Source organism: Odontesthes bonariensis, chromosome 6 (genome assembly GCF_027942865.1).
Source record: "Odontesthes bonariensis isolate fOdoBon6 chromosome 6, fOdoBon6.hap1, whole genome shotgun sequence".
Taxonomy (NCBI): domain Eukaryota; kingdom Metazoa; phylum Chordata; class Actinopteri; order Atheriniformes; family Atherinopsidae; genus Odontesthes; species Odontesthes bonariensis.
The window spans coordinates 7548339-7686475 of NC_134511.1; the positions used below are offsets into that span (position 1 = coordinate 7548339).

General features: G+C 40.5%; 2 protein-coding genes across 5 annotated transcripts in view; both read right to left on the reverse strand.

The window, feature by feature from the left end:
* The window catches only part of LOC142382798 (uncharacterized), a 9418-nt gene extending 5613 nt beyond the window's left edge, over positions 1–3805 (reverse strand). For 2 of the 4 annotated variants that reach the window (XM_075468915.1, XM_075468913.1), the window contains exon 1: positions 1–58. This exon is cut by the window's left edge. The gene's annotated coding sequence lies outside the window, so the exon portion shown is untranslated. The other 2 variants (XM_075468916.1, XM_075468914.1) reach the window with 2 other exon arrangements.
* A 36635-nt stretch (positions 3806–40440) lies between these two features.
* Positions 40441–111572, reverse strand: LOC142381911 (NMDA receptor synaptonuclear signaling and neuronal migration factor-like). The gene is made up of 16 exons (XM_075467207.1): positions 111275–111572; positions 91499–91560; positions 87252–88013; positions 86964–87036; positions 85238–85243; positions 81857–81925; positions 75763–75815; positions 73292–73381; positions 72638–72768; positions 72465–72548; positions 69588–69621; positions 69277–69347; positions 65479–65558; positions 61394–61496; positions 52289–52364; positions 40441–46744 (listed from the first exon to the last, which is right to left on the reverse strand). Exons 1-16 carry the CDS (start codon positions 111343–111345, stop codon positions 46647–46649), a joined length of 1863 nt encoding a protein of 620 aa, XP_075323322.1. The 5' UTR covers positions 111346–111572; the 3' UTR covers positions 40441–46646.
* Positions 111573–138137: the final 26565 nt, after the last annotated feature.

Below are 138137 nucleotides of genomic sequence, written 5' to 3' on the forward strand. Positions count from 1 at the left end.
TCGTCGTTGAAGTCTAAGCTCACAGTCCAGGACTCCCGATGTAAAACACGAAGAGACAGAACCTACCTCCAGCCTCATGGAGAACCGCACTTCTTTGCGACACATTAGCTCTCTGTTACAGAACTGCTTTGCCTCACATTTCCATCGGTTTGCATAAGTTTACGTAGAACAGGCTTCTGCTCTATATGAACATCACTGTCAAATAACTGGACGTACGTTACGATCCAGAGGGCGGCATTTGCATGGCCCATGTTGTTTACAAAGGGAAATGACATGCAAAAACCAGCTGGCCTGCTCTGCTATGGAAACGCACAGAGCAGGAATCACCCGTGCGCTTCAATTTGGGTTTTTGGTTTAAAAAGTCAGCCAAACGAGATGAGTCAGCAACTGAACCTTTAACATTTTTAACACCAAGAAAACAATAGTTTGAAAAAGCTGAAACAGAAACCAGATATTAGATTTGAATGCTAGTGAAATCTAGTATGGAAAGATAAAAAGAAAAGAAAACTAGGACTTCAATTACGAGTTCCCCAGAGAAATCGAGGAAGTGACACTTTTAAGCAGACAAATGTTTAGGTTTTTGTAAGAAAATATTCAATTTCAAGGTTGAATGTTACACAGTATTGTGTCCTGATCCAGTCCTCATTTATTTCCATTTCCTTCCAAACAGCCAAACTTTCCTATATTCTTTTTAAGTGGTCTTAAGCAATAGTTCTCCAGGCTTTCTGGAGGTCTTTCTGAGTTTTTCTTTGGACATGAACCAGTGTTGTGTCCACACAGAACAGACAACTTAGCAAAGAAGCCATTTTAAACTGGATCTTTAGGCACTTTGTTCCCAGCAGCCTGTCACAGAGACACATCATTTGTTCCCATTTCTTTAGCTACATGTGTGAAAAACAGCAAAGATAACACAGTGTGACAGACAGAAAACAGGATTTCTGCAGCAACAAGGTGATTCCCAAAGAGCTGTTAGCTGAAAACTTGGCATCTCAGCATGGTGTGCAGTGTGTCCTTAAAACATTTGAGGAAACTGGACAAGTGGAGGACAGAAGAAGAAGTGTCAGGCCTAAAGAACTATCTACAGCAGATGAACAGGATCTGAAAGTGATGTCCTTAAGAAAGAGGAAAACATCCAGCAAAGACCTGACACAGGAGCTGAGAGATGCATCTGGAGCTTCAGCTGATCCATCTGCTGTTGGCCCAAGCCTCATCAGAAATGGGCTCCATGGAAGGGTGGCTGTCAGGAAGCCGTTCTTAAGGAAGGGAAACAGGGAGAAAAGGCTGAGCTGTGCCAAAGGACACAAGAAGTGGGCTGAAAATCAGTGGCAGCAGGTCTAATGGAGGGATGAATCCTCCCCAGAGCCCGGAGCTCAACATTACTGAAGCAGTGTGGGATCATGTTGGCAGAGAACGCAACAAACGGCAGCCGATGAAAGATCACCGACTCCCCCTTCAATAGCAGGAAGCTGCAGGTCCTGTCCGGTTAAAAAAAAAAATAAAATAAAAAATGTGATCCACTGGTTTTATTATCTTACACAAATACAGTTGGACTGAAGTGTCTCTGAGTGTCGTTTTGAATTAGCACAGTTTAAGAAAACTGAACTGAAATTCAGTTTAACTGTGTTGCTTTATATTAGAGCAAAGAAAATGTAATGAATCAGAACTTTTCATCTATGATTTCAAAGTTTTAAAAACATATGATACTCTAGTTTCCAATCCTTTAGATAAAAAAAAAAATAAAATAATGATGAAGGTTTTGGTATGGAACATTTGGTGGCAACTTCCAACCATTAAAACGATAAATTAAGTCTTTGCTTAAACAGAAATGTTATGACTTAAACGGATAGTTTGCCTCTTTTGACATGAAGCTGTATGACATCCCATATTAGCAATATCATTTATGAACATTTTCTTACCCCCTGCTGCGTCCTGTGAGCCGAGTTCCAGCCGAGTTTTGGCGTTGACGAAGGTAGTCCGGCTAGTTGGCTGGGGCTTAAAAAATAAAGCGTTTTGCTTCTCAAAACAATATGCGTTCAAAAGAGTAATACTTTTGCATCACAAAATCGTTCTCCAGGAAAAAGTCAGACCTCACAATCGCTTGGTACTATTTCTCTCTACCTTCGTATCACTGCCTACTGTGTAAACCGTGCAGACCGAGCAGTAAACACTGTAACAGGCGCGGCTGTCGGCAGGTGGCAGCACGCAGTGATACGAAGGGAGAGAAAATAGCGCCAAGCGATTGTGAGGTCTGACTTTTTCTGGATGAATGATTTTGTGATGCAAATGTATTACTCTTTTGAACGCATATTGTTTTGAGGAGCAAAAAGCTTTATTTTTTAAACCCCAGCCAACTAGCCGGGACTACTTTTGTCAACGCCAAAACGAGGCTGGAACTCGGCTCACAGGACGCAGCAGGGGGTAAGAAAATGTTCATAAATGATATTGCTAATATGGGACGTCATACAGCTTCATGTCAAAAGAGGCGAACTATCCCTTTAAGCTGTTCTAAAAAATGTTCTTTCCCTTATTTTTTGCTTTTTGATGACAACAACCTCCTCGGACCGCGAACTACCTAAAAGCATTTTCTCCCTCGACTGTTCCCGGACGACTGGACAGCAGAACTGAACCCTTGCATCTTAAATTAGACATCATCAGTGTTTAGTGTTAAAAGAGGCGAACTATCCCTTTAACTCTGACAATGTTTAAATCCAGGCTGAAAACAGTTCTATTTAGCTGTGCATATGACACCTGAAAGTATTTTATCTGCACTCTTCACTTTTAAATGAATTAATAATGAATGTTTTTTTATATTTTTAATTATTTTATTGCCTTCTTGTGATTTTATGTAGCTGCAAAGCACTTTGAATTACCTTGTGTACGAATTGTGCTCTATAAATAAAATGGCTTTGCCTTGCCTTAATGTTTAACTTGGTAACGAACCTAAAGACAGTGAAATACGATAAACAAATATATGATGGATCAGTATAATCTCTTTACACAGATCCAAAACATTCTTTAGATGTCTCATCGCTTCGGATCATACAAGGAGGATCCAATCAGGCTGCCTCTGCAGTCACCACTTAAGTCCGATTTATGCCCTACGGAACCGGACGAAGTTCGTCTGTCCGGTCCATTCGTTGCTCCCGGAGCTTCTGTTCATGCCTCCGTCCGTATTGCGCACGTCCGTAAGAAATCCTCTAGAGGGCGGTATTATATATTGAGTCATTGTCGGCCGCGGGTTTGAGAAACATGGCGTCAATTGAGGAAGTTGCAGTCATACAAATGTATATACCCCCTGACCATCTCACAAATCCTCTCCTCCATTACCTGGCATTTTTAAATCTTAAAAATTTTTAAATCTCCTACTCTTCGTTCTTCTTCTTCCTCCATAACTTCCGGAGCCAACACGCTCCTGACTCTCTACTGCCCCCACGACTTCCTCTGGTATTGCTCCGTTTCGCCCGGAGCTCACCGGATTGCTAAGCTCTTGACCTACGGACAAACTGACGTATGAAACGACCCCCAGAACCGGGTGAAGGCGTCCGTTTCCGTATTTACCGTAGGGCATAAATGGGCCTTACGTCGGAATCTGTTGGCAAAGATCCAAACCGAACATGACCCGAACCGCACCAGAAATCTCTGAGTGCAGTCTTCATAATGTGCGAGCTTCTTGGTTAAATCTGCAGCTTCTGGTCTGAGCTCGGTGCGCACAGTTCATCTCTCACCGTCTGTCTCCACGGCTCCTGCCCGAGTTCAGCCTCCGTCGGCGGTGTTTTCTCTGGGAAACTCAGCTTCTGTGTTAGGCAGGAGAAGCTCCAGGGTGCTAAAAATGATGAGGCGGGTGGCAGCACCTGCAGGCCTCTCACACCTGCAGAAAGTGATGTTAATTACCGAGGAAGCTCGACTTTACGCACAGTTACCCGAACTAGGCTGCCCTTCATTTCCTGCAGCCTTAAAAAAACCAACATGATAAGAAAACTGTCTTTTTAGCAACATGAGGAGGCAGAGTGATAAATATATTTATTATAATTATAAATGTATTATTATAAATATTAAGCGGAGGAACAATCAACTTAATAAATATAACAGATGTTGCTTCTGGTGTTCTCTTTCGTTTTTATAAACTTTGTGCATTTGTTTAGGCTGAAACTTTTATCAGTGGTTTCTGACGGATTCAAATAATGGGGGGCACTAAACTGTTGTCCTTTTATTTCTGATTTATTGCCGCAGATGTTACGCGACTAATAAGGCACGATGTGACGGGGCTGACGTCACAGGAAGTGACCAAAATTTGACCAGTAATGGAAAAAAACAACAAACTAATTAGACTCCTGTTTACACCACAGTTCCATACGTGGTCTCATACTGGAAAAAATACTTGGAACACACAGACTGGAAGAAGATCTGGCTCTTACCCAACTGATACCTGTTAACTAATAAAGTCAGAGAAGTTTCATTTAAGTTAATTCATAGATTTTATCCATCCAATTGTTGAAAGATTCAAAAGAGACATTGATGTGAAATCTGTTCTATACAGACTGAAACTGTTACCCATTTATTTTGGCACTTATTGTCCAAAGACTGTGGAGTGATATCTGTAACTTTATCGCTAACAATATTGAAAATGAGTTTAATTTATCTTGGATGAGTGTATTGTTTGGGCTCCCTGACATTAACAAAACCAAAGAAAAAGCCAACATAACTTTTATTATCAACCTCATCATTTTAATGGCAAAATTTCATATCCATAAATGTAAATTCATGAAAAAAAAAACATATTTTCTTGCCTTTCTCGGTGAGCTCAGGCAGTTCATGACCTCCATTAAATACTCAAACAACCAGAAAGCGATAAAGACTGTTGATATCTGTGAACACTTGAATATTTTATTGTGACCTCTTTTATCCCCTGGCGTATAATATAGAACTGTTTCATGTGTAATATAAAAATAAAATCAATAAAAAATTTTAAAAAACACCAAAAGCTCCTAGCCTGGGAATTCCCATGCTGCTTTGCGCGCGATTTCATTCTCACTGCAAAGGCAGCCTGGAAACCACCGCCCTTATTTTTGCCAGAGTTGGGGTAACAGAACGGGGGGGGGCAGCAAGACTATGACAACGTCCATGCGCGACACCGAAGCTTGTAGAGTGTTAATCCAACATGGCAGCGGACACAACGTTACCGTTCGATGCAGCCTTAGAAAGTGTTTTAAGTAGCTTAGAACGCAAGTTTACTTTTAAAAAAGAGCAACGTTTGGCGTTCACAGTAAAGCGTCTTCTTCTTCCTCGTCGAATTTCTGTGGCTCTACATACGTCATCTGGTATAAGTGATACAATTGGCTATGAATCGCGCGCAAAGCAGCATGGGAAGAACCAGACGCCATTGGATAGACATTCGTAGCGCCCAATAAACGGCTCTTGGCATTCGTAAACCACGCCTCAAATACGAGAAAATGCACACCTAGTTCCCAGACCACCATCTCATCGAGATTGTGGACGCGTCAGCCAGGCTAAAAAGCTTCTTAAAATTCTTCTAAACACGACCACAACAAAATAATCCTTAAAGTGTTGACACGTATTATCTATAGTTCAGAGTGTGGGACAGCCTGATGTGGATCATTTACGGCCTTTAAATAGAAGTTATTAATATATGGAATAATGGAACTTCAGGAAAACTTCCATTGAATAGCCAAACCGGTCAGTCTAATTTTTGCTGGCTGTTTGTTGTATTTTAGGTGACTTTTAAAAGAAAGATGTAATTTCATTTTACTGGGATATTTTATGCAAATAAATCCTTTAAAATGATGTTTTTGCCATCCATCCATCCATCCATCTATTACCTTCTGTTTACCTGGGCTCAGTAGATCCAGGAGGGAAACCCAGACCTCCCTCGCCTCAGTGGGGCTCTGCAGCTGCTACTGGCGGACTCTGAGGTATCCTCCTCAATAGCACATAAAAACATCCAAACTGTGAGATTGACTTGGACCTTTTTTTTCTTGGCTGTTTGTTCAGCATTCACACATTCATGTGAGCACACTTAGCTACCAAAAATACTTCAAAACAAGTGCATGGATTTACTGTGAGGTCACCATCACAGCATCTCTGACAGACGTGTGCTGTCTTGTTGAAAAAGAAAATCCTGGAATTTCCAGTGAACACGGGTAAATGTGAGGGGAAAAAAAACAGATCATCTTAAAGAAAATAAACAAACGGACAACATTTCAGCTTCTCTGATGAACTGTTGCTAAATTTTCCCGAAATGTTGATACAAACAGCCCATAAATGAGAACTAAATGGATGGCATTGTTGTAAATTACCGCTGAACGCAGTCGGGACATGTTTAGGGCCGAGTCACATCTCTGATAAACGTGGCTGATAAGAAAAAAACAGGTCGGCCGATCTGATCTGCTCACTGATCTGAACAAATTTACCCAGAAAAAGAGTTCAGTTCTGTACTGAAATATCCTGAATATAAAAAAGATCATTTGCTCAGTGAAGGGCACTAAATCTGCCCCACAGACTTCTTTTGACTGTTTTTATGATAATTTTATTGCCCGTGTGGGTGGACCTGAGCCAAAATGTTCAATTTGTTAACTTTAGGCGATTTATAAGAGCCTGACAGATAAACCTGTAGCTAAATGTGGCTACTTTATCACAGAGGGTCCAAACAACAACAAAAAAGTGCTTTTGGCATCAGGTTTATTCGAGATATGACAGTATGTGTCAGGTTAAACATCAGGAAGTGTGGTCATTTCATTTATGAAGAAAATCCGATGCACCAACTCTGGAAGGTAAGTGAAATTAAGACGTAATTAGGGCTGGGCAACGATTAAAAATGTTTAATCTAATTAATCACATGATTTCCCTGATGAATCACGATCAATCCATTAATCAAGCTTTGTTTAATGGAACGTCTGTGCACTTCTCTGTTATAGGTGATGAAAGAATTCCAGTGTTGTCATCTCAAGAATTGTCACGTAAACATCAGAGGGTGGAGACGATCGGGGAAAATGTCTCAGCCCAACAGAGCCATATTTAAACCAACCCACACACACCGGCTGCAGTTAACGGTTGAGACGACTTTGTCACCTTGAGAGTCACTCCTAAAGTGACTAAAACCCGAGGCGGTTCGAAGAAGGAGACATGACATCATTTCAGGGACAGATGACAGTTTGATGAGCACGGCTGTCGGTTTCAGTCAGGATTTATGTGTTCACCATGTTCACTTTAGGTGTGTGATTCACTGGTGTACGTGCATTTTCACACTGACACAGAAACAACAATGACATGAGAAATTTAACCCATTTACTGTTTTAAAAATTAGGGCTGGACAACGATTAAAATATTTAATCTAATTAATCTCATGATTTCCTTGATTAATCACAATTAATCGCATTTGTACGCAAAATCCAAAAATGAATTCAAAAGTAGTGTATAGCTTTTAGCATTTAGTTTTATTTTAAATGTGCTGCCATATGAATGAAAGTGCCATAACATTCGTTGTGCAAACACACTTTTAACATCAGCATCTTTCTGTAGTTTTTATGTAGAAGCCTCGCTCCACTGTCTGTTTCCTTGAATGACTTGCTGCTATCAGTTGTGTGTTTTGCCTTTAAGTGATATTTTAGACTGGAACTACTACGCTGAGAAGACAATTCAACTTGGCAGAGTTTACAGATGACTTTGGTTCTGTCGACTCCGCCGTCTGGAAGAACTTTAAAATGAAAATGGCCGAGTAAAAGTTCCGTACTCTTCTCCATGTTTGGCGGATCCGCCGATTACTTTCTTTTCCGGTTCCTCAGCAGACAGCAACAGACTTTTACAAAATAAAATAAATAATAAAACAGGGGTGGTTCAGTAGTGGGTTGAGCAGGCGCCCCATGTACAGAGGCTACAGTCCTCGCTGCAGCTGGCCCCGGTTCGAGTCCCGCATCGGACAGCCCTGTGCTGCGTGTTGTTCCCCCTCTCTCTGCTTCCTGTCTCTCTGAACTTTCCTATCCATTAAAGGCACAAAAGCCCAAAAAATAATAATATAAAAAGCCTGTGTTAATGCACGATAAAACATTTATCGATGTTAAATAATTATCAAGTTAACGCGATAATAACGAGTTAACTCGCCCAGCCCTAGACATAATCAACCATAAATAAGAAATAATTAAAAGCTTCATATTTATTGTTCACTTTAAGATGATTATTGTCCCATATGTGTCAGCTGCTTAAGCCTAAGGATCAGACTACACTTTCCTACAGTTTATTAGTGTTTATCGGTTATTTACTCAGCTGTAAGAATGAAACTTCTCTGTTCCCTAAATTAAATCATGAACAATTTACCGTCAACTATGGTAATTGATCATTTTATTCAGCCTCATGCTTGTGTCTCATCATGTTTACATCACTTGTGAGACTTGCTCTTCTTTTTCTCAGGCACAGGACATCCCAGTAAATCATCGTTTTTATCCATCGTTCCTTCTGTTTCGTCTTCTGACAGAACAAGGAGCGGTCCTGAGGTTCAAGGGCTGCTGGTGGTCTGACTTTTATTAGAGTCAGGAATATATTAACCAAACTATCATCTTAAATCCTGATTGCTCTGTGGTTATGTACAGTTGGGATCTAACAAACATCTGTGGCTCTCATGTGGCTGCTGGAGCACTTAATACTCTCCAGAGAACTCGACTTAATGACACGTCTTTGAAGCGAGGCTTATCAGCATAATCAGTGTGGAAAATGATAATGAAATAAAAAATAAAGAGGCATCCTTTTGAGCCAGCACGAAACACCTACTTGTTTAGATTCTCTTCGCCTCAGTTAACCTGACAAAGTGAAAACACATCAAAAGATCTTGAAAGATTCACCGGCTCTGTACAGCGTTATAACACCGACTCCCTGTTTGTACCGCCTGTCCAAAGCTCAAAGGAGATGAATTATGCAAACTGTGTTCTCCTTCTTCTCCCCCTTTTTTTTAGTGGGTGTATTTAATCTGATTTGGATTATCTATATAATCACAAGGGTTATGGAAAGCACTTTCTATATGCTCAAACTGATAATCAAGTCAACTAATGATGTTAATTTAAGATGCAAGGGGTCAGTTCTGCTGCCCGGGAACAGTCGAGGGAGAAAATGCTTTTAGGTAGTTCGCAGTCTGAGGAGGTTGTCGTCATCAAAAAGCAAAAAATAAGGGAAAGAACATTTTTTAGAACAGCTTAAAGGGATAGTTCGCCTCTTTTGTCATGAAGCTGTATGACATCCCATACTAGCAATATAATGAACTTAAACGTCCTAAAAATATTTGAAAATCATTTATCTAATGTTGTATTAGATCAAAAGTAACAAATTATGCAAACTGCCTCTCTGGAGAGGTGAGGGCTGACAGACTTTACCCGATTACACTGTTAGGAAATCCACCTTCTGGTGGCACTGCCTTTGATTTTTTGCATCAAATGCAGCTGTAGGGTCGCTGAAAAACCAAGTCACAATGCCGCAAAGTGGGATTAAGGTGTGTACCTGTGCACATAATGTGACCAAGATCTGAACGTAAACGTACTTTATTTCTACAGCCCTTTACAGACAATCCTTACGGTGTACCAATGTGCTTTACAGCAGGTAATAAATAAAGAGAAGAATAAGTAAAAACAAATAAAAACAATAAAAGAACAGTGAAAGCAATAAAATATAACAAAATCAAATAAGATAAAATAAGATAAAAGTGCCATCATACTACTGGGTATTAAAAAACATCCTAAATAAGTAGGTTTTTAGCCTAGATGTGAAGAGGCCCAGGTCAGAAATAAGACGCAGCTGGACGGGGGGTTTATTCCAGAGCCTGGGGCAGCTTTGGGAAAAGGCTCGCTCACCCCAGGGTTTGTATTCTGACCTGGGCACTTCCAGCAGAAACTGATCTGTTGACCTCAGAGCTCTACCAGGACTGTTAAAAGCTCAGATAAATATGATGGGGCGAGGCCTTTAAGAGCTTTAAAAACCAACATTAAAAGTTTAAAATCAGTTCTATAAAGGACAGGAAGCCAATGGAGGGAGTTAAGAACAGGAGTGATGTGCACACGTCTGTTTTACACAAGCTGAAGGCGACTGAGAAGACTGGGAGACGCCGACATAAAGTGCGTTGCAATTGTCTAACTTATTAGGGCATGGATGGCTTTCTCAAGGTCATGACGACTTAAAAACATTTTAACTTTGGCCAGGAGATGGAAATACTCTCCATAACCCAATTTTTATTACTCCAAATATGACCTCATTGTGGTCAAGATGAACAGAAAATGCAGTTCACAGGACAGTTATTTAATCAGGGTATCAGGAAATAAAAAATAAGAAAAGCTTCTCAAGATATAAAAGAGGGAAAATGTTTGCGGACTGGTCTCCTGAACTGTACTACCTAAAGTGTCCACAGTGTGGTGCTGTTCGTCCAGCCAACACCGCACGGACGGCTCAGCTTCAGCTTCAGACACAGATGTTGGGGCAGTAACACTGTTCAGAGCCATTTCACTGAAAACATGAAGAGAAAATGACAGTTTGAAAATGATTTTAATGTCATCGCCTACATTTAGCTCATAATGACTCAAGTGAGCACTGTCAACGAGTCGCACTCGTGTGGTCATGGAAACATCATCAAGTTGTCAGCCGCTGACGGATCTTTGGAGCAGTTAAATAAACATTCTTTATTTAAGCTTTATAGAACCAGCTTGGCACCCAAACTGCTTCTCATTAGAAAAGACTTCGTTTTTTTTCAGGAGAAAGACATTTTACATTTAAAAGAGCTCCTATTACAACTTGTCTAAATGTCTTCAGATTAATATAACATTGGGAACATTTATGTTCCCTTATTTGAGCAAGAGGCACAAGATTAACACTTCAAAGTGTTGTCAGTTTACTAACAGGAGCTAAAATGCACTTGGACTGGGAAGCTTTGCTCAGTTCGACACATTTAACTGACTTTTTTTTGGCAAATACAACCTCCTAAAAATAGATTTTGAAAAAAAAACACTGTGTGAAAGTGAATTTTTATGAGTAACTGCTCAGAAAGAAAGAAAGAAATGTCAAATTAACAGCAATTGTATCAGCACATTGTTTTATAGATATTGTTTAAACACAAAACTATGTGGCAGTTCGACAATCAGCTTTATAGCCTTTAATGAGCATACATGCATATTAAAGTCACCTCCAGGGATTTTAACAACTGGATTACTAGCTGCCATGCAGCTGGTAGCCTCAGCATAGTGGTTATTCAGCTGGAACTAAAGGGATTCATGCAGTGCCTTGCTTTCTCAGCAAACTGGCGTATTATCTGCTTTTTTTTGCCAACCCCTGCTGAATGCTGGCTGCTAAAATTGCCACTCAGTCATGAAAACTTTAAAATCTCCGACCTCAAATGTAAAAGGAGGATGCACCGATACAGAGGAGTTTGTGCTGATGTGCTGTGTTTGGTTTCCTCCAAACGTGCTGCTGTGCATTATGAGCAAACATCTCCACTTTGGTAATGAACTTTGACCTTTAACATGCTAACTGAGGCCTGCAGAGTCTGAGCTGTAAATTTGGGGATTTTTTCTCTGAGCTTTACACGGGTTGGCAACCATATTGAATGTTTTCCACATGTGAATAATCCTCCTCACTGTAGAAATATTGTCTCCAAATTGTGTGGAAATGGCCTTATAACCCTTCCCAGATCAGTGGGCAGCAAAACATAATAATTGACTTGATAGTGTAGTGGTAAGATTGCCACCTTTCATGTCAGGTGACCTTTCTAAACTTTCACCAAATGGAGACATTTTTAAATCCAGGTGAAAAAAATTTCTTTTCTCATGTCTATGCATGAAATCTGCACAATATCTTTGAATTTATCTGGACTGTTGCTTGTTTTTAATCATTTAAATAATTTTATTTGTTTCTCTTTATATTATTTTATGTATTTTTAATGCTTCTCCCACTCCCTGCTGCAATGCTTTTATTTTATGTGAAGCACTTTGAATTGTTTTGTACATGAAATGTGCTATATAAATAAATTTGATTTGATTTGACGTGGGTTCAAATCCCCTGCATGACTACCTCCAGCAGGGGTCCTTAGGCAAGACTCCCTTACCCTACCTGTAAGTGGCTTTGGATAAAAGCATCTGCCAAAAGCATAAACATAAACATGAAAGACACAGTGATGACATACTGATACTGTCATGAGGCCACACCCGTTAAGTGACCCAGAAAAAGGATCCATCAGGCTCCATCCTGCACTTGTCGTACTTTTTCATATTACTCAAATTTAGTTCTCATGACATCTTCCATCTCCTTTCAACAAAGTGTTTCGTGTCCCTGATGGATTCCAGATTGGGATTTAAAGGGATAGTTCGCCTCTTTTGACATGAAGCTGTATGACATCCCATATTATTTCTTAACATCTTCTTACCCCCTGCTGCGTCCTGTGAGCCGAGTTCCAGCCTCGTTTTGCCGTTGATGAAGGTAGTCCGGCTAGTTGGCTGGGGTTTAAAAAATAAAGCGTTTTGCTTCTCAAAACAATATGCGTTCAACAGAGTAATACATTTGCGTCAGAAAATTGTTCTCCAGGAAAAAGTCAGACCTCACAATCGCTTGGCCCTATTTTCTCTCCCTTCGTATCACTGCGTGCTGCCGCCTGCTGACAGCTACGCCTGTTACTGTTACTGCTCGGACTGCACTTCGGTCTGCACTTCGGTCTGCTCGGTCTGCACAGCAGGCAGTGATATGAAGGGAGAGAAAATAGCGCCAAGCGATTGTGAGGTCTGACTTTTTCCTGGACAACCATTTTGTGATGCAAATGTATTACTCTGTTGAACGCATATTGTTTTGAGAAGCAAAACGCTTTATTTTTGTGACCCCAGCCAACTAGCCGGACTACTTTCGTCAACGCCAAAACTCGGCTGGAACTCGGCTCACAGGACGCAGCAGGGGGTAAGAAGATGTTCATAAATGATATTACTAATATGGGATGTCATACAGCTTCATGTCAAAAGAGGCGAACTATCCCTTTAACGATGATGAGCCGACAGCTGGTGAGGTGTTGAGATTCTGGATTTAAAGATTAGTCTATCTCAGCAGGCATGCAAAACAAAGACCCTGGGTGATTCAATCGTGTGCAATGCAAACTTCCACATGTGTATTAGCAGTTCTGCGTTTGTGCAGCCGTAACAGATCCGTGTCTTTGTTGGTGGGTACAGAATGTGAGCAGATGTTTTATGGTGACAGGATATGTTAATGAGCGCCATGATAACCTGGGGGTGATGTTTCAGTCACATAGTAGAAGCACCGTTAAGGTTTTTTACAAGCCTCCTCGCTCTGGGACATTAACAGTGCAGTAATCACTGCAAACCAGACATATTGTCTTCCAGTTTAATGGCCTGTGCAGAACGGAGGCAATAACAGGAGTCTGCAAGGAAGGAGCAGATGAGGAGAGCAGCATTCCTGGCTTGTGTTCTGCACCCATCTGTAGGATGCAGAAAGAGTCGGGGCCTACAGGCTTTGAATCGCTTCTCTACTGGTGTCTCACAGACTTTGGCGCTAATGAGGTTCTGGAGACAATCTGTGAAAGGCAAGTGATGCAAAGAAACCCGTTTACTGGGAGAAATTAGGTTAAGGCAGGAAATCGGAGAATGGATAACTGCAATAACCTACACGTGTATTGGTTAACATGCTGCTTGGTAATCAGATTTCCCGCCACAGCGCCATTCATAACGTATTGTTTGGTTTTTACATTTAAATGAGGACTGGCACATTTTATATGCTAATTTGTACTTTCCTAACAAATAATATGGAATAGAATAGAAAACTACTTTATTCATCCCCCAATGGGGGAAATTCAAATTAGTCGAGTAGCTCAAAAAATTATTAATATTTACAATGATTGTATATTAACAACAACAATAATAATACCAATTCTAATAAAAATACTACTAACTAATAATAATAATAATAATAAATGACTAAATAAATAAATAAAGTTAAAAAAATCAATCACTTTGAGAAGAACTCAGCAGTCACTGTTAAAATATGTTTATTTTAATATATTTATAATTTAATAATAATAATTTTAATATATGTTTATTGTTGGAATTAATTGACCTTTTGTGACTAAGTTTTCCGGTCAGACCTCAGAACGGATGATGCAGAGTTTGGGGTGTTATTGTGCTCTTTCCAAGAAGTTTATGTTTATGCATTAAGCAGACGCTTTTATCCAAAGCGACATACAAATGAAGACAGAACATCAAAGCTAACAATAAGCTTCGTAGAAGGTGAATCTGTCAGAGGTGACAGTGTAGAGATAGAGGGAGAAAGTGCAGTAGAGGGGAGTAGGGAAGTCTGACAGCTTTTTGGGAATCGGGGTTGTAAGCTACAGTTAAATCAGTTGCAGTTATCTGAATTAGTCCATTACCTCCAACAAACTGCAACTCTGCTTTGATGAAGATCTTCAGCTCACAAAAACACTCAGCAGAGTCTCAGCAGAAAACCGGATTTGGCTTTTTTCTGCTGAGACTCTGGATCTTTTTACACCACTCTGGTGCAGCCGACTGCATTTTAGGAAAGGAAAACATCACAAAGCCTAAAAGGAACAAGCAACGGACGCTTCCTGGAACTGTAGAGGGGTCCCAAGTTTCCAAAAAAACTAATACTCAAGTAAAGTACAGATACTCAAGTAAATGTACTTATGTACAAATACTCAAAGTACAGATACTCAACTAAATGTACTTAAGTACAAATACTGAAAGTACAGATACTCAACTAAATGTACTTATGTACAAATACTCAAAGTACAGATACTCAACTAAATGTACTTATGTACAAATACTCAAAGTACAGATACTCAAGTAAATGTACTTAAGTACAGATACTCAGGTAAAGTACAAATACTCAAGTAAAGTACAGATACTCAAGTAAATGTACTTAAGTACAAATACTGAAAGTACAGATACTCAACTAAATGTACTTAAGTACAAATACTCAAAGTACAGATACTCAAGTAAATGTACTTAAGTACAAATACTCAAGTAAAGTACAGATACTCAAGTAAATGTACTTAAGTACAAATACTCAAAGTACAGATACTCAAGTAAATGTACTTAAGTACAGATACTCAAGTAAATGTACTTAAGTACAAATACTCAAGTAAATGTACTTAAGTACAAATACTCAAAGTACAGATACTCAAGTAAATGTACTTAAGTACAGATACTCAAGTAAATGTACTTAATTACAGATACTCAAGTAAAGTACAGATACTCAAGTAAATGTACTTAAGTACAGATACTCAAGTAAAGTACAGATACTCAAGTAAATGTACTTAAGTACAGATACTCAGGAAAAGTACAAATACACAAGTAAATGTACTTAAGTACAGATACTCAGGTAAATGTACTTAAGTACAAATACTCAAAGTACAGATACTCAAGTAAATGTACTTAAGTACAGATACTCAAGTAAAGTACAGATACTCAAGTAAATGTACTTAATTACAGATACTCAAGTAAAGTACAGATACTCAAGTAAATGTTCTTAAGTACAGATACTCAGGTAAATGTACTTAAGTACAAATACTCAAAGTACAGATACTCAAGTAAATGTACTTAAGTACAGATACTCAAGTAAATTTACTTAAGTACAGATACTCAAGTAAATGTACTTAAGTACAGATACTCAGGAAAAGTACAAATACACAAGCAAATGTACTTAAGTACAGATACTCAGGTAAATGTACTCCTAGTAGTGACAACACTATTTTCTTTAATAAAGTGAAACTGAACTAAAAGATGCATTGATGCCTTTATGATGTAATCATGGTGATGTCATGTGCCCTTATGAGGTCGCCACGGTGACACCATGAAACTTATCATAAAGGCATAGTGCTTTTGATGACATCACCATGGCGACATTCACATCCTCTTGGAGATGCACTGCAGCCTTCTGAAATCTAACTGATGTTTTCCTTTAAAAGCATCGACCTGAATCGCGCACACACACTGTGAAGAGAGTGTGTCTGAAACACTTTAAAACTAGCATATGCTCAAAAATTGCTCGTTAAATAAATAGTCTCCAACACATATGAAGATGTCCGGCTTGATCAGTTCACGTGAGGCTCAGGCTGAGCTCCGGACACAAGAAAATGAGAAAAGGCTTGTGGAGAAAAACAAGAAACTGGAGAGCGAGAGAGCAATCCTCATCGAAGCTAACCTGCAAATAGAGCGTGATATTGCTTGGCTCGAAGAAGAAGACAAAAAAAACACGTTTTGGAAAAGCAGAGTGAAACAGCTGCAAGATACCGTTGCCCATCTCAATGATAAAGAGTCAGAAAATGGCAAATTACAACAGCAAAACATGACCCTGCTAAAGGAAAACCAGGAGCTCCGCAACAAATGCGCCATCGAGAGGATGTGGCGGGAACGGAAAGAGGAAGAATTTGAAAAGGTTAAAGGGCAAAATGAGCAAAATCTGATAAAAATGCAGGAACTGCTTGATATGCTACAGACTGAGCGCAAGAATCTCACGGCAACACAGAGAGCTTTGAGCAGCGAAAGGCTGAGTAGACAGCATTTGTCTGAGAAAGTGGAAACTTTGAAAACAGAAAATTGTTACCAGGTGGAGCAGATGGAGCGAAATGTGAAAGAAGCGGAAGACAAAGCAAAGAAACTAACAGATTTGAAGCACATTTTGTCCCAGACTGAGTCTCAGAAGCAACGGCTCGCCGAAGAGCTGGAGCGATGCAAAGAGCTGATAGTACAGCACGAGAAGAAGTCAACCCACAGGGAATACCGAGCGCACATGCTGGAGGAGATAGTCGAAGAACTGACGCAGGAAATCAAAACCCTGATCGAGAATTCAAGGGAGAACAAGAATTTAAAGGATGATAAACCATGTTCTGAGTCACCTGAGAGAAACATGTCTAAAGATCAGCCTCAGCGGGACTCGTTGGAGAAAACAGCGAAGGGCCCGGAGGAGAAAACGAGTGAAACTGCAGAGCAGCCGGGCAAGCTCGAGGATGTGATACAGATGCTACACGACTGTCAGTGGGTTTATAGCTACGTTGTGTGCATAAGGCCACACGGATGGGTTCACTCATATCTGTGTGAAAATGCAAGGCTGCTCGTATCAGACGAGAAACTCAAACACACACGTCTTCCACCGATTTCCAAAAGTGTCAAATCTGACATCGAGTCTCAGTCTGAACGTTGGTCGAGGCGCAGGAAGATTAAAATCCTCCACCTCAAAGATGGGGAGCAAAATAAAAACACTGGCCAACTTTCCCCCATCAAAACTAAAGCCTTTAGTCAAGGGCCTGCTGGAAGAAAAGCTAAAGCCAAATGAAATGTGTTCACATTTATTAGCCAATTTTCAAGATATTGAAAAAAATAATAAATGCATTTAAAAAACTGTTACGTTGACAAGTATTTGTTACATGTAATAATTGCTTATTGTCAGGGCTGGGCAACGATTAAAATGTTCAATCTAATTAATCACATGGTTTCCCTGATTAATCACGATTAATCGCATTTTTAATCGCAAAATCCAAAAATGAATCCAAAAGTAGTGTACAGCTTTTAGCATTTAGTTTTATTTTAAATGTGCTGCCATATGAATGAAAGTGCCATAACATTTGTTGTGCAAACACACTTTTAACATCAGCATCTTTCTGTAGTTTTTATGTAGAAGCCTCGCTCCACTGTCTGTTTCCTTGAATGACTTGCTGCTATCAGTTGTGTGTTTTGCCTTTAAGTGATATTTTAGACTGGAACTACTACGCTGAGAAGACAATTCAACTTGGCTGTAAATGCAGGAGTTTTTTTAGAATTTATTTTGAAATACGTGCTTTTATGCTGAAACCCGGAAGTAGCGCCGGTTAGCTCTTCACACAGAGACCGAGGAGCACCTGTAGCGGTTATGTTACCTGCTAGTTTATTTTTATTCTATTACTCCATGCTTCGTGGTGTTTGCTGTAACTGTGTGAATGTGATGCATTCAACAGACTTTTACAATAATAAAATAAATAATAAAACCTGCGTTAATGCGCGATAAAATATTCATCGGCGTGAAATATTTAACAAGTTAACGTGATAATAACGAGTTAACTCACCCAGCCCTACTTATTGTGCATCAATAAATGGTCAAATTAACAGAGACTCATTTAAACCGACAGAACAACAGTAAAACTTTGCATTTTAAATGGAGCTGTTCTGTATATTATGCATAAAAATATATTCATAATGTGCTGTATTTTCATGTTTTAATAATCAGCTTATAATGTAAAAGAAACTGTCCTTTTTTTATAGGCAGTTTCCTTGTACTGAGTGTCTGCGGTAACTGTGGTATTGCTTTCTGAAGAGACCAACTCCCCGTATTTAATAGTGTGACTGAGGTTGGGATCAAACGCACATCTGGAGCCTATCCCAGCAGTCTTTAGGGAGATGTAGGGTACACCCTGCCAATGACCCTGGACAGGTCCCTCACAGGGCCACACAAAGACAAACAAACATGCACACGCTCACTCCTCGGGGCATTTTAGAGACACCAATTAACCTAACATGCATGTTTTTGGACAGTGGGAGGAAGCTGGAGAGAACACACACATGCAAACTCCACACAGAAAGGTGCCCAGTCAGGAATTTAACCTGGAACACTGGAAAAAATGGCCCTCCAAAAATAATTTTAAAAAACAGCAAATACAAGACGTTTTGCTTGAAATATGCAAAAAAAAAATCTGCCAATGGAACTAGTGAAAATCAGCTTGTCAAGATTTCTTGAAATAAGATGTGATATTTAGGACTTTTGAGATAAAAGTGATCTTGAAATTAGTTTAAAAACCTCTTCAAATGCAAAAAAAAAGCTTGTTTCATATGATATGTGACTCAAAACAATTTGTTTTCAAGACTTTTTCATTTAACAAGATATTCCAGATGTATTGTCTTCTAACAAGTCCCTATATCTGGCTGAAATAGTACTTGTTAGGCAGTTGTGTCTTATATTAAGTGTAATGAGATATTTTGACTAGAAATGAGACAAATATATTTGGTAAGACTTAGATTTTTTCCAGTGAACCCTGTTGCTGTGAGGCGACGGTGCTAACCACCACACCACCGTTCAGCCCCTGGAATGATCTGTTTATTCGTAATTTTCCCAACATTCCTTTGGGCCAAGCTGACAAATTTAAAACAATTGCTCATTTTGGAAAAAAAAGGGATAACCACAATTTAAACAGCAGCTGTTATGCTTAACAACAGATTTGATCTGTGGCTGAAGAGAATATTTTGTGCCTTTTTTGGGGACTAAAGATATATCCGTTGCAGCTAAGTGCAACATTAATGTTGAGCTGAAAGTTCGAGTTTTTCAGTGTCCCAAAGCTGGCTCTGCTTTAACCTGGCAAGCATCAACTGTCACACTCATCGATGCCATTTTGCTGGTTGCCTTGGTTACATGTAAGCTCGGCACATCATGAAACGTTTTGGTTGGCTTTAGAAAATAAGATTTATTGGTTAGGGCAAGAAAATCCACATGGGGACATTTTTGCGAGGTGAATGCTAATCAGAACAGTTCTTAGCATTAACTCCATTTTCTGATGCTGGTCTATAAAGCTCTGAATGGTCCAGGATCAGAATGCATCAGTGACCTCCTGACCTAGTATGAGCCTTCCAGACCCCCCAGGTCATCTGGATCCGGTCTTCTATCAGTTCCCAGAGTCAGAACCAGACATGGAGAAGCTGCATTCAGCTTCTATGCTCCACATGTCTGGAACAAACTCCCAGAAAGCCTCAGATCAGCTGAAACACTCAGGCTGTGTTCGAAACCGTATACTACATACTACATACTTCCATACTGCATACTCATCGATCAGACAGTATGCAGAGCGTTTACCCACAATGCATTTCGCTCCTGCCCGAGCCGAAATCAGCCGGCCTGAAGCTGATTTCACTTAAGCTCTAAACTCTGTAAACTTTAGCAACATTTGAAACATTTTCAGGCGAGAAAGTAGTCGTTTAGATCCCCAACATGTTGAAAACCTGACTAAATACAGGCTGTTTACAATTTTGTTCCCACGAATTCAGCGCTACTAAAGCTAGCCGCAGTGAGCAACGCACTTCCAGTTATTTTCACTAAATAAAATACCCGTTGCCTTTTATCATAGGGAAAGCCATTCCGATACAATTGGTGCTTTTGTTTTGAAAACAGGAAGTGAACCTACCCTCGTTGTAGCTAGCTTGAAACTGCCGTTTTGAAAGGAAATGACGATCGGCGACGTCACCTTACGTTGCATCGGGTAGTTTAAGTATGGGTAGTAACCTCATGATGCATACCCAACATTTCGAAGAATCTAGTATGCATCCGGGAACTTCTCGCTAACTCAAACTCGCATACTAACTCAAAGTTAGTATGAGTAGTGGGAGTAGTATGCGGTTTCGAACACAGCCTCAGTATATTTAAGTCCAGGCTGAAGACACACCTATTTTCAGCTGCATTTGAATAAAGCTCCAAATATGTAGCTTGAGTTTCAAAACTTAATCACATTTTAACTTCTGATTTTATCTATCGTTCTTATTTTATTCTTTTTTGTTTAAAATTTAAATCATGCTTTTTATTTCTACTGTTTTAATGTATCTGTAAAGCACATTGAATCGCCTTGTTGTTGAATTGTGCTGTACAAATAAACTTGCCTTGCCTTATCTAGAACGACTCTTTTTCTTGCAGACATGAGGAATGTGTCACCTTGTTTTATCTATCCGTCAGATTTCAGTCTGCTCTCACATTATGTTGCGCACCAATTGCAACCACAGAGCCAGAGAATGTAACCAAATCCCAGTTCAGCTCTTGGCTGCCTCACATGGAACACAACAAAAATAAAACAGGTCATTTATGGGGATTCAGTGTGAGAGATGCAGAATTTTTGCATTTCCGTTACCTTAAATGTACAGAAGCTGTGAGGAGCTGGCTGCCATGTTTCCACAGTAGCCCAGAACAGACGCTGAACCAAACACAGTCAGACGTTTTCTGTGATCGCAGTGGGTGTATTTTTTTTTTCTGCAAATCTGGATGATGAAGCACGGGTGTACAGTTGTTCCAATTTGAAACGTTGCCACTTGTCACTAAATCCAGCTCACTGCTTTCATGTATCACCAAATGATATCTTTTGGAAGGTTTTGATTATCCCTAATTAGTGACTCACTCTAAATCGTTTTGTTCTCATTTGTCAGGATGTGGTGTAGGGAGGACAAGGATGCGGACTTTTCAAAGAAGAAGGGTGATTTATTAACAAAAAACAAAGTAACAACACAAAGCGCGGCTTAGCCGGATTCAAAAAACTCAACTGGGGAAAAATACTGGAGAACAAAACAAGGACTTAACATTGCAAGGATTAATAAATAAATACTTAACTTGGTCAAGATACGTCGTAGCATGGCATGAAGGGGCAGAAACAAACAAGGAACCAACAAACAGACAGACAGGGGAGACAAGAGAATAAATAGAGGGCTGGGAGTGATTGGAGAGTGAGTGCAGCTGGAGACAATGGACAGGTGAGGGAAGTGAAGGGAAAAACCATGGCAAAACTAAAAACCAAGACATGAACTGAACACAAAAACGTAACTTAAAACACGATATTAAAAAACACAAGTCCATGGGCGTGACATCATTGACCAGAAAAATCAGAGTTCTCTCCTGTTTTTTATTGTTTGTGGATTAGCTCCAGGATTTCTGTGTGCATATCATCATCATTATGGTCTGTCTTTGTCAAGGTGAGGTATGTTCATACTTCATTTAAACATCATATCACAACATCTGCGTGGACAATCTTGATCAGCCCTTCCTTATAAGGCCTGATGAACCAATCAATTCAATTCAATTCAATTCAATTATACTTTATTAATCCCCGAGGGGAAATTCCAATTTCGGTCAGGACAGACAAAACAGAAAACAGACATGGGAGAGAGAGTGTGACCAAGGCATCGCAGCCCGCAGGCTCACGGCCACGCAGGCTCACGGCCACGCAGGCGCCGCCAGATAACACACTCACACAGACACCACACTGGAAAAAATCTAAATCTTAACAAATATATTTGAATATCTTGTTAAGTGAAAAAGCCTTGAAAACATCTTGTTTTGAGTCATGTCATATGAAACAAGCTTTTTTTTTGACAGGTTTTTAAGCTAATTTCAAGATCACTTTTAAAAGTCCTAAATATCACATCTTATTTCAAGAAATCTTGACAAGCCGATTTTCACTAGTTCCATTGGAAGATTTTTTGCTTATTTCAAGTAAAAACGTCTTGTATTTGTTGTTTTTTGACTTATTTTTGGAGGGGAATTTTTTTTCCAGTGCATGAATGATGAATGGACAGCCTGAATTCTTTTTTCCCCTCCTGCTACTGCCACTTGCTCTTTCCTGCACTTCATCTCTGTTTGTTCACATTTCCCGTGCCAGAGTTTTTGTTCTCGTATTGAGCCAGCTTTGACTTGTGGTCAGCAGATAACAAACGGTTCTGTCTCAGAGGCTCAACCACAATCTGCTGCCGCTCCGTCAGCCCTGATCTATCTTCAATTGTCTTTTTTGGCACAAAAAAGACAACATGTAATCCTGCATCAGCGGCCGCATTCCAATTACAGAAAACAGTAATGTACAACCCTGCTTACACCTACTGGAAGCAGAAGAAGAGCTTCTCCAGGACACTGACGAGGCTTTTGTTTGAGGGTAAGATTGTGATTGTGTGTTTAGGGGGCTTCTCCATCCTTCACATTATTGCACGCTTTATAGATATCCCCCTCCAACTATCCGTTACCAGCATGCTTCACGGTCAGGCACGTTTGCTCTGCCTTCCAGCTCTCTCAGCACTTTTAAGGGTCAGTCATTTGTAGGAAGATAAATTAATAGAATGGCACCTCACTGTGCCTCCAAGTCCGTCATTGAATGGCTCGGGTGCTCGGGGGATCCATGCCAGTGACTCCCCCTCAGTGTGTTGTTGGATTTCTGGAAAAAATTTACTTTAATGGTATTTTTGGAACAGTTTAATAACTCATATGACTATAAATGTACAAGCCACGATGGTAGATGGCCCATTTGCAGTGTCAAACTATGTCTGACCTCTTTTCTTATCACTTTCCCAGGGTAACTCTTAAATGTATACCAAAGTCTTCTAGCAACCCAGGACAACCTTGGTAATTCATACATTTTTAACAACTTTAACAGTAGAGCTCTGCAAATAAAAGCCTTCTAGTCCTGACACTTAACTTGTACAGACAAGGATCTCTACAGCATTTCAAAGGAATACTATGTATGGTATAGTATGACCCGTTCCTGATCAATTATAATTGCCTTTGTACTAATGACTTAATGCACTGGAAAAAATACCCCTCCAAAAATAAGTAAGAAAAACAACATATATAAGACGCTTGAAATAAGCAAAAAAATCTGCAGATGGAACTGGTGAAAATCGGCTTGTCAAGATTTCTTCAAATAAGACGTGATATTTGGGACTTTCAAGTGATCTTGAAATTATCTTAAAAACCTCTTCAAATGTCAAAAAAAGCTTGTTTCATGTGAAATCCGACTCAAAACCATTTGTTTTCAAGACTTTTTAATTTAACAAGATATATCAGATGTATTGTCTTCCAACAAGTCCCTATATCTGGCTGAAATAGAACTCGTTAGGCAGTTGTGTCTTATATTAAGTGTAATGAGATATTTTGACTAGAAATGAGACAAATATACTTGGTAAGACTTTGATTTTTTCCAGCATGGTTGATTGTCAGCGTGGTCATTTTGAATTATTACGCTTCGATATATCTCGTGAAGGACTGGGACCTGCACAGGGTCCTCTGTGCAGGTCCGGACTGGCTTCTTCTGATGCAGATGACTGGGAAGCCGAAGCCCCACAAAGCAGATGAATAAATGTTCTATACTGAATAGTTGGAATTCAGCGCTTTACAGCCACTTCTGGCCTATGGCGAATGTTCCACCAGGTCAGCAATGCCTGTCTTTTCTTGAGGGATGGGTTACAAGGATACCGTGGGTGTTTAGAGTTCTGTAAATTGCAATGTCAATATTTCTATGTGGAGATTTTTCTTCCACAAGATATGATGGTAATTTCTCGTTTCGGTGTGACTGTTTTTTGGCTTTTCATGGCGTCGGTTTACAGCTGAGACACTTTATCCTTTTGCTGCTTTTCTATTGCTTTTTCCCCACTTCACAGAGCACAATACTAATGAAGAATTTAAGGGCTGGATCGCTATAAAGTGCCTGTTTTCCACCACAATTCCAGCTGATAAAGGCACTTAAAAAGGGTGACCAGATGTCCTCTTTTTGAGAGCAAATTGTGTCCATCTCAGCCTCAAATATGTTTACATTGGATTAACATTGCGTTTCACTCCCCATACTCACTTTTTATTATACACTTGCTCCCCTCATGGCCCTGCAGCATAGATCGAGTGGAAGTGAGTAAGGGCAAAAGTACAGTGCCTTGTAAAAGTATTCACCCCCCTTGGATTTTTACCCTATGTTGTTACATCCCAACCTGTAATTGAAATGTATTTATATCTTATTTCATGTGATGGATCTGCAGAAAATAGTTGGTGAAATGAAATGAAAAAAACATATATAAAAAGAAGAATTGAAGAAAATAAAAAACTGAAAATTGGCATGAAGCCCCTAAAAAATTAAGTTCACCTGTGTGCAATCTAAGTGTCACATGACCTGTCAGTATAGACACACCTTTTCTGAAAGGCCCCAAAGGCTAAAACATCACTAAGCAAGAGGCATCACACCAAACAAGTCAGGGTTGGGTTATAAAAAAACATCCACATCTTTGATGATCCCCGAGAGCAACATCAGATCCATCATCTTCAAATGGAAAGATCATGGTTCCACAACAACCCTGCCAAGAGAGGGCCGCCCACCCAAACTCACAGACCGGGGAAGGAGGGCATTAATCAGGGAGCAAAGGTAACCCTGAAGGAGTTCCACAGCAGAGACTGGAGCATCTGTCCACATGAACACGATAAACCGTACACTCCATAGAGCTGGGCTTTATGGAAGAGTGGCCAGAAAAAGGCCATTACTTAGTGTTAAAAATAACAAGGCATGTTTTGGGTTTGCCAAAAGGCAAGTGGGTGACTCCCCAAATGTACAGAGAAAGGTGCTCAGATGAGCCTAAAATTGAACTTTTTGGCCACCAAGGAAAACGTTATGTCAACGCATCCCATCGCCCCAAGAACGCCATCGGAGAAAACTCCAAATGACCAAAATCTGAATGAGAGGACACCAAGACTGAAAACCAAAGGCAACATAAACCACAAACTAAACAAAGTTCAACACATTGCACTGATGCACAGGGCTAAGTGTTTGGAAATAGATTGGATGAGTGCTTAACATACCCTGCTTCATCTATGGACACTGATTCCTCTGTGAATGGAAATAAGCTTCAGGAGAGTGAGACTGAAAAAAGAAGAATATTTGGGAAAGTAATCCCAGTTTACTGTGAAAAATAGCATATGCTCTGTCTCTTAAAGACTTACAATAACTCAGCTGAAAGCATCTGAGTGCAGGGAGCTGTCTTGAGACTGTAAACCACCTACGGTATCTGGCAGGTTGGCATGTTGAGTTGAGGTCTGCCAGGTCAGATCACAGCAAGAAATAACCTGTCAAAAAGCAGCGCTGCGGTTTGTTATATAAGAAAACAAAGTAACCTTTCTGCAAAACCTCTCAGGTACAAGGTTGTTATTTTTCTAACTGTAGTTCACACTTCCCAACATGACACTGACAGAGGTCTGACACAAAGCAGGTCGTGCTTATATCCAACCAATGTCGACTGTTGGGCTAAATTAGGGATTGTTGGTTGATGGTCATCACTGCCATTGTCTAGCACCTCTTATAACTCAGACTTGTGATGTTTTAAAGTCTGCAGCAATTCCTCAACCCATCACAGAAAGAAGAAATGTGGAAATCCTCTTTCGAAATGATCCATATAACCTTCATTTATGAGACATTTCACAGACGACAGTGCCGGTCCACTCAGAGCCGAAGACATTAAAACATGCACGGATTCGACCTTCTGATGGCTCACTGGGAGGCCGGTGAAATTAAAGGGCTAATGACTAATAATACTAATAATAATCTTTTTCTGTCCAGCGCTGAACCATAAAATAATTTACAAATGTGAATGTTGTTGAACTGAAGAGTAACAGCCATGAAGGGGTTGATTTATCAAAGTACACCCGATAAAACTGTGTAGTTTTTTTTTATGTAAACCAAGGAGCACATGGTTAATATTTCACCTGAACAGGTAGGCTAATATTTAAATGTCCAGTTTAAAGGGATAGTTCGCCTCTTTTGACATGAAGCTGTATGACATCCCATATTAGCAATATTATTTCTGAACATTTTCTTACCCCCTGCTGCGTCCTGTGAGCCGAGTTCCAGCCTCGTTTTGGCGTTGATGAAGGTAGTCGGCTAGTTGGCTGGGGTTGCTGCCGCCAGCCGCGCCTGTTACGGTGTTTACTGCTCGGTCTGCCCTTTGGTCTGCTCGGTCTACACAGCAGGCAGTGATACGAAGGGAGAGAAAGTAGCGCCAAGCGATTGTGAGGTCTGACTTTTTCTGGATGAACGATTTTGTGATGGAAATGTATTACTCTTTTGAACACATATTGTTTTGAGGAGCAAAACGCTTTATTTTTTAAACCCCAACCAACTAGCCGGACTACCTTCGTCAACACCAAAACGAGGCTGGAACTCTGCTCACAGGACGCAGCACGGGGTAATTCAAATTTAATCAATGATATTGCTAATATGGGATGTCATACAGCTTCATGTCAAAAGAGGTGAACTATCCCTTTAAGGGTCAACGATGAACTACAGGCTCCTGAATATCAACACGTCTGCTCGTCTGTGATTGTGCTCATTTGTGCTGCTCCCGTCTGCTTTGGTCATGACTGAAATCGGCCGGTTGTGCATGTGGTGGTGGATCAGGGCCTTTTCTGCACGTCACCTGCAGAACTGGACACTTCCATCGGCACTATTTGATCTGCCACCAAACCCAAACTTCTGTATCTTTATATTGAATAATTAGTATCCCTTGTGTTGTATTTGTTGTTGTAGTGTTTAGGATTATTTTTTATTATGCTTTTGTTTCTGTACAGCACTTTGGTCGATTGAGGTTGTTTTAAATGTGCTCTATAAATAAATTATGACTATGACTATGACTATAAATCGGGGCCTTGAGCCCAGGTTTCTGCTTAACTTTTCAGTTAAACACATTTAACGATACACTTGATGAAAGATGTAAGGACTCAGAAAAGTCTTCACTCATTTCTGCTGGTGCTGTCAGCTCTGTGGGGGGTAATTGTGTACCAATCCAGCCCCAGGAGGCCAGCTTATCCCCCCCTGATTAGGCAAACGCACAATGCAATCAAGAGTGTGAATAGGTACAGACTCATTGCTTCAGTTATATCTCCGTACACAGATTATAAGTCACCACTCTGTGTAAAATGATAATTATAGAGATAATGGTGCCAAGATAATTGGGAATTTGGCTTCGGAGTAGCTATAAATATTTATTTGGGGCATTAAAAGTTAGACTCAAATTGGAATAAAGATGTTTTCAGACATGAACACAGCAGGATTTCTGTGGAGTGTGCAGACATCCACAACAAAGGAGGTGGCGTATCCACAAGGACTGAGATGAGTCACCGTATGTGCTTTGACTTTCTTTAGCATGTCGTATTTTTAATTGAGACTTTGAAATTCTGTTAATATGAAAGTATATTTCACTGTTAATTGCAGTTTTAACCTTACATTTTTGTCTGTTACACTGGAAAAAATCTAAATCTTACCAAGTATATTTTTCTCATTGAGTATCTCATTACACTTGATATAAGACACAACTGCCTAACAAGTACCATTTCAGCCAGATATAGGGACTTGTTTTAATACAATACATCTTGAATATCTTGTTAAGTGAAAAAGTCTTGAAAACATCTTATTTTGAGTCATATTTCACATTAAACAAGTTTTTTTTTCATTTGAAGAGGTTTTTAAGCTAATTTCAAGATCACTTTTAACTCAAAAGTCCTAAATATCACATCTTATTTCAAGAAATCTTGACAAGCTGATTTTCACTAGTTCCATTGGCAGATTTTTTGCATGCTTATTTCAAGCAAAAACGTCTTGTATTTGTTGTTTTTTTACTTATTTATGGAGGGGCATTTTTTTCCAGTGTAGTAAGTTAACTAATGGCTGTTTATAGTTAAAACTGAATTACATAACAGTGACCTTTGTTTTCATGAAGTCACTTCTATCATTCACCATGTTCTGTGTGGGGGGGGAAGCTGTATGCATGGTTTATGCATCTAACCCCTCGAGACAGGGCTGCAAGTTATGCTCCTGGCTTGATCTGATTACACAATTCTGTAAAAGTGTGACACTATTCATTTCTTATCGCTGGATGTCCTTGATTTTGTAGATCGGCACTTAACCTGATTCAGATGGCCCAACCTTGTACGATACTTGTCCGACTCTCCAGGTGGTGCACAGCATGTAATATCATTTCATTATCTTGCAAATAGCTCTCTCAGACCCAGCCTCATGAATGCCTTAACATGGACCTGAGGTCTGGGGGTGTGCTGATATGCAATCTATCCCAGTCATGAGTGCTCACAGGCTGTCAATTTCCACACTTATTGCAGGTGGAAAAAGGAAGCTGGGACTTTAAATGAAAGAAAGATTTGTGCGTTTATTGATAACCTGGCAGCATAAGACTTCCATAATTTAGACGTTTAAAATGAATACCAGATTCCTCCCCTGTCAGCTTTAAATATAACATTTAAAGTGCATCAAGGAAATGTTAAAGAAGGAATCAGGAGTATCTGGTAAGTAACTGTGAATGCTTTATTTTACATTCGAGAAAGTAGCAACAGTAATCTTTTACACATGCAGCATACAGAACACTGTAAGCATACACTACTTATAGTGCATAAGGATAGGATCATGTCTACCTAATGAATGCAAATCTCTCCTTACAGAAAATATCTGCCTCTTTAGGAACCATTAAACTCTGTCTCAGCTCTTTGGGAAGTATTAAAGAGTGGGTGCTCATGAATTATTACCAGAAACAGTAAAGTTGTGTCCTATGACGTCCCCATCGAGCTGTTTTCTTGTACATTTTGCACATGAAAAGATTATGGTGGAAACAATGGGTCTGACATTATAACATCTACATTTGTTACTGTGACATGAAGACCTTTGGAAAAAATTGTATCAAGCATGTGACCTTTTTGCAAGCATGGCTTCGGTGACATGGTATTTGTGCTCAAAAGTTCCAGGAAGCTCGTGAACTGTTATGTATCAGAATTGTTGTTATTATCTATGTGAATACTGAAATCGCATGAAATAATAATTTGCTCAAACTTTGTTGGGATTTTAGAAGATATCACCCATTTCCTCCCGAAAACCATGGCTCAGTTTAGGAGGATTAGTGACGAGACCTAAATATCCCAAACTCAGATCAGATTTACAGCTAACTAATATCATAACTCCTACTACTGCTTATCATCTCTCTCTTATTTACAAATAATCTCTGCTGAATAAATCAATTTCACTGCTTGAAAGTGAGATCAAAACTGCCAATACATCTTTCTAATGCCGAAATACTTCTGAAATAAATGTTATCTGCTTTCTAAAATGGAGGGTTTGCTGATGAAGACTGTAATTCCTAGCTCTTTGGAAAGCTTATAAATGAAAGTGAGACCACGGCGCCTGATCTGAGGCGTCTGCCGGCTATGTTGACACGTTTGAGTGTGAAATAGAGCCCGATAGAGGCTCAGGAGTTAGTGAGAACAGCTGGACGTTTGTTTGGGATGATTTTTCCACCATTTAAGTTTTGGTGGAGATGCATAAAGTCTGGTAAAGAAGAATGATGATGCTGTACCATCATAAACCACAGCTGTGCAGCTCACATCACTTCCTGAGCATTTAAAGCTGCTGCCTGCAAAATATAACTCAGAATGAGCTTGTTAGCTTGTTAGCTTGTGATTAGCTTGGATGTTATTTCTGTCAGGACTCACCGCTGCAGTTTGCTTGATGGTTGAGTCTGGCAGTGCAGTGCTTTGTTTCTTAGAAAACTGAACAATACCCAATACTTTACATATTTTTTATGACTGGGCAACGATTAAAATTTTTAATCTAATTGATCACATGATTTGTACGCAAAATCCAAAATTGAATCCAAAAGTAGTGTATAGCTTTTAGCATTTAGTTTTATTTTAAATGTGCTGCCATATGAATGAAAGTGCCATAACATTTGTTGTGCAAACACACTTTTAACATCAGCATCTTTCTGTAGTTTTTATGTAGAAGCCTCGCTCCACTGTCTGTTTCCTTGAATGACTTGCTGCTATCAGTTGTGTGTTTTGCCTTTAAGTGATATTTTAGACTGGAACTACTACGCTGAGAAGACAATTCAACTTGGCAGTGTTTACAGATGACTTTGGTTCTGTCGACTCCGCCGTCTGGAAGAACTTTAAAATGAAAATGGCCGAGTAAAAGTTCCGTACCCTTCTCCAGGTTTGGTGGATCCGCCGATTACTTTCTTTTCCGGTTCCGCAGCAGACAGCGACAGACTTTTACAAAATAAAAGCCTGTGAGCAACAGACTTTTACAATGATAAAATAAATTAAACATTTTTTTTAATATTTAGAATTTTTTTTTTAAAATTCGTAAATAAAATATTTATCAACGTTAAATAATTAACGAGTTAACTCGCCCAGAAACTAAAATTCTTGAGCTTGCACAGCGCATCAGTGATTTTCGAACCAAATTTTGATTTGTATTAACGTGGTTTTGTCGTTAGGATGATTTTTTTCAGTTGGTGGAAGCTGTATGCTCAGACATAATGCTGATGACTCTGGTTGTTGCTGAAGAGGTCACGTTGAGGTCAGCAATCAACTCGTTGATGAGGCCTGCGCTAATGTGAAAATGATGTCATATTCCCCATGATGACTCTGAAACTAAAGGTCATGCTGTAGATGGTAATGATCACCATCTTGATATTGATGATGATGAGCACAGCAGGGACACTTACAGGCTCTGTCCATTTCTGCTGCGCTGCAGTGGAAAAAAATGGGTTTCATTCATGTGATTCCATTGTTTTTTGGCTTTATAAGGTCATTTCACGTCACAACTATTCCCATGGCAACCTTTTCCATGTTTTTTGGCTTATCTTCAGTGTTAAAATGATGTATTATCATCACCCAAAGCTCAAAAAAGAGATATATGCATGTTTTATTATTTTTATGCACAGGGAACTGATTTTATTCAGTGATCTCAAACTCTCAAACATTTCTTCTACAATTTTACACTCACATGTCATAGTGAGAGAAAGGCAAGATTTCCTTTTTTTAGCAGTGCACACTTATGGTAGCGCGTGTAGATTATCTACCGCGAGCATTTTAGATGCAGAGTGATCTGCTCGAACTTTCAGAGCTTGGTTCTTTGTTTTGGCTTGACTGATGTTGTGGAGGCAGTTCGACCCTTCTCAGCCTCCCCAAAGAGCCAGCAATCTTGGATCAGTGGATACGGTTTGTTTGCCCTGACCAGCAACGCAGTCAGGAAAGGTTTGGATTTGTTCATTACATTTCTCAGAAGGCAATTTCAGAAACAAGACCCAGTGTAATGCTGACTCTGCAGGGAGACTGAAGTTAAAATTCAAAGCTTTTTCACCACTAAAAGGCACAAGTCTGAATGTTATAACTGTTTTAAATGTCTGCATTCTCCTGGCATTAAGTGTATGAATGAATTTTAGAACAAATATGGTTACACTGAGTGAAAAGGCAGCTAAAGGGGTATTTACTTTGTGTAAATACAGTTACTCATAACTGAACGTATTGATTAATTCCTTCTACAATCGCTCAGAATTACACAATTAGAGATACTGAACATTTACCTGCTCACTTTGCTGTTTGGGATCCATTTCAAATGCTTTTGGATCTCATGTGTTGTCATGTTTAAAAACAGCATTTTCCTTTTTTTTCTTGCTTCTGTGTTGTCATACCTTCCCGGCTGGCAAACGTAGTAATGTGTGTTCACGAGACACAGACATCCCCCTTCCTCAAATCTCAAATCTCAGCTTGGGCCTCGGTTCAAATGGTGCTTGACTTGCAACGATGCCAAAGGAACATTCCCATAAAACCCTGGATCTACTCCATATCATTAAAATTTCAACTCAGTGATTTTAATGTTGCAGCTGGGCTGATCTTTCTATTTTCAGTCATTTCCAAACTGTCGTCTAAAGACATATTAAAACTATCATAAATAGATATAATACTTGACCTTAACTATGATGTCATAATGTTTAAAGTGATAATAAAGTGCTTGAAGTTACTTAGATCTACATGAACTCTCTTTTCTTTTATTCTTTTTTTTGGGCTTTTATGGATAGGACAGTTGAAGAGAGACAGGAAGCAGAGAGAGGGGGGGAATAACATGCAGGAAATGACTCGAACCGGGGCCAGATGCAGCGAGGACTTTAGCCTCTCTACATGGGGCGCCTGCTCAACCCACTACGCCACCAACCACCCCATGAACTCACTTTTCTAAGATACAGTCAGACAGTCTGGGAGCCTGTCAGTACCCCCACCCCATCCCCACACACACACCCACCTCCTGAGACTCCACCCTTTGTTTGAAGGTTAATTGGTTGAACTCAGGGTATAGATCATACCGTTAAGATCAGTGTGTGTGTGTGTGTGTGTGTTTGTGTGTGTGTGTGTGTGTGTGTGTGTGTGTGTGTGTGTGTGTGTGTGTGTGTTGACAGAGAGATGGATGGCTGACATGCCTGGGTGTGGAAAACAAACAAGGCGAAGGTTAATCATACTGACAGCGTTCATAATTCTTCTTTTTTACTGTGAAAAGTCCGAGCTGACTCAGGAAGCTCAGATAGTCAGTTATTGTTTATCTGTGAATAAAACTAACTATATAAGTCGAGCTGTCAGCTGGAGCTTTTTGTATGCTGGAGTCATTTCTTCCTGTAATACACGTTTACATGGAACTATGCTAAGATATGAATAAAAACAATATATCCGTGTCTGTTTGTGCACTTCCACATATCTCATTCAGGTTTGGCTCCACCCATACAATATAAGGATCATATTATCATATTATCAGTGCTGTCCAGAAGAACAGCACATATATTAATGAGAATTGGGGCTGGGCGAGTTAACTCATTATTGTTGCGTTAACGCATTAATTATTTAACGCCGATAAATATTTTATCGCGCATTAACGCATGTTTTATTTTTTTTAATAAAACATTTTTTAGGGCTTTTGTGCCTTTAATGGGTAGGAAAGTTCAGAGAGACAGGAAGCAGAGAGAGGGGGAACAACACGCAGCACAGGGCCAGCTGCAGCGAGGACTATAGCCTCTGTACATGGGGCGCCTGCTCAACCCACTACGCCAAAAACCACCCGTTTTATTATTTATTTTATTTTGTAAAAGTCTGTTGCTCACAGGCTTTTATTTTGTAAAAGTCTGTTGCTGTCTGCTGCGGAATCGGAAAAGAAAGTAATCGGCGGATCCACCAAACATGGAGAAGGGTACGGAACTCGGCCATTTTCATTTTAAAGTTCTTCCAGATGGCGGAGTCGACAGAACCAAAGTCATCTGTTGAATTGTCTTCTCAGCATAGTAGTTCCAGTCTAAAATATCACTTAAAGGCAAAACACACAACTGATAGCAGCAAGTCATTCAAGGAAACAGACAGTGGAGCGAGGCTTCTACATAAAAACTACAGAAAGATGCTGATGTTAAAAGTGTGTTTGCACAACAAATGTTATGGCACTTTCATTCATATGGCAGCACATTTAAAATAAACTAAATGCTAAAAGCTATACACTACTTTTGGATTCATTTTTGGATTTTGCATTCAAATGCGATTAATCGTGATTAATCAGGGAAATCATGTGATTAATTAGATTAAACATTTGAATCGTTGCCCAGCCCTAATGATAATATAAAAGTACTCCAGCTGGATATAAAGGAGAAACAATCTGCCTTTGAGTGACATTCTGTATCCTTTCCAATCTGAATCAGATGTGTGATGACAGCAGCAGGTGTGTGATTGGACTGAGAACTTGAAATCTTTTGCATTTTGAATTCTACCGTCACCTTCGCCAGCTTCAAAGAGATACGTGCACACTTCCCTGAAAGCTTGAAACACTCGAAACCTAAAGTTTACTGACTGATTACTGATTGTTTTCTGACTCAATCACAGTGGCCTTGGAATGTGGCTTTGTAGGATTTCACTGAAGGACAGGCTGATGGGTTTAGTTCATTTTAGCATAATTTAATGATTTGTGTTTAGTATGTTACAGAGTAAATATACACCACACTTTCACAAACATAATGAAATGAGCGAATTCATGAGAATTTCTATTTGAGAATCGCTGACAGGATTTTAAAGCCTAAGTTGTTGTAAAAGGCCTGTAAAAAGAATCCATAAAATCTTCTCTGGGAGCAGCTTTGAGGAAGCAGAGCTGTCAGTGAAGAGGAGGGAGCTGAGAAAGTCAAACCTGCAGTAAAATGCACACCCTGCCATCAATCTGCAGCAGGATGTCATCCCCATCAATCAGGAGGAAAGAGGTCAGCATCCAGCTTCAGTTAGTATTGATCTTTCAAAGTTGGCACCTGAGCAAAGGTAGAACTGATTCTAAATGAAGAATACATGATGTTTGTGGATCTGATGATCACTCTCATGGTCACTTTAGGTGATTCAAGCGACATAAATCCCTGCATTGACATGATCAAGATACTTCTTTTCAGCTTGCTCGTGACTCCTATTCACCAGCATCAGTGACATACTGTTCACAGAAACAAAACAGGAGACAGAGACCACACGAACCCACTATTCATAAAGTCACATATGTTCAAATTTGTGGATCTGGTCAAATTCAGAACGGCACAATTAATGTGCAAAGTGAGAAATAATCTATGGCCAAAAAACATACAAGGAATGTTTAGTGATAGGGAGGGGGGGTATAATCTAAGGGGAGACCCAACAAATATGAAAAGCATGTGCGTATCGAGCTGTGGGGCGACTTTGTGGAACAGTCTGGAGACAGAAATAAAACAAAGTGCAAATATAATTCTGTTTTTTAAACGGAATATAATAATTCTGTTTAAAAAAGGTACAAAAAACATTTTTAAACAAGTACATGGAAGAAGAAGGACGATGAGGGATAAATATATGAATAGAATAGGGTTAATTGTTATATTGTAATTTAATTAGTATATGGTATATATGGTATATATTTATTTATGGGGATAGTTATATATATATAAATATATATATATTTTAATTAACATTTATATTTACAAGGATATGTGTGTAGTATATATTTATTTTTGTGATTATATATTTATTTAGATATTTAGGAAGTGTATATATGGCATATATTTATATAGGTGTATTGTAGTTAGGATATATACAAACTGAAGAGTAGTTAAAAAGGGGTGGGAACCTAAAAAAGTATTTTACTTCTTCCCATTCGTTTTTCGAACAATGTGCGGTGTTTTGTTATGTATTAGCACTTTATGTGATTTAATTCCTTTTTAAATATCTCTTTTTCTTTCTTTTGTATGTACAAATAGTTACAAACATTTTCTTTTTTATACATGTTCGAAAATAAAAATCTATCTATCTAACTGTGGAAAATGTTCTATCATTGTTTGTTTGGGGCATCATGAGGCCTTTGAGGTGTAATATGGTCTGACATGGCTCTGCTGAGGGGTGGATGTTTTCATTTGAGCTGTAGAACAAAAGAGCCATGAAAGAATCAGGATATAACCACGTATTTCTTCGAGTCACTGCTTTGTTCCCACGGTCAGTCTTTTTCCTCATTCATCCTCCAGCCTGCGTGGCCCCACCAACAGCTTGTTGCCACGGTATCCAACTACACGTGTAACTACACATGTCCACATATTCGTTGGAACTCGAGGATGGACTCTCCATATCCTGCCAAAACAGCTCTGACAACACAAACTGCTTCCAACCCAAATAAACTGTATTTCATTCCTAAAATTAGCATAGACCCATATACCTTCATGTAGTTAACTGGGTTATGTGAAAAATAAAAATAAAAAGTAAAAAAAATAAAAAAATAAAGTGCAGTCATCTACGTGAATTTGTTTATGTCACGTGACTCCGGTTGATTGACGGGTGAACGGATGGTGTTACAAAGGTAATAATGTGGAGTCATCATGGATCATCATCATGGTAAAAGACCAAAGAAGCCATCAGGTGCCCAGTTTAGAAAGAAAAGAAACAGCAGGCGCCCCATGTACAGAGGCTATAGTCCTCGCTGCAGCTGGCCCCGGTTCGGGTCCCGCATCGGACGGCCCTTTGCTACATGTCGTTCCCCCTCTCTCTGACCCCTGCTTCCTGACTCTCTAAACTGTCCTATCCATTAAAGGCATAAAAGCCTTGAAGCATAAAAGCCCCAAAAAATAATTTAAATAAAGAGAAGAAGAGGAGAAACGGGCAAAAAATAAAAGTGTGCAGATTTCTACAAGTGGCGTAGGCTATCTGTTAGCCTCTTGCTAATATGTTGCTATTAGCCACGACTGTATTTGATTTTTAGTTTCGCTGAACTAGAATTAGAATTGATGCATCATGTCATGCAGCTAATTTCACCCAAAGGCAACCTGGTCTAGTTTGTGTTTGCAACACAACAAGAGCAAATTCACACAGAAGTCCTGAATGTGGATTTTTTTTTTTTTATTGTTATGAGCTATATGCTAAATTAAATAACTTAAATGACTTCTAATATACATTAACATGGCATTTTGTAAGCTACATGTGCTAACTTTTTCTACCTTTTTGTATTTAAGATTATATATATTAAAGTAATGTGGCAAGGGATGGTTCGCCCAGGGCGTAAACCTAGCCAGGTCCACCTCTGGCTGAAATGTCCACCTGAGCCCCAGGATGCAGGTTTTTTCCAGCAGAACATTGGATCAAGATGAGCAGTGTTGCACACTTGTTACCTGTCAGTAGTTTTAATGTTATGGCTGATCAGTATATGTTGTATCGGGACAATACTGTGGTTGAGATGAAAAGAAATAAAAAGACATATAAACACACCCAGGTAATGCAGCTGATGAATTGCTCCTGCATCTAAACGCACGACTGGACTCAAGAGTTTCCATTTTTGTGATCAGGTGACATTCTTTACAGCAGCTTAATCATTGTATTTCAATTCAATTTGGTTTTACAGACATTTGCGGTTCGTTCAGGTCTAATGGTTTCAAGATTTTTTTAATCATAAATGCTTTGATGATCCTTCCTTTTGTGTGTTTTTTAATAATTTCTGTCAACACTTCCTTGCTTTCTCTTAAGTGAGATCTCAGTATCTATTAGTTTCGTTTTCATTATATCTGGTCCAATGGGATTTAGTGTGTATACACAGAAAAACAAAAACAATTAGAATTATGTGTGTTTTTTGGATGCTGCACCCTGTGGAATGTAAAAACTACAACATTATTAAAATACAGGGGCTAGTATGATGCCATTGCAGCCTTGTTTTATTCAACACTTCTTCAGAAACAGGCAATCTGTTCAGTTCTTAACACGAGTCGACATTAGGAAGAAATTCTTGCACTAATCATTAATGTGTCCTGAACTGCAAATATGCACCGTAGCTGTGCTGTGAACAGCTAATATAATCATTATCTTAACAGATGGAGGTCACATATATGCTGAGGCTGCAGATACAGATGCATCCAGATGGAGCAGTCATGTAAATCAAGCCAAAACGTGCCGCGCGTGACCCACTGAATTACTGTCGAGGGTATATGCAAATCAAAAACATGAGACTGTAAAGGTTGGTAATGAAATCAATGGATTCATACAGAAGTACACAACAGAGGCATTCGGGGATACTACTGTCCACACAAATCAGCAGCATGTGATGAATAATAGAAGAGAAAAAGCAGACCACACCGGCTGGAGAACAGAGTCAGTGCTCGACACACTGGGACGAAAAATGCTGCCAAAGCAGGACTTCTTTTTTATGAATGAGCAGTGTAATGAGGTCAAAGTTTCTCTTTTACACAACTTCTGCACCATGTGATGACGCCCTGACAAATGTTGATAGAGGAAAGTTAACAGATTAATGGCTATTTTTTATTGCATTATCTCATTAATTCTCCTGGTTTGGTTGGTTTGGTTAAAGGGATAGTTCGCCTCTTTTGACATGAAGCTGTATGACATCCCATACTAGCAATATCATTTATTAAATTTGACTTACCCCCTGCTGCGTCCTGTGAGCCGAGGTCCAGCCTCGTTTTGGTGTTGATGAAGGTAGTTCGGCTAGTTGGCTGGGCTTTAAAAAATAAAGCGTTTTGCTTCTCAAAACAATATGCGTTCAAAAGAGTAATACATTTGCGTCACAAAATCTTTCATCCAGAAAAAGTCAGACCTCACAATCGCTTGGCCCTATTTTCTCTCCCTTCGTATCACTGCCTGCTGCCGTCTGCCGACAGCCGCACCTGTTACAGTGTTTACTGCTCGGAAGCAGGGGACTGCTCGGTCTGCACTTGGGTCTGCACGGTCTACACAGCAAGCAGTTTCTGTAGTTCATTGTTGACCCTTAAAGGGATAGTTCGCCTCTTTTGACATGAAGCTGTATGACATCCCATACTAGCAATATCATTTATTAAATTTGACTTAACCTCTGCTGCGTCCTGTGAGCCGAGGTCAAGCCTCGTTTTGGCGTTGACAAAAGTAGGGATACGAAGGGAGAGAAAATAGCGCCAAGCGATTGTGAGGTCTGACTTTTTCCTGGAGAACGATTTTGTGAAGCAAATGTATTACTCTTTTGAACGCGTATTGTTTTGAGAAGCGAAACGCTTTATTTTTTAAAGCCCAGCCAACTAGCCGGACTACCTTCATCAACACCAAAACGAGGCTGGAACTCGGCTCACAGGACGCAGCAGGGGGTAAGAAAATGTTCATAAATAATATTTCTAGTATGGAATGTCATACAGCTTCATGTCAAAAGAGGCGAACTATCCCTTTAAGTAGACTGTACTTGTGTAGCGCTTTTGCTAATCTAGCTAACCACTCACGGCGCTTTCACACTACATCCCACTTTCATCCGTTCATACAGCACGTTTAAGTTCACACGCAGGCTTTTTTTCACACACCGATGGAACGTGGGGTTCGGTGTCTTGCCCAATGACGCTTCGATATGTGACCCGGAGAAGCCACGAGTCAAACCACCTTCCAGTTGTTAGGTGACTGCTCTTACTCCTCAGCGACAATCTCTGAATGTCTTTATTTGCATTGAACTGCATATGTTTATTTGAGCCTGAATCAGCTTTAAGTGAAATGAGATCTGGCTGCATGTTCCTGCACTAATCTGCATTCTGTAGAGGGACCAGTAAAACATCTATCATTTAATGTAATCCACTGCTTGAGCAGTCAGGGGCGATTTAAACACAACCTGCACACCAACACAGTGCAGCAGCATCGTGAACCCGCACATTTTTAGCTGAAGCTACATTATATACATATGCTTATCATATGTGCAAATACCGGAGGTGATACACACATTCATTTATTCATTAATTCGTTGAGATGAGATTACGTATTAGTTATGCATTTTTAATGTGCAAGATGTTTAAAACATCAAACTAAAATTCAGCGGAACCATTAACAACAAGTCCTGTAACTCCTGAATTTATTCATACCACTCAATATTCCTCATTATTGCGAAGCAAAAGAATAATTTAAGAGGAAAATCGTTCATTCATTTCGTCAATAATGGAGACGTGGAACCAGAAAAAGTGAACAAGGTGTTGCTTTGTTATTTTTATGGTTTTAGAAAAGGAAAGTACTTGTTCATATGAAAATTTAGTAAAGAATAAAACGATTGGTTGCCCCATTACAGATGTGCTTCAGACTGATTCACACTCCTCTGTGCGAGAGATACGGCCTTCATTTTCCCAGAACATCAAGCCTTAATGCAGATGGTGTCATTACATTGCTATCAAAATATGCAATCAACATATTTCCATTACCATAAGCAACAAATTGCCGACTAAAGGTTATGAAAATCTGAGGAAAAAGGACAAAAAAAACTATGGCTTTTTCATTTACTGGGACTCGGATGAAGACGCTGTTTTACTGTTTCTGCTGTGTTACAACCTTTAACACGATTCTCAGTCAGTGATAGGACCAGGAAACAAGTTGTGCAGAGCTACCATTTACTGGAAAAGATGCTTCAAAAGCATTCCCGGCACTGTGCGACCCATTTCTTTGCTCTTTGCACGGATCCATTAAGCTGCTATTTTCTATTAAAGTTCCATCTGTAATAAATAATGTAATAGTAGAAGAAGCTAGGGAAAGTTACCCAAACACAGTATACAGTTGACTTTTATTAGTATAAAATCACCAGATATACATTAATGCTAATCTCTATCATTCCTTTCATAATACCAATACACATTAATTATATTGCCTTATTGCAACACAGATCACTCCACTAGTCCCTACAGCTCTGTCAGTTCCTACTACATTAGTCAAAGCTGTTCCAAAAGGTTATGCTCAGTTAGAAGTTGATGCAAATTGAACCAGACATTACATAAACACGTTATTTTTTCCACACTTCCCAAAATACAACTACAGCCCCACTGGAAGTTTGGGGGCTATCAAAGCAGCATCAATCCATCAGCCTCCTCAAATCCAATCAGGCTCCCATCTGAGCCCTGGCAATCTTCATGGGAAACGGCAAGAAGCAGCAGGGAGGACGCAGCCATGTTTATTAATAATTCGAGCTGTCGGTTAATAATTTGAACGCAGTTTCATTTGGGGAACAATGGGAGAGGGGAGGTCAGGATCAGCCTCTTGATTTGGGTAATTATGTTCCCCCTGAAATGGAAATAGCTGCATCGGTGAACCAGCATGACAAACCAAACTGTGTGTGGCACTCACTCGGTCAGCTCTGAAGGAATTAATCTATGCTAATAAGAATACAGAATCTCATTTATCTCTTGTCCTCTATTCCAATGCTGCCTGCACCCGTGAATGATTGCCAAGTCTCTCCCTGCAGGACTCCCCGCATGGCTCCTTTAAACAAACATTACCGAAGGGAAGAACTTCATTCTCTGTCATTCAATGCCCACAATTTTTTTTTTTTTATTTATTTTAGTATTATTATTGTTTTAAATTATATCGCTGTTTTATGTCTTTTAATTTATTCTTTTATTTAATCATTTTAATTTTTTGTTTTTATTTTTCTGTACAGCACTTTGGTCAACTGAGGTTGCTGTAAAGTGCTTTATAAATAAAATTGGATTGGACATGGACAGTCGTTTTTTTCTTTTATCTAATTTCTTTTAAGTCTACACTCTCAGAAAATAAAGTACAGAATTGTACCTTTAGGGGTACGATGGCTTGTCACTGGGGAAGTACCCTCAGAAGGCACAGTTTTGTACCCTTGTGGTTTGTACCTTACAGAGACCAATCTTGTACCTCTGGTGGCAATTTTGTACCCTTATACTGAAGTAGCCTAACACAGACTGTCTATTATACCCCAGCATGTAGAAAAAAAGGTACATATATGTACCTTTTACCACTTGAGTACATATAGGTACCTTTTGGACCCTCAAAAAGGTACATTTAGGTACCTTTAGGTCCAATAATTAACCCTAGGGGGTACATCAGTATAGATTGTACCTCAGGGGAGAAAAAAGGACTCGTACTGTACCCCTATTTCTGAGAGTGTACATCCAATCAAATGACTGTTTTCTGCCAGAAGGCACCCTCAGTTTTACAATATTTAAGCTTCCTCTTGGTTTTCAACCCCAAACATTTGCATGTTTCTGGAAAAAAAAAGTCTAATAAGCCCATTGTAGCCGCCTTCTGCTTCATGGATCAAGAAAGTGATAACTACTCCCAAACCACTCACCCTTCATGCTAATGTTACCAAATAAGCTGTAAACGCTGTGAGAGCTCATTTCATCAAGCAGCAGCGAATCAGAAAACACTCTGTGGCTGATAGAAAACCGTCAAAGTGGCGTTTGAGTTACACTTCACTCAGGTGGCCACTTTGGGATTGAGAGAACCTCCGCAATATCAACTTCACAGGCGACCGGGTAGAAAAGCACATCAGCTATTTTTTTTAGGCCATTTGCAAGAACTGCAAACTGATAAAAGTGAAGAGTTTCTTTGCAGTCATCAATTAAGTTGATCGTTTTGTCTGGCATGAATCTAAAAATCTGACACTTTATGATCGAGCACAAGCAAATAAAATGCAACTTTTAAGAGTGGATTCTTTATAATGAAAGCGGCAGGAGCATCTAATAAAGAACTACATCTAAAAAAGGTGCGTTTCTGATCACATTTAACCGGAACCTCAGCTTACAAACACTTTGTACATATATTTTTACATTTTTTACTTTATTTTATTATTATTATATTTTTTTTTTCATGGCACCAAACAGACCAGGCCAAATTCCTCGTGATGTAAAAATTACTTGGCAATAAAACCTTTTCTGATTCTGATTCTGTGGAAATTCTCCTTTTTTCTTGGTGCTGGTGCACATTTAAAGTGTAATTTAGCTTGTAATTAAACTCAGTTCCAAGCATTGAGCAGGAATTATGCTCTGGGTTCTGACCTTTACTTAAATACACAGCAGAGGAGAGACTGATTGAGCTGCAACGCTGCAGCAGAACATCAAGGAGCCATGCGGTGAGCACACTGCAGCCTACGCTGTCAGGTTATCTCCATAACTACAGCTTTGTATATCAATGAGCAATAAAATCTAAAGACATTACACACTAATACAATACTTTGAACAATGATTCCTATCATGTACATGAAAAATATTCAGATTGAAATAATCATACAGAGATGTTCTAAGACTGCATATTGCTACACAGGAAAAAAAACCTTTGACAGCAAGTGATGTTTAAACAAACAACATAAAGGAAAAGCATACATGTACAACACTTAATTAATTCAGATACGCCTTGAGGTCACTAAGCAGAAAAGACAGCAGAGATCTCACAAGATTGATTTAGAGCAGTGATACATCAATGAAGAAAAATGCGTAATACAGCATATTAATCGAGATTAACAGATAAAACTGGAGTTGGAGGAAGATGGGAGTTGAGAGAACAGGTAGATTTATTCTTCTAAGATACATTACAGTTAAGGTAGCCGCCTCACCTAGAAAGCATTGGACACTTTAAGTTATGCCATATGGATTATTTCAGCTTTACATTGTGTCGGGATCATTATTTTTGTTCACAATGACCTGTTGATTCATGTAAAGTCTGATTAATTATGTTATAATGACACGGTGATATGCAACACCATTAGTCGGTCATTAAAAATAAACATAAGGCTAGTGTATTCCAATTGAAAGAAAATACTCAACTTGTGCATCCAATAATTAGGAAATCTGGATCTCAAAATTAAGATACTTAGTCTGTCATCTCAATATTTGAAGATAATCTACAATAGGCTTATTTCAGAGCAGATAAAATAGGCTTTGGAGGATTATTCAGTTATTTGGGCTACACTTTAAAGGGTCATTTCCACCAATAAAAATTTGAAATTCGACATTGGGTAAAAGCGTCAGGTGAATGTTGTGCTCTCAGAACAACAGGAAGTCAATTTTAGTGTGAATATTAAGAGTCATGACACAATGAAGACATGACACACTCACTCTTTCTACGGTTATTATGGCTGATATCGAACAGGAACAAATACTCCTAAATCAATGTCAAAATGTACCTCATGTTTTTGTCAAGGAAAGGTTTACATCTGTACACAAGCGACTACGTTTGAAGGTTTATTAATGACTAATAAACTGACATAAATATCCCCTATCGGGTCAAACCACGGAGAAATTCAAAGCTCATTAACAAAGGCGTTGACAGTGATGATTAATAACTGACTCGACTGTTTCCTGATATTGTATTCATCACAAAATAAATTAAAAAGAATGAGACGGTATTTGTTGTCTTGGTAATTCAGTGCATTCTTTACAGAAAACCTTTCAAAGCAGAGGAAACAAAAAATGACCAGACTCTCGGAACTGGTGTCAATTGATGAAATAGTCTCATTGCAGAAAAAACATTTTTTTAAAAAAGCTTATGTGTGCCTCATCCAGTTAAAAGACTTCAGTCTGAAAAATCCCTTCAGCCATATTGGCTGAAACACACAAATAAGTCATTTAACACGTTTCCCGCCATAACCGTGACTGCTAAAAAGCAGTTACACCCTTAAACATACTGTGAAGACTGTTACTAACATCTCTAATATTTACATTCTCACTGGCTTTATGGAGATATTTCACACGTGATAACGCTCTCGTGGACGCATTAAGATGAAAAGTGTTGGCATCTGAGTCCTTTGTGCATGTGCTGCAAGCTAAGAGCTACTCCAAATGCTCAAATGCCACAAAAATTTCTTTCAGCTCAGCTGACCTTCATGGATCAGCACATGACAGGATGTGAATAAGCTGTAAAAGGGACCAGTCACCCATGACCACAACACTAACCATTATCATGTGCTGGAAAGCCCAGGTATAAAGTAAGGAAGCATACATGGATTACACATGTCGTGTTATTTTACTCTATAAAAATCCTATTTTAATCTAAATAGCGATCTTCATTCCACAGTGCTCCCCTACATGGAAGAAATGAGAGGTTATAAAAAATATCCTTGTCCTTATCTTGTCTTTGTGAGGACATTTTGGTCTGAAACTGCAAACACTGCAGACAGGAGGGAGCGAGCATATAATGGAGGACATGGCCACTTCAGCTAAAGCTTGAAATTAAGCAACGTAAATGTCTCTCATTCTATCTGACTCTGCTTATTCAGTACCAACACCAGCAGTTTAAACTCTTAAGTTTTAAAGCAGCACTCTCCAACTAAAGTCTGCTTTGTTTTTACTTCTAGATCAAAGTTTCTTTCTGCCACAGCTAATTGTGTGTGAGTATGGGGTAAGTCAATATTTCAGCTGATGAAGATCAGTTCGTCTGTTACAAATGGTGCTTCCCAGCCTGTAAAAACCACTGTAAAGTGTGTACTGTAGCTGATGATGTCACCAGGGTTACTCAGCTCTGGCTTTATCAATTCATTTAATTATTCATACACAAATCCTGTGCGACAAAAATTTAAGTTCTAAGTTTGCTTTCTTGCTTAAACGCCCCAATGTTAGGCAAGTGTAACACTAAAGTGTGCTTTTAAATTCTGTTAAATTTAAGTTAACAAAGCACATCTCTTCTCAGCTCTACCAGCGGTTTTATTATTCAAAGGACAGTAGAGGGAGGAGAAACTGAAGGAGCACAAAGGAAAGTATTGCCCCTACCGCTCCACTGCTACTCTGTGGTTCAATTTAAGTCTTGAATAAGAAAGTCTACAAAGATATGAGTAAATTGTGAAAATAAACTTGACATCCGATGTATATGTATGTTGTCTAAATCCTATAAAGTCACTGTAAAGAGTTTGGCGGCACAGATTCCACCTTAAATCCCTTTACAGGGTAGCTATGCGAATAAGTCTCAAACCAACACATGCGACACAAACACAGAGGTACTAATAAAGGCACCTGAAAAACCAACAGCTCGAGAAAGAAAAGCTAAAGCTGTCTCAGTGGCCTCCAGTGTAATGCTGTGGTGACATGAACCATGCATGGATGCATCTACATGTTGCGCTACTGCTAACTTGATAGACTATGAAAAAAACAGTATAGCTCCATTCTTCACACTCAGGTAAAGACATCCAAGGCAGTCCTAATGTTCCACTGAAAATCTCTCTGTGTGGAGTATGAAGGCCTTCAGTTCTAATCTACAGTATGTTGTACAACGAGTACAATTCTAAGTAGAAAACAAGGAATTTGACCTGAGTTAATACAACAGTATGTACAAAATACTAATACATTAATCTGAAGTCTTAAAAAAAAAAATCTGTTAAATAAATAACTGTCATCATTTTAATACGACTAAATAGATTCCTTTAACGTGATAGCAGAGATGTTGAAAACCTATTTTCTAATGTTTCATTAGTTTGTTTATTTACATATAAGCTCTACTTCCTTTGCAAGTAACTTCCACACCTGATAAAGAATATAGTTCCGTCCTTATAAGCCTCCATCTTAAAAGAACAGATAGGTCGGCTATAGGCAAGGCAAAAAAAGCTAAAAGTCTTTCTCCAAAGTTGACGAGGAGTTCTTTCTTTTCCCTTCTGCCGCTCTTGTACCTAACATCCTCCTTCAGCTCAAAAATCTAACACCAGTCAGCATCTCTGACACATTTAGGCTAGGATGATGAGTACTTTACTTCCCTTTTTTCTTGTCCCCTTCTTTCTCTTTTCTCTGACAGATAGGCAGAAAGTGAAAATGGGTAAGGGTGACAAAGTACACCGCTGGGTGATAAAGCAGGTCAAAATCCTGCTGCTTCAAAAAAGGTGAAATAAATAAAAGATCCTGAGCCAACCCTGCTGCTGCTGCTCCAGCTCTGCCACAGAACCAGAGTCTGGGAGCCACTCAGGAAGGGAGGACCCCTTGATCCAAACACCGCGTCTCCACGCAACAGTAGAATCAGACTTGAGATAACCGGCCGAGAAACCACCAGAAAATCGGGCAATGTCACAAGAGGTCGTCATAGTCCAGCATCTTGGAGTGTTGGCGGCTTTTCCAAAGGCGAAATAGACGGAAGTCAAAGTACATCTCGATCATCTCTTTGCCTGCAACGAGATAACAACAGGAAGAAGACAAGGTTACAACAGGAAGAAGACGAGGTTACATTACATTACATTACATTACGGTCATTTTGCAGACGCTTTTATCCAAAGCGACTTACAATAAGTGTGTTCCACATCGGTAGGCAAAAGAACTTCAGGTCACAAGAAATCATAAGTGCATTTCCTTCCAAAACCAAACAGCTAAGAGCATAATTAGTACTAGAGTAAGTGCAGTAAGTTAGGTACCTAGACAAATGGGAAGACAATTTAGAAAACAAAGACAATTTGGGAAACAAATAAGTGCGTAAGGAGCTAGGACGAAACAGGTGATGTCCTAAGAGGGCGGATCAGGGTAGTGTTTCCTGAAGGGATGAGTTTTCAGCCTGCGGCGAAAGATGGGCAGCGACTCAGCTGTCCTGACATCAGTCAGGAGATGGTTCCACCATCGGGGCGCCAGAACAGAGCTTGTGACCTTGTCGATGGTGGACAGGGACCGCTGAGTGACGGGGCAGCCAGGCGCCTGGAGGCCACAGAGCGAATTGGTGGGGGGGTGTAGGGCTTGACCATAGCCTGGAGGTATGAAGGAGCTGTTCCTTCCACTGCCCTGTAGGCGAGCACCAGAGTCTTAAACTGGATGCTGCAGCTACAGGGAGCCAGTGTAGAGAGCGGAGAAGGGGAGGGGTGTGGGAGAACTTGGGGAGGTTGAACACCAGACGAGCAGTAGCTTTCTGAACCAGCTCCAAAGGTCTGATGGCAGAAGCCGGGGCCCCAGCAAGGAGGGAGTTGCAGTAGTCCAGGCGGGAGATGACCAGAGCCTGGATGAGCACCTGCGCTGCCTTGTCGGTGAGGAAGGGGCAAATTCTCCGGATGTTATAGAGGAGGAATCGGCAGGAACGGGTCAATGATGCGATGTTTGGCGAAAACGACAGTTGGTCGTCCAGGGTCATACCCAGATTCCTCACGGTCCGGGTTGATGTCACCACAGAGTCATCCATGGTGATGGCCAGATCTCTGAACGGGCAGCCCTTCCCCGGGAGAAACACCAGCTCAGTCTTGTCCAGGTTGAGCTTAAGGTGGTGTATCGACATCCACCCCGAGATGTCTGCCAGGCACGCAGCAATGCGTGCCTCCACTTGGGTGACAGAATCAGCTGGGTGTCATCTGCATAGCAGTGGTAGGAAAAGTTATGGGAGTGGATGACAGAACCAAGAGATGATGTGTAGAGGGAGAAAAGACGACCCAAGACCGAACCTTGGGGAACCCCAGTGGTGAGCCTACATGGCTTCGACACAGACCCTCTCAGTGTTACAACAGGAAGACGACGAGGTTACAACAGGAAGACGACGAGGTTACAGCAGGAAGACGACGAGGTTAAAACAGGAAGAAGACGAGGTTACAACAGGAAGAAGACGAGGTTACAACAGGAAGAAGACGAAGTTACAACAGGAAGAAGACGAGGTTACAACAGGAAGAAGACGAAGTTACAACAGGAAGAAGACGAGGTTACAACAGGAAGAAGACGAAGTTACAACAGGAAGAAGACGAGGTTACAACAGGAAGAAGACGAAGTTACAACAGGAAGACGATGAGGTTACAACAGGAAGAAGACAAGGTTACAACATGAAGTAGACGAGGTTACAACAGGAAGACGACGAGGTTAAAACAGGAAGAAGACGAGGTTACAACAGGAAGAAGACGAGGTTACAACAGGAAGAAGACGAGGTTACAACAGGAAGAAGACGAGGTTACAACAGGAAGAAGACGAAGTTACAACAGGAAGACGATGAGGTTACAACAGGAAGAAGACAAGGTTACAACATGAAGTAGACGAGGTTACAACAGGAAGACGACGAGGTTAAAACAGGAAGAAGACGAGGTTACAACAGAAAGAAGACGAGGTTAAAACAGGAAGACGATGAGGTTACAACAGGAAGACGACGAAGTTAAAACAGGAAGAAGACGAGGTTACAACAGAAAGAAGACGAAGTTACAACAGGAAGACGATGAGGTTACAACAGGAAGAAGACAAGGTTACAACATGAAGTAGACGAGGTTACAACAGGAAGACGACGAGGTTAAAACAGGAAGACGATGAGGTTACAACAGGAAGAAGACGAGGTTACAACAGAAAGAAGACGAGGTTAAAACAGGAAGACGATGAGGTTACAACAGGAAGACGACGAGGTTAAAACAGGAAGAAGACGAGGTTACAACAGAAAGAAGACGAAGTTACAACAGGAAGACGATGAGGTTACAACAGGAAGAAGACAAGGTTACAACATGAAGTAGACGAGGTTACAACAGGAAGAAGACGAGGTTACAACAGGAAGAAGACGAGGTTAAAACAGGAAGAAGACGAGGTTACAACAGGAAGAAGACGAGGTTACAACAGGAAGAAGACGAAGTTACAACAGGAAGACGATGAGGTTACAACAGGAAGAAGACGAGGTTAAAACAGGAAGAAGACGAGGTTACAACAGGAAGAAGACGAGGTTACAACAGAAAGAAGATGAAGTTACAACAGGAAGACGATGAGGTTACAACAAGAAGAAGACAAGGTTACAACATGAAGTAGACGAGGTTACAACAGGAAGTAGACGAGGTTACAACAGGAAGACAACGAGGTTACAACAGGAAGAAGACGAGGTTAAAACAGGAAGAAGACGAGGTTAAAACAGGAAGAAGACGAGGTTACAACATGAAGAAGACGAGGTTACAACAGGAAGAAGACGAGGTTACAACAGGAAGACGACGAGGTTAAAACAGGAAGAAGACGAGGTTACAACAGGAAGTAGACGAGGTTACAACAGGAAGAAGACGAGGTTACAACAGGAAGACGACGAGGTTAAAACAGGAAGACGACGAGGTTAAAACAGGAAGAAGACGAGGTTACAACAAGAAGTAGACGAGGTTAAAACAGGAAGAAGACGAGGTTACAACAGGAAGTAGACGAGGTTACAACAGGAAGACGACGAGGTTAAAACAGGAAGAAGACGAGGTTAAAACAGGAAGACGACGAGGTTAAAACAGGAAGAAGACGAGGTTACAACAAGAAGTAGACGAGGTTAAAACAGGAAGAAGACGAGGTTACAACAGGAAGTAGACGAGGTTACAACAGGAAGACGACGAGGTTAAAACAGGAAGAAGACGAGGTTACAACAGGAAGTAGACGAGGTTACAACAGGAAGAAGACGAGGTTACAACAGGAAGACGACGAGGATAAAACAGGAAGAAGACGAGGTTAAAACAGGAAGACGACGAGGTTAAAACAGGAAGAAGACGAGGTTACAACAGGAAGAAGACGAGGTTACAACAGGAAGAAGACAAGGTTACAACAGGAAGAAGACGAGGTTACAACAGGAAGTAGACGAGGTTACAACAGGAAGAAGACAAGGTTACAACAGGAAGAAGACGAGGTTACAACAGGAAGACGACGAGGATAAAACAGGAAGAAGACGAGGTTACAACAGGAAGTAGACGAGGTTAAAACAGGAAGAAGACGAGGTTACAACAGGAAGAAGACGAGGTTACAACAAGAAGTAGACGAGGTTACAACAGGAAGAAGACGAGGTTACAACAGGAAGAAGACGAGGTCACAACAGGAAGAAGACGAGGTTACAACACGAAGTAGACAAGGTTACAACAGGAAAAAGACAAGGTTACAACAGGAAGTAGACGAGGTTACAACAGGAAGAAGACGAGGTTACAACAGGAAGAAGACGAGGTCACAACAGGAAGAAGACGAGGTTACAACACGAAGTAGACAAGGTTACAACAGGAAAAAGACAAGGTTACAACAGGAAGTAGACGAGGTTACAACTGGAAGACGACACGGTTACAACAGTGCACACTTGTGGGAAAACGTGAGCTCACCTAGCATAACCACCAATAATTCGGACATCCATTAGATCATAGCCTTCTTCGCCTGCTTCATTATTAGTTTGCTACATTTACTGTAGAGCCACATGAGGTCTTTTGTATATTGTTGGTTACTGACCAAAGATCACACATTGAGATGTTTCATTGCGATTATTTGGCCTTTTATGCAGCAGTTGGTTACCTTCTAATTCAGCAGAGACATAAAATGGGCCTAGAAAAGCAAAGTACCTTTCCAATGGATTGGATTTCATTTCTATTATCAGCAGCTGGTGGTGCTACAGGCTATGCTTGTGGTTGTAAATAAATAGCAGAAGCAGTTATCCTCCAAAGGAATAAACTTTCCCTATGTGGGAAAAGGTCAGTCAGTTGAGTTGTTTGGTGACCAGACTGGAAACAGCTGATGAGTCACATTATTCTAATCTTTGACATGTCAGACCTGATTTGCAAAGTTGTTTCCATACCTTCAAATGTGTTGAAAGTATGGAGACCTTTATTATAAGGCTGACACAGCACACATAGTGATGCACATGAAATCCGGCTGATGGTAGTTTATTTAATCACTGTCAAAGTATTGACGAATGACAGTCATTTCAAGAGATTTGCTGGCAATAATGTGATTGGGTCAGAAGGATCTGGGTCAGAGAGATGCTGTCTTGGACTTTGTGTCATCAGTAATGAGCTGTTCACATACTACACATTATATGAAGGGGCTGTATGTAAGACAAAGACATGTCTGCAGCAGATGGTGCAGCCTTTGTGCCGTTCTCACAGCCAGATCTTTAGTTTAAAGTCTGGTAAATATCCAAATCAGGCTGCGTGTAAATAAAGCATCTCGTTCTCCAGAGACTGCACGGTGACTGTAACTGCTGATAAACGTTGCGGCTCAGTTTTCTTGGACACTGCTCATGATGTATTAGAAAATATAGCCAATACATCAACACTTTCTGCTATATTCATACAATAGAGTTCCTAGAACAGATCTCACATGGACATTTGTGAAGAAAACGTCTGAACTCGATTCTCTGGACATTTTCAAGTGTTCTTTCACAGAATTCAATAAATCTGTTTGGACTTTTTGTGTTGTTCATGAAAATGTAATGCCAGTATTTCCTTTTAAATATCTATAGCATGCCAGATGCCAGCAGCATGTTCCCCACAGCACAACAGAACCACATGATCCCCTCACAGTTGAACTGTTGGGCATCGACTAAGAGTTTGTAAGAGGTTTTTTTTCTTCCTTTTCTTGAGTCTCAGCAGAAAAACTGAAAGGGCTGAAAATGCCTCTGACAGCAACACAGGTTGTGTATCCATAAAGGTGGAGATGAAGCAGAGAGCAGTGGGTCAATATAAGCTGCGAGAACACGGAGATGGGTTAACGATGTTTTATCATAAAAATCAATTAGCAAGGCATCAATAGAAATCAGGAAAATGAGAATGCAGCAGAGCTTATACCTGCATGTATGCTCTCACCACCTAATGTGCTCTTTTCATCGCATGAGCAGCTATTACCGTTCCACATGAGGCCAATCGCACAAAATCAGTACAAGCACTGTACATATCTTTGCAATCACTAGACACAACTCTTTAACGGCATTGATAAGCAATAAACTGCATCTCACATGTCCCTGGAGTTAAAACCGCCCACAAATGTGCGTGCAGCGCTCTCACCTTGTGCCGACAGCTCGAGTGGGGACTTGAATTCAACACAGGAGGGTCTCATCAGCCTCTTCAGAGTCTGAATAAGCTGCAGGGAAAGAGACAGAGAGAAAGAAATAGAAAGATAACGTCAGGAATTGTAAACAAATAAAGCAGTGATGAGAGACTTTTTGTTGGTATCTGTCCATGCAGCACTGTAGCTGACTGCATCTGGAATGGAAAATCTGAGTACAAGCTCACATAAGCACAGAGCTCACCGCCACGTTGTCCTGTGACATTTCTAATAATGTTCTTTTGAAGAGAAATGCCTTACTGCTGACAAAAAGAGGTTGAAACATCAGCTCATTTCAGTTGTAAATACCAAGCTATAAATACCACAATTAAGAAACAATCCTAACCCTAATATATAGTTTGTGTTTGAATATTGGTCCCGCTTTGGATGTTAAAAACTCATTATGTTCTTTAAGATAGTTCTTTTGAAAAAAATGGAAAGTGGCCTTTCAGCAGCTGATATGGAAGTACCATATCTCTTCACTCCGACTGTTATGTTTCTGCACTTCTGAACTCTATACATCATACAAGCTTAGATGCAAGTAGAATGTAGAAAGTAGTATCACACTGGAAAAAATCTAAGTCTTACCAAGTATATTTGTCTTATTTCTAGTCAAAATATCTCATTACACTTAATATAAGACAAGACACAACTGCCTAGCAAGAACTATTTCAGACAGATATAGGGATTTGTTTGAAGACAATACATCTGGAATATCTTGTTAAATGAAAACGTCTTGAAAACAAATTGTTTTGAGTCATATCATATGAAACAATCTTTTTTTTTTACATTTGAAGAGGTTTTTAAGCTAATTTCAAGATCACTTTGATCTCAAAAGTCCTAAATATCACATCTTATTTCAAGAAATCTTGACAAGCCGATTTTCACTAGTTCTATGGTTTTCAACAATATTAAAAAAGGCACTGCTTGCTGAGAGTTGAAGCAAGCGACCTCCCAGCTCAAGCCACATCCAGAGCTAGCTCACAAGTTCCAGGCCAAAAACTCAACCTGTGTGGCCACCAGCTCAGCTCCAGCAGTTCCTGGGATTATGTTTATGCATTTTGCAGACGCTTTTATCCAAAGCGACTTACACTGGTAGGCAGGTAGGGTAAAGGCCTCGGTATGCTACTCCGTCGCTATCCGTCAATCTGACTCCGTGGTCACGCAGAGGCTATTGAACCTTTAAAAGTTCTCCGTCGGGATGTCGGATACGCAAGGCAGTTCACCTCCCGATCAGTAGGCGTCGCTACGTTAGACGACCTAATCTCGCGACGTCTATCGTGAAAGTCGTTGATTGATTGTTCACCTTCCGGCTCCGTTCCACTCCTCACAGTGAACGATGGCGAGCGTAAGAGAAAGACTGTTGTTGGAGTTGGAGCTTATTGATTTTGAAATGCAAATAATTTTGACCAAATGTTGACCGGCACACAGTAAACTCTTTCAAAAATGGCGGTGTTGTTGTTCTGAGAGGAAGGAGCTAAACCGGAAAAGTGATTCCGGAAATGATGTTGTTAGCCGACCAATCGCAACTCTTGCGGTCTCCATCTTCTCGACAGATAGATAGGAATGTTGGCCGACGCACGCAAGCGATGGAGGGCGTTTTCGGGAGTGTCTCCGTCGACGGAGAGGACATGGACTCCATGGCTCTCTCCGTAGCCTTTCCCGGACGACCATAAATCAGGCTTAAGGGGGTCTTGCCTAAGGACCCCTACTGGAGGTAGCACCTTTCATACAGGGGATTTGAACCCACACATGAAAGGTGGCAATCTTACCACTACACTATCCAGATTAGGATCTACGATGAGCTGGTTGTTCAACCAAGGGCTCACTCACTCAGATCGACAAGCTTGTGGCTCCTGAGGTCCTTGCATGTTCATCAAAGAGCTAGTTTGAGCATCTTCTGAGCAACTTTCTGGCTAGTTCTTGTGGTTTAGCTTGGGGCTTTCCAACTCTTGTCCAAGCAAACCAGAGATGGCAAGCTTCTCGACAAGCTCAGGACCCCCGCCGCTCACTTGGCTGGTGGATGCTATGACCGACTGGGAGTTTCTGGGTAATAAACTATCGCTAGGACGTTCAAACCTTGAGCGTCTTTGGAGTCCGATGTGTGTCAATGCCTGCCTGGCTGAAATGTTGGATTTTTAGCAAACTGTTACAAAACTACACAAGGAGGACAATCAAGGATATCATAATAATACTTTTGGGTCTGTTTTTCTTTCATTCTTTGTTTAATACTGATTTGACAAAGTCAAAAGAGTCTCTTTTCCCTCTGCTTTAGTCGGGACATTCTTAGGCCCGTTCGTGTAGAGTTCATGTAGAGTTCTGATGATGAACAGTTTATTCCAGTTGCAGTTGATTGTGCAAGTCAAAGAGCAGCTTTCGGTCTGTGCATGTGCTTAATCCACTGCAAAAGTTTAAAAACAGCAACTTCTTTGCGATTTTAGTTCTAAGGAACCTACATCTGTTCACCTGCTTCACCTCCACTCCACTGATGCAGACAGGGGTGTGTGTCTTTGTTCCCTGTTTTCTAAAATCAATGATCTGCTACCTGCTTTTGTCGTGCAGCAGGATGTTCTCTGAGCACCACGCCGTTAAGATTATCCCCAAAGAGAAGTTTCATCATTGTTTGCAGTCCAACTAATGATGCAAGTGCTGTCTGCAGTCTTCAATACTCAACCCGCTTCATGTCTATACAGAGTATACTGAGTAAACAGCAGCCGAACTGTGGATCTGTTCGTGAGGAAGTCCAATATCCAGTTTCAGAGTGAAGTACTCAAGTCCAGAGAGCCCAGTTTACCGTCATGGGGCAAATCGTTTGGCTGAATTCAAGAAACAGCATTCTGAGTTTGAGTTTTTGAGTTTTCTCAGTGTGCAAAGAAAGTGTGGAGAGGTGAGAATATAGTCTGGCTGCGGTTTCGTCTTTGAAGTATTGGAGAAACAGCTTCTCAAAGCATTTCAACATAATGGGGGCAAATGCCACAGGAAGAGTCATTCAGACTGGAGACTGCAAACTTTTTGAGTACAGGGAGACTGTTGTAGAATAGGTGGGAAAACTCTCTTGTGCTTTTGATGTGTTGAAGATATCAGCCAATACCAACAGCCAAAAAAAAAATGAGAGTATACGAAGGATTCATCATAGCATCATCATCAGTTCAAAGGGTTTTGGTCTACAGGTTGTTCAGATGGCCTTTAAAAGAATTGATCATGGAATTTGATTGACAGCAGCCCCTAAAATAGGATGAAGCGTATTCCTTTGCATTTAGCTTTTACTTTAAAAAAAAAAAAACAGACCCATCTGCTGCTCTCCTCCATTATCTGTCGCAGGTTTCCACAGCACATATGTGTGTCTGTGCAGCTGAAGGCCTGTCATATTGGATGATACTTGTGCCTTTGGCCCTGCCTGCACTTGTCTACCGCCTCCTCCTCTCTCTTGTTCCACGTCCTCCTCCTCCATGTCTCTCCTCTCATTCCCTGGGGTCTGGTCCGGAGCCAGCTGGTGTGCCACCACACACAGAGCCAAGCAGCCAAATGGTTTCATTTCGGGAAAGCTTCTCTGTGTATCCACCAATTCAAAGAGGAAAGGGTTAGGGAGTGCGACTGTTAGCTTCTCAGTTAAACTAGAATAAGATTTATTCATATTTTGGCCTGTGTTAAAGTTGCTTTATGACCATAACAGTCATTGGTTTACTTCAGGTCGACCTATGCAGAGTAAGTAATTTGTTCATACCCTTAAGTATGAGCCAAAATGACGTCCTCTAAACTATATAACACATATGAGCATTTCCAAATCAGAGCAAACATTTTTCTGAAATGTTGCCTTTTTTCAGCTGTAGAACTTCAAAGCTTTCAAGGAAACGTACTATGCACTGCCATCAGTGTTGAGACCTAAAGTTATGAGCACAGAAGATCTGGCAAATCAGAGAATGACAACAGGACATGTGAAAAGGGTTTGATATGCAGAGCCAACTGCTGCTACAAAAAAAAGCGACATTTTGACTATTAACCTTCCCAAAAACAATAATAATTTCAACAGACACTCTCACAAGGGCTGGATTGTTCTGGAGACCCGATTGGGTCATAGCTTCTTTGAAATGTTTAGGGACGTCGACGTGATGAGCACAGACCACACTGAGGCTGTGTTCGAAACTGCATACTACATACTACATACTTGCGTACTACGTACTTCCATACTGCATACTCATCAATCAGACAGTATGCAGAGCGTTTACCCACAATGCATTTCGCTCCTGCCCGAGCCGAAATCAGCTGGCCTGAAGCTGATTTCACTTAAGCTCTAAACTCTGTAAACTTTAGCAACATTTGAAACATTTTCAGGCGAGAAAGTAGTCGTTTAGATCCCCAACGTGTTGAAAACCTGACAAAATACCGGCTATTTACAATTTTGTTCCAACGAATTCGGCGCTACTAAAGCTAGCCGTAGTGAGCAACGCACTTCCAGTTATTTTCACAAAATAAAATACCTGTTGCCTTTTATCATAGGGAAAGCCATTACCATACAATTGTTGCTTTTGTTTTGAAAACAGAAAGTGAATACCCTCGTTGTAGCTAGCTTGAAACTGACGTTTTGACAGGAAACGACGATCGGTGACGTCACGTTACGTTGTATCTTGGGTAGTTTGAGTATGAGTAGTAACCTCATGATGCATACCCAACATTTCGGAGAATCTAGCATGCATCCTAGCCTGGCTGACGCGTCCACAATCTCGATGAGATAGTGGTCTGGGAACTAGGTGTGCGTTTTCTCATATTTGAGGCGTGGTTTACGAATGCCTAGAGCCGTTTTTTGGGCGCTACGAATGTCGATCAAATGACGTCAGGTTCTTCCCATGCTGCTTTGCGCGCGATTCATAGCCAATTGTATCACTTATACCAGATGACGACAGAAATTCGACGAGGAAGAAGAAAAAAATGGAAAATAAAAGTACACTTGTGCTCTAAGCTACTTAAATTTAACAAAGTAGGCCTATATGCTATATTCTACATGAATTTTTATGTTGTAGAGTTGTGAATTTATTTTAATAATGGAGAAATTGAGCAGCCTTGCTTTGTTGTCTACAGTAGTAGATCAGATCAACCCTCATCTTACTTTGAAGCTCCCGGCTCCCAGAAGTGACGTCAACGAAGCTTTAGCAGCAGAAAAGCTATCAGGCTTGTGTTGATGATAATAATAAACTCCTGGACTATGTACAAACTTCCAAATGCATCGTTTTGTGAGTACAGACCATATTTGTACAACTGTAGAAGTTTGGTGTCATGACATGTGATTCTAGTGTGGTAATTTTGGAGATACTGCCAGGGTCCGTTAGCGCTTGTACAAAGCTATTCGGGATAACTCGGTAACTCAGCTGATGTTCAGCCAATATCGGAAAAACTTCGGGTGGGCTACTTGGCTGGATGGCACGGTTCAAATGACCCTAGGGTGAATCTACTCCGAAACACTTTCTAAGGCTGCATTGAACGGTAACGTTGTGTCCGCTGTCTTGTTGGATTAACGCTCTACAAGCTTCGGTGTAGCGCATAGACGTCGTCATCGTCTTGCTGCCCCCCCGTTCTGTGATTGGTTCCCAAACTCTAGCAAAAATAAGGGCGGTGGTTTCCAGGCTGACTTTGCAGTGAGAATGAAATCGAGCGCAAAGCAGCATGGGAATTCCCAGGCTACATGCATCCGGGAACTTCTCACAAACTCAAACTCGCATACTAACTCAAAAAGTTAGTAGGGGTAGTAGGAGAAATATGCGGTTTCGAACACAGCCTGACAGTGGTCAGAACAGGATGATAGATTTACTGGAGTTTAATGATTTAAAAGAAAAGATAATCTCAGTAAAACCTAGCTCTGCTCATTTGCCTCAAAGAAAACTCTAATCTTTTTTTATACGCAGCCTGAAATGAAACTGAGTGCTGATGGGAACAAACACAACCTCTAGGCATTGACCTTTTAAGATGGCTGCTGACTGACAGCACAGCCCATGAAGCGAGTGGAGCACCTTCTGAAGGTAGCTGACGTTGTCAGTCTATTAATAGCGGCTCTCCAGCTGAGCCTACAGGAGCACACATAAGCAGCAGCGGGGGGAAAATTGTTAAATGCAGTGAATGAGCCCTCACTTGCTCGGCCTGTACCGAATCACCGCGGTCGAGATGCCAAATGTCACAGTGACTATCACAGTGTGCGTTTGCTGCTGGGTGTTTTTTAAACTGTGGGGATGCAGGCACCACACGGAAGCGAACACTTTTGTTTATGTGCTACAAGCAACATTTTAAAACATTGCATCATTTTCCATTTAACTCCAACACCTGGAGGCTATTACGGTAAAACAAATAAGAGCATGATGGAGATTGCTGGCAGGCCAGTTCACAACATTAGTGTCAGATAGTTGCAAGTATGCCATATTTCCAATGTGTGTTGCATGATTCGCCTCTTCAGCAGTGGTTTACCAGCACTCACCTGGGAAATTGGCACCATCAACTGTTCATCTAAATGGACCGGCTACAATACCCATCTAAGTGTTGGATGGAAAAAGAAAATTTTAAAGATGGTGGCATTTGAATATATTGCTCTCACCCAATGTAGCGTGAAGCATTGTAGATATTCAAGAGGATTTTGACATGGATATACGCAGATCTCAAGTGATCTAAATACCTTTCGAAGGACACCGACTGTCACCAAACTGTAACCGGTGAGTAGATGAACGTATTTTATGCCAGAAATAAGGTTCAGGTTTAAAAAACCGAACTTCCCCTTTAAGGTCAAGAGGTACATGCAGTTTTCATGAAATGGCCTTCACCCTTCATCTATTTCTTGTTGTTCTTCATCTCAAATTCAGACATCTTTTGTAAAGTGGGAAGAAAGAAGAGCCTTTTTTTCCACCATAATTAGTAGTATCGTGTGTGGGCATGTTCCAGGTACATATGCTCTGTCTGAGAGTCTGCACGTAGAAGTGTGCGTCAGCCTCTGTGGGGGTGGAAGGCTTGTGGCAGGAGTTCCAGAGGAGTGTGAAAGAAAACGTGTGAGCCTGTAATTGAAGCGAGAGCAAGCAGGTGCACGTGTGCAAAGCTTAATTGAGTAGGAGTCTATTTTTTCCCATCATTCCAAAGTGCTCTGTGTGTGTTCCCTGTTCTTCATTGTCCTACCCCCAACTCAACCCTCATCCTCATCTAACTGTGCTGTGCCTCAGCCTGACAGCAGTATCAGAGAGCCAGCCAGGTGAGCAGAAGACGCTGCACAAACACACCTTTATCTAACACTCAAAAAATCTTTCACCATGTGTGCAGAACAGAAAACGCTCATCAAAGCGGTCCAATGTCAAGGGACAAAGCCAACTGACTGCCTGAATGATTTATCTATTTATTTTTAGAGCAACAAGGATGGAAAGTTAGGATCTGCCCAGTGGAAGTAGGATGTAGAGGATTTGTTGCAAAGTCTGTGGTCTCATTGTTGAGGGAGCTGGGTGTAAGTGGACAGAGTGTGAGGAAAATAGTGAAGGAAGTGTCAGATGAGGCAGTAAAGTCCGGTCAGTGGATTTGGATTAGAAAAAGCAATAGCAGCTGGGGCCCCAGCAGGGGGAGCACATAGGGTAAACAGACTCTTTGAAGAAGCAAAGAAGAAATTTCAGGATATTTAAGTGGAGGGTTTGGCCCATTTGAGCCTTTTGAAACCAGGCGGCCATTTTAGGTGAGTTGGCTTGTATGGCTTTGTTTTTGCTGGCATTTTTAGTGACTGTAGGACTGTTTAGGTGAGTTTGTCTGCTGAATCTGCTAGTGTGTCTTGTCCTGCCTCCACCTCTGGCACCCTCTATATTTTCATTACCCCCTACCCGAACCAGGGTTTAAATCCCATTCCTACTTCCTATCTCTTCTATTTCTACCCCCTACCCGAACCAGGGTTTGTATCCCCACCCCCTGTGACTGGTGTGCAGTTGGTGAGAGGCTGAGGTAGCTTGTGGTTATAAAAAAAAAAGAAAGAAAAAAAGATGGTTGTTATGGTGTGAGGAGCAGTGTTAGCTGGCATTAGGGGAGTGACTCTAGGACGCCAGTGATCATTGGCTGTGTTCGAAACCGCATACTTCTCCTACTACTCATACTGACTTTTTTCCCGAATGCATACTAGATTCTCCGAAATGTTGGGTATGCATCATGAGGTTACTACTCATACTTAAACTACCCAAGATGCAACGTAACTTGACGTCGCCGATCGTCATTTTCTGTCAAAACGGCAGTTTCAAGCTAGCTACAACGAGGGTAGGTTCACTTCCTGTTTTCAAAACAAAAGCACCAATTGTATCGTAATGGCTTTCTCTATGATAAAAGGCAACGGGTATTTTATTTTGTGAAAATAACCGGAAGTGCGTTGCTCACTACGGCTAGTTTTAGTAGCTCCGAATTCGTTGGAACAAAATTGTAAATAGACGGTATTTTGTCAGATTTTCAACACGTTGGGGATCTAAACGACTACTTTCTCACCTGAAAATTTTTCAAATGTTGCTTAAGTTTACAAAGTTTAGAGCTTAAGGGAAATCAGCTTCAGGCCGGCTGATTTCGGCTCGGGCAGGAGCGAGATGCATTGTGGGTAAACGCACTGCATACTGTCTGATCGATCAGTATGTAGTATGCAGAATGGAAGTATGCAGTTCGCAAGTATGTAGTATGCAGTATGTAGTAAGTAGTATGTAGTATGTAGTATGTAGTATGTAGTACGTAGTATGTAGTATGTAGTATGCAGTTTCGAACACAGCCACTGTCTAGCCTCCTGGAGGTGTTGTGGGCCCAACTAGATGAAACACTGATGAAAGGAGGTTCCCACCTGATGACCCCAATGACATGTTGGTCAGCACTGCTCACTGATCTATATAGGGAGTTTAGGGAATTATTCACTGAGTCTGGTCCAATTTTTCTTTAGCACAAGTTTCTTGTGTTTACCTACCTAAAGCTGCACGTGGTTACCAACCGCATCTGGTTCTAAGTGTGTGTGCATATTCGTGATTCGGAGTCAGAATGCTCAAGTGAAAAATGAGGTGAGATAGTCCGGTTCGTCCTTAAGGCGTCACACAAACCTTTTCTCCATTGGCGCTCCCCAGCACATAGCAGCCCATGATGTGGATGAGATTTGGCTCCGGATTCAGCTTACTCATCAGCCTGCTGAGCCGGCGCCAGAACCTGGTCACACAGGAGAAACAAGAGGTAAAGGTAGTCAGCGCCGTATGGGGAGAAAGTGAGTTAGTCAGAGGTTTTAACGTCAAAGCTACACAACAATTTGATCAAAGATAGCATCACTGCTATGGTTGGAGATTTCAGACATTTTCTTTACATCACAGCGATTCACATGCGGCCCCACACCTCAATATATACATAAAACATGAAATATCCATGAAATGGTGCTCTCCTCCTCTACTGTATAGGTTCATGGACATTAAGGTGACCTTCCTTACATTAGATGAGGAAGCACAAGGTTTCCATTATCATTTTGAGTCTTAGTGGAAGAAAACACAGAAATTAGCCACCTTGAACAGCCATTTTTTATAACTGAACCATATTTTTCTGCAGGACTATCACTGTATGGGCTTTCGACTTATCCTGTAAATTTAGCTTCGCAGCAACCTAGATTTGCCAGTTTTTTCCTTGGAGCTGATATTGGGGAATTTAAAAAAAAAAAACATCCTCTGGGTAGAATAATTCATCAAAGATTCAGACTCATGAGTTGCAACTCCACAGATTGGATTGACTTTTCTGGGTCTGCCATCAACAGCTCTCCTCCTCAGTTAGCAGCAGAGCAATGACAGCAGGAACACGATCACTTTCCAAACTAATTCTGTGTTTCAAAAGGTTTTTCTTTTGGAGCTCAAACATGTCTGACCATCAAACTGAAATAACCAGCAGTATATTGTCCTGGTTTAAACTGTCACTGAATTTAGATCAATGATCAAACTCACACACCTGAATAAACCAGTGAATTTGAATGAATATTCAGGATAAATTGCCGCCATGTGGGTCATTTCTGTGTTCGGAATTTGAAACAAACCTACAAAATGATTTTTGTTTGAGTCACCTGACACGAACAGTTGCAGGGAGCTTGCACAAGTGGCTTTAAAACAATGTGCTTTAACCCAACGTATTCATTACTTTATATGATCCCGCACATTATGTTAGGAGCCTTGTTTACTAGAGCTGCACGGCGGTGTGGTGGTTAGTGCCGTCGCCTCACAGCGAGAGGGTTCCGAACGGAAATGGCACAAGTCAAAGCTCCAGGTCCATTATGAGACTTACAAAGAAAAGCTATGTGTGTTCAACCAGACTTTGCGTAGAACAAGGGAGAGTTATTTTTCTTAAATCATCAAAAACTGCAATAACAACTCTTGTGTCCTGTTTGCTACAGTAAACAGATTAACAAACACTCCAGTTTCACTGCCTTTAGAACTCATTTCTACATCCAAGTGTAATGAGTTTGCAACATTTTTTAATGACAAAGTTCAAGGCATTTAAAATGCAATAATTTCCACAACACAAATAACTACTCTGCAGCCAGCTAGACACCTAGAGCTGACACATTTCACACCTGTTACTGACAAAACAGTCGAAGAGATCATCTGCAGTGTGAGTTCATCAACGTGCTACCTTGATGAGTTGCCCACTAGATTCCTAAAGTCTGTGCTGAGCAGTTTGTTACTACAACTCTCTCATCTTGTCAGCATCTCACTCCAGACTGGAACATTTCCAAAGGCCTTAAAAACAGCTGTCATTAAGCCCCTTATAAAGAAGAGCAATCTTGATGCCACAGTACTGAACAACTACCGGCCCATATCAAACCTGCCATTCCTAGGCAAAGTCCTAGAAAAAGTTGTATACCAACAGTTAAGTGACTTTCTCCTGTCTAACAATGCTTTTGATACTTTCCAATCAGGCTTTAGGCCCCACCACAGCACTGAGACAGCTCTGATCAAGGTGACAAATGACATCCGCCTGAACACAGATGCAAGTAAAGTCACAGTCTTAGTTCTGCTGGACCTGACTGCTGCCTTTGACACAGTTGACCATGCGATCTTATTACAGAGGTTAGAAGACTGGGTGGGAATCTCTGGTCGTGCTTTAAACTGGTTCAAATCCTATCTGGAGGACAGGAAATATTTTGTTGAAATTGGTAACTGTGTCTCAGACCAAATGGCTATGACCTGTGGGGTTCCCCAGGGGTCAATCCCGGGACCCGTGCTGTTCAATCTGTACATGCTTCCACTAGGCCAGCAGCTATACGCAGCTATAATGTGTCCTACCACAACTATGCAGATGACACTCAGATCTACGTGTCACTGACGGCAGGAGAACACGGGCCTTTAGATACGTTGTGTCACTGCATCGAACAGATCAGTGTGTGGATGCAAAACAATTTCCTCCAGCTAAACTCAGACAAAACTGACATCATTGTCTGTGGCCCACAGAAACAAAGAGAAAGTGTTATCAGTCACCTTGAGACTCTCTCTCTAAAACCTAACTATCAAGTTAGAAATCTCAGGGTAATATTGGACTCAGACCTGAACTTTAACAGCCACATTAAATCAGTAACATCAGCAGCTTTTTACCATCTAAAAAACATTGCCAGAATCAAAGGAATAGTGTCTAAACCAGACTTAGAAACACTGATCCATGCGTTCGTCTCCAGCAGGTTAGACTGCTGTAACGGCCCGCTCACTGGGCTCTCTAAACGGGCAGTAAGACAGCTGCAGTACATCCAGAACGCTGCTGCTCGAGTCCTGACTAGAACCAGGAAATACAACCACATTAGTCCAGTGCTCAGGTCTCTGCACTGGCTTCCTGTCGCTCAGAGAATAGACTTTAAAACAGCTCTGCTTGTGTACAAGTCTCTTCATGGTCAAGCGCCAAAGTACATCTCTGACATGTTAGAGCCACATGAACCAACTCGGGCTCTGAGAACCTCAGGGAGGGGTCTCCTGCTGGGGCCCAGAGTCAGGACTAAACACGGTGGGGCTGCGTTTCAGTTTGATGCTCCTAACATCTGGAACAGTCTTCCAGAAGATGTGAGACAGGCCTCAACTCTGACAATGTTTAAATCCAGGCTGAAAACAGTTCTATTTAGCTGTGCATATGACAGCTGAAAGTATTTTATCTGCACTCTTCACTTAATTAATTAATAAATGATTATTTTTTTATATTTTTCTTTTCCCCCTTCTTCTTTGATTGCTTTTAACTGTGTTTTAATTTTTATCTTTTAAATGCCTTGTCTTTATGTAAAGCACATTGAGTTGCCTGTGGTATGAACTGCGCTATATAAATAAAGATGCCTTGCCTTGCCTTGCCTTGACTTCCAGGTTTGTTTCCTGGCTGGGGCCTTTCAATGTGAATTCAACTAAGAGAACTTAGTTGAATCTCATTCTATACTTTCTCTTGCCCTTTGCTCTAGTGTCAGTGAACACAGCTTCCTACATAGGGCTGTAGCGATACACGAATCTCACAATACGATACAATATTCAGCCAACGATTCAATACAATTCGATACACTTACATCATTTTCTGAAAAAAAGGGACAGTGTGATTTGACATGAATCGTCGCTGATTGGACTGGTGCTCCAACCTTTGAAGCGGAAGGACAACAACGCCAGACAAACAGAAACCAACGTGAGAGCTCTGCACTTTATATAACATTTTTATGAACTAATTTATAACTGTTTTGTAGAATGTGACCCCCTGGGATTGTGTTTTCACTAATTGGAACGTCTGACTTTTCAATAAAGTTTGCTTTAAAATAAATAAATAAATAAAAATTTGAAAAAAATAAATAAAAAAATCGATACTTTATCAGGAAACAAAATATCGATATATATCGCAGTATCGATAAAATTGCTCAGCCCTATTCCTACACTGAGCACATCAAGTAGATGTGAACTCCTATATTATCATCTAAATCAGACCAGGAGTAAAACATCTTATCTGATTTTTTTTACCATCCAAGAATATTACAGCACTTAAAATACTGACTGTGTGACAAACGACACCAAACTGATGGTGCAATTTTACTATAGGACAAAATAAAGAATGATTCAATAAAACGCATCATAACACCGACCATGTGCTGTACACAGCCTTGAACACAAAGCCACAGATACTCTAATCAACATGCTGCAGGACTTACTGGACCATGTCTTCCTCCTTCTCCACCTTTGCAAATGTGGCCACTTTATTCTTCAGCAGGTACAGATGTCCCGGACCACCCTGGGGAAAAGAGATTGTATCATCAGAAGTATCTTCACACTGTAAGCTGGAAAATATACAGTGTGCAAATACGAAGAATGTTAGGTTTGTGCAATCTTTAGCTGCAACATGTGATTTACAGTCATGCACAAGACTTTGACATGAATTTTAAGAAGCTGCCAATTAAAGCTTCCAGGATGATATATTTCGCCCATTACTATTCCGAATACAAGTAACCATCAAACCTGTTCCTTATAGTTGTTATTCATTATTCCAGTTGTAGTTAATTAAGGCAGCAAGAGTCGTTTTAAAATGTTCAAGTTGACTGCTAAATGAGAGCAGAATGCTGGTTAGCAGTACAATAAACACCTAGAGAAGCATTAGAAAAGCGGACGTTATCTGTGTTGCAGATAATGTTTTTCTTGTGCTTCTGTAGTTCACTTACAGCCACAATATCTCAATAGATCAATCTTTATTTATAAAGCGCATTTCATACCACAGGCAACTCAATGTGCTTTACATATCTACTTTATATCTCTGCAGATAGCCTCTCTACAGTGTTGTATTTTTCTCACAGCAGCGATCTAAAATACTCAACTTTGTAGTATTTCTCTGTTCCCCATTTTTAGTGTATTTTATTCTTTCTGACTTCCCCATGTTTACCATCATTTATGATATTTATTTTTCGACGCCAAATTAATAAATACTTTGGTATCTAATAAGCAAATTAATAAATTGTGTGAAAAAGATAAAAATTATATGTATTTTTTGAAGTGATAATAGGAATTGAATTATAATTAATACATGTATTTAATCAGTGTTATTCTCATAGTATAACTGAACTTAATTTCTATTCATGATTACAATTAATTACAATTACAGCTTAATACAATGCATTCCTACAGTGGCGCACAGCAGTGGTAGTTTCATGCTATAGGGTTTCTTCTAGTCAAAATGTTTAACAGGAGTTTCACAAATTTCTTTTTTTTTCATCATTATGGTATGGAACCTGTCTGGTGACATGAGTGGGGGAAAAAAGACAAGGCGTGGGAACGACTTGTTTAATTCGTGGGACCGACCTGTTTAATTCGTGGGAACGACTTGTTTAATTCGTGGGACCGACCTGTTTAATTCGTGGGAACAACTTGTTTCATTCGTGGGACCGACCTGTTTAATTAGCGGGAACAACTTGTTTAATTTGTGGGACCGACCTGTTTAATTCGTGGGAACAACTTGTTTAATTTGTGGGACTGACCTGTTTAATCGTGGGAACAACTTGTTTAATTCATGGGACTGACCTGTTTAATTCGTGGGAACGACTTGTTTATTTTGTGGGACCGACCTGTTTAATCGTGGGAACAACTTGTTTAATTCGTGGGAACGACTTGTTTAATTCGTGGGAACGACTTGTATAATTCATGGGACCAACCTGTATAATTCATGGGAACGACTTGTATAATTCGTGGGAACGACTTGTTTATTTTGTGGGACCGACCTGTTTAATCGTGGGAACAACTTGTTTAATTCGTGGGAACGACTTGTATAATTCATGGGACCAACCTGTATAATTCATGGGAACGACTTGTATAATTCGTGGGAACGACTTGTTTAATTTTGTGGGACCGACTTGTTTAATTCATGGGAACGACTTGTATAATTCGTGGGAACGACTTGTTTAATTTCGTGGGACCGACTTGTATAATTCGTGGGAACGACTTGTTTAATTTCGTGGGACCGACTTGTATAATTCGTGGGAACGACTTGTTTAATTTCATGGGAACGACTTGTATAATTCATGGGAACGACTTGTTTAATTCATAGGAACAACTTGTATAATTTGTGGGACCGACCTGTTTAATTCCTGGGAACTAGATGTTTTCATGAATGAGACTGTTTGTTGACTGGCAGTTGTTACCTCAGTAGCGTCAGCCTCTTTAATCTAGAAATTAATCAATTATATTTGTTGGCTCTCTGGCAGCGGTTGTCTCTCTTGCTTTTTGGGAGTTCTCTCCCGACGTCTCGGCTGGTGTAAACATCCCTCATAAACTTAAGTCTCGTTTCCATTGTCAGTGATATTAATATTATTAAATAGTATTTCGTGCGCACTTTATACCTATTTCGTGGCCACAAATTAGTATTTCGTGTGCACGTTACAGCTAAATTGTGGCCCCAATTTCAGTGGCGGATCTAGGATATTTCTGAGTAAGTGGCCATTAAGGGGCCACAGTGTTCATAGAGGGGCCAAGTATTTGTCCAACACCCTTGCACACAATTCCCTGTTTTGGTAAAGTACTTTTTTATAGATTTCACCAGTCACACCATGTTCAAACACTTAATTAAAGGATAAGACCGGTTTTTTTACATTGGGCCCTTGATTTCACATTATAGCATGATGTTCTACTCACCCCTGCTTGTTGTTGGTCATTTGGAGCTGTTCCGAAGATATTCGAGAGGCGTCTGGCTGCTCTCTTGATTTATTCGGCCATGAAACGGTTTCCTATGGGCAAGCTTATACAGGCACAAACTATGCTGTTTATAATTTATTAATTACTGTACATTAGCACTGATAACGTGGAGGTGCGTCGCTTACTTAAAAAAATCCGGGTTATTGTAATTTTGATTTTTTCGTCGTAAAGTGGGTGTAACTGACGTCATCGTCGTGCTACTGCCACAGACAGCCCACAGACCTGCTGCCTATTTATTCATTCGGCTAAAATTCAAAATTAGTAACCCGGATTTTTTTAAGTAAGCGACGCACCTCCACGTTATCAGTGCTAGTGTAGAGTAATTAATAAATTATAAACAGCATAGTTTGTGCCTGTATAAGCTTGCCCATAGGAAACCGTTTCATGGCCGAATATCTCGAGAGAGCAGCCAGACGCCTCGCGAATATCTTCGGAACAGCTCCAAATGACCAACAACAAGCAGGGGTGAGTAGAACATCATGTTATAATGTGAAATCAAGGGCCCAATGTCAAAAAACCGGTCTTATCCTTTAAACACGTAATTTAAAAAAAAAAAAAACTACTAACCAATTTTGCATGCATTTTTACTGTACATAGACAAAATGCTCTCAACACACACAGCATGTGAGAAAATCCAGCATTTTATTTAATTTTTTAAAACCTTTTTACTTTTTCACAAATACTGTTAGTTCAAAACATCTCTCTCACAAACATACACAAAGTTGCATGTGGGTAACTACTGTACATTTCACTCCTCTAAAACAGCATTATTCTTCGTTTTTTGTGACGGGAACTGAACCGGACAAAAGACAGATGAGTGACAGGACAGGGGCACATCAGGGGGCTAATCAGATTTCAGCTGGGGCCAATGCCCCTGTGGCCCCGCCCCTAGAACCGCCCCTGCCCAATTTAATTATTTTTTTTACCATGGCACCAGAGGGGCTCCGTATTATGTTGTTTGCCTCTTTTGAGAAATAAGTCATATTATCCGAGAGTTGTATTATTTATTCATATCCAACACTTTGGGTATATTTCATTCCAATATAGAATCAGGACGATATAACTGTACGTCTATGCATTTAATTAGTTTACTGTTGATAAACAAGAGCTCTAAACTTCATACCTTAGATCTTTTAAAGGTGAAGTGAACAGCCACCAACTTTCCCAAAACCACAATTTAACTAAAAAATATACTTTGAATACAGTATGTCGCAAAAAAAATACATCTCAACAATGTCAAAGTATTTCTCAAATGTGTCTCTGCTGTCACTCACCTGGCAGAAAATGAGCATGTTCCAGATTTTACAGCCTTTTCTGTATGCGGTCAACTTCTTCTCTATCTCCTCTGGGGAGAGGGTGTCGGGGAAAGAGAGAGGGAGAAAGAGAGGTGTCACTTTTCCCACTCAGCCATAATGGTGAGAAACATAAATTGGCTGTCCCTGGAGAGGCTCACACAAACACATGATTAGAAAAACAATGACTCATCTCTCAGCCAGCTGAAATTTACTGCAACCTCGTATTTTTTTACCTTCATAGCAAGAATAATTTTCCCTTGAGCGCTATTCAAAAATAGGATGTCACTTACCGAGGATATCATCAAATGTAGCGTGTTCGTGGTCCTTAAAAGAAAAAAGAGAACACAAACTTATTTTGGCATTGAAACTTGCTGATTTCTACAGAGAATGTTTTTACCCTCCTTCACACACCACAAAAGAAGAAAAAGAGATTAAAAAAGGCTGAATATCACGTGCAACATACTCAATATTACGTCGTGTTTTATTCGATTTGCAATATTTTAACTGTATGTGCAATATTATTTCACTTTTCATTATTATTAACATTCATTATCTGGTGCAATACAACCTCTCAATAGCCCTGCCAACATCGCCGTCAATGAAAATTGTCGTTATATGCTTTACTTTGTATTTAACGTGTCTTGCTCTTCTACTTATTGCACTTATTTTTACACTTATTTTGTATCATAATTGCACATTTTAGAGCTATCTGGCACAGGAATTTCCTTTGGGATGAACAAAGTTCTATATTATCCTATCTTATCTAAGACCTTATTTGAGAATTTATTTTGAAATTCTGCACCCCAAATCCCCGGCCGATCTGTCAGGTCAGCCGATCAGCTGCTCCTGAGGGTTCCCAAAACTAGGCTGAAGCTCAGAGGGGACCGAACATTTTCAGTTGCAGCTCCAAAATTATGGAATGAATTGCCGCGGGACATTAGACAGTCTAATTTTAAAACTCTTTTAAAACGCACCTCTTTTCTTTGGCTTTTAACACCACGGAGGTTGTTGATTTTATGTGCGCAGATATTTTATCTGGGGGTGGACAGTCTATTTATTTATTGCAGAGCACTTTGGGAACCTTTGTGTTTATTTAAACTGTGCTTTATAAATAAAATGGATTGGATTGGATTTTCTTTTAGCCATGCTTGTAGGTGAGCTGTTTGGTTTGTCTTTTTTTTGCTTCTTCAACCAGAAGGTTGAGAGAGTTAGAAAATAATATGCAGACATCTAACAAAGGTTTAATGCTTACTTACATCAGTATATCTATCTGTAATCTAACTGTCTTTATTTATTCATGTTTGTGTAGTAAAATTTGTACGGAAGCCCAGAGCGGACGTGGTACGTATAAACTTTTTTTTTCATGGTTTTCTCAAGATAACGAGTTAATTTACCGATGGTTTTCGAGGCCACTTTTTCTCCCCAGTCCGCCCCTGTTTATGTGTGTTTATATGTATTTCTGGCAAAGGTGTACCCATTTTTACCCCCTTTCATGGATAACTGAATAAAGTAGCCTATGAATCAAACATGGAATGTGGAGCGTTTGTGTAACAATTCTGCTGTGAAAAAGCACAAAGCAAATCAGGAATCAGGTTTAACACACACCAATCATGCCGTTATCGTTTTCTCGAGATAACGAGTTATTGATCTCGTTATCACAGAGAAAGCGATAACGGCACCTCTCGTGCATCATTCGGTAACCATGGAGACGGCCTGCTCCCCTCAGCTGGTCACTGATGAAGTTGACTGTATCAGCAGGATCACTCGGGTGTAAACACCTGTTGAGCTGCAGTCGAGCCGGCCGTCTCTTTAAATGACGCGGGCCGATATGAAAGTTATCTCTACAAGACAAACAAGTCCGTTCTTGGAAAGGCTTTAAGAACACTGAGAAACTGATCATGAGCATTCAAGAAAAGATAGTCACCTCGTGATCTCGAAAACCATCGGTAAATTAACTCGTTATCTCGAGAAAAAACAACATAATTATCTCGTTATGTTTGCTTTAGCTGGCCTATAAAGGCAAGAAACCCCTGCCATGAAGTCAGCATACTGTGCAGCATTTTGTTGGACTCACAGAAATGAATTTGTTCTAACCTACAAAGAATTTGGATGTGATCCCTGTCTGTGCTGTGACCCGACTGCAGGTGGATTTTGGCTGTGCTTGAAAGAACGCTGCACTGCAACCTTCTCAGGTGTTCCTCCTCCTCCTGGAAGCAGCACCAGCTGGTGCACAGCCGTTGTGTTTTCATCTCGGCACAAAGACAACAAGGTGCCACCCTAAGATGACCTTAAAGCCTGAATGATTGTGTATTCCGCAGAGCAGAGGCATCACTTCAGCTTAATAATCAAAAGTGCTCGTCTTCATTCGGGCAAAAAAGCAATTTGGCATTCCTGACTGAACGTATCTGTCAGCTGCAGGGCTTGATTGAACGGGAAGAAACACAGGTTATTCTCTCCATTCAATCATTACCTTTGCTGACTAAGAATGGCTTGATATTCTTTTGTAGTAAAAGTAAATAATCAATGCTCGTACACTGAAAAAAACAACTCATAAGATTTACTTAAAAAACCAAAAACCCTTTGTAAGTATTTGCACTCAAATTATTTAAGTAATATTTAATGCTGCAATATCAAGTAACACTCACTTGCCAGTATCAAGTAAATTTTACTTCCCATAAAATATAACAGTTTTGAAGATATTAAATAACATTTACTTAATTACATCTAAGTTTTAAGTTATATTTATTTCAACAAATTAAGTAAAGTCTACTTGTTTTTCATAGGCAGGAACATCATTTTACTCAAAAGTTTATATATCTGTAGTATTTGCTGTTATTAAGTAATTTAGCGATTTTAACGATACACTTTCAGAGTAAAGTTTATGTAGTATTTCTAGGTTTATGTACATACAACTATTAAACATTTAAATTGTATGAGGAAACCTAAGTAAAACTTACTCTTCCCTCATAATTCATGTATTACGTTAATAAAATGTTTAATTTTACTTAAGAAACTCCAGTTCTTACTGAATCTTAAAAATACAAGGTACTCTAATAGAGTTTACTTCACCAAAAAGTCACTTTTATAGGCAATTCCCAATTCAAGGAATTTTGGCCAAGATGCATTAAAACGAGTCATTGCTCATTAAAGCAATAGCTGTTACTCACATAAAGAATGGGGATGATGGAGGGGTCGTCCCTACGGATGATGTTGGGAACATATTCTGCCTTCGGTACCTTGGAGGATACCAGCTGTGGAACAGAGTGAAACATGTAGAGAAACTCTCACTGCACATGTGCACATGAAAAAAGTTCTGTGAATATGATGGCAGGATCCGCACCATGATTTTCGGTGGGATGAAGTCCTCCCCTTTGCAAGCCACTCTCTCCATCTCCCTCTCCTCCTCCTCCCAGTCGGCATCCTCATCCAGCCCTTCATCTGGAGTCCCTGAGGAGGTCTGAAGCTCGCCACCTGGCTCACACACAGGAACAAAGGGCGAGATGAAAGGATGACACACGAACCAGATCAGAGGCGAGGGGTGTACCTTTTTAAAAGCATTGCACCTGTTATTTTATGTTCCCTGCACAAAGGGGAGGAACGGAGGAGTTAGAATCAAACGGCAGACGACACAACGCGACACAGTAACAGTCTCCACACAGAGATATCTGACACAAAGCAACAGGCAGATGGACAACAGGCTGCGAGATGAAAACGGATCTGTGGACGGATGGCAACAGCCCAGAAGCTGCAGACAGACCAGCACGCACAGAAAAACGGATAAAAAAACGCTGACAGACACTGACAGGGAAGTGCACGTGTGCATCTGAGTGCGTTAGTTGTGTAGGTGTGTAGGTGTGTGCAGTCCCTTCACTGCACTGTAACACAAGAAAGCTCCTACGTGTCCATGAGGACGTGTGTAAATGCACGTATGTACTTTGTGGGGTGTGTGCTCGTGTTTCTGTTCATGTGAGCGACTGAGAGCTGGTGGACTCACTGTCTCTGGAGTCATGGAGTGACTCGGGCTTGACGGGGGTGGGGTCACTCCACGAGCGGCTGAAACTCTTGGCTCGGCGGTCGACGAAGGCTGACAGAGTTGGGGGAGGACAGAGTCACTCAAAACACACACTTTCCAAATAATAATTCATCTCCAAGACTGTTGTTCCAGCGTGCTCCAACAACTGACCTCATGCTGTATCGCACTGGAGCTTTATACGTCATGTCAAACTGTTTTTAGCATTTTATGAAGCTACGCGCTACACTGTGTGGTGGTACATTGGGACATGACTGGTTTCATTACAGGAACAACACAGACAACTTCCAATTGGAGCTGTACCTCAACATCATCCCATCAAATATCTCATTTAAAGGGATAGTTTGCCTCTTTTGACATGAAGCTGTATGACATCCCATATCAGCAACATCATTTATGAACATTTTCTTACCCCCTGCTGCGTCCTGTGAGCCGAGTTCCAGCCTCGTTTTGGCGTTGACGAAAGTAGTCCGGCTAGTTGGCTGGGGCTTAAAAAATAAAGTGTTTTGCTTCTCAAATCAATATGCGTTCAAAAGAGTAATACATTTGCATCTCAAAATCGTTCTCCAGGAAAAAGTCAGACCTCACAATCGCTTGGCACTATTTTCTCTCCCTTCATATCACTGCCTGCTGCCGCCTGCCGCGCCTGTTAAGGCTGATTTATGGTCGCCTACGCTTGCGTGCGTCGGCCAACATTCCTATCTGTTCGTCGAGGAGACGGAGACTCGCGGAGACCGCAAGGGTTGTGATTGGTCGGCTAACAACATCATTTCCGGAATCACTTTTCCGGTTTAGCTCCTTCCTCTCAGAACAACAACACCGCCATTTTTGAAAGAGTTTACTGTGTGCCGGTCAACATTTGGTCAAAATTATTTGCATTTCAAAATCAATAAGCTCCAACTCCAACAACAGTTTTTCTCTTACGCTCGCCATCGTTCACTGTGAGGAGTGGAACGGAGCCGGAAGGTGAACAATCAATCAACCACTTTCATGATAGACGTCGCGAGATTGGGTCGTCTAACGTAGCGACGCCTACTGATCGGGAGGTGAACTGCCTTGCGTATCTGACAGCCCAACGGAGAACTTCGAAAGGACGGACTACGGAGACGGATTGACGGATAGAGACGGAGAAGCAAACTTTACGCCTTTACGGTGTTTGCTGCTCGGTCTACACAGCAGGCAGTGATATGAAGGGAGAGAAAATAGGGCCAAGCGATTGTGAGGTCTAACTTTTTCCTGGAGAACGATTTTGTGATGCAAATGTGTTACTCTTTTGAACGCATATTGATTTGAGAAGCAAAACGTTTTATTTTTTAAGCCCCAGCCAACTAGCCGGACTACCTTCATCAACGCCAAAACGAGGCTGGAACTCTGCTCACAGGACGCAGCAGGGGGTAAGAAGATGTTCATAAATGATGTTGCTAGTATGGGATGTCATACAGCTTCATGTCAAAAGAGGCGAACTATCCCTTTAAAGTTTTAATGTAATTGTAAAAAAAGAAATAAAAGAAATAAAGCCCGAGGAAATGCCCTCAGTCCAAAACAAGACAACCAAGCTCAACTAATTACTGACATGTGATAACAAACCAGTTTGGACAGAAAATCTTTGGCAGAAAACACATTTTGCATTTGTTAGTGTGTAATAAATATATATATATATATATATATATATATATATATATATATATATATATATATTCTTTACTTTATGTCCACATCATACACTGGACTGAATGATGAATTTTGAAAATCAGTGATTTTTACCAAATTATTTTGATGGCACAAGTTTTCATTCTCTATTTATTCCCTTTTGCCATCTTCAGGTGGATAATCTCAGTCGTTCAGTTAGCATTATGGGCGTTCTACAGACGGCTAGTAGGCTATATAAGTAGCCAGGCCAGATGTTTGAGGTTGGAGTATCTGTCCTGCCAATGTACAACAAGCAGTAGGGTTGACCCAAAAGTGATGAACACCATTTTCTGCCTTTAATTTATTTGTAATTAGGGCTAAATATATATTAATATAACATACCAAAATCCAGCAAACAAAGGGATGCACAGAAATGCTCATTTTAAAAAGACAGCACACCTACACTGGAAGTGACTCCATGTTGTTGGATAAAAATGGTTTGACGGTGCCGTATACGATCAAAAATAACAACTCTCACAGTAATAGGCAGATGATGAAACACTGTGAACACTTGAATGCATCAACTGGCCTCATTATTGAAGTTTTTTTAATGAAAAATCCCATTGTAACAGATACTATATTCATGTAAACATGCTAACATTCTGCTGACCCATGCAAGAAGCATGAATTCGATCTGATGACCATAATGTGTAATGTTATGGTCCATAGTTTAGCGCAAAGAAAATGCGTGAAAATGCACTGACGTCACCGGACAAGCATGCAAACAGATTCACTGAAATACTCACTCTGGACTTTGATCCTGCGGCTGCCCACCATCCTCAGGTGTTTGCGGAAATTTCTAACATTTAAGGGAAGAGAAGGAGGAGACGCATAAGAATGTGTGCGAGGTTATGAGAGTGTGAATATTTCCAGCTTACAGACAGATTTACAGAACTTAAAAAGAACCAATTCTGGATGCCAATTAGCTGACAGGCCATACGTTTGTGTCCAATGTTATCAGAGGTTTTGGTAGTTTCCCTAGGCTCATACTCAGACATTACCAAACAAAAAGTAACTCAATGCAAACCCCAGCTTGTGTTTCGCATGTACTAATATAAAGCAGGCATCCACTTCATACCTACTGGTACAATTAAACAAGCGAATGCTTCTTTTTTCAATTATATTTTATTGGCACCTAGGAAACTATTTAAAAATGCTTAATTTTGGTTAAATGAGCAACAGTGGGAAAGTCTGCTAAAAAAAGTCTCCGCTTTGGGCGAAGACATCGTGCGCCAGCTTGCACATTCATGACGTCATTGCATGGAATTAGCATTTTGCTGTGCGTCAGCTCTTCTGGAACCTTCTCCACTACTCCCTGTACTCACATGTTCTGCATTTTACAGACGAGTTCCCATAAAGCTGCTCTCATTCACACATTTATGGTGTCAGACAGTGAAATGAGTCTGAAGTTGTGACACAAAAGAATCTCTTTTAAGATTATTTACAAACCATTGGACACATTCAAAGCATTTCAAGACTGCCTGTCTGATAAAATAATGACTTTCTAACCACAGTACCTGCTGCCACCTGCTCTCTTCTGCTTCTTTCTGCTGCTTACTGACCTGAGAGTTTACCTCCAGTTGTGATAAAGATTTTTCCTCTGCTGAGCACCATGGGTAATGTTTGACTGTCTGGTTTGACGTTATATTTTTCTTAAAACAAATAGGAGTGGTACAAATCTAAAGAAATACATTTATCAAAGTAAGGCTGACTTAAAATGCTGTTGAATGTGCAATAATGAAAATAATTGTTTTGTTGTTGTTTTTTTATCCGACATTTTATGACCTACTTTGTACACTTGAGAAAAAGAGAAAATAGGATGAGACAAACAGAATAAAAGGAGAGATAAATCAGAATAGAGGAACAGCTCTTTGTGACAGGAAGTAGATTAAGACTTTATTGTCATGTAGATACACGAAATAAACAAAATTACTCCTCCACATTTAACCCATCCAGGTTGGCAGCCATTCACAGCACCCGGGGAGCATGGGGGTTCGGTGCCTTGCTCAAGGGCACCTCGGCCGTGGCGAAGAGGTGGACTGCCACCCCTCCAGCTGTCAGTTCCACCAATCTTTAAGCAGTGAAAGTGGGAATTGAACCGCCAACCTTCAGGTTATTGGACGAGCTACTCTCACCACTGAGCCACGGCCGCCCAAAGTAGGAGAAAAACAGTGTCATGGTTACAGTCTGACTGCGACGGTTGGTGAGCACGAAGGTCTTGTGCTCTTATTTTTGCTCAAATTGGGAACTTTTACAGTAAACAGCTGTGAAACCCAAAACTTTTAGTAATATGAAGAATGTAGTCCATGATGACTGGCGGCCTGTCCAGGGTGTACCCCGCCTCTCGCCCATTGACCGCTGGGATAGGCTCCAGCCCGCCCGCGACCCGATCGACGGATTCAGCGGTATAGATAATGGATGGATGGATAGTCCATGATGGTGAATTGTTGCAAATGAAAAGTGTTTAAATCTATACTTGATACACATGAGGAACAATCAGTCATTACTAATCATCTGTTAGACACAATGACCACACAAGGATTTAGTAAAACACAGAAAATAATCCCATTTTATCAGGGTTTTCAGCTCCTGATGTGTATTCAGTTTTAGTTTTTTTTTGTTCTCAGAGACATTTTAGTCTGATTTTTTAATTCATTTTTAATTCTTCCAACGTGTTTTGAGGCTTTAGCAGTGACTTTTTGTCACTTTTTCGACATATTTAGCGCAGGTGTCATTCTTATCTTTTGCGAGGTTAAAAGGTTAAAAGGTGCTGATATACCAGGTTACTGTTTCTGAATTATCAGGCAGTTATAACTGAGCAAAGTTTTAGCATTCCGCACCTCCTACAGAAGATGCTTGTTTATTAAAACAATGTTGACTGCCTGGTAAACAGGTAAAACAGGGAAAGCATTCATTCAACTTGGATTACATCATTCGAATGCTTCTGATGACTTTTAGGAAGACTTGTGGCTCGGGCCTGCAAGTTTGTTTTATGTCTCAACAGTAATGCTGTGGTCATTTCTCATTTCATTTTGTAAAGGAGTGCAGAAGAAAATCTGTACCGTTTTCATCTCTCTTCGTCAACTTTACTGGAATATAGTTTCAATGAGGCTGTGCATATTGGAATTGGTAATCCATGGGTTTTGCAGGGTTTTGCAGAAGCTTGTGCCATAGCTGGGGGTGGGAGCAAATGGTCAAACAATAAACTTCAAGTCCAAATTTAACAAATTTAAGTGTGGAAAGTTTCAAACTAGGGCTTTACAACACAAAAAGAGAAGGCGAGCCTCATACCTGGACCATTTTCTCTGTAAACTTTAACAGAACAAATTGAAGATAAGAAAATAAAAAAGAGTGCTCAGAATATGTAGGAGTGGAGAGCGATGACCAGGGGAAGGGGGTTGGATTTCTGTTCCTCAAACCTCATGGTGGAAATAGCTTCCAACTAAAGTGGCAACTGTGCATCGACTGCAGTGCATTTAGTTGAATTTATGTTCTTGTGATCATGATTTTACATGGTGAGCTGACTGAAAAATGAGTGCTCTCTGTTTGTGTTTGCTGACAAGGTCTGGTTACAAAAACTTAGAGGAATGGATTCTGCCTTGTTTAGTGCCTGCTGCACTGTAACTGGTAGCTACAGTTAGCTTAAGGCTACCTTTACACGGAAACGATCTGAAAGCAAAACGCAAAAGTGGCGTTTCGTTTTCACTTTTAAATCTGCATTTAGACGAGCGTTTTAGGGTGAAAATCTGCGTGCATACGGAAACGCAAAAGTGTGTGACGTTTCATATTTATTGATGCAGTAAACACGCCATATGGCTAGGTGGCAACACTACCAAGACCAAGTCTTTCTACTTCTCTTCTACCTGTTCACTCCAAGCGCGCGAAGTAGGCCTTCAGTAAACAAAATGGCGAAGAAGAAATCAGACAATTTTGTGTGGACTGACGAAGAAGTTGAGCTTTTGCTAAATGTTACATTACATTATAAAACTACCAAAGCTCATTGTTGATATAGCCTACTGATGTGTTTCCCACGGTTTTCTGGCGCTTTATTATACTTGTCACGTCATTTCTATGTGACGAGAAACGCAGTTTTGCGTTTTTCATCCTTTACACGGTGGCGCGACAGTGGAGCGTTTTCAAGAATTCCACTCTGGATGGCAGTTTCACTTTTTTGCGTTTTCATGCCCCCAAAACGCCGTTACCATCTAAACGATATAGTGCATCCGCCAAAAGGTTTTGCGTTTTTAACCCGTTTTCGTTTCCGTGTAAAGTGCCCCAAAGTTGCTAATTGTAACGACTTAAATTAAGTCAAAGGTGTGTGAATGTAATTATTATGAATCTAACAAAAGGAATAAAAAACAGAAGCTCCTGTTTGCTGATCTTTGGAGCTGAAGCTGATCATTAAAGTGGTGCTCTGTTTAGATGAAGCATCTGCCACTGTGATGAGGCTTGTGATAACTTCTGTAGCTGGCCGTAAGCCCCACAGCCTATTATCTTTAATGAGACTCACCTCTGTGGCCTGTAATTGCTACCTTTTGCCAAACTGAACTGTAGTGTTTCTTGCCACTTCACAGCAATGAGGGACTCAACCTTAAGTGGAAATACTTCCAATGCAATGCCGAAATATCCATATATGTAGTATCGAAGCCGAAGTTTCAGGCAATAAAAGACTGGTGACATGTCAGTGTTGACTCCAGGAGTTGTGAAGGCAGAACCTAAAATAGAAGGATGACTCAGAGAGGAGAGAGATCCATCAGTCAGCCAGTGTTGTATTTTCATACTGACTGACAGCAACTCCTAAAATCACTACCACCCACACATAAGACTACCGAGCCAAATTCCTGTGCTGTGCAGCTATAATTCGTCACCCCTCTTTTTCCAGTTATGACCTTTTTTTTCTCACAAATTCCATTTAAATATAATTCCATTTGTGAAATGAATATGAATGCACTGTTCTATCGAAGGTACGAGGCACAACACACACACACACACACATACAAGATCAAACAATGTATGTCATGCCTCAGCCTTGGTGGATGGTCGGTCTATTGCCCAACATTGACAGATTTGTTCGCTTTGCGGTGCCAGACACAAACAGCGCCGTATTTGATGGACCCTGGTTTTACACCTTGCTATTCGGTGAGAAACACTGATTAAACCTGCCACCCACAGTTTCCAGGATTCACGACGTGCACGAGTGGAACATGGGATGCTGTTCGAAGATTTGTGGTCAAGAGCAGCTGCTTGAGAGCAAAGAGCAGAAGGAGCGGTTCGATTCCTGTTAAAAGCATAAAACACTCTTTAGTAAATGTGGAAACCGTCCAGGCAGATATGACTAATAATTATATTAAAAGAAAATGTGACTTCTAGTAGTCGTGAGAACAATTAATGGTTGAAAATGGGATCATGGTGACAGTTATGTTGTAAAAATAAGGCTTTTTCAGCCCAAACCATTGTTTTCTATCCCTAATTTCTAACTCTAAGGGATGTTACTACCTAAAGTTAACCAGAAAGGGACAAAGATTAATCGTAATATGTTGTGTTTACATGTAACCCAGATATTCAGCAAACAGTGACGGCCACATTGTAAAAAGCACGTCTGCATTGTTGAGGAAACACTCATGAGTCATATCGTGCTGCTGCAGATTACGGGGGCGGCGCTGCTATGAGTCATATTCAGGGGTAAGAAGAAAAAAAAAACTACCCTTATGACCGTTTTAGTTGGAATTCCAAAAACTCAATCCACCAATAATCATAAACAAACATTTTACCCACGATAGAACATAATGTAAAAACATCTTACTGTTTCATGGAAAACATTAGCTCATCTTGAATTTTATGGCAGCAACAAGTCACAAAAAGTGGGGCGGGGGGGCAACAAAAGGATGGAAAAGTAAGTGGAACTAAAGGGAAACAGCTGAAGGAACATGTTCCTTCCAACTAATTAGGTTGAATAGCCTCAGTAATATGATTAGGTATAAAAAAGGGCACCTTAGAGAGGCAGAGTCTCTCAGAAGGATGGTCACACTAAAACTCAAACTACAAATTCTGGAGCAATTTCTGAATTATGTTCTGTCATAGATAATTAGAATTCAGAGAACTTGGTGACATTCGTGGTGGGGGTGGTACATAAAAGAAACCGACATGATTGTGTCAGAAGAATCAGTGCATTGACTCAGGAACACATCCAGAAATCTGTGTCTGGGAATATAGGTCAAAGCTCTATCTAAACTATAGGGGAGAGGGACCAAGAGCTTATCAGCGCTGAGTTAAAAAAGCTACATCTCTGATGGTAATTATTGCCTATGGAACTGGCAACTTGCACATCTGGAAAGGCAACAGCAATGCTGAAAGGTATAAACAGGTTTTAGAGCAACGTACGCTCACATCGAGACAATCGAGCATATTTCAAGACAATGCTAAACCACATTTAGACATTTAGTACAACAGTGGTAAACGAGGCCCTGTCCCAACATTTTTTTGCCATAAAATTCAAGATGAGCTCATATTTTTCATAAAATTTGTCATTTTAAACATTTGATGTGTTTTTTTTAATGTTAAATGGAAATAGAATATTTGTTTATGGGATTTAGAAATCCTTGTATTTTGATTTTATTTACATTGGACCCCACCTCTCCCCCATTACAGCTGGGATAGGATCCAGCCTCCCTGTGACCCTGAAAAGAATAATGTATACACAATAATCAGGTAAAGATTCATATCTCACAAGAGTGTTGTGGTGTGTTCGGATAGGTATTTGTTTTTCTGAGAAGTGGTGGAACTCTAACAGGGACGATTCGGCACCAAACAGGACAGGACAGGACAGCCATGACACAGTACCTCTCCATCATGGTGGCTGCCTCCTGCTCTCTTTTCCGTCTCTTTTTCTCAGCAATGCCTCGGAAAGCCCTGCCAGGATGTCAAAGCGTTAAGGGGTTCTGTCTGTAAATATCGTTTAATGATTAAAACTGCCCCAAACCTAACATAAAAGATTTGTATTTGTCTGAACCCAATCTGACCCAAGGGGTTCCCAACCGTTATAGGACATATGCATTTTTTAAATTACTTATTCTGTGTCCGCATTATCTTTTTGGATTTTAAGCTCTAGCGTGTTTATACATGATCCGACTGATTGCCATGCAGCATTAAGAAACTGGCCCTTTGGGTCTAGTTGGATTCGGGCACTATGAAGGATGGGGCAGCAGAAGAGGTGTTAAGGGTGAAAGGGTTAGGTCCATAAGGGTTAGTGAGGGTTTGGTTAACTTTGCGGACCGGTAAGAGGAATACTTTATCCACCAGAGGCAGAAAACATTGTGGATATTTGAATGTTCACACTCACACACACCAACACAAGGATCACAATGTAGTAAGGATCTACGACAAAAGACACTGAGGAAATAACTCCCACTCTGAGTTGACCATTCAGACAAAGTCGCCCATATTATCCACTCAAGTCAAGGTATCAATGACTGTCATGAATATTATTCCACTTAAATATCATTTTTTAAACCATGATGTTAGGTCTGAGCCAATTTGATATCCATTATGTCCAATTTTGGACGATGCATAACAAAACCACGCGGTTGCGCCTCTCCCAAAGAGGACAGTGATGGCTCTGACAACATGTCAGACATGATGGGAATCAGCTGTGACAGTGAATGTCAGAAATGAAGCCGTGTCCTGTGGCCTGGTTCTGACTAAGTGACAGACAGACAGCTGATGAGCTCTGAGCCGACAAAACAACGGACTGAAGTCACTGAAGTCTGCATCTTTATTATCCAAAAGTCTTCAAAGCTCTGCCTGTGCGTCGCTATGACATTTAAATTTCTTCTCCTCGTGAACTCATCATTTTTGGGTTCCCTCTTTGCCATCTGCCATCACGAGCACTCAGAGAGATGTCAGCCCTTTTGTTGTGCTGTGAAGAGATCCAGCTTCTTTTTTCACCAATTTCAACCAAGTAATTTGGAAAGAAAGAAAGAAAAAAGACCGTGACAGTGTAGGTTGATAAAACATTTAGCAAAAGGCTCTCCGGGGACTGACTGACAACAGCAACACGTTGTGTGTTGGTTTTAGTGTTTCAGCTTAGCTTTAACAATTAAAAATTAGGGCTGGGCAACGATCAAAATTTTTAATCTAATTAATCACACGATTTCCCTGATTAATCACGATTAATCGCATTTGTACGCAAAATCCAAAAATGAATCCAAAAGTAGTGTATAGCTTTAAGCATTTAGTTTTATTTTAAATGTGCTGCCATATGAATGAAAGTGCCATAACATTTGTTGTGCAAACACACTTTTAACATCAGCATCTTTCTGTAGTTTTTATGTAGAAGCCTCGCTCCACTGTCTGTTTCCTTGAATGACTTGCTGCTATCAGTTGTGTGTTTTGCCTTTAAGTGATATTTTAGACTGGAACTACTACGCTGAGAAGACAATTCAACTTGGCAGTGTTTACAGATGACTTTGGTTCTGTCGACTCCGCCGTCTGGAAGAACTTTAAAATGAAAATGGCCGAGTAAAAGTTCCGTACCCTTCTCCATGTTTGGTGGATCCGCCGATTACTTTCTTTTCCGGTTCCGCAGCAGACAGCAACAGACTTTTACAAAATAAAATCCTGTGAGCAACAGACTTTTACAATAATAAAATAAATTAATAAAAATAACTTAATACAAAAAAAAACAAAAAAACAACTACGTTAATGCACGATAAAATATTTATTGGCATAAAATAATTACCGAGTTGACGCGATAATAACGAGTTAACTCGCCCCCCCCAATTAAAAATATTGTTAAACTTTTTTTTTTCTTTCTTACTTTGAAATACCGACTAAAATGCATTTGCTGTGTTTTCTGTAGATTATAGTCAAGAAATAGTTTTCTATATTATACATAAATAGATGATATGTCATAAAAAAAATGTGCCATTAATGACACTATTAAGTTTTTCTTGTACAAAAAGAACAGTTAAAGGAACTCTTTTTGGTGGTAAAAACACTGGTGAACTCCAGTGTTACCAGATTTAGCTACTTTTCATTTCCATTTAACAAATAGTATAACAATCAAAAACCTAGCTTTTTTTTTTTTAGAACAAACCGTGCTGCTTCATGGAGAAGATGTTACCTAATATCGGTCGGTGTGAACAGGATCTAGTTTAGTCTGTCGCTTGTGCACCACAGTACAGACAGTGGCGGTCCGACACTGATTTAACCCTTTGACCAATGCACTTTTCATGTTGATTGCATATGCAAATGTTTAAAGGGGAAGTTCGTTCTTTTTTAAACCTGGACCTTATTTCTGGCATAAAATACCTTCATCTACTCACCGATAACAGTTTGGTGAAAGTCGGCGTCCTTCGGAAGATATTTAGATCACTGGAGATCCCGTATATCCATATAAAGACAATACAGCCTCTAAATAAGGCATTATCTGTCTTTATTTCACTAATACTTTAAGACCAATGAATGAATGAACGCGTAGTATTGCTCTGTTAGCTCAGAGCTGCCGTGTTGCGCGGCAATGACGTCATCCTAGTAGACGCATGTGTAGAAAGCTTCCTATAAGCCCCCCGATAGCCCCCGATAACAACAACACGGCAGCTCTGAGCTAACAGTGCAATAGTACGCGTTCATTCATTCATTGGTCTTAAAGTATTGGTGAAATAAAGCCAGATAATGCCTTATTTAGAGGCTGTATTGTCTCTGCCCTGTTCTCTCCCGTTATATGGATCTAAATATCATCCGAAGGACGCCGACTTCCACCAAACTGTTATCGGTGAGTAGATGAACGTATTTTATGCCAGAAATAAGGTCCAGGTTTAAAAAAGAACGAACTTCCCCTTTAAGGCTTAATGTATGTAACAAGTTAATTCTGTGGCGTTGTGTCTAGAATGTCTTAAAGAGAACTTGAAGCAAGGAACTGTCCGATATTTGGAAGTGCATGTGTTGGTGCAACTTGTGAATGCTTAGTTAACTATCACCTCTTCTCACATCTCTCAAAGTGGACTGTTCCCCTCCCTGCATTTCAGCTGATAATGACTGAATTTACACCTTCTAACACTCAGTCCAGCATACTCTGAGGTTGTGGGGGTAAAAAATGTATCAGACTGACTAGCACAAAACCACATGAGGAAAAGGGATTAAACATATCATCAAAGTGACAGAGTGAGGAAAAAGGCAGAGCAACAAGGAAGAATAGTGGGGGCGTTTGAAAGAGCTACTCACGATATTCTACAGTCGTGGTTTGGAAAGCCGCCATTGCGAAGAAGAAGAAGAAAAGACAAAAAAAAGAGAAGTTAGAAACGGCCAGCAAAAAACAAACAAACACACACATCTACTGTAGATCAGAGGACTTATGTTATTCACCTAAACTTTATAAGAGGAAATACTATAAGAGGAAAAGATTAGCTAGAAATTAGAGCACCAGAAGACACATGATGATGCTGCACATATGACCGACCTTAATAGAGTCAGTTCACATTAAGGGCTGCTCATTGGACTAATAGTTGGATCAGTGAATGTGTAATCAATAAAAATGCAAATCTCCCACGATGTTCGAAGTCGAGGACACCAGCGAGCCATTTTATTCAAAGGCCTTGTCAGACCCATATATCAGCCTGACCCCAATGGGGACTCAAGTAGATGAAAGCAGATGGAAAACAGGCAGGGCGACATATGGCCGGAGAAAAGGGAGCGTGATGGAGGAGAGGGGAAAGATGGTGGAGGGTGACTTTTGTCTGTTTGTGAGTCATTATTATCAGATCAGGGTGATAATTAACCTTTCTTCAAGACTGGAGTGTGTGTGTGTGTATGTGTCCTAAATAGATTTAATGCCAAGATTTAGTTAAAAAAAGCGCGTATGTCATTAATGCAGAAAAGTCTTCAGACTGATTTCTGAATATTTTGCTTCCAAAAAGCCAGACTTTCTCGGAATCTTTTGAAGTGGTCGCAAAGCATGTTGAAGGTCTTTCAAATATTTTCTCTGGAAATTTTCACTCATTTTCAGTCTGGTATTTTTACTCGACTATTTTCTTCTTTTTTTTTTTAGAACCACTTAATTCATATCTTGTCAGATATGAATATTTTAAAATAATAGGTATCACCATGAAACTTCCTCAGTTGATTACTTTCACAAGTATGAAAAAAAAATATACTGTCCATAGCCTAAAAAAACATCGATTTTCGCCATATTTTTTTATTATAATGTCACATAAATCAGGCAAGGAATGACTTATCAACAAATCCTTCTGTAAATGACTCAGATCTTTCTTTATATGTCTATGTTTACAACAATAGACGAAGCTAGAGTGCTAACTTCTTGGTAAATTCGGGTGAAACGTCAACAAAATGTAACAAAATAAACATTTTAATTTATGTTTTCAACGTTTTCTTTATAGCGAAAGTTGAAAGAACACATATTGAAGGAGTAGACTGGCCCAAAATGCTTGAAAAATCATTGTTTTTGCCTGCCGTGTCTCGCCTTAACACTGACTTCAAGCACAACTAGGCACCTAACTCAAGAGATGAACCAGTGTTATCTAAATACTTAGAGACAATTTCGCAAGGAACAAATTTGAGATTGCATCTTTATCTTTGTTACCAGCAGCCTTTCATAAAGACGGGCTCAAGACTTTTGTATATTACTGTAAATTAAGACATATAAATATATGTATTGTCGGAGTATAAACACCTGCAAAAAAAGGTTAAAATAGCTGGTTGTGAGGTAGGAGTAAATGTGCCCAATATATGCGTTTTTACTAAATAAAAAAACTACAAAACAGCTTTATTTATAAAAAGCTAAAACATGTTCTGGTGTGAAAGCTCATTAAGTGTTTGGAGAAGAAAGCAGCATTCGAAAGCAGTGGAAACACGCTGCCAACATGTCGTCGGTACAGTAAGAGACTGTGATGCACGGAGTAGGAGTGAAGGTGGATTTCCGTGCCATACTCACGCCTGCATGGTGGTGGTGGCTGTCTGAAAGCTGAACATATTCTCTTTGGGGAACCAGCTATTAGGATTGTCCTCTGAAAAGAAAGACAACAAAAGGAAGGCGTGGAGTCAGCCAGCAGCACATATAAACACAGGCCTCACACTCAACGGAGGAGGCTGGTGAGAGAGATTGTGAATGCATCGAAGAATTTGACACCTATTTTTTTTCTTTTTTACTTTTTGTTGGTGAACATTTATTTCTATGCAAATACATTCCATGTTACTCTGCTTCATTTCCATCTTTCTTTACCCCTGTCATCAGTAGATGTTCTGTCCTCGCTGTACATCCTCTCCAGCTTCTTGCGGTGCTTCCCTCCATCCCGAGGAGAGGTATCCAGATCCAGGGATCGCTGGCTTTGACACGGAGCGCGGATGCAGGCCACACAGTCGGGGGTGTAATCTTCCCTCGATGCCCCTCTTCTCAGCCCCCAATCCCCGATGTTGCTGGCGCTCCTTGAGCTCTGCAGCGGCTGTGAAGATGATGGCGGGCCCCCGTGATGCTGGTTGCCGTGGTGATGGCTGCTGCGGTGATGGCTGCTACGGTGATGGCTACCACGGACAGCCGTGCCGGACGGTTGGCTGGTGCAGGACAGGTTGTAACCGGCACTGTTAGGAGCCTGGGATGCCGTCGGCTCCCCGGGCCCCTTCAGCACCTCCAGCTCCAGGCTCTCCTCACTTCCCGGGCCACCAAGCGTCATCCCGCCTTCCCTGGTTATTGTGTACACCTTGGCCGGCTTCACGGCAACACTCCCCTCTGGTGCTCGAGGACCCGGCGGGTCCTCTGTGGAGAGGCTTCGCTCAACAGACAGTCTGCGTTTTGAGGGGCCCAGAGACGCTTGAGCCTGGAGCGTGCTGACCTGAGGCAGAGACTGAGGGTGGGTGCTGGGATTGGACTGGCCGGGTTTAGTTATGGGCAAACTGCTGCTCTGTGGTGGCAGATTGTTGTTGTGCAAGAGGCCGACGTCTGGAGAATCACAGTCTTGGCCAGCGAAGGTGTCAGACAGCAGATGATCTGGGGATAAAGGCAAAGAGAAAGACAGAAAAAAGACCAAATAAAGTGAAAGATGCACAATGCTGTCGGCGTTTCACAGAAATCTTAAACCTCCCTTCAATACCTGTACATGTGGCACTGTGCAAACGTCTTGAACCAACAGGTGCGGTGGTTTATTGAAACATGCAAACATACATGAAAATGCATTACATAAGTGTAGCGTTACTTGATCAAATATAAGGATTTATCAGAAGTTCTCACTGTCTTAATAAATCTAAATTAACCTCGGATGTAGGGCACCACCTTAAAAAGGAAAAACACAGAACCTTATGATTCTGGGACGTTATATTACTATCAGTCTCATATCTCGCTACTTTCGGGAATTCTCGTTTGGTTGGACAGACATTACGTAAAGAAAGCACACGACACAACCTGTGATTATAGCTGTATATAGATCTTTGAACTTTTTATTAAAACGATATGACCAAAGACATGAACCTTAAAACAAACAGGAGATGCGTTGAATATGGGTGATTATATACAACACTTAGTGAATTGAAAATAAAATATGGGGAATGGAAAGATACCGGATTTACTCAAATAGTTTAGGTTGGCTTACTATTTGAAGCTAAAGATTGACATCTTGGATTAATTCATCATTCTTAATAGTGAAAGTCCCGAGAGTGTAACCGTCTGTAAGATGAAAAACGGGTCGTTCTTACTTTATGTCCTGTTTAGTCAGCTCGGAACACAGCAGGTGGCAAATAAGGAATTTGTACCGTTCTAACTAGCTTGAAAGTACATTTTTTAAATGACCACCCGCAGCTTGAATCCTCTTATTTTTCAAGTTATGCTGGAAGCAAGTTGAGATTTCTTTAAGTAGTCTTCAGGAATAGTTCTTTTTGAAGGACATTCCAAAGCCCACTGATTTTCAGCCCACTTCTTGTGTCCTTTGGCACAGCTCAGCCTTTTCTCCCTGTTTCCCTTCCTTAAGAACGGCTTCTTGACAGCCACCCTTCCATGGAGCCCATTTCTGATGAGGCTTGGGCCAACAGCAGATGGATCAGCTGAAGGTCCAGATGCATCTCTCAGCTCTAAAGATCTTAAAGATCTCATTGTAAGATATTTTCCTAACAGAGCATTTCACTCCCAAACTGCAGGTTTACTTGAGGTTCCCAGAGTTTCGAAAAGTAGAATGGGAGGCAGAGCCTTCAGTTATCAGGCCCCTCTCTGTGGAATAAGCTGCCAGTAAATGTCCGGGAAGCAGACACCCTTTTCCACTCTTAAGACCAGGCTTAAAACTTTCCTTTCTGATAAAGCTTATAGTTAGGGATGGCTCAGGTGATCCTGAAACATCCCATAGTTAAGCTGCTATAGGCCCAGACTGCTGGGGGAGCTCATCTGTCACACCGTTCCTCACTTTACTCTCTTTTTCCCCTGTTTAATTTCTCAAATGATATTATGTACATGTGACCTTATTGTGGTCATTAACTCGTGTTTCCCTGTTCCAACAGATATCCTTTGAATGGTGTTACAGTGTTTTTTCCCCTCTTTTCTGTCTTCTCAAACCCCAGCTGATGGAGGCAGATGGCCACCCTTCCTGAGTCTGGTTCTGATGGAGGTTTCTTCCTGTTCAAAGGGAGTTTTTTCTCTCCACAGTCGCCTCAGACACGCTCAGGACGGCAGATTGGACTGAAGACAAGTTTCACTGCAATCTGTTGGTTTCCTTTGCTGGGAAATTGTTTTTGAATTGGCTCAATATGAATGAATTGGATTATTTCGTAAATAATTGTGATTACAATTAATTGAATTACAATTAGCTTGAATTGGACTTTACTATTTAGGTGCCTTGAGATGACATTTGTTGTATTTGGCGCTATATAAATAAACTGAATTGAATTGAATTGATTTAGTGTCAGGTCTTTGCAGAACATCCCTTTCAGATTACCGATCATCCGCTAATCACCTTTTTCATAGATGCAACTAAAGAAATGGGACCAAATAATGTGGGCCGCCCGCTGCCAATGAAATACATTCAGAGGTGTTGATCGACTTTAAAGGATTACAAGACATTTGGCTGTTTGGAAGCGGGGTGGATCAAGACTTTTGCACGGTACAGGAGCTGGCTTTAGCTTTGGAGGAAGAGTGGTTGTCTAATAATCTAAGTGGTCGTGGTTTCATCCCTGCCTTCCCCTGACCACATGTCGAAGAGTCCTCGGGCAAGACAGTAAAGCCCCACGTTGCTCCAAATGCATTCGTCTGTGTGTGGATGTGAATGGTAAATTTAAAAAAAGGACTGCACAGCATGTGTAGCCCGTATGGATTAACAAACGCTGTGTGTGAAGGGCTTTGAGTGGTCAACCAGACTAGAAAAGTGACCTATAAATGCAATCTATTTGCTGCAATACTTTATCTCATACATGCACATCCATTTATTGTGGTTTTAAATGCTGGTATCTCTTGACCCTGTTGCTGAGCATGAACACCATCAGCATCGTGTTTGGCTGGTACTTGCCAGCTTTGTCTGAAGTAACCCTTCTGTTCACTTACATAACAAATGGTGTTACGTTCACTCAAAAAAAATGACTGAAGTTAAAATGGTGCAGTGCGTTGTAAACACGAATCAGTTTCAATAAAAGACTGCTGTGTTCAGCAGAGTGGAAAATTACCAGCAACCGGCTCAGAGCAGTTTTTTCTAATACATTGCAAACTTTTCTGCGCAGCAATACCCGAACACCCACCGCTGTGGTGACGAAGGAGCTTTGCTCATTCTGCCTCAGCAAGTTTTTTTCCTCATGCACTTTAAGGCTGATTTCTGGGGTAATACATGCAGCTGCTGTTTGTTGTGTAACAATATTCGAACGTGTGCAGCTCAGGTGGAGCATGAAGGTCTCTGAGCTGCAGAAAAAGGCCCAGCAGAGACTGTGCTTCCTGAGAATACTCAAGAGGAATAACATGGCACAAAGACTACTGGTGTCCCTTTACTGAGAGCACACCAACATGCTGCATGTGCGTATGGTGCACCAGCTGCACAGAGGCTCAGAGGAAAGCGCTCCAGGGGGTCATCAACACCGCCCAACAGATCGCCGGCTCCCCCTCTCCCCCACACTGGAAGAATTACGCCGGTTCCCCGTTGTCTCAAAAAAGCCCGGAACATGATAAAGGACATCCTGGTCACTCTCTGTTTGAACTGTTTGGTACAGATCATTTAACACAAGGACAAATAGACGCAAACATAGTTTTTATCCAACTGCAATAACCACCCTCAATGCTGCAAAAGATAATAATAATAATAATAATAATAATGTGCAATACGGAAAATGAATGGGACAGAAAGTATGTCTGTCTGTAGATTGTTTTTATGCAATGACTGTGTGTTCATACTGTTTGTTTATTCTTTATCTCTTTTTTTTCTTATTCAGACACAATGAAAGACGCACTGACTGGAGAGCACTTTTAATTTATTTGTACCTGTGACAAAGACAATAAATATTCTATTCACTCACCTGCTCCGTTGCGGTTGTCTTGACTCGAATTGGACAAATACTCTCCGAATGCTCTGGCTGCTCTGTGGAGACACAACAAATGCAACGGTAAACCCAGAGAGCGTAAACCCTGCTGCTCCACAGAGTCAAGCTTTCACAGAATTCCACATAAACAGTCTATCTGAGCTTTTTTTCTCTCAGAGGCCTCTTCATTGCAGGCCGATTACACCACCTCAACGTTGTGCATGAGGACATTTTTATTGTGGGAGCATGGAACTCATGCCATGTAACAGCTGCCTCTCACCAGGGCAGCACTCTGGTCTTATCTGGCGACAGCAAAGCTGGGAAACACAGGCTAGTAGCCACAGCAGAAAATAAATGCACATGTCTACATACGGTATAAATCCATGTATACCGATGGGAACAATGTGCACAGTTTCCACGCTGATGATCAGCCTCAACCAGCCACTATCACTATCTTTTTTTAAAAATGACCTTTTTTCTCGACTCAACCAATGGATTTCTTTTATTTTCTTTTATTCTATTTTTGTACAAAGAATTTCCCACAACCGCAAGTGCATTCATTTTCATTATTGTTGGATGCAAAATGCCATGCGTAGCATTGCCTTGCCTGCAGTATTACAGGCAAAGCAAGTTTATTTGTACAGCACACTTCAACAACAAGGCGATTCAAAGTGCTTTACAGATACATACAAAACAGTAGAAATAAAAAGCTTGATTTAAATTTTAAACAAAAAAGATAGAAATTAGAACAATAGATAAAATCACGAGTTAAAATGTGAATAAGTTTTGAAACTCAAGCTTCAGATTTGGAGCTTTATTCAAAAGCAGCTGAAAATAGGTGTGTCTTCAACCTGGACTTAGATACACTGAGTGTTTCAGCTGATCTCAGACTTACAGCATACATACTCAGTCATGTAGCAGAGCACAGATAGAAAAAAGAAAATGCAAACAGAGCACTGAAAGGGGAAAGTCACCTCGATCAGCGTTTAACCGTGATAAAGTTTTCTATACATGTGATTCTGAAACCAAAAGGCTCGTCGTTTTTTTAAAAAAAAAAGCACCTATTTCAGAGCATAAAGGGGTCAACGAACACAGTTGTAACCTTTACTACTATTACTATGCACATACTCCCCACCCACCCCCACTGTTTATGAAATCACATGTTATGAAATTCAATGAGCTGGTATATTGCAAAATAATGTATAGACCTAAATCAAAGTTACTCCCAGTCACCATACAAAGGTTTTTCTCATCTCAAGAAACAAAGTATAATTTAAGAGACATGTGCAAATTTACTGTACCAAAGGCCAAAAAAGAAATGAAAAGGAGATGCATATCTGTTGTTGGGGTTTCATTATGGAATGATGCTAATATAAATGTAAGAAATTGTAGAACATTCTTGGTTTTCAAAAGGATGGTTTCCAAAGCAATTTCTGAGGGCTACAAGTATTTATAATTTGTGAAGGATTTTGTGTTTATTTATGATATGGCTTCATTATTCTTCTATTTTGACTGTCACCCTATAGGATGCAATTCTGTTTTTTGTCTTTTCTCTTTTTACTATTGTTTTTTTTTCCTTCTTCTACTTTAGTATTTGTAAAAATATAGGTTGATGGGTAATAGGACAGGCTTAAATATAAGCATTAAGCTTCAGCCTGTGCCTTTTCAGTCACTTAAAAATGCTATGATTGTACTGAGCACATTTGTTGTGTACTGTGTGACTGAATAAAACAAACAATAATAATAAAAAATTTAAAAAGAATTATACTAAATTAAGCAAGTTATTTATAATTGGATCTGAAATGCCACATTTCAGAAAATAAAAGTTCAAGTCGGGTAATTGTGCTGAGGTTACAGGGAAAACAATGAGTTGCATTACAGCTTTTTGTCTTTTGCGATAACCACGACCAAAGCTATGTATCAGACAGCATATGCTAGCAGGAGACCAGTCTCCTTCACATAATGCTTGACAAACGACGCTTTCCTTTAAATCTTAGTTCATCTTTGGATAGCAATTTTCTGCAGCAGGCTGCTATGAAGGGTGGCAATTTTTTCAGTGTAACTGGAACAAAACCAGCTGCTGTATTATGACATGAAAAAAATTCATTTTGCAGTTCCTCCTGCAGAGAGAGGATCATGTGTGTGACACGCATTTTACAAAAGATAGAGGCCACACGCTAATACGCCTATAGAGAGGCAGCACAACCTAATCACTCTGCTCCCACTCACTCTGACCTCACATTACCGCCATACATGCACACAGACTCCCACATCCTCAGTGTGTGCATGTGGAACAGCATGCAGAATAACAAACGCCTTTTATGTGTACACAAACCTCATGGGGGTTGTGTAGGAGTGTGTTGTTACTCTCCTGCTACGACACTAAGTAATTAAACATCAGATGGCACGTGAAATGCCGTCATTCTCCATGACAGCCCCCCCCCCCCCACCACCACCACAGAACATGAAGATGGAAGGAGGGGGAGGAGGAAGGAAGCACGAGAAAGAAAGGCAACCATCTCTGATCTATCTGCTCGAGCACTCAAGAATTTCAAGCGCTCGAACTAGGAAAAGAAGGATGCCAAAACAAGCCTTTTGCACATTGAGCAGAAACATGTAGTACTGAATTACTCAATGATCACTTCTGAATCACTAGTACTGATTTAAGGTAGAAAGCTCCAAGGACAAGCTAGCGAGACTGGTTTACTGTGACACTTATTGTATCTTAATTCAATTCATTTTTATTTATATAGCGCCAAATAAAACAAATGTCATCTCAAGGCACTTAAATAATAAACTCCAATTCAAGCCAATTGGAATTCAATTCATTATAATCATAATTATTTATAAAATAATCCAATTCATTCATATAGATCCAATTCAAAAACAATTTCCTAGCTAAGGAAACCAACAGATTGCACCGAAACTAAGAAGTAATCCTCTTTCACTTTTGATAAAAATACTTTCAAAGCTAAACTTCTGACATCATAAGAGACAGGCATGAGCACACGTGTTCCCCACAGCTTGACACGCTCCTTGGTCTGCAGAAGCTTTCTGATAAGTTTTCCTGTAGTGTTTACTTTAGTTTCCAAACGTCTTTTCTTTTTTTTTTAAATCCCAAAGGTCTCTGCAACACAAAACCTATAATAGCCTACTTGTGTTAGAGAGTTTGAACACATAAATTATACATCACAATCAAGCTCCACTTGCTGAGACCCTGATGCAGCTGCTGCACCAGCAGCTTTTTTCTCTGTGCTTTTGAAATTGTTTTTTTTTTTAATCTTTTGTTGTTTTTTTCTCTGCATGTTTCGAGCCATGTGACGAGCAAAAAAGTGAGAAGGAAGGAGACAAAACACAGTGACAACAGGGAGATGTGACCAAAATAGAAAGTAAAGGGAGAGTGGGAGGTTCGATGAGGAATGGAGGGATTGTAGTTGAGGGAACTAAATAAAGAATAGAGGTGGGGGACAAGCAGGAGACCGATTATCCACAAATGAGGTTATATTACGCTCTCAGAAGGTGTCACGTTCCGCACAACTGCTCCTTTCCTCTCGTCATGAGTGAAGGAATGGGAGGACTGCACACTGTATATGAGGAATAGCAGAGCTTAAACATGCCTGGGGAGACATTAACATCACATGGCAGAAGGATGGAAGCCAAAGAGGGGAGCTTCAGCAGAACATGCTCGAAACATTTGTGTCTTCTGTGTCAAGGTCTTCTTTACCACACATAACATCCTGCTGTACACTTCTGAACAACAGTTGGAGTAAAATATCCAGTGAACCGGCAGCTCAGTCTCAATGGAAAACGTGTAATATGTGCATTTGTCCACTAGTCAAAAACATTGTAGTGTCACAATCCAATCACAACCTTTCAGGGGTGTCAAACTGATCCATGAAAGGGCCGGTGTGGCTGCAGATCTTTGTTCCAACCCTGCAGCAGCACAGCTGATTTGTGTCATTAAATTAATTGAACTGTCTGCACTGAAGGGCTGTGTTCGAAACCGCCTACTTCTCCTACTACTCATACTAACTTTTTGAGTTAGTATGCGAGTTTGAGTAAGCGAGAAGTTCCCGGATGCATACTAGATTCGCCGAAATGTTGGGTATGCATCATGAGGTTACTACTCATACTCAAACTACCCAAGATGCAACGTAACGTGACGTCGCCGATCATCATTTCCTGTCAAAACGGCAGTTTCAAGTTAGCTACAACGAGGGTAGGTTCACTTCCTGTTTTCAAAACAAAAGCACCAATTGTATCGTAATGGCTTTCCCTATGATAAAAGGCAACAGGTATTTTATTTTGTGAAAATAACCGGCAGTGCGTTACTCGCTGCGGCTAGCTTTAGTAGCGCCGAATTCATCAGAACAAAATTGTAAATAGCCGGTATTTTGTCAGATTTTCAACACGTTGGGGATCTAAACGACTACTTTCTCGCCTGAAAATGTTTCAAATGTCGCTTAAGTTTACAGAGTTTAGAGCTTAAGCGAAATCAGCTTCAGGCCGGCTGATTTCGGCTCGGGCAGGAGCGAAATGCATTGTGGGTAAACGCTCTGCATACTGTCTGATCGATCAGTATGCCGTATGCAGAATGGAAGTATGCAGTATGCAACTTAACCAGTTCAGTTGATTGAATGAAACAAATCAGCTGTGATGCTGCAGGGTTGGAACAAAAGCCTGCAGCCACACCGGTCCTTTCACGGATCAGTTAACACATCTTCAAGCTGTTGTTTTGTATCAGCCAGTATTCACATAAACATGTTGATTTATGTATCTGTGTCACCATGTATTGTGTAACATATGGACCTAACCTTGTATATTAAACCATAACCATGTACTTTTAAGGTTTAAGCCCAACAATTTGGCAGTGAAAGTGCAGTAGAAAAATAATAATCACGAGAGAGAGGGAAATACAACATTGTACAGATCCCCAGCAATTCCCTCCTGCCAATTGTTTTTGTAAACATCGACAAAATATGGAAAGTGAACGTCATTATAATGGAATGTTGTCAAAAGTTGACATCCTGACTATGTACAGTAGGAAACATGTAAAATTTTTCACCCTTTGTTATAAAACAGCAATGTTTTGTGCATTGGGCCAATGCAGCTTTTCCATTTTCTGTGAAGAGATTGGGCTGAAAGAAAAACTAGCTTGGGAGTTTTCTAGCCTGGCTAACGTTTTACAGTAAGTTATCTCACAGGCTACAGTTTGCTAGCTAGCCAGCGACCTCTGTTATTTATTTATCTCGTTAAATCGTTAGTTCAAATGCATACAATACCAGAAATTGTTTTCTTCCTATCAACACCAGACTTTTGACTGGTACTGTATCCTCATTCAAAGTCAAAGGGTGCATCCCTCTACCGATAGAGATGAGTGCCATGATCCATCTAAGTAGTAAATGTATAAATTCATTGACATTTATTTCATATTTCATATTTATCCCATTTTCATCCCTACTTGCCAGCTGTCTGTTATATGGAATTTCCTCCATTCATATTAGGAAAGCAGAAAACTCAGGGTTAGATCATGGCTTGCCCTGCATCACACACACACATACACTGTCTACAGCGTATCATTCGTCATTTGGACATGAGAGCATCATGTGGGGTGTCAGGGAGTCGGCTGAAAAAGTCATCTCTGGAACCTGATTTACTGAACCAAAAATAACTCCCGGAACAAGCAGAAGAGGACAAAAGCAAAAGCAGGAATTGGGACAACGGCTAAAAGTTCATCCAGAGGATGGTTAGCTCCCATAGGTCTTATAGATGGAAGGATTTATGTTGCTGTGCGACTCTCTGGTGTTTTCAGGCCCCGAGCTTCTAACTCTTTTCTTAAACTCAGAACTGCTCAGATCTACTCATGCTGACCTCCTTCTGCTCGTCTTTCCCTGCCAACCATCATAGTGCTCTTCCCACAACTCCACTTTCTTTCTTTATACATTCACAGCAATGATTCTCCCGTGGCTTTTTCATTTTTTTCTTCTTCCTTTTTACCAATTTCTTTATTTGGAACAAAGTCATATTTATACAATGTGTACTGATTAAATATAGCAGCAGGACAAACCTGATCCAAATTCTGTGGATGTTAATACAGCTACCACATGCTAGAACAACACACAAAGGACACTGATATAAACGACTTTTTCCAAAAATAAAGATTTCTTATGTCCAAAGATTTAAAACCATAAGTAATCTTTGTTTTTAAGCTGCATCTACTGCACCGTAACTTAAGACAGTCAGTTCAGTCTGCTGTTTTGATTTAAAAATAGAAAATACATCTTAATATATATCTACAGTAAACAAATGTTAAGAGCAGTATCAGCCCAAAATTGTTCAGTATAAACGACGCACTGTCCCTGAACCATTGTACTCCATCTATAGTGGTATGTATAGGATCAGCACATAAGGGAAAGACACACACTCTAGTACTGAGATATCCTGAGAGAGCAGAATTAAAGCTGTAGATTTAAAGACACATAGAGACACGTTAATCTTCGGTGATAGTGGGAACTGTAGTTACTAAAAGCTAATCTCCCTACAGACTGCACTCACTAAGAAGACCGCTATAGCAGAGCTTCAGTATGTGTAATAAGGCTGTTAAGGTTGCAACAATCAATTACACGTGTTCATTTTCAATTCATGTAATTAATGCTGTACATATTATTTTTAGATCGTTCACTACATATAATCCCAGCCTTGTGTGCTGCTCTGAGTATTTTTGAAGGAACCAGAATACGGGAAGACAGCAGCATGAATTATTTCTGAGAAAACATTAAGAGGAGCTGAACTATGCAAAGAAAACTAAATTTGATCATAGGTTTTCTCCAGTGTTTTGCGACTACACTCAGACAGAAACATCAACCATTACAAAAGTAGATGACATCAATGGACTGTTACTCAATAGAAACTAGGGCTGAGCAACGATTACAATGTTTAATCTAATTAATCACATGATTTCCCTGATTAATCACGATTAATCGCATTTGTACGCAAAATCCAAAAATGAATCCAAAAGTAGTGTATAGCTTTTAGCATTTAGTTTTATTTTAAATGTGCTGCCATATGAATGAAAGTGCCATAACATTTGTTGTGCAAACACACTTTTAACATCAGCATCTTTCTGTAGTTTTTATGTAGAAGCCTCGCTCCACTGTCTGTTTCCTTGAATGACTCGCTGCTATCAGTTGTGTGTTTTGCCTTTAAAGCGATAGTTCGGATCTACAGTAGTAGATCAACCCTCATCTTACTTTGAAGCTCCCAGTTCAAGGAAGTGACGTCGACGCAGCTTTAGCAGCAGAGAAGCTATTAGGCTTGTGTTGATAATAATAAACTCCTGGACTATGTACAAACTTCCAAATGCATCGTTTTGTGAGTACAGACCATATTTGTACTACTGTAGAAGTTTGGTGTCATGGCATGTGATTTTAGTGTGGTAATTTTGGAGATACTGCCAGGGTCCGTTAGCGCTTGTACTAAGCTATTCGGGATAACTCGGTAACTCAGCTGATGTTCAGCCAATGTCGAAAAAACTTCGGGTGAGCTACTTGGCTGGATGTCACGGTTCAAATGACCCCAGGGTGAATCTACTCCGAACTATCACTTTAATATTACGATTGGCCTGTCTCCTATGCCTGTCTGAGTTGGAATAACTGCGCTATGTAACTTTGCTGGACCGGCCCGGGAGCTGAGCGGAAGTACTTCGACTTGCTTTCTGGCACACCTACCGCAAAAACAAATAGCCCCCTCTCACGCTCCCAGGTACATTTGATTACTCTTACCTTCTCGGTCGACATTGCTTGCACCTTCTGACTCCTCGCCGGTTCGTCAACAAACATGAAAGTGAAAGGGTGTTGTATTTACGACAGTGTAACCGTACATTACCTTCAAGCCTGTAGGGGGAGCTCCATAATGGGCTTTTTGAGAAGTTACATTGTATTTGCTTTAAACAATTGACGAGTTAACGCGATAATAACGAGTTAACTCACTCAGCCCTAATAGAAACGCAACACTAGCCACAATGCATCATCAAAGCAATATCTTATAGCTACCAATACAGCAACAATTTTTATTCAAAATGAGTCTGTGTTATTGTATAGTCAGTGACTGTACATTTCTCTGAGACAGGCAGTAAGATGAGTGCAGCCTCCACAACCAGCTGCTGCTGACTGAGGGTCCTCAGCTGGGCCCTCCATGTTCCGTCCACTCACTGGCAGGTGAACACTGACGCGGACCATAATTAGTCAGATAAATGCAAGCACTGCCGGCCATCTCACTGCCCACCCACCTTCTTCTGTCATTAACAGGGCATCATATTGGACCCGCAATTACAGCAAACTGACATTACCCATTGCCAGGGAACAAAAGCAAGTCTAAAGAGGAAAGGATCCATTATTAATGGTGAGTACAGAATTAGGAGAAGAGAGGAAAAGAGAAAAAGGTTAAATAATAGATTAAAACAAGGAAACAAGAGCATGTCGTCTACAACAAGAGTATGTCATCTACAGGAATAAGCCAAGCGCTGAACATGAACTTACAGACCTCCAAAGAAGCCCTGCAGTATCTGGTACCAGCATATTAAGCAGATATCTTAAGACCTGTGAATTACATACTGGAGCCTTCACAGATAAGAATTGGTTCATTCTTGATGGCTCACTGTCAGTTGGTCATACATTTCACTGACAAGGTGCTCACAATTCTTACTATCTGGGAACAATTAGCAGTCACTAAGGTCTTCATGCCTGCCCATTTCTACCACATTACCAACATTTTGACAAAGACAACCAAGAATCCTGAATGTGAACATGTCCATTTACTGGCAATCTGCAATATATTTACATACGCTGTTGATCTAAAACTGGATTGATGTGTTTATATTTGCAGGCTTTGTGTAAAGAGCCTGCAAATGTGAGGGAAATAACATAAACATAACATAAATTTAACTCCATGCACCAGTAACAATGACCACACCGATTGTCTCTGGTACTTTACACCCATTAAAATGTTTATTTCGACTCTTTAACTGACAATTGAACTGCTTTCAGCGGTTTTGTGTAAACTTTACACCAATATGCCAATTCCTGATGGTTAAAACCACAGTTCATTTGTTTTAGTCCTCAGCTGGCAACGTTCCACAGCGTTATTATGAGGACTTCTCACTTAGGCCTTGAACTTAAATCAACATGTAACATCTTCAAACGTTCAGTGCTTAGGCTTGGCCTGGAAATATTTCTTTTTTCACCATTTTTGCTTTAATTGCAACCCTTCAGGCCTACATGGGTACAGGTTGTAAAGATGCTTTAAAGTCTGAGTAAAGCAAATTATAGACAATAGTTTTGTAAAACATATTAAAAGATTCTTGCTGGATGCCAGAATTTTTCAGAGCTCATTCAACTAATAGTGCTTAAAATGACAGGGAATAATGAAATCAATAAGAGATTAATTCATTTTGTAAAGAGAGAAGTTGAAGCGGGGCATCAGTGTAGAAGTGGAGGAGGTACAACCAGCTCAGAGAATCAGATTCATACTGTATGGATTGAAGATGTGCGTACTCTGAGAAGCAAAGTTTCAGGAGCAGCTGGTCCGTGGACGCTTGCTGGATAGATTATGGGCAGAGTCACAGTGATACGGAATTGAGGATCATCACCAACACCCACTTCATTTTTCACCTGATAGCTTTACAGACTTTAACCGGAGGTTGCTCATGGAGTCTCATGATTTTAATCTTACTAGCCGCATTTGGACAGAGCAGTTCTAAGAACGGTCCTCCTCTAATTTCGTTCTAATAACCGCACTTCCTCAGGGGAACTGTTTCAGTTTGCATTCGCATTCGGGACCTTGATAGAGACTGATGGGACGCAACCGTCTGCGACAGCTACGTGTTACTTTAGCGCCACATTCAACAACAAAACAAAACAAAACAAAACCCGCGAAAATTAAGGAGAGAAGAAAAAACACCACCAAGAAGCTAACATGGAGAGCGGGGAGGCCACCGTGTTCACGGTCAGCATGACAGTGATATTAATCATGGACGATCACATCGGGCGTCTAACATGGAGGCTGGAAGAGCTCACAGAGAGAGTCAGGAGACGAAGGATGGAGCGCAGGCCAAACTTCTTGGTTTCATGAAGGAAGGAGAGCAGAGCGCCGCAGACAAAGGAGACCACGTGGAGGTTTAACTTATTAAACACCCCAAGGTTGTGTCCGTGTCGTATGAGGAAACATTTCAGCCTGACAACATGACAAGGGGCGTAGCTACCGACCACCAAACACCTCCGTCAGATGTGTTCCTATGGAAACCAGAACAGACCCAGCTGAGGAGAAGGAGCTGAAATGGTTCCAGGAACTGAGGGCCGTGGTCCCCAGTTCCTGTATGTGCGAATGCGGGAAAAAACGGCCCTGTTCCTGAAAAGATTAAAGGAACTGCAGAAGGTTTCTACAGTGGAAATGAGGCTAATGTCATTAACTTGGTGGTTATTCATGCTTGGCTGAGTGGTTACTAAAACATTTTTCTTTGATGCAACAAACTCAGAGGGAAGATTCATTTCTGCTTTACTTGGACTTGAATGAATTCAGTTCAAGATAGGTGGTTGATTAATTGAATACTCCAAAGGACGGCAAAGGACATACCTGACCAGGAACACGGAGTCTGTGTCCTACTTAAATTCATGCTGCACCTTTCTGGCCTGTGTTTTATTGCTTTTCTCTCTGAGTCACTGTTCCCCCATCTGAGTGTATCAACAACATACGCTAGAAAAGGAGGCCAGTAAAAGGCTGATGACTTCATTAAGAGATGCTCGGTTGGCTGCACTCCACTGACAACAAAGGCCACGAGTCAGGCAGTCACCCCGTACCTCCCAAGAGTCTCCTAGAAAGTTCATCAAGGTGCTGGAGGGAAAAAAAGGAAGAGGAGGGGGGGGGGACTAAAAAACTCTTGATACACTGGGCACATATTGGCTTTTATTGAAGGAGCACCAGGTAAGAGGCCTTTAAACTAAGTGATCATAATGTATTCCTCCAGAGAGTGGGCAGCTTATGAGTTTGGTGGCTTTCAGAAACCACTTTCCATCCCATTCTGCTACACCTCGTCACCATGACAAGTGTGATGTAACAGTTAAGCACAATTTAATAAATTCATAATATGACCTCCAGTGGATGCTTTCCCTTATGTCTGACCTGTATCTGAGTGCATCTTAATCATCAACCTGGACTATCACCAGAGACCCTTAAAGATCCCAGTCTTCAGAATCCTGTAATGATCTAATTCGAACATGCTTGGGTACTTTGACAAAAAGTTTAACAGCAGAATCTGATCTAATACGGTGGCAACAAAATATCTCTGGCTTCCAACAGACTTGCATTGAAGGAACATGAAATTCTTTCACATTTTTCCCATAAGTCGCTCACTATTCACCCCTGATGATTAACATGCTGGTAGAATTTTATCTTTTAAAACACTTTAGGCTCCAAAAAAGACCAGCACGGGGATGACTGCATGCAAAAGTCGAGTCCTCAAAGTGCCAGTTCACTAACCCTTAGGTGATTTTCTGTAATCCAAGCCAATCCAATCCAAATTAAAGCACAGCGGCTATGTCCATATTTACATAAAGGAATAAGAAAATATAGTTGGCAGTGCTTGCTCATCCAACACCCTGATTCCAGACTCCCTTCCTGGGAATTTCTATCAAATCCAAGACATCAGCCGCATGTGAGTTGTCAGCAACGCCAGATAGACTTATAGCAAAACCAGAAAACCATGGCAACCTGGTGGCCTATACCCTAAACTATAAATAGTTTGTTGCAAATCATCCCCCCCAACTCACTTATTCACATTTCCTTTCATCTTTCTGAGGTCAGCTCTCATTTGAAAGCATAAAATTCATTCCAATAGTTGATGGGGAAAAAGACGATTAATGCCAGATTACTTTCTGGATAAATCAAACCATAATGCTGGAATTCCATATATCTAAAGCATTCATTAGCTCCAACAGTGCAGTAGCCCAAAAAATATACCTTTTTTCTTTTATCATGGCTAAAGCAAGCCAAAATTAGGCTTTTTGGACACTTAAGCCTGATTCTTACTCGGCGCAACCGCGCAACTGTTCTGGCTCGAGAACCATTAATGACGTCATCGAAAGCGCCAGCCCCTTCACAGTTCCTTCAGCTCATAAGCCCAGTTTGCGCCGAGTATGCGTCACATTTGCAGTTCTCTCCAGACCAGCGGGCGTCACTGTTGAGGAAACAAGCTGAAGAACCGGGCGAAGAAAAGCATACGAAGAAAGCATACGAAGAAAGCATACACAATGCCACCTGTGGTGTAGAACTGTATATGTATCTCAGAGCTAAGCAGCTGTGGCAAAAACAGAAGAGAAGGTGGAATGTTCGTCCTTTGCAACAAGACGAACTTTGTCAAACGTTGTCCCAGTGTAACTTCATAGACGTGTCATACAGATGTTTGTAGAGGCGCATCCTCTCGGTCAACGCGGTCTCTGCAGTGTTCATGTTTCCCTTCTCTTGGTCAGCTGTTTCCGGTTGAGCTGGCGCGAAGTCAGAAAAAAAGTTGTGTGCGCGCCCTTGCGACGCGCGAGGATTTTCTAGCTTGCGACGGGGGGCGTGGCGGAATTTTGGGTCACGTGACCGTTTGCGCCATTTGCGACCAGCTAGTAAGAATGGGTCAAAGCGAGGTTGCGCCGAGTAAGAATCAGGCTTTATCCTGCTGTAACCATATGTCCACGAGAAGCCTGAAACCTCAGTTGGATCTTCAAGGTTTCTTTCTATCGTATTAAATGGTAAAGATGCTTTATACTAAAGCCAACATTTCATCATAGTATTTGGGTACTAGACATAATTTATTACCACTGTTGATTTTTAAATCCTGTGTCATATTTGACCTTGCAAGCCTCGCACGATGCTTTCTATCAGGGACTCTGACAGCTTTATGTATTAGCGAGGGGGCTCAGATGTTTTATTGCTAATAGCCACTCTGGATCATGGCTGGAACTAATCTGTGCAGCGATGAAGACAGGGTAGCTGCTGGTCACACAGTCCTGTGGGAAAGAGGCCATGAAATCACATTTTCACCAAAGTGGAAACTATTAAGTTCTGAAAACTGTTGTGCTCTGCGAGTCCTCGCAGAAGTGACTCGAACGGTCTTGAAATATCAAATGCGACATTGGCTCTAGATTGCTTGTAATCTTTTCTATTGAAGTGGCTGACAGAAGCAGACGGCCCGGTTTTTGTCCTGCTGCTCGACAAAGGTTTGCCATAAACAGGACGGCGAGGCCATCTAGCTCATGGCTAAGTGCTTCAGGTACGATGCACAGCAGAGAAGTGATGCTCAGAGACATTCATCAAGCTCTTAATCTTTATCTCTATCCGTCTGTTAGAATCCTCTTTGTGTATTAAAAAAAAGAACAAGTTCAGATGCCAAAATGCAAAAGAAACGAGGCTTATCTCCTTCAAATGGTTCAGTTTTCATATGCAGTCCTGTTTTTTTCTTAGAGTCCTGTTTCTGTGCACAGAAGCACTTCCTCCCCACTCTCCTTATCACCCCGGTTCTGCCAACACGATGCCATAAATACAGTCAAAACAAAAAGCATGCATGTTAGAAGCTAGCTGATGATAATTCAAACAATAAAAAAACAGCTGCAAGTACAGGTTAATGTAAACATTAAGCCTGAGAGCGGTGATGTAAATGCACCACAACCAGACATGCCCGGTACATCCCTGATTGATGACCATGTGAGCAAGTTTCCACTTGTATTCATCCGAAAAATCCAGACCCAAATATCTTTGTTTATATTCTTAAAATCTCTCAAGATCTCGCCAGCAAACTCTTCACAGACAACTCTTGTTTGCCAGCCTGACTGGGGTCTAACTCAGCCGCACACAGAACAGCAAAGTTTGCCCTCTTAGAGGACCTAATCTCTCAGGTGACGTAACTCCAACATACACCAATCCTCCATCTGGATGGGGGAAAAAAATTTAATCTCACTTCATATTTAGGTTTTAAGGTGATTGGATTTTGAAATAAAATGGATCCAATGAGTACTTTGATGTTTGAAAAATTAATATCTAATGTCTTTGTGCCTAGTTTAAATGTCCTAAAATGACATTATCTGTATCACAGCATTAACAAAACATCCAGTTTAAATACTTTTACTAACATTGAATGTAGAAATGACAGGCAGCCACACTATCAGCTTTATTTATTTCAAAAGGGCGGACATTCATCCCTAATCAGCGGGGAATATTTGAAGATTTATTAAATTCAGTATGATTTTCAGCTGTGCTGTCATTTGTCAATAGGCATTTAAAAAAAAAACAACATAAAAGGTATTTCAAAAGTCACTGAATCTTCACAAAAAGTCCCTTGATTGGCCGCAGTGAGCTGAGCTGAAGCGTGACATTCACTGCTGTGAGAGAAGAAGAATGTCAGGCATGCAAAATGAGGCGACTCAGGATGTTCATACCTAAATAGCGGAATATTCATCACCAGAAATGTTATTATACACATATTTGTCCTCTTGACCAAACAGATCAGTGACATAATCCATGTCTGTAAATTGTAAGACAGCATCTCTAGGCTGTTGTTTTCTGTAGTGTTCCCGTGTTGTTGAAAGGAATTACGGCACATAAACTAAGGATTTGTGAACTGTAACATGTCGACTTTTATAACTCTTTTATAAACGGGGCTTCGTCATGTAGGAACAAATATGAAGATGGAGGCTGTCAACGTGCTGTCAAATCAGCATTCAAGCTGTTTATGAGTAGGGAACATAGTGATCGTATCAGTTTTGGCCCCTTATTGAGAAACTGCAAAGTTTTTTTTTTTACAGCTATGTCTTAGATACAACCACCGAGATGAGATGCCCCTCATCCGAAAAAGTTTCTTTGGTTCATTCATCTACAAGAGGCAAAAGCTGCATAAGCTGTGGCCAGCTGAGCAGATTTTAAAGTGTGCAACAAAGCGCCCAGTTATTTTCTTATGATTTCAGAGACTTTTCATTTAAACTGTTAATCTAGCCAGTTTAACATTAATTAATTAATTTAATCATTTAGGCTCTCGTTTGTCCTCAGCAGGTTCCGTTGGGATTGTGTTTTTCTGTTTGTTTGAATAGTGTTACTTTTCATTTCCAATAAATAGCCTTTTAATATCACCCATCAGCTCTCATTTTTTTTATTTCCTCAGCCCGGGACACTTTATTGTTCCCCCGTAACAGGTTAACATTCATGATCACTGACCATAAACATCAGCTGTAAATGTTGACATTAATTTAAACTCACTGGGTCAGTCCCTGTTTAAGTATGTCGGGTAAAAAGAAGATGATCCAGCCTCCTAACCTCCAATATTCTCCACTGCATTACTTTTCATGCACAGCCAAGGTCAAAAAAGTGATATTGGATTTATCTGTAGGACAGCTCTGCGCTGCTCATTCACTGCACACCAGATGAGCTCGGTTTATCTGGTAGACTCGAGGGTTCGGCAGGGATTCAGGGAGAATTGTTACTCTTCTGTAGGTTCCATTTAACTCCTCGTCATCTGGAGGGTAGCTCACCATCGCTGATAGGGCGGCGAGTACATTCTGTGAGAGCCTTGGCTGCGGTCCACATGCGCTCCTCTGATGCCGGCTACGGTCGCCAATGATTTATGAAGAGTTAAGCGTGAGGTGTGGAAAAAGCAAGCGAGGCGGAGAGGGAGGCGATAAGCAGATAAAACAGCAAGAGGAAGACAAAGATCAATGGAACTGGAGAATGTGTGCAATGCTGGGCATGGTGGTGACTGTTGAAGTAGATGGAAGAGGCATGTTTGGTGTGCTTAGGCAAACAATGTTGGCTTGGTTTACTTCACAGAAGCAGGATCATGTAAAGATACTAGGGCTGAGCAACGATTAAAATATTTAATCTAATTAATCACATGATTTCCCTGATTAATCACGATTAATCGCATTTGTACGCAAAATCCAAAAATGAATTCAAAAGTAGCGTATAGCTTTTAGCATTTAGTTTTATTTTAAATGTGCTGCCATATGAATGAAAGTGCCATAACATTTGTTGTGCAAACACACTTTTAACATCAGCATCTTTCTGTAGTTTTTATGTAGAAGCCTCGCTCCACTGTCTGTTTCCTTGAATGACTTGCTGCTATCAGTTGTGTGTTTTGCCTTTAAGTGATATTTTAGACTGGAACTACTACGCTGAGAAGACAATTCAACTTGGCAGTGTTTACAGATGACTTTGGCTCTGTCGACTCCGCCGTCTGGAAGAACTTTAAAATGAAAATGGCCGAGTAAAAGTTCTGTACCCTTCTCCATGTTTGGTGGATCCGCCGATTACTTTCTTTTCCTGTTCCACAGCAGACAGCAGCAGACTTTTACAAAATAAAAGCCTGTGAGCTACAAAATAAAATAAATAATAAAACAGGGGTGGTTTGTGGCGTAGTGGGTTGAGCAGGCACCCCATGTACAAGAGGCTACAGTCCTCGCTGCAGCTGGCCCCGGTTCGAGTCCAGCATCAGACGACCCTGTGCTGCATGTCGTTCCCCCTCTCTCTGTCCCCTGCTTCCTGTCTCTCTGAACTCTACTATCCATTAAAGGCACAAAAGCCCAGAAAAAAATGTATTTTTAAATTTAAAAAAGTAAAAAAAAACATGCATTAATGCGCGATAAAATATTTATTGGCGTTAAATAATTAACAAGTTAACGCGATAATAACGCGTTAACTTGCACACACACAGCTGAGAGTGGGAGAGCTTTGTTTGTCTGCATCCAGGCTTCTGAGGTCAGTATAAGTAGGTGATCCAGAGTGAATCCACGAGCACAGAACATTAGTCATCCTGCAGCCCTCAGACTGAGAACACACTGATCATCACCTTTTAAAGCATGACTCAGACATCCAAAGCTAAATCCCATTTGAATGACTCATGAGTCCAGAGAGTTTATTTGGATATTAGTAAATGCGGCTGCATTAGGTATGAACTGATCAGCCACGACGCTGAAACCACTGACAGATAGTAGAGCTTCTAACACTGCTCGTCCTGTTACAGTGCTGAGAAAACCTGCTCCCTGGTATTCAAAGAAACATCACGGCCCTAATACACCTAACAGAACATCTAATAACACCTAATCTACCTCCTCCTACCTGGCTATCCCTACCTTGTCTGCACCTTTGTGCAATATCTGCAGCCACTTTAGATCTTTTAACCCGACTCTTGCCTTCTTTTTTTAAATCTATTTTATCTTTTATATATTCTTATATTTTGTATCGAAATGTTTTTATGTTAAAAAATGTCCTTTTATGTTGTTTTTTGCCTTGTTTTCGGACCTTTGTTGTGCAGGATGGCTCTTGTTCTACCTCCACAGTGCAATGACAATAAATCACCGGCGTCCGGGCAAACAGAATTACACTGAAACACACAAACGAGCGTCACACTCATTTACTGGTAAGAACATTCAGTCGACATTCAGATGTAACTTCCCAGCACAGAGGAGAAACTGGAAGACTTCTTTCTTCCATTATCATCAGTTGATTGTTGGTCTCTTCCCTCCATGTGGCCAACATGAGGATGACAGATGAGAAGAGACTGTGTGTGACGTGTTAAGTCACCACAGCTGCCTCCCATCTCCTGTTGTAATTCACTGCACTGAGCAGCCACCGTGAGCTCTCTCACCGACAGACCTGATGCCAATTCAACTCTCCTGAAACAGTCCGACAGCGCCAACAGAAAAAAAAGGAAAAAGGAAAGATAGACATTCACAGATGCTCTTAAAGCGATAGTTTGCCTCTTTTGACATGAAGCTGTACGACATCCCATATTAGCAATATCATTTATGAACATTTTCTTACCCCCTGCTGCGTCCTGTGAGCCGAGTTCCAGCCTTGTTTTGGCGTTGATGAAGGTAGTCCGGCTAGTTGGCTGGGGTTTAAAAAATAAAGCGTTTTGCTTCTCAAAACAATATGCGTTCAAAAGAGTAATACATTTGCATCACAAAATCGTTCTCCAGGAAAAAGTCAGACCTCACAATCGCTTGGCACTATTTTCTCTCCCTTCGTATCACTGCCTGCTGTGTAGACTGTGCAGACCGAAGTGCAGTGATACGAAGGGAGAGAAAATAGTGCCAAGCGATTGTGAGGTCTGACTTTTTCTGGATAAACGATTTTGTGATGCAAATGTATTACTCTTTTGAACGCATATTGTTTTGAGAAGCAAAAACTAGCCGGACTACCTTCGTCTACGCCAAAACGAGGCTGGAACTCGGCTCACAGGACGCAGCAATAAATGTTCATAAATAATATCGCTAGTATGGGATGTCATACAGCTTCATGTCAAAAGAGGCGAACTATCCCTTTAATGGCTGATCCTTGGCTTGGTGTATTTGCCATCTACCGAAACATTTTAGCTGATCGGTCCCGACCACCTACATGAAAAACTATTGCTGCAGCCTTCCGAGGACAGCAGTGGGTCCCTCAAAAACTGCTTAAGAAGGTCTTAAAGAACACAACAAGGGATGTAAAGGTTGCTCACCTGGCCTCCAAACTCCCCAGATAACAATCTGATCGCACAATCAAGCCAAAAAAGACCGCACCCCACAGCCCACATGACCTGTTACCAGACAGCCTCACAGTTCGCTGTCCACAGCCTGACAGCTCAAAGCTCTCCAAGCAGCCCGAGGGGACCTGCTCAATAATGTTTGGGAGATCATAATCATAGCTGATCAATGCAAACAGCATGCGACAAAAAGACATAGCTGTGAAATCTGCGACATTCCTCGTGTCCCAGTTTGAAACGGCACAGTTCACAGCTGTTCAAATACATACAATATAGCACATAAAAGAAAATTTAAATTAAAGATTTTTTAAGATTTTTTTGGACAAAAAGCCTGTTTTAGTCTTAAAAGAGTGGCATACTTAATTACAAGTGATAATGTGCTAAAGTGGCTTCTTGTGGGGCCAGAAAGAAGCCAAAAGTTACTTTTGTTGTCCTGGTGACGTTTTAAAGGACTTGTACCGTGAGACATTCGTTCATACCTGCTTTATCCTGAAAGGTCGCAGTTATATCTAATCCACTAAAAAAGATGGAAGCAGAGAAAAGCAGACCTCACACGCCGACTCCAAATCAAAGCTTCTCACGGCTCCTATGAATTCTTGTTAAATCTATGTTAAGACCACGATGAGAGGAAATATCTGGGCCACCGGATGAGATGAATATTTGGCTGAAGGCCAAACTCCAGCCAGAAAATGTTTCTCTGCATCATATTTCTAACAATGAAATTAAAATATGAGCATATCAAAGATAACTGAGCACTTTTTGAGCATGTAATAATTTCATTTTTACTGTTTTTACTGCTTTACTTCTATTATTGTCTATCTATCTATCTATCTATCTATCTATCTATCTATCTATCTATCTGTCGCCTTAATCCCAAATGTTATGAGGGATTTGCAGTATTTAAGAGCTGTACAATCATGCCTCACTGATACACAGCAGCCTTAATATCAAAATCCCCAAAAGGAACTCAATCTGACTGAAAGATGGAGACATTTTTAGATTTTATTCACAGTTCAAACCCTGACTGCCGTTAAATGAGTGAACAACACAGAATGTAAAGCAATTAGCTCAGGTGAAACTTTAAAGCAGAGCAGGAGCAGGTTCATTTATCATGCCTGTCAACTGAAGGCGTCCTTTCCTATTCGCGTGCAGCTGTGGCTCTGTGCGCGCGGCTGCGGAGCGCTCCCTTCTCCGCTGCAAACCCCCTCGAGCTTGGCCTTACTCACCTAACTTTTGCGGCCACGGAAGAAATCGCGTCACTTCTCAGATTCTTCCTTTTGGACAGCGCAGTTCCCATGCTGAAGTGGAAACGACCCGGAGGAGAACGCGCAGACCATTCCAGAGACTGATCGGCGAGGAAAACAGATAAGAGAGAAAAAACAACTATGAAATAATTCAATCTTCCGTGTCCCCGCGTGTCACGCGTAAAGTGTCACATATTCATCTTAATCGCGAAAGGTAGGTGTTCCAGGAGGCTGCAGGCGTGCAGCGTGAAGGAAGTGTGGTGAGATGCGCTTTGCTCTCCTCTGCTCATCCATCTGAAGCTTCCAGTAAGGAAGCGAGACCATAAAAGGAGGAGCAGCCCGCGCGCCTGCTGCGTGGTGTGGACAGGTGCGGGGTGGGCACCCACGGCGCCGGGAGGAGCGAAGCGCCCAGGTTGATTTTGCTGGTGTGGATGAGACCGCGATGAGGCGTGGACACTTGAGCCCACAAGTAATATAGCAGCTTGTTATCAGATATCAAAGAAAACAATCACTGACATGTATTCGGTCTTTGAGGGCCTTACAATGCGTAGGAGAACATTTATCCCTGGCAAAAATGACGAAATCACCACACTTTGGAGGATGTTTATTCAGCTTTTTTCATTTAGTTAAACCAAATAAAACACAAATGCAAAGAAATTGTATTTAGTAGCTGGACGTCCTGGCTTTGTAAAACAAACATCGAATCAAAAGTCGGGCTCAATGCCTTTAAAAAAAATTAAATGAAATATGGCATCATGAACCAAAAGACAGTTTGTACTTTATTTCAGCTCCTCTGGCTTCTCTGACTGCTTGAATTATTTAAGCTGAACAAATAACACAATATTCTTCTTCAATCAGAGTCCAACTTTCTTATGTAATCTTACTCTTGTTGAGGGCATGTTTCCTGCCAACCAGCCATGTGCAACAAGCACCAGCATTAAGTTCTGCAAGCACCCTTTAATAACTGCAGACTCAAATATTTACACTATATTGCCAAAAGCATTCGCTCATCTGCCCTTATGTGAATATGAACTTCAGTAACATCTCATTCTTAATCCAGAGGGTTTAATATGACGTCGGCCCACTTTTTGCAGCTATAACAGCTTCAACTCTTCTGGGAAAGCTTTCAACTGTAATGACCAGATCACAAAACCCGATAATTCAACCAGACACAAGCTTAGTGACAAAGGTTTATTAGACCAAAGGTGCTTGACAGAAGCTGAATACTGCAGGAATCAGGATACTTCTCCAATAAAGGTGTAGATCCGCACAGATCAGATTCTGATCCTAGATGCAGAGAACAGGGCTAGACAGTCAGTCGGAGGTAAGCCAAAAACAGGTACTTTCCAGAGGATCCAAGAAGGTCTTCCAGAGGCAGAGGGTTTTTAATACACAAAACAAAACTCAAGGTCAGGCAATGGTCATGGATAGTAGGTCAAAAGGCAGCGAGGCAGCAAGGCAGCGAGGCAGCGAGGTGAAGCAAGATATCTGCTGGCTGTGAGGCGTGAGATAATCTGGCAGGGCACTCTGGCTGGAAGGAGCTAATATAGGCAGAGACCAGAGTGCGAGACAGCAATTAGTAATCAGGCACAGGTGAACGTCATGAGAGCAATTAGTGGCAGAGCAAGGAGCAGACCAGGAAATGAGCAGATTCCAGGCTGCAACATTACATCAAAAAGGTTTAGGAGTGTTTATGGGAGTTTTTGACCGTTCTTCCAGAAGCACATTTGTGAGGCCAGACGCTGATGTTGGACAGAAGGCCTGGCTCGCAGTCTAATTCATCCCAAAGGTGTTCTGTCGGGTTGAGGTCAGGACTCTGTGCAGGACAGTCAGGTTCTTCCACACCAAACTGGCTCCTCCATGTCTTTATGGGCCTTGCTTTGTGCACTGGTGCTGCAGTCATGTTGGAACAGGAAGGGACCGTCCTCAAACTGTTTCCCCAAACTGTTTCCCCAAACTGTTTCCACAGAGTTGGGTGTGCTGAAGCATTCAGAGTTCCTTTGACTGGAACTAAGGGGCCAAGCCCAGCTCCTGAAGAACAACCCCACACCATGATCCTCCCTCCACCAAACTTTACACTTGGCACAATGCAGTCAGAAAAGCACCGTTCTCATGGCAACCGCCAAACCCAGACCACCACGCTGGAATTCACTGAGCTCCTGAGAGCGACCCATAATGTTTGTGGAAGCAGTCTGCATGCCAAGGTGCTCAGATTTATACACCTGTGGCCATGGAGGGGATTGGAACACCTGAATTTAATTATTTGGATGGGTGAGTGAATACTTTTGGCCACATAGTGTATGTAGATTGTATCTATCCAGGGTTTGATGGCTGGAGGCCAACCCAGTTAACAACAGGTGGGAGACTGGGTACGCTGTCGAAGGGCCTTCTCTGAATATCTGGATAAGAATTGCAAATTACAAGCTGATTCATTTATATTTCCACTACTTGATCTAAAAAAGCTGAACTGATACGTTTATATTTTTACAAAAATAAAAGGCTAAATGAACGTTCTCCATCTGTAGCGATTCCATAATGTTTGATCTCTTTAATGTTTTTTTATTATTATTATTTTTTTATTATTGCAAGGAACACAGAATATGAAGCAGAACATGGTTTAATCACTGATCATCAACAAGCAGAACAGGCTGCCCAGCAGGCTAAGCAACATTTAGTGTGTTCTGCTGTTGTGTAATAAATGATAATATCCACCAGAGCAGGAAATCACTCTGCAGGATTTTTAGTTTTTAGACCTGAAGGCATTACCAAAGTGATTGTATTCATCCTCTGGGACAAATGAATGTTGCACAGAATACGGCACCAATTGATCAAGTAGGGTCCGTTCACCAAGGCATTATATTATATTTGTCCTCTGGGGACCACAAATACCTTTTCACATTCACACACCAAAAGAGCATCAAATGGTTGTTGAGATATGCATGAGGCAGCCAAGCTGCTGATGTGGCTAAAAAAAGCTACGACATCTCCCTTACCTGTCCATTAACTCCGTCTAATGTACTGTATTTCTGAACTTTTTAGTTGGGATCTGCTGTCTACAAACCTCTCTGCACCACTGATGCTGCAAATGTTTGTACTATTCAAGCAGTTTTGTTATAAAAATCCAACTACTTAAATGGGCTGGAGACATTTAAGCCACACTGACACTGAGCTCAGTGCCAGAAATATTCTTAGAAGTGTTTGTTACTGTGGATCCGTTAGGGAGTGATCAGCAGTTTGAGCTGTTTGAAAAGAAGCAGTGAGTGCAGTTCCATGGACATTCGACCCACAGTTACAGGAGGGGAATCGACCTTGTGTCAGTTTCTGACACGTTTGTCCGTCTGACAAAACTAACGTATATCTTAGCAGCTTTAGTAGATTAACCTACACTTTACTGTTTTTACACCTGAGCAACATCTGATTCCTGTCACGTTCATGTCCCCATGTTTTGTGTTTTATAAGGTGTTAGTCATGTCTTGGACTGGCGGCCTGTCCAGGGTGTACCCCGCCTCTCGCCCATTGACCGCTGGGATAGGCTCCAGCCCCCCCGCGACCCGCCCGACGGATTCAGCGGTATAGAAAATGGATGGATGGATAGTCATGTCTTAGTTTTTAAGTCCATGTTTAGTTAAGTTTTGCCATGTTTTAGTCTTGCCATTGTTCTTCCCTCAGTCCCCATGTTCTGGTCATTAGTTTCATTCACTTCACCAGTATTTAGTTTCCAGGTTTCCCCTTTCAGTTTGGGATTTCCTTACCCTGATTTCACCATCTTAAAGTTAAGTACTGTCAAGCCAAGTCCTTTGTTTTTTGTCACAGTATTACTCATGACTTATTTTTCCAGCCTAGTTTTGTTATCCGGCCTTTTGTTGACTCTGTTTTGATCAATAAACCAGGTTTGCTTTTTACCTCCAGAGTCCACATCCGGGTCCTTTAACCCCCATACCTGACAATTCCAGCTGATCTTATACATGCAGGAGGAAATGTTTCGAACGTAAAACCATCGGCAAACAACTTCTACGACCTGATGAGCTGCTGTACTTGATTGACATTTGGTTGAAAAAGAATCCATATCTTCCTACTATATATCAGCCAGGGCAATCAGAAACACCCCTGATAGTGTGCTTAGCCATTAACTCCAGCCATCTGTGTCAGGTGTGGGGAATGGGGGTGAAGGGAATGTAGGACACGGATGCGAACTTCAAAGCAAAAAACTGGATTTATTTACCAAAAACAAAGTGACAACAAAAGGCGTGGCTAAGCCGGATTAAAAAAAAACAAACTGTGACAAAATACGAAACTAAACATGGTATGAATGGAAAAATAAATAAATACTTAGCTTGCAAAAACGTGGAACATGGGGTAAGAATCTCACAATGAACAAAAAGGACTGAGAACATAAATAGGGAGTGAACGTGATTGGGGACAAGGTGCAGCTGGAGGGGAGTAAACAGGTGCAGTGAGTGAACTAATTAACAGGGTGCAGGGAAAACTAAGACATGAACCGAAAAACTAAACATGGATTCAAACTCAAAAACGTGACCTAAAACATGAAACTAAAAACAAGTCCATGGGCGTGACAATCTGCAGGCAAACGGCTTCATTATCGATGCAGGAAAATCAAAAGATTATTCAACTGAAAATGGGGTTTCTTACCCTCTATTTGTGTGTTTTACGGAGCCAAATGAATCAAAAAACAAAGATTAATTAGTCAGAAAGCAATACATTTTTTTTCCCAGTCTCACAATGATATTGTCGAGAAGGCTTTTGACCATGATGAGTTTGCTGTGAATATATGTCGTGCACCAGTACTAACCAATTGTCTCGGTTCATAAACCGTGGACATGTTGAAGCGATCCACACAAGCAGATTAGTAATCAATTATCTCAGTGCAGCAGTGGTTTATATTACCAAACTGTACTTTATCAAAAATTGTCATGTTTTTAGTTCCTGCTTAGTATTTAGTTTTTGCCATGTTCCCCATAGGCTGTGTTCAAAACCGCATACTACATACTACATACTACATACCTCATACTACATACTTGCAAACTGCATACTTCCATTCTGCATACTCATCGATCAGACAGTACGCAGAGTGTTCACCCACAATGCATTTCGCTCCTGCCCGAGCCAAAATCAGCTGGCCCGAAGCTGATTTCACTTAAGCTCTAAACTCTGTAAACTTTAGCAACATTTGAAACATTTTCAGGAGAGAAAGTAGTCGTTTAGATCCCCAACGTGTTGAAAACCTGACAAAATACCGGCTATTTACAATTTTGTTCCCACGAATTCGGCGCTACTAAAGCTAGCCGCAGTGAGCAACGCACTTCCGGTTATTTTCACAAAATAAAATACCCGTTGCCTTTTATCATAGGGAAAGCCATTAAGATACAATTAGTGCTTTTGTTTTCAAAACAGGAAGTGAACCTACCCTCGTTGTAGCTAGCTTGAAACTGCCGTTTTGACAGGAAATGACGATCGGCGACGTCACGTTATGTTGCATCTTGGGTAGTTTGAGTATGAGTAGTAACCTCATGATGCATACCCAACATTTCAGAGAATCTAGTATGCATCCGGGAATTTCTCGCTTACTCAAACTCGCATACTAACTCAAAAAGTTAGTATGAGTAGTGGGAGTAGTAGGAGAAGTATGCGGTTTCGAACACAGCCCTGGTTTCTGTTGCCCTGCCATCACCTTCACTCACAGCACCTGTGTTTTTCCCCACAGCTGCACTCACTCCCTCAGTATTTAGTTTCCAGGTTTCCAATGCACCAATGCCAGATCCTCCTCATCACCATCACCAATGCCTTGTCACAGTTACCCATGAAAAAGTCAGGTTTGTTGTATTTTTTCGTAGTCATAGTTAGGTTTTGTTTTATTCAAGTTTTGTCATTGTGAGTTTAGTTTTTGTAGCCGCGCCTTGTGTTGACTTTGGAAAATAAACCAAGTTTAATGTTTTTGGAATATCTGCATCCGTGTTCTACATTCTCAACGCCATGCATCACACCACAACCAAAACGTGACAGGAATTGTAAATCCATGTTCTTGTTTTCTATGTGGATTTGTACTTTATGCTCAGACAGTGACTTCATTGTGAATCAAGGAGCACGTGGTTAATTCTGAAAACTATGCACAGATGATGAGGTTGATTACAGATCAGTGTAGAATTACACCTGGAAGCTTTGGGAAGACTTCGTCCCTCTCAGACAGAAAGAATAAATTCCAGTTGTCACTGGTTTGGGGGGGTTAGTTCCCTGCTGTCATTTTCTATTTAAAGCATTCAAAAAAGATGATAAAGGTTAGAAAAATGTAGGTCCACAGCCGTCACATATGGTCATCACTAACTTACGCTGACTCACTGACGGCCGTGGATCAGTGGTTAGAGTCGGACGTCCAATAACCGGCAGTTCGATTCCCACTCTCACCACTCAAAAAAGATTGGTGTAACTGATAGCTGGAGGGGTGTCAGTCCACCTCCTTGTCACGGCTGAGGTGCCCTTGAACAAGACACCATACCCCCATGCTCCCCAGGCACTTCAGGACTTCAAATGATTTCATCGAACAATGGCTTGTGAAGCGATTACATGTTAGAGACGTCGACAAACACGCTTATTACGGGTTTTCTGGTGGGACTTGGTGGAAAGATGTATCACTTAAGATGTATCACAAGAATACCATCATCAAGCAGTAATGAAACAGCAAAACACAAAGGGCGAAAGGGAGAAACTGTTAAATATTTACTCAAAAATATAATTCTGAGCAACAACTCAAAGGAAAATAATAAACAATGACAATAAAAGGCAATTATCCATGTGTGAAGTGGTTAGAAAAGAGTGGATAATGGAGGTTTCAGTCCCATTTTTCATGTTATTCAGAGCATGTTACACAAGCTCATTTGTGTAATTCATTCCTGTCACTTCTGTGTGTTTTTCTTTTTTTTACTTATTTGTTATGTAAGCACATGTAAATTTTAGTTTCTGGTTCGATTTCACATCATGCTATTTGGCACTTGATCAGCAAAAAAACAAACAAAAAAAACCAGGAGCTTCTCTGAATTAACACGGTTCATGTTGACTGAAATATTTACATAATCAGAGTGTAATTCATTTCAAGGAGAATATTATTCCCAGAGGAACAGAGGAAAACGCATTTGTTCATTATGCCGGTCGCCACACATTGCACATTTATTAGCTTCTCGTTTCCTCTCAGCTGGTTGTAATGACAGGTAGAACATATTGAGGCTTCTCTGTGGCTAAAAATATAGCCAGCCGTGTGTGGTCCACTCACATAAAGCTATAGCAGCCTGTGTTAATCACACAGTTGATTAACAAAGAGAGATCACACACTGGAAAAAATGCCCCTCCAAATATAAGTAAAAAAAACAACAAATAAAAGACGTTTTTGCTTGAAATAAGCAAAACAATCTGCCAATGGAACTAGTGAAAATGGCTTGTCAAGATTTCTTGAAATAAGATGTGATATTTAGGACTTTTGAGATCAAAGTGATCTTGAAATTAGCTTAAAAACCTCTTCAAATGTAAAAAAAAAAAAGCTTGTTTCATATGATATGTGACTCAAAACAATTTGTTTTCAAGACTTTTTCATTTAACAAGATATTCAAGATGTATTGTCTTCAAACAAGTCCCTATATCTGGCTGAAATAGTACTTGTTAGGCAGTTGTGTCTTATATTAAGTGTAATGAGATACTCAATGAGACAAATATACTTGGCAAGACTTTGATTTTTTCCAGTGCGGTGCACAAAAACAGCTCATTTGACCTGTATTTCCGGTCCCATTAAGGTTTCTATTGACCTGAGAGTCATGCAGAATATTTTTGGTTCTCTAAGGGAACAAAATCAATTCCATGTCGATAGTCAGTCAGCGTGAAAAAAGAAAAAAGGCGACTCTGTGCGTCACTATTATGAAATCATGTGAAATATAAATAGTTCAGGCTACATCACACCTGAACGCAGAGCTTGTCACCTCTCAGATTTCTGGAGCATCTGTCTACCTGTCAGCGCGGTAACAAGCAGACTGAACAGTGACGGATGCTGTGGAGCTCCACAGAACCAGGAGTGGCTCAGCCAATCAAGTGTGTGGGCACAGCCGACTTAGGCAAGACCGGCAGAGTGAAAAATCAACACCATGATTACATTTTTTTTCCGTCTGGACATATCTCAAGCAAACACACAATTGCAGGGTCGGTCGGACCAAAATAAATGTTCTGGACGGGTGTGTCCATATTGTGTGGGATGAGACTTTGATAGATGGCGATGTGAAATTCATGTTTGCGCACCCAAAATAGTGAATAAAAGATGATTCCCAGTCACAAGAGGAGAGGAACTGTGCAACAAAGATCCCAAACACACCCCATAGTATCCCTCCTTCCTTTGATCCTGTTCACAGACCTTTCATCTTCAAATGTTTTTCATTTGGACTCGAGACCTTTTCTAATTTGGCGTCCCTGCTTGTCAGGAGAAAACCAAAGGACTTCCACTTTGTTTATTGATTAGAAAAACCTTTGTCGTCATGGTTACAAAAACAATGTTGAGCAACTTTTTTTTGAACCGGTTATTGAGCCACCTCTAAAAGATGCAGCTTACAAATGTAGCAGCCATGTTTTGAGTGATAAATCATGAAACAGTGGGGCTGCAGACACTTTTCTGATCAGACCTCACGATCGCTTGGCCCTATTTTCTCTCCCTTCATATCACTGGATTCTAACACCTGCACCACTGTGCAGCCTCACAACTGTAAATTTACTCGTAATAATAACCCATTTTTAGGTCTTTAGCAGCTTCACAATAAATCATTTTCAGGTATATAAGGCTGAACTGGTGGGTTTTTAATGGAGTCATTTCTAGTTGGTAAGCAAGTTTTTATCTGTATCTACATTTGTTAATAAATTCATAATAAATAAAGGTTCTGGACCAAATGAGTCCACCTCCATTATGAGTATCATACACGGATCCGAAACGAATCCGGGCCAAATGATGTGTTCTATGAACGGATCCAAAACGGATCCGGGCCGGATGATGTGTTCTATTAATGGATCCAAAACGGATCCGGGCCGGATGTGGCACTTAATATGTGGGTCCGGATAGGGTCCGGGGCGGATCCGACCCGGATCCGTGATCAGGATCTGTTCCGGATCTGTTCTGGTGGGCAAGTGGACTCCGATCCGGGTCCGTTTTGCAGATCCGTTCCTGAGCCTACCCTAAATCTGGAACGGATCCGGTCCGAAGTCCGTTTGCTATCTGGGTACCTTCATCAACACCAAAACGAGGCTGGAACTCGGCTCACAGGACGCAGCAGGGGGAAGAAAATGTTCATAAATGATATTGCTAGTATGGGATGTCATACAGCTTCATGTCAAAAGAGGCCTTCATCCCTTTAAGGCTAAAGCAGAAATCCTACACTCTGCAGAAACAGCCGTGCAAAAGGTTTAGATATCAACAAGAACCATCCAGGCTGTAACACACTGACAGGTGGTCCTCGGTAGTCAATAAGTTGACAATACTTGTTCTACAATTCTTGTGACCTGAAGTTGTTTTGCCTACCGATGTTGAACGCACTTATTGTAAGTCGCTTTGGTTAAAAGCGTCTGCAAAATGACCGTAATGTAATGTAATGTAATACTGCTGATCAGCTAAATCTGGTGTCGTCCAGACCGGTGTTGTGCAGGCAGAAGCAGACATCGTTGTGAAGTTATCCAGGCACTAAGGGAAGACAAAACAGAATCCCATTTGGACAATCTGAATGAGAAAAGTTGAATGAAAACAGTAAAAATTAAAAAAAAAAAAAACTTCCACCCGTGTGCATAAAATGTAAAATGCTTATAACTGTAGCCGCAGTTTGCAGTCGTTTCATTGAGTCGGACAAAGTAAACAAAGCAACGAGTCGAACCGGTAGCTCTGTGAAAGATGGGTTCTTTTTCATGATTGGTATTACATAAGAGACTTTTTTATTCATTTTTTTTTCCAAACAGAACTTCACTTCGCTTATCAGTCTGGAGCAGGAAGGTAATGTTCTGGGAAACTATGTGTGTGCATACACGATAAGCCTCTCAGTTTAATACTGTCCGGCACTCAGTGGAATCCTGCTGACAGTCCTTTCTATTGCAGTTCAAGTCGGGTTGGAGTAATCCCTCTCTGCCAAACTGGTCTTTCATGATTCAAACAAAGAATATTCCCCTTATGATTATGAGCACACCTTAAACTTGAAATCTAGCAAAAATCAAAGGTATTTATTGTGTTTATTATAGGGCTGGGCAACGATTAAAATCTTTAATCTAATTAATCACATGATTTCCCTGATTAATCACGATTAATCGCATTTGTACGCATAATCCAAAAATGAATCCAAAAGTAGTGTATAGCCTTTAGCATTTAGTTTTATTTTAAATGTGCTGCCATATGAATGAAAGTGCCATAACATTTGTTGTGCAAACACACTTTTAACATCAGCATCTTTCTGTAGTTTTTATGTAGAAGCCTCGCTCCACTGTCTGTTTCCTTGAATGACTTGCTGCTATCAGTTGTGTGTTTTGCCTTTAAGTGATATTTTAGACTGGAACTACTACGCTGAGAAGACAATTCAACTTGGCAGTGTTTACAGATGACTTTGGTTCTGTCGACTCCGCCGTCTGGAAGAACTTTAAAATGAAAATGGCCGAGTAAAAGTTCTGTACCCTTCTCCATGTTTGGTGGATCCGCCGATTACTTTCTTTTCCTGTTCCACAGCAGACAGCAACAGACTTTTACAAAATAAAAGCCTGTGAGCAACAGACTTTTACAATAATAAAATAAATAATAAAACCTGCGTTAATGCGTGATAAACTTATTTACTTATCGGTGTTAAATAATTAACGCGATAATAACGAGTTAACTTGCCCAGTCCTAGTTTATTGCAATGTCACTAAGAGCGAGCAGAAAGCTGACCAACAGACAGGTAAAAATCAATCAATCTCCTTTTCTTCTAACTACACGTTGTTGCTGTCAGTTTAGAAGTCCCCGTGTTAGACAATATGTTTGGTAGTTCTGTACAGACAAACAGTGAGTTATAGTGAGTTGTGCACACTCTTGTGGCCCCTCGTGCAGCACCCTGAATTAAAGCAATACTATGTAACATTTCTACCTTAAAATAACAGCTTGAAAATTGTGCGGCTAGAATGAGTTTTAATATTACGATTGGCCTGTCTCCTATGCCCTTTGGGGGTCTGAGTTGGAAAAACTGCGCTATGTAACTTTGCTGGACCGGCCCGGGAGCGGCCCGGGAGCTGAGAGGAAGTACTTCGACTTGCTTTCTGGCACACCTACCGCAAAAACAAATAGACCCCTCTCACGCTCCCAGGTACATTTGATTACTCTTACCTTCTCGGTCGACATAGCTGGCACCTTCCGACTCCTCGCCGGTTCGTCAACAAACGTGAAACGTGAAAGCGAAAGGGTGTTGTATTTACGACAGTGTAACCGTACATTACCTCCAAGCCTGTAGGGGGAGCTCCATAGTGGGCGTTTCGAGAAGTTACATTGTATTGCTTTAACATGATCAGTGAAAACAGATCAATGTCATCTTTTTTATGTTAAATAATGATGTAGCATCAAGAGTCAGTGTGTTGAGTTGACATTAATGGTCATTATCTGGAGTGTAGGAGCTTTGACACCAAAAATGAAAAATGTTTTCTGAGTTAGTAATTTATGCGTTGGCACTGCTTGGTTCATGAAATGTGAGACGATTGAGATGTCGAGAACCGGAGGTCTAAGTGAAACGCTCATAATCAGCTGCTGCTGTAAAGAATGTCAAGAACAAACTGCAGCAGCTGGGAAGTTTAAATGTCAGGTCTCAACTTTTAACACTAAGAGAGTTCAGCTTAATTAATCATTCGAAATTAAAATAAATATCTTTTTATATTACATCAAGAAGTGCACAACTTTTCCTCTGAAAAAAGGTTTAAAGTCCAAGATCAATGTTGTTTGAACTCTGAAGTGGAGTAAAGTATTTGGTCTCACATGTACAATCAAACTGAGATTTTGTTTATTCTAATGTCCAGAGTCGAATGTGTATGTTGTAATGTTTACATTTAAAACCTGTGTTGGTCATCACATCACTATCACAAAATTTAGAGAAAAAGTCTAAAAAAAAAACAAAAAAACAGATGTGCAAGAAGTCATCGACACTATGGCTGCAAAGTCCATTATTAAAATGTTTAATTACGGGTTTAACTAAATCAGTCAACTCATCTCATTTAAAGGGAGCATTGCTTGTTTTTCCCCCTCAAATCCTGGCCCACTTCTTGCAGTAAGATGATAGATAATGACAGTAACATTATACAAGTAGCTTCTATAAATCACAGTGTTGAAGTGTTCCAGGACCAGTAAAAAATGATTATGTGCAAAGGGGTTCCTTATTCCCATATCGACCAACAGAAATCCAATAACTGCTATAAAAGCATAGATTAACCCCCATAAAAATAGTTATATACATTTAAACGGGTGTTTCTGTGTGTGTGTGTGTGCACATGTAGAAGCAATAAGATTCTTGCTCTGTGATTGTGAACATCTGCCTCCCATGCCAACACAGTTCATGGCTGTGATATACCACGCTGCTGGGGAGGAAACACGAGGCCGTAAAATACTTTGCTCACGGGAGAACGAGCAGTAATGAAAAGTGCCTGTGGATGGATAAGCTGTGTGTGTGGGAATCAAGGTCAAAGCGTTTTGGAATAATATCAGAGAAGCTGTCTTGCCAAAACACATCAGTTCTTGTAATCAAGTAATGGATGTAAGCCATATTTTCAAACTACCTGCTTGTAAAACTCATCAACTCGTTTGAAATGTAACATGAAACTGCGTTATTTTGTGGCACTATTAGTGCAAACTGATCAGTTTCTAGTAAATTCTTTTACAAAGAATAAACATTTTCAGTATTTCTGAGAATGCTTTATGGCTTTCTCACTATTAAGTTCCTGTTTCTCTTTATTATTATTATTCCGCCAGTTTTTGGCACCTAACTACTCCTGCATACTTTCAGCTATTTCTACAATTTTGGTATCGAAATGTTCAGCTCTTTCAGCAGATTCCTGCTATCATTTTTGGTGTTTTTAACTTTTACACTTTTTAAGATATTCAACTTTTATTCAAATTTTCCTGTCATTCAAATGATTCAAATGAATGGAAACTGCTTTCAGCTCTTCCAAATCATCTTCCTCTTTCTAACCTAACTACTTCTGCATGCTTTCAGCTAGAGACACCATTCAAACTTTAAATGGGTCACAAGACATTCAGCAATTGTTTCAGCTTTTTCAAATCTTCAGCCAATTTTGAAATATGACAGTTTCAAAAACATGAACAATCTTCAGCCAATTTTGAAATATGACAGTTTCAAAAACATGAACATTTTGCTCCTTCTTGATTTTTATGAATGAGCACACAGTTGAGTGCGTGCTGATAAGTTTTAAATTTTTCAGTTTGTTTCAAACAACTTCCTCTAACTTTCATACAGTTTAACTTAGAGAAACACATTATACCTTAAAATGTAGGAAAAATTGTCCTGTTTCAGCCAATGTAACTACTAAAGAGCTCACATTTACAGAATTTCAGTTATGAGAATGGAAACCGAGATCAACCTCTTCAAATTCTCTGACTAATTTCCAATGTTAAGTTTGGTAGTACAAAAAAAAAAAACACAAAATTCCTTCAACCAATAAAATTGAACTATTTTCAGAATGAAAGTGGATGTCTTGATAACTTTCAATCAGGTTTCCGACGTCATCACAGCAATGAAACAGCTCTGGTCAAAGTGTTAAAGGATACTGATTCTGGTAATGTTTCAGTCCTGGTTCTGTTGGACCTCAGCGCTGCGTTTGATACTGTAGATCACAGAATCCTGTTGCACAGGCTGGAAAACTGGGTTGGGCTTTCTGGAGCGGTCCTTAACTGGTTCAGGTCCTACTTGTATTAAAAGTTATTTTAAAATTGGCAGCTATGAATCTGAGCGAGTGGCCATGACTTGTGGAGTCCCCCAGGTGTCAATTCTTGGACCTCTTCTGTTTAACTTGTATATGCTCCCTTTGGGTCAGATATTACATAACTTTAACATCAATTATCACAGTTATGCAGACGATACACAACTTTATGTGTCTCTGTCACCGGACGACTGCAGCCCAGCAGACGTACTGTGTCAGTGTCTGGAGGAAGTAAACACCTGGATGAGAGAGAATTTTCCACAATTAAATGAAGACAAAACTGAGATCATTCTGTTTGGTAGCAAAGAGAAGAGGGTCAGCGTTGGTAAATATCTTGAGACTCTGGACCTTACAATCACTGACCAAGTTCGTAACCTCTGAGTGTTGATAGAATCAGATCTGACTTTCAGCAGCCACATCAAAGCTGTCACCAAGGCAGCTTTTTACCACCTCAGAAACATCAACAGAATTAAAGGTTTCCTCTCCCAAAAAGACCAGGAGAAACTCATCCATGCATTCATCTCCAGCAGACTCCATTACTGTAATGCTCTTTTAACTGGACTTCCCAAAAAGAGCATTAAACATCTGCAGCTCATCCAGAACGCTGCTGCTAGAGTTTTAACCCGGACTAAGAGATCTGAACACATCACAGCAGTTTTAAAATCTTTACTCTGGCTTCCAGTCAGTCACAGAATAGATTTTAAAAGCCTGCTGATGGTTTACATCTGTGATCTGTTCAGAGAATATAAAGCCAGCAGAGCTCTTAGATCCAAGGACTCAGGTCAGCTGGTCCAGTCCAGAGTCCAGACTAAACATGGAGAAGCAGCATTTAGCTGTTATGCTGCAAACAAGTGGAACAAACTGCCAGTGGAGATTAAACTTTCACCAAATGGAGACATTTTTAAATCCAGGTTAAAAACATTTCTTTTCTCATGTGTCTATGCAAGAAATCTGCATGATATCTTTGAACTTATCCAGACTGTTGCTTGTTTTTAATCATTTTAATTATTTATTTGGTTCTCTTTATATTCTTTTATGTATTTTTAATGCTTCTTACACTCCCTGCTACAATGCTTGTATTGTGTCTTACAAATAAATTTGACTTGATTAGACCGTTAACTGTTTTGGAAGCTGATTTACATGCCACCTGTTTTAATTCTCTGAATGTGTCAAACATTATTTGGCATTCTTCAATTCCCAGAAACAGTGTTGAGCAACCTGTCTGTTTGATGTAACACTGTCTGCGACCTTGTCACACACCTGTCAGTCCGGGCTTGGTATCCCTGTGGGCTTGTCATACGAAGCTGGGGGTACAGTCAGCCCCAAGGGAAGTGTCAGAGGTAGAAATGTCTGCCACACAGGCACCTTTTTTTTGGCTGGCAGGATGGTGGGAAGGCGGGCTTGTGTGGTTGGTATTTGATGATTGTGATGTAAAATATTTCATACCTATTTAACCAAAAACAAGAAGAATTATGGTTGATGATTGCCAGTAATTTCTCACATAGAAAAATCCAGCCAGGGTCGTACATGAGCGAGTGTATGGGTTTATTTAGTGCATGTTCTGACATGTCAAGGCATAGAAGTGGGGATCCTTTGGGATTTTCTACTGCAGTGTATCCAACAGATGCTTATATTGGGATCTGGGGAGTTTGGGAGCCGTATAGAAGCTGCAATCTCCTCGTTATGTTCTTTAAGCAAGCCATCTGTAAACATGTGTCTCCCATCGGTGTCAGTTTTTGACTTGAGCTGGTGTCACTCTGCATTTAATATGTATCTATGCATATATATGTGGATTCATTCAGCAGTGTCTACCTAACAAGTGACGTGATTCACGTTAGGAGCGCAGAGAAGGATGGACGGTGACTGCATGGGTCACATGCTCAAAACCAACCTTGGAACGGTTATTTTCAACTAAGCTACCTTTTTACTCATCGTTTGTACTTCTTGTTTAGATATTTTTAAGTTCTTGTAGTTCTAAAGTTCCTTAATTTGTGATGTCGCCATGATGATGCTTCCTGCTAAGTCCCCAGCTGGTCAAAAACCCTGTAAGTCGAAAAGCGAAACGCTGAAAAAGGACACACGGGACTCACGACCAAGCATCGCCATGTGATGAGTTAAGAGTGAGAAAGGGTTGTTTGATTTATCAAGACATGCTTAATGATGCCAATAAATAAAAACTCGACTCCTGACAAAGTGCGCTGTCCCTTTCTAACAGTTTGCACACAAATCATTCCTGTTCACTGGATTCCACCAACAATTCACTGCGTAACCATGTGTATTATCTTCAAGGCCACAGCATCAGGCGTGCAGGAAAATGAACTAAACATTTCTCTGTATCGTGCAGCATGATCCATATTCTAATCTGTCCCCGTCTTTTAATCTGCACATTAAAAAGGCTTTTCTTTTCAGTCTCTGACCTTGCTGGAGGATATTCTCTCTAATGTAATCCCCATAAGCTGGCTGCTTGGTTGTGAACATTATGAGAAGCAAATTAAATACACCCAACATCCCCAGTCGCCTTCCTCAGTGAGCCGCTCCTTCTCCGCCTCCTCCCGCCTTTTTAGCTGAGCCAGCATTCGCAGGTGATGGATCGGGCCCTCCTGATTTCAGCAATGCTCTCTGGTAGTTTGTTGCCAACGCGGCGAGGGAAACAATAAGGGCAGGTGGGAGATAGAAGGATCGTGAGCGTGAACGTACGACACGTGCACAGGCTGATCGTGTTTAGTGTAGTTGCAATAATTGGATAAGCCTTGCAGCAGGCCTGGAAGTTAGTGAGCCATCAATGTCAAAGCTCCAATCAACTCCCCGTCAAAGTCCTAAACTCCACCTCCCACAGACACACTGTTCACAAGCCCTCAGTCTCCCTCTCATGCCCCAACCTGAGCTGAGGGTGTCTGAGTTTTTATAATGGACACAGTCGCTTTTGCATGTTGTATTTCCCGAACATCCCCAATTATCCTATAAAACTGTATCAAATCAAATCAAAATTAAATCAAATCAAATTTATTTGTATAGCACATTTCATGTACAGAACAGTTCAAAGTGCTTTACATAAAAGCATAAAAGCATTGCAGCAGGGAGTGTGAGAAGCATTTAAATACATAAAAGAATATAAAGGGAAGAAAATAAAATAATTTAAATGAATTTAAAAACATGAAACAGTCCAGATAAATTAAAAAATATCGTGCAGATTTCATGCATAGACACATGAGAAAATAAATGTTTTTAACCTGGATTTAAAAATCCACTGATACACTGATATACAAGTATAACACAGTACTTAGCAGTTGCACGGTATTAAATCAATTTACCTTTGTTAAATTATCCTAGAATTGATGTGTGTAAATGAGTTAAACAGTTCAGGTAAATAAAAAAGTAATATTATGAGTAAGTAAGTAAGTAAGTAAAGTTTATTTATACAGCACTTTTCGCAGAAAAGGATTCACAAAGTGCTTCACAGTGAGATCAGAATAAAAAACAAGGAAAAAAAAACACTGAACACACAGCTACACATACACATCAAAACACAACATCAAACATAAAAAACCTTCACCTTAACTAAAGGTCTGTCTAAACAGCAAGGACTTCAGCTGCTTTTTAAAAGGCTCCACAGAGTTTAAAGTGCGCAAAGAAAGTGGCAGTGCGTTCCACAGTCTCGGGGCCACTGATTGAAAGGCTCGTAGTAAAGCAAAGACGGTTCAGGAAGTCTTTTTTATTCCAGTATCATTGAGTAAAATTCCAGGAAGAGCATTTTTTAACTAAATAAATCAGTTATAAAGAAGTGTAATGCTGTGTTAATTATTTTCACCATCCGTTGTGATTTCTATCACAATGGGCTATGAACATTTCCTGAAGTCTGGCTACACTTGGAAATAAACGCCAGCACGACGTTAAACAAGCGTGAAATTGAAACAAAAATCTGAAAATGAGAAAACTTTAATATGTGCAAAATGGTCATTTTCTGATTAATCTTTGCAGCTACAGTGAAACATGAACTTGTCAAAGAGTCAACTTTTTCAGTAATAATAATAATAATAATAATAATAATAATAATAATAATAATAATAATAATAATGATAATAGAAGATCTTCCTGTCAGTTCGAGCATATGATATTTCCCTTTGAACTTCCAGATGTTTCATGGCGGCTGCTTCCATCTCGGTTTCCTTCTGACTGAAGCTTGCCGAAGGAATTAATCAGGCCTCCCATTAAGACTCCTCCTGCTTGTCTCCAGAGACGCACACTTGATAATACTGACCTAAATATCCCTCGAAAGCAGCCACAAGACATAAGTAATTAAACTGCTCGATGCTATATTTGGAGTTAATAATTTACATCCAGTAATTTACATAAAAGGGCCGATTTTAGACTCGATCATTTAGTGTTTATTCTGGTGGAAAGATGCTCAAAGGAAGCAGTTAAGACCTGAAAATGTCACTGAAAATCCAACACGGGGTAAATTATCACTCTTTTGTGGTCTTTATTTATGTGGACATTATTCCTTATTATTACCGTTGCCAATCGACCACGACAATCAAATCACTCGCTTAAATCTTGTTAGGTGCTGCTGTAACAGCTCTGACTGGGACCCTGCTCCCTTCCAGATATCCTGTGCTGTCTGGAAGTGGGAAATGGGCTCTTTGAGGCCTTTAGGATCCCTAAAAAGATGGCTCGGTATAGCAAGCATGGATCTAAAAACTGCTTCATCTAAAATGTTTAAAATGTGTTTAAAACATGTTTTATGAGGAAGGAATTTAAACTCAGCAGTTTAGATTAGCCCAAAGGACACAATAAAGACCAGATCAGATCTCACAGCATATAAACCATTAAAGCATTAAACGTAATGCTAAATAAATATGATACGATGTGTGATTCCCCTTATTTCTACTGACAGTTTTGAAACCATGAAAACACTCCAAATGAATGAGCTCTAAATGTGGTTTTCTGATACATGTGGTTGTGTCATAGATGGATAAAACATCCTAGAATGCCAGAAAGGGCTCAATTGCTCTGCTGTCCAGCCAAATACTCTAATTTATGTGCATTTTGTGTGATAATTCCTAAGTGTGAGAAAATAAATGGACCACTAACAAACGCTGGAGACTGAATTACCACTGCAGCATTACTGGCCTTCAGTCGAAAGTCAATGTTATTTCCCCTCATTTAAATTGTAAAACCTGCTCACCCCTCTCTGATTGAAAAGGGAAATTCTAACCTCGGATCCTCCTGTGCTGATGTATTTCTCCATCTTTATACTGTAATGCTGAAATCGTGCCAGGAAGGACTCAGTGATTAGCTTTTTCAATTTATGCGTCGATGGAACATCCTTGAAGTGACTCCTACGGTTCCAGGACTTCTCAGAGTGACTTTCGTGTAAAGTTTTTATCTGGGACTTGGACAACGTTATAGATTTATTTTTAAACGCGTACAGCTGCAGGCGCCACTGCTTTGGCACATAAAACGCACATAATCAAACATTCTATCAAACTTTTCTTTGCATATCTTGGTTCATTTAGGTGATTTCTCCTATTCTCACCCCTCCTGAAGCAGTCCTGGTTTTTCTGACAGGTTTTTAAGATATGATGCATCGCCCATAAATCCAACCGCCAATACTGTATTGCCATGTTTCAATGTGGCACAGGGGGTCATACATATGTATGTTATGTGCTGCAAAAGGAGGGAGAGAAGATAAATTATTAAACATTTATTAAAACTCTTATACTTTATTTTCCAAATTGTGGCATGGACATCCAGAATTATGGTTAGGGGCTGGTGCTGTGGCCCTTCAGGGAAGGGTATGTGGAAGGTAAGGGTATAATAAAAGCTGACATCACTGGAAAACATTCAACATTTTTTTTAAATATATTAAATTTACATTAATTTGCCAAAAATGTGGCATGTAAACCCCGACTTAAGCTTAGGCATGTAGTTCTGTGACCTTAGTTTTTAAGATATAGATGCATCGCCCATAAATCCAACCGCCAATATTGGCGACGGTGGGTCATGAAAGAGAAATGTTTGAACTAAAGCACATCTGGGCCCCAAGAAAACCACATCTTTACACTTAATGACAAACAGATTGAAAAACAAGCTCCATTTCCATTTCCACATAAATCCACTGGGTTCGAGGCTGAGTGCGAAGGACAGAAACAGACTACAACTTCTTCTGCTCAGCATTAAACAAGGTCCCATCTGAAGTGAGGCATGTAATGGAAAAAAGGAGAGCTGGGCATGTTTGTGTGCCTGAAGTTTACTGCTGCAGATAAATTAGTTGCAGGGGTTTACACACATCAGTGAATAACACATCTGTGCAGTACGGTGCAAAAAAAAAAAAAACATTTTAAAAACACAAATGTTACTTAAACCAGTTAATATAAATATTATAAATGCTATTGACATTTTTTTTCTGTTTATATCATCGTAACAATTAGAAATAGAAATAGAAAAATACTTTATTCATCCCCCAAAGGGGGGAATTCAAATTAGTCAAGTAGCTCAATAATAATACCAATTCTAATCAAAAATACTACTACTAACTAATAATGACAATAATAATAAATGACTAAATAAATAAATTAAAAATAAATAAATAAATAAATAAATAAATAAATAAAAATCAATCAATCAATTTGAGAAGAACTCAATAAGACTTGTAATTTCGAGGTAAAAAGTCAATTTACTGTACGTGTGCTTTCACAAATCATTTAACTCGTGCACGAGGAGCACTCGGCTGTTCTTGTTAGTTCAGTCTCAGAGCCACAAACATGGCCGCAGACCAGCGTTGTCCCATAAAATGTCCCGTTACGTGTTATTAAAACACACGAAAGCTCTGTGCTTTAACCCGAACCATTTGGCATGCTATTGCAACGCTGTAAACTGACACGCTGGAAGCTTAAAATGCGTTTAAAGTGCCTGAAATGGCATGCTGTTTATATGCAGTGAGAGATCATGTTTGCACACACTCACTCTTGCACCCCAAAATGATTTTTTAAAATCACTGTTTTCATGGCTGCTTCTATGTACATCACCATTTATTAGTATAAAGTGTAAAAACTAGGGCCGGGGGAGTTAACTCGTTATTATCGAATTAACGCATTAATTATTTAACGCCGATAAATATTTTATCGCGCATGTTTTATTTATTTATTTTTTTTTACAATTAATTTTTTTAAGGGCTTTTATGCCTTTAATGGATAGGAAAGTTCAGAGAGACAGGAAGCAGGGGGCAGAGAGAGGGGGAACGACATGCAGCACAGGGCTGTCCGATGCGGGACTCGAACCGGGCCAGCTGCAGCGAGGACTATAGCCTCTGTACATGGGCCGCCTGCTCAACCCACTATGCCACAAACCACCCCTGTTTTATTCTTTATTTTATTATTGTAAAAGTCTGTTGCTCACAGGCTTTTATTTTGTAAAAGTCTGCTGCTGTCTGCTGCGGAACCGGAAAAGAAAGTAATTGGCGGATCCACCAAACATGGAGAAGGGTACGGAACTTTTACTCGGCCATTTTCATTTTAAAGTTCTTCCAGACGGCGGAGTCGACAGAACCAAAGTCATCTGTAAACACTGCCAAGTTGTATTGTCTTCTCAGCGTAGTAGTTCCAGTCTAAAATATCACTTAAAGGCAAAACACACAACTGATAGCAGCAAGTCATTCAAGGAAACAGACAGTGGAGCGAGGCTTCTACATAAAAACTACAGAAAGATGCTGATGTTAAAAGTGTGTTTGCACAACAAATGTTATGGCACTTTCATTCATATGGCAGCACATTTCAAATAAAGCTAAATGCTAAAAGCTATACGCTACTTTTGGATTCATTTTTGGATTTTGCGTACAAATGCGATTAATCGTGATTAATCAGGGAAATCGTGTGATTAATTAGAGTAAAAATTTTAATCGTTGCCCAGCCGTAGTAAAAACCTATTTTGTTCATATCATTTCCATTGAGGGATATGTGTGTGAGGGAGGAATAATAGCATTATAGCAAGTGGAGAGAAAGTCACCTATTGCTCCTTTTGCTTTACTGCAGGAACACACAAAGCATGATGCCAAGGTGAGGATTAACTACCCGGCAGCAGCGCATGGAATTAGAATGAGCACCTTGAGAAAAGATACTGAAATGGCATCTGGTCTGTGTGCAGGCTGAAGTGCAGATAACAAGGGGGGTGGATGAGAGCAGCTCAGACTAAACTTTACAGGAGAGCCATCTGAGGCCCCTGAACCCAAAGCAATAAGCTCAAATTGGTTTTACAGCATCGCAGCGGTGAAGAGTTCGCTGATTGTTCTCACTTCAGGTCGAGATTATAGTCTAATTCTACATGAGAGTAAAACATGTTCATTGGCAAAGCTTAGTGGACAGAACTTTGAAAACTTTATTCTAGGGCTGGGCAACGATTAAAAATTTTAATCTAATTAATCACATGATTTCCCTGATTAATCACGATTAATCGCATTTTTACGCAAAATCCAAAAATGAATCCAAAAGTAGTGTATAGCCTTTAGCATTTAGTTTTATTTTAAATGTGCTGCCAAATGAATGAAAGTGCCATAACATTTGTTGTGCAAACACACTTTTAACATCAGCATCTTTCTGTAGTTTTTATGTAGAAGCCTCGCTCCACTGTCTGTTTCCTTGAATGACTTGCTGCTATCAGTTGTGTGTTTTGCCTTTAAGTGATATTTTAGACTGGAACTACTACGCTGAGAAGACAATTCAACTTGGCTGTAAATGCAGGAGTTTTTTTTGCTGTAACTGTGTGAATGTGATGCATAGGAGAAGTGGAAGTTAAAGAATCCTAGTTTTGACCGTGAAGATTGACTCTGCCGTTGGTTGAGAAGCTAAAGTGGCCAGTATTACTTTGATTATTTATTGGTACCAGCGACAATGCTAAGAATGCTATTTCTTTAATGATTACAACAACTAATGTTGTCTTTTACTTTGTTTACTTGAACATTTAGTTCTACAGTGTTGATGTGGCGTTAATAAACATTTGTGAAAAGAACCGGAGTCTCGCATCCAATCAATGGGCGGCATATTGGTAGCATTTTACAGATGACTTTGGTTCTGGATCCGTCGATTACTTTCTTTTCCGGTTCCGCAGCAGACAGCAACAGACTTTTACAAAATAAAAGCCTGTGAGCAACAGACTTTTACAATGATAAAATAAATGATAAAACAGGGGTGGTTTGTGGCATAGTGGGTTGAGCAGGCGCCCCATGTACAGAGGCTATAGTCCTCGCTGCAGCTAGCCCCAGTTCGAGTTCCGCATCAGACGGCCCTGTGCTGCGTGTCGTTCCCCCTCTCTCTGCCCCCTGCTTCCTGTCTCTCTGAACTTTCCTATCCATTAAAGGTACAAAAGCCCCCCCAATGTTTTTTTAAATAAATAAAACCTGAGTTAATGCGCGATAAACTATTTATCGCCGTTAAATAATCAACAGGTTAACGCGATAATAACGAGTTAACTCGCCCAGCCCTACTTTATTCATTCATTTTTCAGCTATTTTTGCTGCATTGATCTCAGTGACTCCTTGATGATCCCCCACTGTGAATCAGTGGGTGATTTGGTTCAATGGATGGACAGCATGGAGCACATTTTATAATCAATATTCTCTCCTTTTTTTTTCTGTTTTTTTCTTGTGAGAAAGTGTTCAACATCCCTTCAGCAGTTGCTCCGAGTGATCATCTTAAAATTTGCCCCAACGGCTGCTTGCTGTCATGCATCACCACCAGACCAGGTTTCCTCGCTGATATTTGCCGATAACACCGAACCTGTGAGCCGAGGTGTTTCATCACAATTAGCTGGACCGCTGCAGGATTCACATTATTCCGTATGGTGCTCTAAATGTGAAAATAGGGTGTCTGTGGTGGTGGTGGTGGTCATGAGGGTTGTTCACATGTTCAGGATGCTGTTTTTAGAGGTCTGACGAAAAGGTGACGCATGCCAGGAGCCTCCCCGCCCCCACCTTCAAATCCCCCTGCAAGCCTCAGTGAACTAAAATAGACACACACAATCCAAATCTGTGTAGCTGCTATTTCTGCTAATAACTCTCATTTAGTAGCTGCTATTTCTGCTAATAACTCTCATTTAGCTCCTCTGCACCTTGTTTCTTTTAAGGCGTAGTACAGACAGGATAAAAGTTGAGGCAAACAAAGGCAGAGATTTTCAGTGACTGTTCACACAGCTGAACTACAGTTTCATGTAAGGATATAGATTTGACTTTTTAGCTTATTTTACGTGTTTACTGTCTGTGGAAGTTGTGACTATTATCTGTGGTGTAGATGCTGGTTCTGACACAGACTTAGGAGAAAAACAACATTAATCCACAGCTTCTGTACAGCCTTCATAGCCAATGCTTTCAGTATGTGAGCTCTTATCATAAAACTGTGTGTGGGGAGGGGGGAAGAGATAAATTTAGTATCTTTAAGATCTTCGGCCCATGTTTCCCCTTTGAAATGCAAATAAAAATGTCCTAGAGTTGAATTTTCTGATGCTCAGACAATAATTATTTAAATAATTTGACCAAACAATACATCAGAATTAATGTAATCCTCCTTTGAAACATGTTTCACCTCTCCATGAATGCGCAACAGAGCAACAAACTGCAGGGAAATATATTTTATCTCTTAGAAAACTACAGGAAAAAAACACAATCTCAATATTTACAACAATAGATTATGACGCAACTACATTACGAAATGTACAGATATGTGGATCATTCGTTTTCTAGTGAGCCTTGGTAGATCTTGAGCTATGCATTTATCTATTTGTGCATTCATTTCTCAGTTTCTTTACATACCTTTGGACACAAAAACAGCTGCATACAGCGACATAGCCTTTGGACATTTTGAGAAACTGTCATGAAAGGACTGTTAGAGGTTAAAAAGCCCACATTTGAAGGTCAGAGGGGTTTGGTGGTGGAATTATACAAGTGCATACACTACACTTAGTTTACACTTGTGAGCTCCATTCTCTGTTGCCATTTGGTTTAGAAACTTAAAGGAGAAGTTCGTTTTTTGTTTTTTTTTTAAACCTGGACCTTATTTCTGGCATAAAATAAGTTCATCTACTCACCGATAACAGTTTGGTGAAAGTCGGCGTCCTTCGGAAGATAATTAGATCAATGGAGATCGGCGTATATCCATATAACAGGAGAGAACAGGGCAGAGACAATACAGCTTCTAAATAAGGCATTATCTCTCTTCATTTCACCAATACTTTAACACCAATGAATGAATGAACACATACTATTTGCACTGTTAGCTCAGAGCTGCCGTGTTGTTGTTATCCGGGGCTATCGGGGGGCTTATAGGAGCTTTCTTCACACACGTAGTGGGATGACGTCATCAGCTTATTTAACATAAAATATACCCAATGATTATGTTTTTTGCAGATTCTACTATTGTGTGTTATAAGTGTTAATGCAAAGGCACTAGATACTCAGTTTATTTACTTTTCAAAGGGCCGCAGTCATTTTACCTTTTGAAAATAGAACATTTGCGCAGTATTGACTGCATCGTTGAGCTGGTTCCTTTAAATCAAATCAAATTTATTTGTATGACATATTTCATGTACAAAACAATTCAAAGCATTGCAGCAGGGAGTGGAAGAAGCATTAAAAATACATAAAAGAATATAAAGAGAAACAAATTAAATAAGTTAAATGAATTTAAAAACAAGCAACAGTCCAGATAAGTTCAAAGATATCGTGCAGATTTCATGCATAGACACATGAGAAAAGAAATGTCTTTAACCTGGATTTAAAAATGTCTCCATTTGATGGAAGTTTAATCTCCACTGGCAGTTTGTTCCACTTGTTAGCAGCATAACAGCTAAATGCTGCTTCTCCATGTTTAGTCTGGACTCTGTACTGGACCAGCTGACCTGAGTCCTTGGCTCTAAGAGCTCTGCTAGCTTTATATTCTCTGAACATATCACAGATGTATTTCACAGCAGCGTTCTGGATGAGCTGCAGATGTTTAATGCTCCATATGGGAAGTCCAGTTAAAAGAACATTACAGTAATGGAGTCTACTGGAGATGAATGCATGGATGAGTTTCTCCTTTAGCTCATCCCTGGCCTCCTGTGACCTGTGTGTCTCCTCCAGTTAGTTTTCAGCCATGCTGTCTTCACTGCTCCTGGAAACAGTTACCAGTTAAGGCATTTGCCAACATAAAAACACACTTTAACCTAAACATGTATAAAGATACAGCAGAGTTCTGGGTGTAAAGACTATATAATAAAACTCCAAATGGAATACAACAGAATGCAAATCTGCCGAGCCACCGTGACTTTCCTCGGTTATAAATGATCCACAGTTGAGCTGTAATTAGCTGAGGATTTATTCATTGTATTTCTCGCATCGAGATTCCCCCTTGACACTGAACGTAATCATTGTTCTAAATATTGTCACATTTCAAAGCCTCTGCTTGTTTAATAGGATTCAGCAGTATCACAAAAAATCATCTCGGTCCACACCAGATATTATGCACTGTTTACTTGTTTTCTGGCCAACTGTCAGTCAAGTGATAACTTGGCTAAATTGTGCCCGAGTCTAGTGGTTGAGTCATCTTATTACTATGTAAATCCAGCAAAATTAGCATACACTCTCAACAGTAAAGTCCAGCTGGAAAACTGCACCAATACCAGACTGTAATATTTGTCTGCTGCCTTTGCATCGCATTATATCAGCTTCTGTTATAAACCTCTTAATGCAGGTACACTCAATCTTTCCTTTCCTTCCCTATGTGGAAGCAGGCATTTGAAGCTATTAGTGAAAGCTTCTTTAGTATTCTAACACCTTTTTGTACTGCTGTTAATAAGAAGTAGCTTACATCATCACGTCATTACACCGCACGGTCAGAGGTCCGTTGTAAGACTAACA

Excerpts from the sequence above, each read along its gene's own strand:
- LOC142381911 (XM_075467207.1), bottom strand. The coding sequence starts at position 111,345 with ATGGGAACTGCGCTGTCCAAAAGGAAGAATCTGAGAAGTGACGCGATT. Across the intron at positions 73,382-75,762 it reads CCGCAGGATCAAAGTCCAGA|CCTTCGTCGACCGCCGAGCC; the intron begins GTGAGTATTTCA and ends CAACTCTGTCAG. Across the intron at positions 72,549-72,637 it reads TCATCCCACCGAAAATCATG|CTGGTATCCTCCAAGGTACC; the intron begins GTGCGGATCCTG and ends TCTGTTCCACAG.